The 121896-nt window shown below is 38.5% G+C and overlaps 5 protein-coding genes across 12 annotated transcripts; 2 read left to right on the top strand and 3 right to left on the bottom strand.

Moving 5' to 3' along the window:
• Positions 1-939: 939 nt before the first annotated feature.
• On the bottom strand, positions 940-64200 carry wnk4b (WNK lysine deficient protein kinase 4b). Of its 3 annotated transcripts, XM_056234620.1 has the most exons (21): positions 63293-63349; positions 52909-52967; positions 42723-42895; positions 41503-41723; positions 40658-40815; positions 25276-25364; positions 17606-17825; positions 17122-17524; positions 15126-15313; positions 14563-14636; positions 13781-13916; positions 13470-13586; positions 12590-12763; positions 11501-11555; positions 11073-11201; positions 5720-6588; positions 4836-4941; positions 3644-4208; positions 2560-2774; positions 1431-1525; positions 940-1282 (listed from the first exon to the last, which is right to left on the bottom strand). In XM_056234620.1, exons 3-21 carry the CDS (start codon positions 42842-42844, stop codon positions 1280-1282), a joined length of 3939 nt encoding a protein of 1312 aa, XP_056090595.1. In that variant the 5' UTR covers positions 42845-42895; positions 52909-52967; positions 63293-63349; the 3' UTR covers positions 940-1279. The 3 variants fall into 3 exon arrangements, with proteins under 3 accessions (XP_056090595.1, XP_056090592.1, XP_056090593.1); XM_056234617.1 differs by lacking the exon at positions 52909-52967 and having other exon boundaries at positions 63293-64200; XM_056234618.1 differs by lacking the exon at positions 52909-52967 and having other exon boundaries at positions 2569-2774; positions 63293-64200.
• A 5842-nt stretch (positions 64201-70042) lies between these two features.
• On the bottom strand, positions 70043-72523 carry LOC130070293 (cytochrome c oxidase assembly factor 3 homolog, mitochondrial). Its single transcript, XM_056234641.1, has 2 exons — positions 72319-72523; positions 70043-70362 (listed from the first exon to the last, which is right to left on the bottom strand). The coding sequence occupies exons 1-2, from the start codon at positions 72491-72493 to the stop codon at positions 70256-70258; spliced, it is 282 nt and encodes a 93-aa protein (XP_056090616.1). The 5' UTR covers positions 72494-72523; the 3' UTR covers positions 70043-70255.
• A 1418-nt stretch (positions 72524-73941) lies between these two features.
• arhgap27l (Rho GTPase activating protein 27, like) lies at positions 73942-100562 on the bottom strand. Of its 6 annotated transcripts, none has more exons than XM_056234610.1 (21): positions 100457-100562; positions 99820-100134; positions 94364-95273; positions 82545-83018; positions 81838-82050; positions 81254-81334; positions 80982-81098; positions 80539-80625; positions 80107-80169; positions 79597-79664; positions 78319-78406; positions 77663-77764; positions 77150-77248; positions 76937-77024; positions 76723-76845; positions 76442-76540; positions 76013-76090; positions 75350-75484; positions 74978-75083; positions 74667-74853; positions 73942-74533 (listed from the first exon to the last, which is right to left on the bottom strand). In XM_056234610.1, the coding sequence occupies exons 3-20, from the start codon at positions 95222-95224 to the stop codon at positions 74679-74681; spliced, it is 3057 nt and encodes a 1018-aa protein (XP_056090585.1). In that variant the 5' UTR covers positions 95225-95273; positions 99820-100134; positions 100457-100562; the 3' UTR covers positions 73942-74533; positions 74667-74678. The 6 variants fall into 6 exon arrangements, with proteins under 6 accessions (XP_056090585.1, XP_056090587.1, XP_056090588.1 ...); XM_056234612.1 differs by having other exon boundaries at positions 79597-79661; XM_056234613.1 differs by lacking the exon at positions 80107-80169.
• An 8959-nt stretch (positions 100563-109521) lies between these two features.
• ifnphi1 (interferon phi 1) lies at positions 109522-112252 on the top strand. Its single transcript, XM_056234646.1, has 5 exons — positions 109522-110029; positions 110617-110685; positions 110841-110996; positions 111706-111798; positions 111958-112252. Exons 1-5 carry the CDS (start codon positions 109901-109903, stop codon positions 112060-112062), a joined length of 552 nt encoding a protein of 183 aa, XP_056090621.1. The 5' UTR covers positions 109522-109900; the 3' UTR covers positions 112063-112252.
• Positions 112253-116314: 4062 nt separating this feature from the next.
• ifnphi2 (interferon phi 2) lies at positions 116315-117556 on the top strand. The gene is made up of 5 exons (XM_056234691.1): positions 116315-116577; positions 116670-116756; positions 116982-117128; positions 117225-117323; positions 117418-117556. The coding sequence occupies exons 1-5, from the start codon at positions 116449-116451 to the stop codon at positions 117505-117507; spliced, it is 552 nt and encodes a 183-aa protein (XP_056090666.1). The 5' UTR covers positions 116315-116448; the 3' UTR covers positions 117508-117556.
• The last annotated feature ends 4340 nt before the right edge of the window (positions 117557-121896 follow it).

The following is a 121896-nucleotide window of genomic DNA, read 5'->3' as shown; positions in this document are numbered from 1 at the left end:
TGTGCAAGATCTAAATGAGATTTGATTGACAATCACATTAAAATATGCTTATTTATCCTCATTTAAATATTACAATGATTTCAGAACTAAGTGGTCTAAATGTAGATAAAACGCTTGCATTCTGCATTGTTGTTTTATGATGTGGAAACACTACATTAATCTTAGAGAAATTTGAGGCATTAGAGTTCTCTATCAAAAAAGAGAAATAAATTAATTGTCAATACTGCGAGTTATGGGAATTAAAAAATCTATTTTGTGCAATTGGTGTGTGTGCAAAATATTTCAGCAACAAAGTCACATTTGAACTGTAATCCATGATGAAAGTTTTTTACAATTAGTCAAATATATACATGATACTGTTTCATGTAAAAGCAAACCAGTGAGGCCTAAAAGTTCTTATAAGGACTGCATGCATTCAATTGCATCGCATTTTTACAAAAGAAAAAAGTTAAATTGTTTACAGTACCGATTCGTTCAGGTATTTATGTCTGACTGGGAGTTTGAAAATAAATATGAACTGACTAGCTGAGCTATAATTAATGCAATATGGACAAAATTATAGAGAAAAGAGCAACCACATGGACTGCCTAGAGCCCCGTTCACACTACACGCGACCAAGCAACGCCATACCATTCATTTCAATGGGGAGCTGGCGATTTCCGGCGACACGCGCGACAGCGACCGTTGGCGACCGGATGGGGCGTGTCTGGCGACGCGACAAAGTTGAGATCTGTTTAACTTTATGCAAATGAGGAGCGACTTTCGGGAGCGACAACCAATAGGAGCGGAGCGCGTATGATCCTTCTCCACATCATTGGATGTCATTCATAAAGGCAACCAGTAGTGGGAACTCCCACTAGCGACCTCATCGCCAGCCACTGGCGACATGCAGCGACAAGCCGCTTGTAGTGTGAACGGGGCTTAATAAGTGGAAAAACATTTGCAGTTCATACATTCAACCACCGGGGATGCTATAGCTGAAAATGAGTGCCGGGCATTTCTCCATAAATCTGTGCTCAGATCAGCAACATTGAATCTTTAAACACGTTTCATATATAAAGTCTGTGCTTACAAATGCCCTGTCTCTTCAGAAAGGTAAGCAAATACCCAGCAGAGGTATACTGGGTAAAAATATTCACATGACAGCCTTTGAAGAACACACACTTGATACTACAAACATGTGCTCACGCACATTGGCAGTTGCATGTGGAAGCAATGTTGTCACTTCAGTCCATAAGGAAAGCAGGATGTGGGCCAAAGAGCTCCTTAGCAAAGTATATCACTGTTGGAAAGATAAAAAAGGAAGGTCAGTGCATCAAACGTGATAATTTCATTAGAGGGGGTAAAGAACAAACCAAAAAAAAAAAGATACAGAAGGTGCAGAAAAGTAATAATCAATGAAAGCAAATAGAAAGTGTGGATACACTCACAATTCTGGCGTAATCAGTGGCAAAGGTCACTCCTTTACTGGCCCTCTCCTGTGAACCACTGCTGCTGCCGCTCACTGAGTTCTTCCGTATGATACCTGAAGTGTGTTTGTGGAAATTACAATAACACATGTATGAGTTACGGTCATATCTATGACCAATGAATGGCTGTTATAATAAATATATATTACTTTGCATTCGTGTGAATCTGAAACAGACATGCACATTTCAAAGTAACCATAATAAAGGTTATTGTATTTTTCCAAGTATCATTAAGTGCACACAGTTACTCACTCTGACATGCTCTTAAAGGGAAAACGCTCTTTAAGAGATGCCCTTAACGGGTTAAATCTTTGCCATAATCGATCATTACCCATTTAAGTCAGAGCTAGATGATGAACTTAATTTTGAATGTCCAGTATATGTCCAGTATCAGCCAATAAACATCCAATGTCTTTTGATGCCAAATAATAAAAAAGTTTAATGATAATATCACAGCTGTTGGCTGATTATTAATATGGTACGGATATTTTGTACACCCCAAATGCCAAAGAAATATTGAAGAAATAAATGTAATTTCTGAAACAACTATTCTTTTCAGTTGACATCATCGAGCCCTCTTATTTTTCAACCTCATCAACAACTTGATGACTAGCGCCCACTTTTCATGATCCAATCAATTCCCGGGGGAAACAATTAAGTCCAGTTTCACATTATTAAAGGATAAATAGGTTATGAATACAGTTCGGTAACGCTTCCTTTTATAGTCCTGTTACCCATGTACTTACTATGTACTTATTATAGTAATTATAATTACTGGGTAATAACTAGGTAGGTAGTAACCCTAAACCTACCCCTAACCCATGTACTTACCTTATATTAGCCAGTACTCTCTAGGTAAGTACACTGTTAGTACACGTACTGTACTGTAAAAATGGTAAATGGTAAATGGACTGCATTTATATAGCGCTTTCACAGACCCAATGGCCACCAAAGCGCTTTACAATTTGCCTCACATTCACCCATTCACTCACTCATTCATACACCGACGGGCGGTGTGTAAAAGGAAGCGTTACCTACAGTTCCATGTTGAAATGTGGTTTGAAGCAATAAAAAAACTTTGTAACTTCACCTATGGCACCTGTAGGTGGCAGTATGTCCAGTCTTTGCAGGCTATTTCGGCGAGAGGTGGGGTACCCTCCGCTCTTAGACAGGCGGCGCTGGCGACTGGACAACATGGCCGCTGGGGACACGATTCCCGGAGGGGGCACTTTACCCATCCGTTTGTAGAGCTCCTCAATCTCTAGCTTTTGAGAGGTTTGGAGAGCCTGCACCTCTGCCACATGTCTGAGAAAGAGGGGGAAGGAAAGAGAAATGATGAGGAACAGAATAGAAAGACAACATTCTCAAGGCAGTGCTTTTTAAACTTTATCACGCAATCAGTTAATTCACAGGTGATTAATCAGTCCATGAATTTCATTATTTGAATAATTATTTAAAATTAATATTTTATTAATTTAGGTTTAGATTACTGAAATCCTAGTCGATCTCATTCCCCAATATATCATAGGATATATAAATAGTTTGTCTGAATTCCTATATTTTTGCATATTTTTACACTGTATGTCATCAGATCTTTAACCAAAATAATATAACTGATGTAAAAACAAAAAAAATAAATGTGATTCTTCATTTACAAAAAAAATAAAAAAATTCTTTAGTTCTAAATGTATTATTAGTTCTTCAATGATGGCAAGGCGTTCAGGTCCTGATGCAGCAAAACACCTCCATACCATCAAAATACCACCAAAATGCTTGTTGGTATGAGGTTCTTCATATGAAATGCAGGGTTTGGTTTTTGCCAAACATAGCAAGGCCCATGTGTACAAAAAAAGCCTCACTTTTAATTAATTTGTCCATAAAACAAAGCAAAGACTTGTTCCACACCTGCAGACGGCATAATTGAAAACTTTTCACAGCACTGAACACGCTTGGACATGTTCAAAAATTGATTTAAATGATTTGGGATTAAACCTATAAAGGACAAAGATTATTAGATTATTAGACATTCTAAATTATTAGAGTTTGCTGTTTAGCAGGTTTCACATCATGCTGAGGCACACTGTTGGAGTTTGATTAAACTCTTCATAATGTATAATGACCTGAGGGATTGTTCAATAGCCACAAGCAACCCACGAAACACACTATAGGCTCACCTCTCTCTGAGTTCCTGTAGCTCCTCATACATTCCCTCGTCTTCACTCTCTGTCTCGTCGCTGCTGGCGTATGATGTGCTGCGCGTGTAGCTTATCCAAGGCTGATTTAGATTGAACTGAGGGCTCCCTGCTGAACTGTCCAGCAAACTCACACTTATCCTCCTCCGCCTCCTTTCTGTCTCCTCCTCCACCTCCTCCTCTTCTTCACCTCCACGCCCCTCGCCTGGTTCTACAACCTTTCTGTCCACGGTTTTAGTTTCTCCGGTCCACAAGGGGGCACTCTCTGAGCTGCGCAAAGTCTCACTAGGCCATTTGGTAAGTGGTGGTGATTCATTCAGAGAGCTGGGACTGCTTTCTGATTCCGCCTGTACGTCTGTGCTGCTGTCTGATTGGCTGTTGTGTGCGGGGGGCATGGTTTCGGGAACTATTATAGGACATGTTTGAGCCGGTATGGATGTTGGCAAAGCTGTAGGGGTGGGAGTTGGCGTTGGGCTGGGAGCTGGAATGGGAATCTCCTTGCTTGGACTGACTTGAAACCGTCCCACTGTGACAATAGACTTTTTCTCTGTAAACAAGGAGACACAGTGTGGACAGTGAACATGTTATAACAGCAAGACAATCAAAAACTAGATTTGTACACTTTCTAAAAACAATGTGAGTTGTAATAAGGGGTATAAAACTTATCAAAACTAACTGAACAATGTGCTAAGTATGCAGTGAGCTCTTACAGTCAATAGATGGCAGCTGTGTGTTTTCATTTTAGCCACTAACAACGCAATTTGACATTTTAGGAACAGAGTTGGAGGGACATGACATGGAAATAATCCTGATCAAAATATTGCAACAAAAACCAACATTTTTGTATGGCTTTCACAATCATCATTCTATCACAACCAGACGATAATTCCAGTCAGATATTTTGCTAGAGGTGTTACAGGACATGTTTATTTTCAGAAAGACAGCAAAAACCTTACCTTTAGAGAGGACTACTGCTCAAATTATTTGGTCTAAGTTTTTTTTTAAATGTTTTTGAAATAAGTATATTATGCTCACCAAGGCTGCATTTGTTTGATAAAAAAATACAGTAAAAACCAGACAACTTCTGTGTCTTTGTGTACATGGAACATAGGGTGTGTACTTATTTATGGGTGTGTGTGTGTGTGTTTTCACAAATGGAAAGAGTGCAACTCACCTTCAGATATAGGCGAGAGTCTGGATTTGGCTGCAATGGTATTTGTTTCAGACACTGCCAGAGACATGGATAAAGTGGGGGAGGGCCTTGGGACAGGCGAGGACACCTTTAAAAACAAGTTGAAAAACATGAATAAAAGTGTTAACCCCAGTAGTCCTTCTACAGGTGCTTTAAGACATACAGTATAATAACAGACAACACCCAAGTCAAATAATTTACACGCTCAGAACAGGTTTGTCTGAGTATGCTAACAAAGATGACAGATAGAAATGTTTCACTTAAGAGTACACCATCATATTTATATTGACAGAAACACTAAAAAGAACGTATTGTGTCTTGTGTCTTTGTTTAAATGTTACACATCAGTAGAAGAACAGGTTTGGCTTCAGATGACTTTTAAGTTATAGTTCACCCAAAAAAAAAAGAAAGAAACTTTTTTCATTGTTTCTCACCCTCATGTTGTTTCAACCTTGAAAGACTTAGTTTCTTGAGTGGAACACAAATGGAAAATGTATTTCTCAATTACAGAATGTTCAAAAAAATGAACCTAAATATATTCCAAATGGCTATATTCCAATTGTGCTGAAGACATAGTTTTGTGTAAGAAACAGATTGACATTTAAGTTGTTATTTATTGATTCAAACTTTGCTCATTAACAACATCAATAACATCTCGTAATGAGTCTGTTAACTCAACGTGATGATCTAAGTTTGAATATTCATGAGCAGACTGAAGATTCTGCAATATTCCTCCTTTTGTGTTTCTATAGAAGAAGAAAAAATCATACAGGTTTGGCATGTTTCGATAATGCCTCCGAATTTTCATTTTTGTCTGAACTATCCATTTATGAAAAAGTTGTTTGTGTGTTATTTCGAACACTCACAGTGTTTTGCGGGCTGGTAGATGTGGAGGATGCTGGTGAGCTTGTGCTTGATGGGGTGCGTGTGCTTGATGCTGAACTGTCTGTCCTCTCTCTGAGCTGCCCTATGAGATTAGACTGGCTCTCCACAAGTGGGCTACTTCTGGACACTGGAGAAGAGCTTGAGTTTGGGGGAATTGTCTGTTTAATCTCAGGAGTCGTGCATGTTCTTGGCTCCCCAAGTGGGACTATTGGTGTTTGGCTCCCTTCTTGAGGTTCAGGAACTGGTTCCGGAATCTGCGTATGAGCATCAGGGTATTGGTACATATCCATATACTGTCCGCTCATTGCCCCCTGGTGGTATGGAGCATCGGCATTGCTCATGCTTGCATACTGAGCTGGATACATGGGGCCATACCCTGGTTGAGGGGTCATTTGTGGGTGGTAACCTTGAGGGATTGATCCAGCAGGTATAATGGACTGTGCAAAGTTCATAGCTAGAGAAAGAACATTGGCCAGGGAAATAAAGGGCTGCTGGGAAGGCGATGGCCACATGCCTGCAGGTTGCGAACCAGGTGGAGGGGCAACTGGAAGCGGCAGATTGTTGGTTTCTGCTTGAGACGCCATCTCGTACTGCTGTACTGGTGAAACAACAGAAGAGGACGAAGAGGAGGAGGAGAAGTTTGGGTTGCTGGGGACACGGGTGAGTGGACTTGGGTTGAGGGAGGCGTGATCCATTTGGTAGGGGTAGGCGAAGTGAGTGTTCTGAACGTAAGGTGGTTTGGTGAACTGAGGGGGCATGGCAGACATCTGATTTGGCAGATATGACAGAATATCAGGGTGGGAGTACTGCGGGTAGTTGGGCACAGAAGACTGATAGGTCTGTGAAGAACCTGAAGGAAACAAAAATAGACAGAGAAAAACTGGGTTAAGCTCTATATACATAGTAGCAATCAAATCTCTCTTGGTTGCCAAGTCGTTGTAGTGTTCATTGCTAGGAGGGTTTCCTGCCTCTTCTCAACAAGCCATGACCTTTCACCCATTATGCCTTTAACTCCAGGTTGCTCTACAAGGATTGTCCCTGGAGTAAATGTACTGTAAATGTACTGTAAGGGACCATTCACACAGAATGCTTTTTTGCTTTGAAAAAGACGCTGGCAGTGGAATGGGGCGAAAAAGTCGGAAAGTCTTGAGGTGTGTTTTTTTAAAAGTTGAAATTTTTTTAACTTGAGTGCCGCGTTTTTAGAATGCCATATCATGCAAGAGGTGCTGAAAAAGACACGAGACACAAGCGCAACGGTCAAACACATCCGTCTAGCACATTTACATTAAAAACAATGGAAAAGTGGCGCAGTGGAATGGAAAAACCACGTTGTTAGAACCAGCCCTAAGGGTGTTTACAGACCTGTAGACTTTGTTCCAAAACAGAGACTTAAAATGTTACAATGTAGCATTTTCTTCATGGTTCAGATTTCTTTCACAAGGCAACATCTCAAAGTGTACCAAAATGTGTTTCTGCAAGTCACATGTGAGTAAAACTGTCCTCTCATTAATCAAAGTGCACCTGCTTAGATTCTGGGATTCCACTCATAGCGTCATCCATCAAGATGGATTGGCCAGTTTGCTCAATGGGCTTATTGTGGCTTTATCTGAAGCTATCTTTACACACTTTTATTATAAATTATGATACCACTTAATTCACTGGTCCAATGGGACGCATTTCTTTCTCACCACAACTGCCACAACTGAACGGCTCCAGAGTTCAATTTCAATCAGCCAATACCACCTCGTTCAGGTGATCTCGGACAGGTTGTTTTGGTGCTGATCCGAGCACGACTATCATGTTTAAATATACTTGCATGTCTCCTCAAATCACCAACTCTTGTTAAAAATTAATAACTTTTGGTCACGTTGTCAATGTCCACGTGAACGTATCTAATCACTTTCAAATGTTCAACTGAGAAATCATATGTTAAAAAAGGACTATCTGACGTTCTTTGACCTGTCGATGCCATGCTTGACTTTTGAAAAGACTCCACAAACATCATTGTGGCATAAAAACAAAGCCACAAACTGGGATGTGACCTGTCTCCTGAGGAGCAAACCACTTTGGAGCATTTATCAAACTCCCTGTGGCAGTCCTCTACTTCCTGTGCGGAATCGGATAGTGGGTACAATGACACAACTAGTCATCTTGAAATAGAGCTTTTATACTGTGCACAGGCTGTGTAATACATATAGTTTGTTCTCTCAGGTAATGAAATCTACTTGTTCATTATGAAGCAGCAGGTGTCAAAAGCAAATCCTGAGATGCGTCAACAATGACACTGGCATCAAAGCTTGGTCTCCATGGGGATGGGTGTTTAAAAAGCCAATTGCAAAGTGGGATACATAAGATATCAAGTTGTTCCAGTAGCCTCACAGCTAATGGTGTGCAGAGGAAGAAATGACATCAGCGAAAGAAACCAGATGAAAGAGCAAGACAGAGCGAATGTTCATTATGATGCACTGAACATCCTCAAGGGGTTCGGACTGTACTGATGGCCTGTGTGACTGAACATAGCACTCATTATCTGGGGCCGGTTTCACAAAGCTATTTTAGACCGGTCTATAGTGTTAGACAAGTCTAAAATTAGCTCATAGACTAGTCTAATGCAAGTTAGACTGTTTCACAAAAATAAAGACCGACTTAATTTAGACCAAAAAAATTAGACACCTTACCCCCAGGCTAACTTAGGTCTAATGCCTGGTTCAGATTACACGATTTTTTTGTCTGTTACGATAGTCACTGTGTCAGATTACGCGATTTTGACTCCTAAAATCTTGTCGTGTCGTGGACAAGAAACATGTCAGATTACCCGTTGCTTCCTGACCAGTCATCGTGTGCCGTCTTTAACGACGCGCGTGATGTCATCGAGAAGGCGAAACTAGTAGCGAGTGACTTCCGGAAACAAACGTAAACAAACAATGGATGAAGCGGTGAGTGTTGGCTGTCCTGTGTTCAGAAAAACGTAAAAAAAAGAAAGAAAACCCGACAATGGACACGTTCCTGGATTGCTTGAAGAGGACAAGTATGGGCTGTCAATCCTCCAAAGAGAATATGAGGTGAAATACTGTTTTCTGTTACTGTTGCCACAGCTCCACGAACCTTTCCTCCATGTCATAACTCCACCTAGTAGCACCATCGTCTCTCTTTCGTTTCGCCATTTTTGAAAGTTGTGTACGGAAAAGCTTCTGTGCTCCTATTGGTCAACCTCATACATGTGACGGAAACCATCGTGGACGACCGTTAAAAAAATGAAACAGGCTAGTCTTTTTGTCGTGATGTCGTGAAGCATCGCAGACGCGACGTAGGTTGTCGCCCACTATGACACACTATACAAGATGATACGATTGAATCTTGCGTCCTGACGCCCGTTGTCGTTTGCGAATCCCCACGACACCCTACGTCAAACGAATCGTGCCAAAATCGGGCTAAAATCGTGTCTGAACCAGGCATTAGACTATGTTACCTTGGCAACCAGCAGTAACAATCAATTACATTACAAACAGCCAAAAGAAAAGGTAAAATGGCTCATAATTTGTGGTTTGCTGACGACGTTATGGAGAGAGCTATGAGAAGGGAAAGCGTTTTCAGGGACCGCAGTAACCTACTGGAAATATATATTTTTGTATCTTTTCTGTACGTCTTTAACGCTCCGCTCAATGGTCGGATTAACGCTGTTAACTGTCTGTGGCGAGCAGGATGAGGTCGAGGGACGTGAGAGCGGCGCGAGGCCAGTGGCGTGATTGATAATGAGCGACACCTGCGAGTCGCACCGGTCTCGTATCTCTCACGGAGGAGCGAAAGCATTAAGGAGGAGCGACAACTGTGAAGATACGAGACCGGTGCGTCTCGCAGGTGTCGCTCATTATCAATCACGCCACCGGCCTCGCGCCGCTCTCACGTCCCTTGACCTCATCCTGCTCGCCACACTGTCGTAGCAATCTTTTTCCAAATTAAACATTTCTTCTTGTTACTACATTCTCCGCTAAATTTCCCAAGTAAAATGTCCTTGTAACTGTTATACTCCTCCAACAAACACATATTTTCCACTGGGGTAAACTGCACTGAGCGGTTGAATTCGCTTACTCGATCCGCCATGTTTTTTGTTTTGAAATGTGTCTTATTTTACCCAGAATGCATTGCAGTGTAGTCCTGCTTAAGATAGTCAGCGTCTTAAGTGCTTTGTGCAACAGTCTGATTTAGATGTCTATCTGAAGTCTGACTATCTACTATATCTAAGCCATAGTCAAAGTCTATCTTTGTGAAACCGGCCCCTGGAGAGACCAAAGATGATTGGGTCTGATATTAAAAGCTGATGGTGATCTGAAAAATTGTAAACATCTTCATGGTAAAAATATAACCATTTTACGTCAATCTAATTTGTTAATACTCAGCAAAAAAAAACACATAATCGAGTAAAGTTACAGATAAAATTATTCCATTACAAATTACAAGTCACCAATTCCAAAACGACTTGAGTAAAAGTCTTAGGATTAAATGAGCATTTTGTCCTTTTTAGGGTCGCATCTTGTGACATCATGTCCTGTTTTTGGTTTATTTACCTGTCTTTGGTCCGTGTTGCGTACCTGCGTTCATATTTCATTCGAACCACACACGAGTTCGTTTGGAAGTGGACTGAGACCCATCTTTTCAGTGGTCTCGGCTCGCTTGTTTGGTGCGCACCAGCGTTCGGATGGTATTCACACTTATTCAAATGAACCGCACTAACAGAGCAATCACACCAGGGTTAGTTTTAATCTAACCAAACATGCCAAGTGTGAAAACACCCTAAAAGTTGCTAATATATTGGATACTCAGTAAAACTACAAAGCAGCCAAAAAGATCAGTAACTTATAACTATTTACTCAAATACTTTACATCACTGATACTCCGATTGACAGACCTGAAGTTGGGAAAACACATTTTATGGAATAACATAAAATAATGGAGCAAACTACAGACCCATTGTTTGAAGAAGGAAAAAAAACATCTATTGGACTTGATCCAAGTTGCATGCAAAAACAGGTACAAAACACTTTCTATTCAGTAAATTTGACTGCCTCTATTTAACAAGTTTATAGCTACACTTTTGGGCTTGCATTCAGTTCTATGTAGTATAATTACTATTTGGATATAAATTTGACCTTCGTCCTCATGTAAATTACAATTCAGCATGATCAAGTTTGTAGTAATTATTAACGGAATTATTAATGATAACCATTTTATAATTTATGGATGTTATTAACACAAATTCTTAAAGTAGTATCAAGGAAAGAAGTGAATGATGCATAAAGAAGATAAGTGGTTTATTGTGCAGACAGATGAATGTACCTGTGGTGTGGAAGGATTGTGAACGCAGGGGCCGGACGGGTGGAACAGCATTAGGATCGACGTAAAAGTCAGCGCTCAGAGTAGGCGAGGAACCGCGGGTCACTGAACCTAAACTGGCACCAGCATAATCTGAAGGACATACACACAAACAGGTTTATATCATGGCGGGTATTGTTTTATATTGAGCAAATTAAATGTTGATACCCTAACCCTTAGAGAAAGCTTTTTGCATTTTTAGATTTTAATGAATACATTATTTAGTGCCTTCCTTAAGCCATTTTTGTGAGAATCAAATACATTAATACCGGTAATAAGATTCAAGACTGTATACTGATATAGAGCACACTGAGCATTTTACACATGCTTTATATGATCAGTGTTTGTGTGCACGTGTGTGTATGTGGCCTGCATGTGTGCATGTTTGTTACCTGGCAACGAGGAGGAGGAGTGCGTGCGAGCGAGGCCCTGTGTGTAGAGATTGGGCTGTGGGGAAAAACAGAGCACATGTTAGCATTAACGTCACCAAGTGACAAAGTTAGGAACACGTGTGTGAAAAGATAAGACTGTCACTCAAGCACGATTAAAGTCTCCAATCACACTGTTCCAGAGGCCTTTCTCACTAATGAATGTTACATATTGATGACTAAGTTCTCTTATTCCAATCAGTGTGAGGAAGGAACGACACCGCGTCTTTGTGAATTGTTATCACCAACATCACGATGACACCAGAAGATTGGATTTCTGAACCACAACATCTAAAGCTCACAGTAAACAATTGAACTCTAAACCAGACACACAAATAAAAAAAAAACCCTCTTATGAAAACCACGGAAAATGTATTCAACATCAAGATTTAACTTATTTCTCTTTAAGTTCAATTTAAATGCTCCTGTAGTGTGACAAATTACAGTTTCTCAATTAGTGAATGAAAAAACTCTAAAATGTATAATAAAAATATTTATAAAAAACTGTAAATTTATATAAACTATATATATAACTATTTTATACATAAAATAAATATAAAAAACATAATATAAATAATTATAGAATGATAAAAACACTGGATCCACATTTTATATGCTATTGTTCTTTTATTATATTATACATTTATTTTATTTTTTACCACTCACATACAGTATATTATGGCTGTCAATGTTAACACGTACGATTCATTTAAAATCCTTAACGCGTACATTTTTTAAAGCAAATAAATTACTGAAACTGCGTCAATAACGTCTATCTATCTATCTATCTATCTATCTATCTATCTATCTATCTATCTATCTATCTATCTATCTATCTATCTATCTATCTATCTATCTATCTATATATCTATCTATATATATATATTTTTTTTTTATATACTATATCTATCTATCTATCTATCTATCTATATGTATGTGTGTGTATATATATATATATATATATATAGTAAAAAAATAATAACAAATATTTTTAGAATAAAAAATAATAACATAAATATTTTTATACATTTTAATAAAATTATAAAAACACACCTGTGAAGCAGACAGTGTGCCGACTCCACTCAGGTAAGGCAAGCGACCGGTTTCTCTGGGATCGAGTGGTTCCAAAGGCTCTTTCCTCATCAGGGCTTCTGCTCGACGGATGATATCTCTCATGCGGTGGATGAATCCCTCTCTCTCCCCAGGTAGGATAAACTCATTATGTACCTAAAAGGAGTGCAAAGAGACGAATAAGTTAATTGGGTTGATGTAATTTGGAGTCTTCTTGCATGCTCTGTTGAGCAGACTTTATTAATGAGTTCAAAGGTCTCCTTAAAAGGTACTGGAATTAAATACAGAGCAGTGAACAAAGACATGTACTCATAATTGAGAATCTGGTGATAAACATTTCAAACCAGTTCTTTCTCCTGTACGCTAAAAATATGTCAAATATTGCTGACAAGTCACAATGGACACATAAGAACTGGTTTCCCACCGGTAATTGTAGAAGCAACTAAATGTTTTAGATGAACAGGTGAGAAAAATTGTGCATAGATTTTCCACTGTGCGTTTGAGGTTGCAGAGTTTGTGCAAACACAGAAGCTGAAACATCAACACTTCTCATGGTATAAATCAGTTCTCACGAGGAGGGCCGCCTTATCTGTGTCCTTGTGTCCTCTTTGACGTCCATAACTTTTAATTTACAGACATTTAGTGAAGTAGTAGTGGAGACCAGGGGCAATTGTAACACGTTTTATATTTTCCTTCAATACAGACTATGTCAGAATGATTACAATTACAATTTTATTCTTGTAAATTATGAAATGATTATATATTATAATTATTTTATATTTAATTTATTGTATTTTTTATTGTATATTTTAAAAAAAATTTATATATATTTTATTTTATTTTCGCTGTGATGCTAGCTCACCATCACTGTAGCGATGTCTTCTGGGTTGTCTCCATCCAGATCAAATTTAAATGTCACCATCTTGCTGTTATGAGTCTGTAGTTGACACTCTACAACCCGATCCACTTTATCTGACAGCTGCATGTAGAAAGACAGGGACGGGAATGAGGTGAGAACATTTATGAGTACATTACAAAGAAGCTATTGATTTCGAAAGCAGTTAGCAATTTTTTTGAGTTAGACACATTTAATTACAGCAACAGTATTAGCAGACTGTAAGGAAACCACGTAAGGACAGTTAATTAAAGCTAGATAATTGACTGATGAGTCACCCCGGTGATGCGTAGCCTTGAGCGAGCTCTCTTCCTGAGTAACTTGGTTCCGGTGCGTTTGTTCTGACCTTTCCCGCTCCTCTCCGAAAGACCCTCATTTCCGTCACTCAAACCAGAGGTGACATCAGAAGCATAGCTGTTCCGAGAGGAAGGATATAAAACACATGGTGACATTCCGAGTTCCTGAATTTCCCAGAACTCGACTTCACAGAATGTTCCTTTAATCAATTTGCCATAAGCACAAAAAAAAAGGCCAAGTCATTTAAGATAGATCTTCTAAAATCAGGTTGAACTAATTCTGTATAATGCAGCTGTGTCCTTTGTGTGCCCATTTATATTACCTTTGCTTTGCCTTCATCAAGCTTCCAACAGAAATGCTTTTTAGGGTATTATGCTCCCCTGAGCTAAATCATTCCCATTAATGCTCTTACCACTAGTATATGTGTGTGTGTGTGCCTGTATACGAGAAAGCAACTGCTCTCCACCGGAGCATTACAGCCACCGTGGGTATACGTGGCATGTTGGTCAGTTGGTGAGTAAGATTACAGCTCTCACAGCTGGGATCAGATCCACATTTTCTTGACGTCAAAACAAAAGCAACATCCACATTCCCACACATACTGAGGGAGGTAAACAACAGTCTTTTTATCGGGCTGATTCTGTGTTCACAGCTTAACAGGTTAAGAGCAGGATGAAGGCGTTGAAGTGAACTAATTTTGTCAAATATTGACATATATCCCCTGATTAGTGCATAGGGAACTGTTAATCAGAACTCAGCTTACCTGTCGACAGGAGAGGAAAAACCACTGGCACTTCCTGACTGGGTCCTCTCTGTATTTTGGGACACAGCAATGCTCTGTGGGTGGGCCAATGAAAAATTGTTAGCAATGCAAATCATAACTCAGTTTAGGTAAACCTCATTCAAATGAGCATTTTATTGGATGGTTTAAACAAATTTACGGCATTTTAAAACTTCTTATTCATTATAATCTCTGTAGTGTCAGTCAGAAATGCTCTGAAATCTTACATTTTCCCTTTAACTTTAAATTATTAGTTATGTATACAACCATTCAAAAGTTTGGGGTTATTAAGATTTTACTGCTTTTAAGATTTCAATGCGTACAAAGGGTGAATTTATTTGATCTAAATATACAGTAAAACAGTAACACTGTGAAACAATATTACAATAGTTTTCTATTTTAATATCATTTAAAATTGTATTTATTCCTGTGATGGCAAAGCTGAATTTTTAGCAGCCATTACTCCAGTCTTTGCACTGACCAATAATGACCAAAAATTTTACTGACTCCAAATGTGTAATTGAAAGGGTGGGTTGGTAACCTACCGAGGGGAAACGGAGAGCTGGGATTGCAGCAGCTGGAGTGGGAGTGGCTTCGGTGGGTGGGGTTTCCACACGAGGTGCTCCACTGATTGGTTGTGGAACTGTGAAGGGTTGGTTTGTTACAGGAGTTAGGGACTCTAAAGGGTCCTGAAGCCCAGAGGGGCTGAGGTAGCCGTCCGTCTCACAGTCAGCTGCCATGGTCATCGTCATTCAACCAAACAAAAGAAAAATAGTTTGTTAGTGTGCAGCTAACTCTTACTACTAAGTGCATATATATGTCATGTGTGACACGGCAAGGCACCAGATTATACAGTGACTTTCATGGAGGTTGCTTATTTTAAAGTTATTTTTCCAATTTTTAAAGTTCAATAAATCTGTTGAATTTTTCAATGTACACTACTGTTCAAAAGTTTGGGTTTGGTTAAATTGTTTTAAATGTTTTTGAAAATGTCTCTTATGATCACGAGGGCTGCATTTGTTTTATTAAAATATAGTAAACGTATTGTAATGATGTGAATTGTGAAATATCATAACAATTAAAATATATTTTCTATTGTAATATATTTTAAAATGTAATTTATTCCTGTGATAGCAAAGCTGAATTTTCAGCATCATTACAGTGTCTTCAGTGTCATGTGACCATTCAGAAATCATTCTAATTTGCTTTATCAAAGTTGAAAACTTATGTACTGTTTAATATTTTTGTGGAAACTGTAATGCATTTTTTCAGGATTCTTTGATGAATAGAAAGATCAGAAGAACATATATGTGAAATAAAACTCTTTTGAAACAGTATGTCTTCACTGTCACTTTTGATCGATTTAATGTATCCTTTCTGAAATTCCTTTAAAAAAAATCTTACTGACCCTAAAACCTTTGGACAGTAGTGTATTGCTGATATATAAATCTATAATAAAATGATACATAACATGCTCACTAATTGTAACCAAAATGGAATGAATTGGAATCGAGTGACAAACAGACAATCAATTATTTTTCTTTATTTTTCTTTAGTTGTAAAAAGTTGTTTCAAATCAGTCCGGCCCAAATTAAAACCTTGGACTTTTCAAAATCGAATTTACCCTTTTAAATTGACATGTAAGTAAGTAAACATTCTCTACATGCAAATGGTCCAGTAATAAATATATGCCACCATACAATGTAGCAACTGTTTATCCACTAACATGTAAATCATGTTGTTTTTAAAGGACATCTGGGTCAGGAGAAACATGTTTAAAGGTTTGGCTGGACATGGGAAATGTGTGGATCAACATCCTCACTTCTGATGGAACAACATTACAATCAACCAATCAGATTTGAGGTCTAAGTTTTGTCAAGTTTAGACTTACATCCATGCTTAGGAGCTTCTACATTCTCACTACATTCTTATTCACCTATCATTTCCCTCCGATTTTAGAGGTAATTATGGTTAGGATTATGTTAGGGGACTATGGTTTTGGACTGGAACAAGTCTTGGCAAAATCATGGCAGCCTGAACAATACTCAACTACACTGCTTCGGTGCGCACATGTCACAGGGAGAGTTTTTGGGTTTCATTCAGATGTGCTCTTAAAGTAAGTTGTGTCTATGACAATTAGACATTTAGACAAATACATTCAGGAAGAAATGGAAATCAACAGCAGATAGGATTTTGGAAAACTTACAGCACAGACTGAAAGACTGGCTTTTTCATTTTTTTATACGGTTACAAATATGAATGCCTGGAGAATCCAAGTGTAATGGATTATTTTTTTTAAATGTAAGGCAGGACTGGTTCTATGCATTGGTTATTGATTGGATTTTGAGATATGGGCTCTGCACTTAAAAGTAGAGGCCGATGAACATGAGCTTGCAGGGTCGGGTTTAAGTGGATCAAATTCCTGTGAACGTGGACGCATGGACGAATTGTTCATAATAAGATCTAAAACTTGCATTTAGAAAATAGATGCCAGTACCATTTCATGCCGACTTTAATATAAACAAAAGCACATAAACTCACATGTTGCTGATGAGTAGCTGGCATGGCGTATGTTGAAATGTGGCTGCTGGTCCGTGTCCGGCTCTTCAGGTTCAGTGGCAAAGCTGGCGTTGAAGCCAGAGTCCAGAGATTCGTTTGCAGGCAGGGAAATGGGACCAGACACTGTGACAGTGGGCGGAGCTTGTGTAGGGATGGATACAGGTGTCTCTACAGGAGGTTTAGGAGCTGGAGGGTTAGAAACTGAAGGTTCGGCTTCAAGACTAGGGTCCGGTTCCTCTTCAATCACCTCCTCTTGGCGACGCCTCTGCACCACTTCAGCCTGACGGCGGAGCTTCTCTCGTTGCCGTTTGATGGCGGTGACGCGGTCACGGATGGCTTTGGCCACAAGCTTGTAGTCGGCCTCACAGACAAAGCCAAGAACAACCTGAAGGACATGGATTAGCTTTTATGTTTGCTGAACTGTTCAGTAATGGCATGTAAATTAATTTTAGATCTCAGATCTCACCATCTCCTGAGCCACCTCCTCCGGGATATCCTTGTAGAGTTCGAAAAGGAACTCGATGGCATTGTTGTCCTTGTATTTCCCATGGAGTTTCTTGGTGTCGTCCATCCGAAGCCAGAGTTTAAGGCCAGACTTCACCATGTCGTCTTCCTCAGCCAGCTCGACATGGACACCATTATTCTCCTGGAAGAAGGTGTGCTCTAAGAGGTCCTGGATAGTGTATCTAAACAAGAAAATACATATGATCATATACTTTTTACAAAAAGACATCAAGGTTGGCGGGTTAGCATGGCCTAGATACTATCGCTACTATCTTTTTTCAACTAGAAGCCATTCAAAATTAGCTCAATATTTTGCCCAAATAATTTTTTTATAAGCAACATACAAATGGTAAATATTTAATTACTATACTGAGCTAGCTATTTTTAGCGATTGTTTTTGATGAATGCTGTTTACTTGAGCTATTGCTTTTAATAAATGCTATTTATTTTCCCAATCTTTTAAGCTAATTTATAATTACTGTATACTGTCTTGTCGCAGAGATAAGTCAAATCCTAGTATAATAAGGTCTCACATCTTATAAGAGATGGACTGTCAGGCAAGCACTCTGAGGTCCTAATCTGACTGAGAGTAAGAAAATTCAAGAATTCAAGAAAATGGAGTTAATTAAATCAACACTATTAATCATAAGAATTACCTGCTGCTGGATGGAGTGAGTCATTACAAGTGGCTATTGACCAAATGCTTTACATAATGGTTGGATGACATTAAATGGACCATTATCCAGGCATAAATGGGTTATGTTGAATTAGAACACAAGGGGTGTGATTGAGTGATTTCAAGTTGGTTACTAATTTTCAGTTACTTCTCTACAGATACAGAAATGTTTGACTCATGTCAATTGTTTTTTAGTATAAAAGTGTCAAGAGGCAGAATAATTTTAGCAGGGAGTCCACACAAAGTGGATTTGTATGCATATTAGAGTACCACACTGTTAGCTTAGCAATGCGGTTGTGTAGCTGCCTATAAGTACAGCGTTCCAAATTGGTGTTCCCTTTCGAAGGGAACTCAATAATACGTCATCGACGTTATGGGGAACGCCTCAGGCGTGACAGGTGTCTGAAATCAAGTATCAACTCACAGCAATCATGTTGACCGGCGACAGCCCGTGCATCATCAGCTCGAATGATGAGCGCGCAACCTGGATGTATGAAAAGGGTGCCTTGAAACCGTGACAACATATTTTCGTCTTCAGGGACTGTTTGTCGTTTTTTTTTTTTTTTTTTTTTTGAGTAGTCAACAAAAAGAAAATGAAGCGTGCAGAGAAGGGGAAAAATACTTTCCGCAAGTGTGCCGACCCGTGTCCTAGATATTTGACAGCGGAGGATTCACACGATCTGTGCGTTTTCTGCCTGGGAGAAGAGCACGCTCAGGGAGTTCTCGAGGGAGCTTCCTGCGCAAACTGTGAGCGGTTTTCTCTGAAAACGCTCCGTTCTCGTCTGTCCCACTTCTCGAGGGAAGTGGGCGCGGCATCTGAACCCCGCGGTTTTGGTCCCGCTCGGGCTGAGGCTCGGCGGCGCTTGAGCTCGTGGGGCTCTCAGATGGAGCTGGCAGATCAGCTGGAGAGGGGCATTAACCTCGCGGATGATCTGCCAGCTGACGAGGATGAGTTATAGGTCGATGTAGAAGAGGTTCTTTCTCTTTCTGATGGGTCTGTAACTGGTTCTCTTCGGGCCGGGCAGGAGGTGGGTGTTGATGATGTTAGTTTGGTTGAGACCGAACCATTTCAGCCCTCCTGCCCGGTGTACGCTGAGCTGGTGGATGTTATGGGGCGCGCCACCGACAGATTGCAGCTGCAGTGGAGGCGCGTCCGGGAGGAACCTGTTCGTGGTATTTTGGACGACCGGTTCCTCCCCACCCGTAAGCCACCGGCTCGGACAAGCCTTCCATTCCTTCCCGATCTCCACTCTGAGATCGAGAAGGCATGGAAGAACCCGTTCTCTGCGCGTCTCTATCTACATCAGCGAGCTAGTTTCGCTGCTGTGGAGGGAGCCGCGGAGCACGGGTATGTGTCGATGCCGCCAGTGGACGAGACGTTGGCTAACTATCTCGCCTCTGGTCGGTCGTCTTCACTAGAAACTCCGACCCTGCTATCCAAGCCGCTCAGGACAACTTCGCGCTTGAATGGCAGAGCGTACACGGCAGCAGGTCAGGCGGGTGCGGTTCTGCACACCCTCACGGTCCTTCAGGCCTACCAAGCCGACCTGCTGCGGAACCTCGATCAGGGGGCCGGCCTGTCCCCTGACGCGGTCGCGGAGCTGCGCCGCACCACGGATTTGACTCTCCGGGCCACCAAGCAGTCTGCGGTTTCCATCGGTCGTGCGATGGCTGCTATGGTGGCCACGGAGAGGCATCTGTGGCTCAACCAGGCTGACATCGGGGAGAAAGAAAAAACTTTTCTCCTCGATTCGCCGGTTTCGCCTTCCGAGCTTTTCGGACCTTCTGTCGAGACAGTGGTCGATAAGTTCAGGGAGGCGAGGGCGCGCTCTGCGGCGTTTAAGAGCTGCATACCGCGGAGGTCCTCGGCCCAGCCCAGGCAGGCGGGAGGGCCTGGTCCGTCGTGGTCTGAGGATCACAGACGGACCCAGAAGGCCAGTGTCGCTTCCCGTGCACCCCCTCCTCCTAGCAGGGGGAGCAGGGTGCGCAGGAGGCGTAACTCCCGCGGGAGGCAGGATCTCAGGGAGGTGATCCAGAGTAAACGTTCTCGGACTGAACGTTAGACATCACCTCCCTGGATCTTGTCTCCTAACCACCATCGCTCCCAGGCTCCTCCTACATCAGGCCTGGGGCGGGGCCCATGATGAGTTCAAGAATTCTCTGATGGCCCGCTTCAGCTTGGTTGTTAGGAGTGCCTTGCCTTGGTTTGTGAAACAGTAGAACTCAGGTTTCTGAGTTCCTGAGTCCTGATGTGCTTCATTCCGCATGTTGCAGGTTTTATGTTGAGTGAAAATGTTCTTTCTGCACAAATAACATTTTTCTCTTCTTTTTCAGAACTCGTCTCCTGTACAGAGCCGGGGACATGTTTGGAAAAACAAACGAAGGTAATGTATTGTAAAGTGAGTTGAGCTCCCACATGTGGTGGTCGCTGGGTTACAGGCCTCACCAGGCCTTCCAGGCTATGAGCTTCCATGTGTCAGGTCACAGGCCTTATCCAGCCTTCCTGAATATGAGCTCCCACATACTGTGGTTATCAGGTTACAGGCCCCACCCGGCCTTCCTGATATGAGCTCCCACATACTGTGGTCGCCAGGTTACAGGCCTCACCGGCCTTCCTGGTTATGAGCTCCCACATACTGGGTTTCAGGTTACAGGCCTTACTAGGCCTTCCTGAATATGAGCTCCCACACACGGTGGTCGCCAGGTTACAGACCTCGCCAGGCCTTCCTGGTTATGAGCTCCCACATGCTGTGGTCGCCAGGTTACAGGCCTCACCGGCCTTCCTGGTTATGAGCTCCCAAACACTGGGTATCAGGTTATAGGCCTTACCAGCCTTACTGATAAGAGCTCCCACATATTGTGGTAGCCAGGTTACAGGCCTCACCGGCCTTCCTGATATGAGCTCCCACCTACTGTGCTCGCCAGGTTACAGGCCTCACCGGCCTTCCTGATATGAGCTCTCACCTTCTGTGCTCGCCAGGTTACAGGCCTCACCGGCCTTCCTGGTTATGAGCTCCCACATGCTGTGGTCGCCAGGTTACAGGCCTTGCCAAGCCTTCTTGGTTATGAGCTCCCACAGGCTGGGTTTCAGGTTACAGGCCTTACTAGGCCTTCCTGAATATGAGCTCCCACATACTGTGGTCGTCAGGTTACAGGCCTCACCAGGTCTTCCTGGTTATGAGCTCCCACACACTGTGGTCGCCAGGTTACAGGCCTCACCGGCCTTCCTGATATGAGCTCCCACATACTGTGGTCGCCAGGTTACAGGCCTCACCGGCCTTCCTGATATGAGCTCTCACCTTCTGTGCTCGACAGGTTACAGGCCTCAACGGCCTTCCTGGTTATGAGCTCCCACATCCTGTGGTCGCCAGGTTATAAGCCTCACCGGCCTTCCTGGTTATGAGCTCCCAAAATCTTGGGTATCAGGTTACAGGCTTTACTAGGCCTTCCTGAATATGATCTCCCACCTACTGTGGTCGTCAGGTTACAGGCCTCACCGGCCTTCCTGGTTATGAGCTCCCGCATTCAGTGGTCACCAGGCTTCAGGCCTCCTTGGACTTCCTGGTTATGAGTTGTCACATGTCAGGTTTCAGGCCTCACCAGGCCTTCCTGAATGTGAACTCCCACTTACTGTGGTCGCTTGGGTGTGGTTGTTAGCTGTCACCTGCCAGGTTGTAGGCCTCATTAGGCCTTCCTGAATGTGAGCTCCCACACATTTTGACTATCAGGTTACAGGCCTCATCTGGCCTTCCTGATTATGTTAAAACCATACTTATGGTAAGTCACACGACGAAACGTCTTGTGTACTTTCTAAAATCCATTTTTATGGTAAGGGTCATGCGCTGTTTGCTTCGGTCCCTTCCTATATGGTCCAGACCCAGGTCTTTCACCACTGGTCCCACTCTAGATGCGTCCTGTCGTCAAAGTTTGTTACGACAGATGCCCTTTCTGATCCAGGTCTTCCTGGATTCAGAATTACTAAGTACATGCACTTTTGTTTCATGTACTTTCTAAAATCCATTTTTATGGGAAGGGTCATGCGCTGTACGCTTCGGTCCCTTTCTATGTGGCCCAGACTCAAGTCTTTCACCTCGGGTCCCACTCTAGATGCGTCCTGTCGTCAAAGTTTGCTACGACAGACGCTTTTTCTGATCCAGGTCTTCCTGGATTCGGAATTACTAAGTACATGCACTTTTGTTTTATGTACTTTCTAAAATCCATATTTATGGCCTTTCTGAAACTAGCCCCACATGGTGTGGTTATCAGGTTACGGGCCTTGTCAGGCCTTCCTGATATGAGCTCCCTCCTACTGTGGTTGTCAGGTTACAGGCCTCGCCGGCCTTCCTGGTTTTGAGCTCCCACATTCAGTGGTCACCAGGCTTCAGACCTCCTTGGCCTTCCTGGTTATGAGTTGTCACATATCAGGTTTCAGGCCTCACCAGGCCTTCCTGAATGTGAACTCCCACTCACTGTGGTCGCTAGGGTGTGGTTGTGAGCTTTCACATGTCAGCTTGCAGGCCTCATCAGGCCTTCCTGAATGTGAGCTCCCACACATTTTGACTATCAGGTTATAGGCCTCATCTGGCCTTCCTGGTCATGTCAGAACCATACTTATGGTAAGTCACATGATGGAGCATCTTGTGTACATTCTAAAATCCATTTTTATGGTAAGGGTCATGCGCTGTACGCTTCAGTCCCTTTCTATGTGGCTTCCTCAGTGTTCAGGAGGAGCACTGGGTAGACCCATGGATTGAGTGGACGACTTCCGTCTTTTCTTGAGGTTGAGTTACACTCTCCGGGTAATCCCGTCTCTGTGATCCGGAACTGAATGATTTCTGCCAGCTTTGCAGGCCTTCAGTTTTGGATGCCTTTTCCAAGGCAGTTTCCAGAGGTTCTGTCTCGGACAGACAGGCAATGGCCAGACTGTGCGTCTTAGTATAGATCACCAGGCCAGCCTGGTGGCATGTCAGGAGGCATGCTCTCCTGAATAGTGACTGGCTGGGAATCCCTTGAGTCCCCTAGCCACACTCCCTAGAAGGGACCCCTTCTATTAGGAAGTTGTGGTCCTAAGCCTTTGAGCTGGCCCAGATATACCTCCCATGAACTATGTTCTGGCAGTTTCTCGGTTCATTAGCTTGGGCTATGACCGGTAGGGAGTGCTGTCACTGACAGCCCAACGTGACCTAGGGTGAGTGGTTTTAGTGTCCTTTGTATTACTGGTTCTGACAGTTGTTACTGCCATTGGGCATGCACTCCCCTCAGTATGGCGGCGTGGGTATTTCGTTCCCCATAACGCCGATGACGTATTGTTGAGTTCCCTTCGAAAGGGAACGTCTCAGGTTACGACTGTAACCTATGTTCCCTGAGAACAGGGAACGAGACAATACGTCTCCCTGCCATACCTCGGGGCTTGCCTGCAACAGTCCCTTCAGACGATAGGATGTTGTCACGGTTTCAAGGCACCCTTTTTATACATCCAGGTTGCGCGCTCATCATTCGAGCTGATGATGCACGGGCAGTCGCCGGTCAACATGATTGCTGTGAGTTGATACTTGATTTCAGACACCTGTCACGCCTGAGGCGTTCCCCATAACGTCGATGACGTATTGTCTCGTTCCCTGTTCTCAGGGAACATAGGTTACAGTCGTAACCTGAGACGTTTTTTATGAGCAGTGTTGAAGGTAACGCATAAGTAACATGAGTTATGTAATCAGATTACTTTTTCAAGTAACTAGTAAAGTAACGCAATACTTTTAAATTTACAACAAAAGAGTTAATAAAGAGTTTTCAAACAGTTACTTTGTTTTCCCATTTATTGACTGACCTCTTCTGTCCCCGTGTTGAGAGAAATCGGCAGTAAGTTCAGCGGTGTAACTTGACGGTTATTGTAGTTCTAGACTAAATGTGAGCATGCATTTACTCATCTCCCTTGCAACAAATAGATTTAGTATTCCTTCAAATGAATAAAAACAGTGAAATGCAAACTCAGTAAACCAAACTAATACGCAGAATTTACGTTTAATTTATTTATTTTTTATTGCTGAAGTAAGAGTGTTGAACTTTCTTCTCCTGTGTCCTATTCTACTGTGATCCAGAATGACTGCACAGCTGAAAGGTTTGTACAGGCGTGAATACGTTTTGAATACGTTTGTTACTGTACAGGCGTGAATTTGTATTCCCTTCAGCCTGAAGCTTATTGATTTACTCATTCATTTGCTGATTCACATTAATTTACTCATAATTACTTTAAGGGCCAAAAATAGAACATTTTTTGTTATTAAAAAACAAAGCAAGCAAGCCCAACCCAGGTGAGAAAAAGTAACCCAAAAAAATGTAAGGCATTACTTTCCATAAAAAGTAACTACGTTACTTTTTTAAGGAGTAACTCAATAATGTAACTTAAAAGTAACTTCCCCCAACACTACTTATGAGGTTCCATATTGGTTATAAAGTTGCTTCAGAAGCATGTAAGCAAAAATATATTAATAATGTGACTGAAATTAGCTAGGAGTTAAAAAGATGGGCAGGAATGTGTAACTCTCAATGTGTGACCCAAAGCCCTCTGATACCACAGGGGTCATGACAGACAACCCAGAGGAGAATGTTTTTGCCCTAGTAGCACTGTAAAATCTGAAAAAAGTCTGTGTCGGTGTCTTTGACACTGTTGATTCTGCAACATGTGTCAGCTGACCAATGTAGGGTGGAACAAAAATATCAAACAGTGCAGCTGGGTAACAAAAATAGTGGCATGCAGGGATCTCTGAGGAGCCTGCGTGGTATTGTTTAAACGTCAAAAGGGCAAGAATCAGGGTATTGTTGTTTTAATGTGCACACAGTAAAAACTCGTCTGGCAGGTGTTAAAACATTACAAAAGCTGCTGGCGCACATACACAACTTTGCAGTTCTTTGGTTACAGACTTTCTTCTTTGTTGAATGACCTTAGACACTATAGTTACCTTTCGTCTTTGTTCATCCGGATGCATCCCTCAATGATCTCTTTTAGTTCAGGGACTTTCACTTTGTAAAAACTGTCTGGCTTCATTCCCTGAGAAAGAGAAAGAAAGAGAAAGAGAAAGAGAGAGAAAGAGAGAGAGAGAGAGAGAGAGAGAGAGAGAGAGAGAGAGAGAGAGAGAGAGAGAGAGAGAGAGAGAGAGAGAGAGAGAGAGAGAGAGAGAGAGAGAGAGAGAGAGAGAGAGAGAGAGAGAGAGAGAGAGAGAGAGAGAGAGAGAGAGAGAGAGAGAGAGAGAGAGAGAGAGAGAGGAGAGAGAGATTTCAAATTAAATCATTCTGAATTTGCAAAAATGCAAAAATCTAGCTGAAAATGTAATCGATTTGCTGACTACCCACGTCCGCACCATTAAAAAAAAATGTTGAGTGTGTGCAAACAAAACTCAATAATGATACAGACAAGGCTTTCCAGGTTGACCTTCAGCGTTTCAATGTTGAAGCTTCTGTTTGACTTAAGAATGGCTATATGTTACTCTTTAAAGCTAATATTTTTTACTCATTTCACATGCAAAGAGGTTAGCCAATCATAATCATTATATCAATATCATTTTTATATAGACGTGGAAAAAGTTCATGAAAAACTAAATTATGACCTTGACTAATATTAAAAGTGGACTTCAGGGGAAGAAGAGGAAAAACCAATAATGAATATAACATAGACCTGACTAAATAAATTAAATAAATGTTCTGGGTTCAAAACAATTTAATCTCAATTGACAGCATTTGATTCATCCTTCAGTTTGCAAAAATGAATGAACATTAATAGTACTTATAATGGAAACCTATGGGATGCTGTTGATGCTTCATTTGAATTCAATCCAGAAGAGTCCTTTAAAAGGGACCTAATAAAAAATTAGCAGGCAAAACCTAATGCAGACATCCCACCTCTCCCGCATATTGATAGCGGCTCCCTGACGCCTGAAAATTACATACAATATCTCGGAAATCGAGCGAGAAAGAAAGCCTGTTTCCATCTGGTATTCAGATGCGTTTTCAGTGAATCGATCACAAGTGGCCAGCCAATACGCATTACCGGTACACCTGGTATTATCACGCATTTCAAATGCATCTTCTGTGACCACTCGCCTCCTTTTTCATCACACTCAACTACATCATTTTCACTTTCGATGCATGAATACTATTGAATGACCGAGCCTGGGTAGGTGGCTGAATATAATAGTATTGTTACGAGTGGTGTTGGCAGAAGATGAAGGTGAAGCACAAAGGTTCCAATACAAATTACTTTTACTTCCAATAACGGCTAACAGGTACAGGCAGGGTAACACAACACACACTTTACATAAACGAGAACGGACCAGGAATGAGGGAGAACACAGGGTTTAAATACACAGAGAACAGAACAGGGAAACAAGGCACAACTGGGGCAAATTAACACAACACAGGTGAATGAACTGAACACAAACGAGGAGCGGGAAAACTGGAACACAGGACTGAACCAAAAACACTAAGCAGGGGGAAACAGGACACACATGTACTGTAACAAGTATAATATAATTGTATCATCATATTAATACAAATATTAATTGCCATCTCCAGGAAGTGAGTTTTTGCAGGGTGGGATGTCTGCTAATGCAAACCTAATTAATGACAAATAATTTGCCTCCGTTTTACAATATGTACCTTGAATATTGTAAAGAAGAAGAAACTAAGCTTTTTAACAGATTGGCTATATAACATTGTAAGCAGTTTTTAATGCAGCGTACATTTTACATATTGGCCGTGTAAAACTCTAAGCAGTTTTTCCGCATATTTAGTCAACAGAACACACCATGCCAGAAGTGCGTTCAGTCCTTCTGGAGTGAACAGACAATGTTATCTGCGTTATCTGTTGCAGCTAATGACAGGGAACAGACGCCATATTGTGGAAAAACATTGATCACACAAGATATGCTTTGTTCTGTATGGTTTGGTTGACTGTTTTTACAAACTCTATTTTACAAGCCTTGTGAGAACATATAAGTTTCCACAATCGGTCATAATAACCACTCAAAAACACACTTACAAAAATGAATACAAAGAACACTGTGATTAAGTCTATATTGGATTTTAAAGAAAAACATAAAAAGGAATGCACTGCACCGTTATTCTTTAAAATTATTGTTTTCCTAAAAAGACCTTCACTTTTTCATTTAGATGATAGTACATCTAATTCTGGAATCCAATGAAACGGTCTTTTCACAGTCCATCTCCTTTGCTAGTTGAAAAGCAAAATTCAGGCCCTGTCCACACGGACACGGGTATTTTTATAACCGTGACTTTTTTTACGCGGTTCGGCCGTTCGTCCACACGAAAACGCACTGAAACCGAACATTTTTGAAAACCCCTGCCAGGGTGAGGATTTTCAGAAACGCCGGTTACAGTGTTGTCGTGTAGACAGTGAAACCGGGGTTTTTGCCTTGCGACGTCAGAGCGTGCGCCGTTATCCGCTGTGTTTGACGTCAGATTTACGCTTCTGATTGGCCAACGTGGCTTTACGCTTAAGGTTTATATCGCCTCCTGCTGGCGTGTCATGCTCTTGACCGCGCTTGATAGCGTGTTTTTGCGTTTTCATGTAGACGGAGACCGAGCATGTGTGGACGGGATTTTTTTTTAAAAACGCTGTAGGAAAAACTCCGGTTATAAAAATACCCGTGTCCGTGTGGACAAGGCCTAAGGCCCTGTTTACACGAAAACGATTCCGGGTGAAAACGTAATAATATTTTATCGGATGTGCCTTTCGTTTACACGGCGACGGCGTTTTTGGGGCTTAAAAACGCAAAAAAGTGAAACCACCCTCCAAAGTGGAAATCTTAAAAACGCTCCACCGTCGCGTTTCCGTCTAAACGGGTAAAAACGAAAATCTGCTCATGGCGGCTCTCGTCGCGTACGCATTTACGTCACAGGCATGCGCCAGTACAGGAAAATAACAACCAACATGTCGGATTATTTCCATACGTCGGACCTTCAAGTTGCCCTAGCAGCTCTGATAAACGTCCAAGAGTCTTTTCAATTTCGCGCTACTAGGGAGAGAAGTAGAAGGAAGGTTGTACGCAGGCGCACGGACTTGTTGTTGTTGTGTGGCAGTGCTTCACATTGCCACCTAGCCGCCTGGAGTGCATACTACATCGCATTTCTAACACTTTTGCGTCTCCATATGCACGCAGATTTCCCCCCCATAACGCTCGTCTAAACGCAGAATAAAAAGTGAAAACGAAACGCCACTTTTGCGTTTTCTCTTCAGATCGTTTCCGTGTAAACATGGCCTTAGTCAAGCTCTCGTTTTGGAAATGTGAGGCAGCTGAAACCACACTGTAAAGTAGATGTAGATGTCAAGTAGAGGTGAAAAGCACAAAATTGTGATGCAGAGGACATTTTCGTAGCATTATACCCATTTTAGAACCAGCTGATTCAAAGTAAATGTCATGTAAAGTGAACACAACCTAGTGTGTGAATACATGTTTGCCATAAACAGTTTAAAATCCATCACATCATCACTTAAAACTGGGTTCCCTTATCGAGTCGGTCTCTCGACATTACGTATGGGGAAATCCATTTTCCTCGAATCATGAAGTCTGATAGAATAACTCTTTTGCTTGCAAATAGCCAATGGCGGTCCCGCCATCACCTGATTGGCTGACACTGCTCAATATAGGTGACGGCGGGCGCCAAAAACCTCAGAATCTTTTTTCTTCACTCGAGTCTGTTTTCACCGTTGATGTACGCATTCAGAGCGGAGTATATTAAGGAGTTTTAATTCCCCTCTCGCGTTCCGGTGGATTATATTATGTCTCTTTGTCGCCCGTGTGGTGGACCCATTGAATCCCCGGACGCACACAACTTGTTTGCTGTGCCTGGGTCGGGACCACGCAGAGGCAGCACTCGAGGGATCGGGATGTCCCGCCTGTGAGGAGCTTCCCATCAGATCCTTCGTGCAAGGCTGGCCGTTACACGTAGCGACGACCTTGTGTCTCCTGCCTCTCCCCAGTCTGCCGCCTTCGAGCCGCGGACCGGGAGACGGCAGAGATCTCCATTCGCGGGTTCTGCTGAGGCGCTGACGTCGGCCCAAGGTCCACGCCATCCTCACGTGGCAGAGCCCGTGAGTTACTCTTGAGGCCATTTACCAGCCCTCTTGAGGAAGCACGGGAATTATCTCGTTCGGTTACGACGATGACGACGCAAATGGTCCGAGTCTCCGTCTGAAGGCGCCCTCGCCTCTTTGGATGCGGAGCTTATGGCCATTCTCACTGAGGCGGTGGCAGATATGGTGCTGGAGTGGACAGCGCCCAAGGAGCTGCCGTCGGAAAGGTGGCCTCGGCGCGGGCCGTAAAGCTGAAGCGAGAGGCAGTTCAGGAAGTCGCTAAAAAAAAAAAAAAAAAAAAAAAACAGCGCTCCTGATGTGCGTGTCAGGGAGGAAAGAGCGCGGGACGTGTTCGTCGGACCGGTGCGAAGAGGGCGTGTTCCCGCCCAGAGTTCGACGAGAATGTGTTGTTTCTGAAACCGCTGTGTTCTGTTTCAATAACAAGGTACATTACATGTCTCAGCAAAAGAGCTTCTCTCCCCAACATTATTACCCGCCTCATAGACGGGAGACGCATCGCAGAGCGGAAGCTCGGGGAAACCCGAGGAGATGGCTATCTATGTCTCCGTGCATGATGCCGCGGACGAGCTATACCATTTCATATAGCAGTCAATGCTTTCCCGCTGGCTGGCGCCCTGCCCCCGCCGCAGCATTCATTGCCCTGTATGGCGATTCTGATTACTACACAGTGTGTATTCACAGTTGTTGCGCGATGCAACTGACTGTTACGTACACACCACACTGTTATGTGTAAGGATTTATGCCATTATATATTGCCCTGTGTCCTTCAGTGCAATGGCTGTTCTGATTACTGCAAGTACGTGTTCACAGTTGTTGTGCGATGCAACTGACGCTGTGTTACGTACTCACTACACACTGTTGTGTGTAATGATTTATGCCATATATTGCTCTGTGTCCTTCAGTGCAATGGGTATTCTAGTTACTGCGCAGTACGTATTCACAGTTGTTGCGCGATGCAACTGACACTGTTTATGTACACACTGCACACTATATGAATTTGCCGTTGTATATTGCCCTGTATCCTTCAGTGGAATGGCTATTCTAGTTACTACGCAGTACGTATTCACAGTTGTTGCGCGATGCAACTGACACTGTGTTTATGTACACACTGCACACTATGAATTTGCCGTTGTATATTGCCCTGTATCCTTCAGTGCAATGGCTATTCTAGTTACTACGCAGTACATATTCACAGTTGTTGCGCGATGCAACTGACACTGTGTTTATGTACACACTGCACACTATATGAATTTGCCGTTGTATATTGCCCTGTATCCTTCAGTGCAATGGCTATTCTAGTTACTACGCAGTACGTATTCACAGTTGTTGCGCGATGCAACTGACACTGTGTTTATGTACACACTGCACACTATGAATTTGCCGTTGTATATTGCCCTGTATCCTTCAGTGGAATGGCTATTCTGATTACTACGCAGTACGTATTCACAGTTGTCGTGCGATGCAACTGACGCTGTACACACTGCACACTGATATGTGTAATGATTTATGCCTTATATATTGCCCTGTGTCATTCAGTGCAAATGGCTATTCTGATTACTACGTATTCACAGTTCGTGCGCGATGCATCTGACGCTGTGTTACGTACACACCGCACTCTGTTATGTGTAATGTTTTATGCCATTATATATTGCCCTGTGTCATTCAGTGCAAATGGCTATCCTGATTACTACGCAGTGCGTATTCATAGTTGTCGTGCGATGCAACTAACGCTGTGTTTGTGCACACTACACACTGATATGTGTTATGATTTATGCCTTATATATTGCCCTGTGTCATTCAGTGCAAATGGCTATTCTGATTACTACGTATTCATAGTTGTCGTGCGATGCAACTGACGCTGTGTTTGTGCACACCGCACTCTGTTATGTGTAATGATTTATGCCATTACATATTGCCCTGTGTCATTCAGTGCAAATGGCTATCCTGATTACTACGCAGTGCGTATTCATAGTTGTCGTGCGATGCAACTAACGCTGTGTTTGTGCACACTACACACTGATATGTGTTATGATCTATGCCGTCATATTTTGCCCTATCCTTCAGTGCAAATGGCTATTCTGATCACTACGTATTCACAATTGTTGCACGATGCAACTGACGCTGTGTACACACAACGCACTGATATGTGTAACTATTACGCCGCTATATATTGCCCTGTATCCTTCAGTGCAACTGGCTACTCTTTTACTGTGTAGTCACAGTTGTTGCGCGATGCCACAGACGCTGTGTTATGTACATTGATATGTGTCTATGATTTATGCCGTTATATGTTGCCCTGTATCCTCAGTGCAGCCGGCTATTCCGATTAACTACGTATTTACAGTCGATGTCGCTATGCCTCTGACGCTGTGTTTTTTGTACACAAAAATGTAACTATGCTTGTGCATAGTCTCAGTCGTCGCTACGGCGACTTGCATTGCATCTGTGTAGATATTGAAGCGTTATGCTGCCCTTCAATGTAATGGACCATTGTGTACGCATACTCATGCAGTTTCGGTCGCTTCAGCAACTTGAGCTGCATTATACACACAGATGTTTAAAATGTGCACACTGATGTGTTATGCTGTTATGTTGCCCTCTATCATTCAGTGCAACAACCAGCTATCCTATCTAACTGCATATTCAGTTTGTCGCTACAGCGACTACACTGCACTTATGTACGTATAAGGACGCGTGTTGCTATTTTGTTGCTCTGTTTCTTTCAGTGCAAAACTTAATCTACTGTGCATACTCACAGTTTCTGAATGTATGTACGTACACGGATGTGCAATTTACCATGTGTTATGCTGTAATGCTGCCCCGTTTCCGTTCAGCTAGCCATCCTGATCGAACTGTACATCTCAGTTTCTGTCTCTACGCAGTTCTGTCGCTACGGCGACTTATGCTGCGTTATGTACATGCATGGATGCGCTACAGCGACCGATGCTGTTACGTACATGTGCTATGCTGTTATGTTGCCCCGTTTCCTTCAGTACAACTGGCTATTCTGTGCTAACTCGTCTACTCACAGTTGTAGCTACGGCTATGTGTTTGTTGTTTACTGAGGTGCTATGCTATTATGGGGCTATTATCTACTGCGTATATTCATCAGAGCCCAGGTGGTTGCAATTCCAGCATTTTGCCCGGATGAGGTCAGTGTTTCAGAGTCTCGGAAGTACGCTTGTGCCCCATGCGTGCCCTTATGTGAACAGAACTAGCCAGTTTCGAACTTCAGAGCAGCTCTTCGTCTGCTACGCGGGTGCTAAGAGGCGGCGCGCTGTCGAAACGGAGGCTATCTCACTGGATAGTGGAGGCTGTGCACTGGCTGGCTTATGCTTCACGGGAAGCCGTTTCCCTATAGGGGTGCACGCCCACTCCACTAGGAGTTTGGCGTCATCATGGGCGTGGGCGAAAGGCATGTCTATTCAAGACATTTGTTTCGCGGCAGGTTGGTCGTCTCGTAATACCTTCGCGAGATTCTATAACTTGAATATCCCTTCATTCGCACCACATGTCTGTCAGTGCAGGGAGAGAAAGCTGAGCTGTCGTTGGACTAGGCTAGACTGCCCCGATGGCGCGCGCTCTAGCCACGGTTCGACTAGTCGTCAGACAGTGCGAGTTATTATTAGCATAGCTATCATGTTCACTATATTGTGCCCTTTGTTATGTCCGCATTCATAGCCGGCAGTATTTTCCTAAGCACCAATCACTTGCTGCAATCTCCCTCCATTCAGTTCAGCGTGCTTAGCTTGATGGGAGGGGCCTTCGTTGGTGCAGATGCCGAGTTGGCTCTGTGCCAATAGATGTTTCAACCAGGTCCGGTGTCTGTTCCTGAGAGCTGGGCGGGGTTTCTCCCACGCGGCGGGGGTTTTATTGTTCCCCATACGTAATGTCGAGAGACCGACTCGATAAGGGAATGTCTCTGGTTACTCACGTAACCGTAGTTCCCTGAGAGGAGGGAACGAGACATTACGTAACCTGCCGTGTGGGAGGGACTCTCAGTCTCCTTACTCTCGTTCAGCTAAGATTCTGAGGTTTTTGGCGCCCGCCGTCACCTATATTGAGCAGTGTCAGCCAATCAGGTGATGGCGGGACCGCCATTGGCTATTTGCAAGCAAAAGAGTTATTCTATCAGACTTCATGATTCGAGGAAAATGGATTTCCCCATACGTAATGTCTCGTTCCCTCCTCTCAGGGAACTACGGTTACGTGAGTAACCAGAGACGTTTTTGGACTGAAATCTTCATGGAGGAAAGCTGTGATGTCACTGCAGTATTCTTCCAACCAGGCCTGGTGCCATTTGCTCATTGCAAAAGTCATTATGAACTAGATTCATGCTGCTGTGTGACAGAACATTTTTGTGGCAACGACAGGCACCTCAATGTTCTGAGCTGGCCAGAAAATACAGAGAGGAACTTCTTGACGTAACCAGGACGCTTTGGTATTGCTCGTTTAGATAATAGGCCCATTGAAATGTTGAGATGGAAAAGAAAACAGAAAATACAAAACAGAGGTGCAATTCAGCGTAAAGGGGGTGGGACGGGCATGAAGTTCTCACCCCTGAAAACCGCTTCTGTCTACGGGACTGGGCAAAACTGATCTCATAGGCTTTCAACAGGGGTTCGGGAGGCATCCAGACCAGAGTGTTGAAAGGGATTAGCTGAGTGTAACAGAATGAGTTTTCTCTGGTCAGGCTCCTCGTGATGACATCAGTCTTTTGAGGAGACCCCTTGAGAGCATGAGGCAAAGAACCAAATGCCCATTTATGTTTGTCTCACCTTCTGAGAAAAAGCTTTCTTAGCCTGGTCAGTATGGTCTGGTTTACTGGTTTCACAGGTAGTTGGGGTAATTATTAGCGGGCTAGGCAAGGAGACCAACTTAAGACCAACCTGACCAGACTAGAAGACTAGCTAGTTCATTAGGACCAGCATGTCCAGGTTAGGAGACCAGCTGAACTGGCTTAAACCACCTAAAACCAGCAAACGTTCTCATTCCTGCTACAAGAAATATTCTAAATAAATAAAATTTCTTTTCAGAAACTTTCTCTCTTTTTCCTCCTCCTCGCCAATGCCTTAAGGAACGTCCATTACCTCATATTTACGCAAGAAGCACAACATTACATCCAGCTAAATGAGATGCAGTTATTGGCTTCAAACCAGATTTCCTCTCTATATACACAAGTCACAAGTGTATTGTCAATAAACTTTCTGTAAGAAGTGAAATCCCTGAAATACCCTTCACTAATCACACGTTGTCTAGTGATCTCTACTGATTATCTGAATCAAAAGTCAATATAAATTATACTGTTTTCACAAAATACGTACAAGATCAAATTGTCATTACTTAAAATTACCGTAATGTTAACATCAATCTTAATGTTGGTATATTAATGGTATCAATGAACTATATATGATCAAAATTAAATTATTAACCTAAGTTAATGTTCATTCATAAAAATACTAAGTTAATTCATGTATGTTCAAAATACATTCATGTTCATGTATAACTTTAATTGATCGAATTTAGTAATGTAGAAATTTACTTTAACTAAGGTTAATAATAAATGCTGTAACAGTCTTAAAATTGTTACTTCATGTTAATGACTGCATTAACTATAGTGTTAAACAACTAAATCTTTTTGTGAATTAATTTTATTAATTCATATCCTCATTTGAGTCTTGTCCCTAAGGAATATTTTGGCTAAACACATGATACATAACAGGAAATACCATCAAGTCTCATGAGCTATCAAAGAGCAAACTCTTAGCACTACGATTCCCTTCCCTGTCGGGCCCAGTTGCTCTTAATAAGAAAACATCACAGTTGTAGATATGAAATGACCTTTTCCCCAAGGATTGCAGACAGATATGCCAACCTTTCTAGCTGACAACAGTTACATGCCAACATTAACTTTTGAACCAAACTGAAAGCTTCACAAACAAACTATGCTGAACTCCAAATAATGAATGTGTTCATACACTGTATGTATATATATAAACATGAACACTACCCCACAAACGTGTCTACAGAAACCATGTGTTAAAGGGCCGAGTAGTTTACATCTAAATGTTATCTCATGAGAACTGTGATTAGCTTGGCTAAATCTTTGTTCATTTTACAGGCGAGATTCATTTTGCTCATGCAAAGCCAATAAATAGACCTTTAAAGCTTTTGATTGCAGTGAAACCCCGTTTACACGAAGGGAAGACGCAGATATTTCCCTGCAGTTTGGCCTCTCATTTACACGAAAACCCAGTTTTTATCACAGAAAACGATTATTTCTAAAAACTCCGGCCAAAGTGGAGATCTCTGATATCCGGTTATGTGTTGCCGTGTCAACTGGAAGAAACAGGGTTTTAGGTTCTCAAACATCACATTATGCGCCAGAAAATGCTTAACGTCATGTGAGCGCCCAGTTTGGCATAGTTATGATGGCGCTCAACGGCATATTTATACGGGTTGATGTAAATGACAACTTTTTTAAAAACAATGTTGTGTGCACAATGTTATTATTGAAAAGGCTGGGTCCGTTTTTTCCTGCATCTCTGCTAACTGACCACAATCATCTTACTGGCACGGACCTTGACCCTGATGGGAAGGGTTTCATCTCCGCTGTGCATTTAACAGGTAAGCAGCATGGAGGGAATTGGAAGCTAAATATACAAAAAACAGCAAGGTAACATGTTTCAGTAAATGCATAATGTGTGGTTCAGTGTTCATTCTATGTAAACATGACATCAGTGTTATTTTATGGAATCAGAATGGTTTAAGCTGCCATGATGGTGGCTGTATGACTTTTATCTTTTGTGGAACACAAAAGCCAGAAGATATTATGAAAAATGCCTTAGTGTCTCAGTGGGGTTCTAAAAAACATTTGGACCACATTGACTTCCATTTTTATAGGCAAAACCGTTCTTCAAAATATCTTCTTTTCTGTTCCATGGATGGATTCAGATAAATATGGGTTTGTTACCTCACGATTCAAGCTACACATTTTATCAGTACATATATTACCTAGGAATTGAGCCTCTAACTGTGGTGTTGCTAGCGCCTTGCTTTATCATTTGAGTTAATGTGGTACGACCACATGCTGCAGTGACATCACTGGCTCCGCAAAGACTAACAGACATAATTAACGTCTGATCCAGCCTTAATTCTCTCTGTCTGTTTTCTTCTCGTTCTGCATGTCACTCAATTCGCAGCAGATACACTGGAGGTCAATCACAGTTGAGACAGAAAAAGCTTCTGGTTCTTTGGAGAAACATGCTATTCTATGTGCGTTTAATATAATGAGGTTTCATCAAAGTTTTATCTATGTTGATGTGTAGGCAGATGAGGAGACAATCTTCATAGCGATGTGTACATGGTCCAATTATAGTACTTCTGATATGCAGAGGTGTTACACAATCTTTTGCCCTCCCAATCACATGCAAACGGGTAAGTTTGGTCTTAACGCCTCCACAACCTCGCGAGAACAGATCTGTCCCCATGGCAATACAGGACCCAGATTCACGTCTAAGAGAGACTAATTGTACTACACTTAATTAGCTGGAGCCGTGATAACAACAGCATTACATTAATGAAACAACTGAAAATTAGTTTAGATGAACAGACTAACCTGAAATTAAAAGTACAAAATCTCCTTATTTACATATATATATTAAAATTAAATGCAGGACAATAAACATTAAATTTAAATTACAATTAAATGGCCATGCCTGTTGAAAAAATATATATATATATAATATTATTAAATAAATAATTTACATAAAAAGTAAAATATATAAATATATGTAACAATGTTTCTTACCAACATATATCTATCTATCTATCTGAATGAAAATAGTGAACATTGGTGATAAATTAAATTAAGGTAAAAAACTAACTTTTTGGTCACACTTTAGATTAGGGTCCAATTCTGACTATTAACTATAACTATTAACCACGAATTTTGCCTTAATAAACTCCTAATTACTGCTGCTTATTAATAGTTAGTAATATAGTTGTTAAGTTTAGGTATTGGGTAAGGGATGTAGAATATGGTCATGCAGAATAAGGCATTAATATGTGCTTTATAAGAACTAAGAAACAGCCAATATCCAAGTAATATGTATGCTAATTAGCAAATAGTTATTAGTGAGAATTGGACCCTAAACTAAAGTGTTACCCACGTTTTAAAAAAAGGGGACCAAATGACTTGCAAGGTGTGAGGCTCTTAAGGCTCTTATATTTCAGGAATGAGCCACATGTGGTTCAAGCACCCTTTTTTACCTTACAATAGACTTTCAGAAGTTAGAAAGAATGACAGGTTAAGAACTAAATAGGAGACTGTGTTGCCATGGTAACCCGAAGACTGCAAGAGATCCCTGTGGCATAACAACACAAGAATTTTAAGTGCAGGGATGGCAGTTCATAAAGTTGCGCTCGAGGGCCCACCCGTCCTGCCCTATCCGAAAAACAAACACGAGACTGAGGACTGTGTTTGTTGGAGAACGTGTTGTGCACTTAAGACTCTGAATATTGAAGCTCAACCTCGATCCTCCACAAAATGCATGTGTTTTGTGGTATTTGCACATCATCGCCTAAAACAAAGGTACACAAATAGAACTGCATGGCTGAGGGGAGCCGGTTGTTTACAATGCTCACCGTCTGCCTTGAATGATTTTCTCTGTTACACATGCCTTGTCTCTCTGGGATGCCTGGGACGTGTGGTTTCGAAAAACAGCTTTGAAAAGCTGCTGTTTGTCTTTCTAACGTCCTCTGCTCCAGAAACAATTGAACATTATTTTTCCCATCTCTTAAAAGCTTGTTAAAGACTCAAGCAGATCATAAAACCCGTTCGCATTCTAAACAGAACTTACAGCGATCTACAAACAACAGCATCATTCTTGCTCTTATAAACATGCAGAGTCAAACGCCTCCTCCACAGATCATGACCGCCGTATCACAAACCCCACGCTCTCAGCCCCCGGCGACACAGAGGATGATTTTCATTAAAGTGCAAGGGCCCGTCAGGATCAAATATGAATGTCCCTTTGAGACACATTCTCCAATCAGCTGATACTCAGACACATTGTTCGACCCCCTTTGGGCTCCACTTTTCCCCATTGAACTCCTCTGCAACCCTCCCAGGCTTGTCAGGGGCCATTGCATATGTTTATGTCCACACTCTTAGATCACGCATAGCTGATCCACTGTGTGCACTGTGAAGATTAACAGTCATAATCAGTAAATTATGATTGGCTCGAGACGGTGATGATGTGAATGGACATGCAAATACAGACATACAAGATACACATGCAGAATACAGATATACAAGATAAACATCCACAGAAAAATCTGTGTATTTTTATTTTTGTCCGAGTTAACAATTTTAAACAACTATAACAATTATGTAAGATAATAACTCTTGTTTGAATTACATTGGGAATTAAGAATTAAGTTTGATAATCCACTTTAGACATTCTTCGAACTATAAGTAACATTGTAACTACATGTGAACTACCAGACATTAGAGTTAGTAGATAGATTAGTAGAGTTTCTGCTTATTAATAACTACTAACACTTTTAAGGATGAAAATTTCTGAAATTTTGTTTTAGAAATTAATACTTTTTTTCCAGCAAGAATGCATTAAATTGACCAAAAGTGACACAAAAGACTTTAAAAGTTACAAAAAATGTATATTTCAAATAAATGCTCTAAACTGTCTATTCATCAAAGGATCATGAAATAAATCGGTTTCCACAAAAATATTAAACAGCACAACTGTTTTCAACATTGATAATAATAAGACTATAATAATTGTAATATATCACAGTATTACTGTTTTTTTTTAACTAAATTTATAATCAAGTAAATGCAGCTTTGGTGAAAATAAGAGACCAAAGCTGCTTTAAAAAAAACCTCAAAAATATCTTACTGACCACAAACTTCTGAACAGTAGTGTAGTGTAGTGTATACTTAGATAAATGTAAATATATAACATATACAAATATACCACTAAGCTTGCTGCAGTGCTTTCTGGGATTGCAGAAAAATGCTACTGTCTCGCTCTGCCTATCCTTATCGCTTGGTGTTCTGGAAAACGGAAATGTCCTCTCCGACCAACCATGTAATTTCTGCATGCCAACTTCAAAGCCACACATGCCACAAATTCACTGCTCTATTGTATCAGCAACAGAAGGATAATAGGTGACGTCTGTTTGTCATGTCAAACACACAAATGACTGCAAGCATCTAATTCACGCTTTCCTTCCTCTTTCCTTATCAGCTGAATCTGATATGGCCTAACCTTGACAACGCTATAACACCAATCTGTGAGGGAAAACAGGAACAAAACACAACCAAAGGATGTGCTGATTGAAGACTGAATGGCTGCAATGTCATAAACACCAGACCATGATGCAGGACAGGACAATATAATGAATAGGAAAAGTGTTTCTTCAACATGTGTTGGCTATTAATACATCATAAATGGAACTGAAATACTGCTTGAGGTTTCAGGACGAGAAAAAGAAAATCAGGCAATTTTCCTACCAAATTAATGAATCTCCTCTAGGGCTTCTGCATTCAACAATGCTGCTAGTGTTGTTCTAGAACTGTTTAACTGTGCGGTTTTTGCTTTGTATATTGTTCATGCAGCATGCCGATTTGACTATTAATGAGTTGTCCCAAGGGGAAAAGTCACCCCTTGTGGAAGAAATAACCATGCAACTCACTGCTCACCCAAGATTGAGGTTAGCATGCATTACACACAAGTACAATTAAATGACACATTCGCAACACTGTAATCAGAAATCATCTTGGATTCTGTGGTTAACCAGGGGGTTGATTAGAGATCTAGGCAAGATCAGCATATCCTAAGCAGAATTACAGCTCAAGAGAAATGCGCTAATTGTCCTCTTGTTGCAAAGAAATGTCACTGAGCACCTCATAAAGCCCTCACACAACCATTAGTGGACTCATAAAAGCCTTGGAGCCTCTTTGAGGGGAGATGGCCAATGAAGTGGGTGGCCGAGAGCTGAAAGAGCAGAGAATCGGCGCATGGTTTCACAAAAAGGCCAACTACGCAAGCTGTAGTACGTGTGAGAGGCAGACAGAGAAAGAGGTCATACTTTTCATGTAACCTGACAAGCCAATGTAGTCTGTATTGACGGTAAATAACATAAGTGCAGCCCGGGGCAGTGACATCCATCTCAACCTTGCAATACAGATGCGAGGATTGACTTACACTGGTGACTTTGCGGTAGATCTGCGCAGCGTTTTGGCACTCTGAGTAGGGGTACTCTGATGTGGTCATCTCCAGGATGCACATCCCAAAGGCATAAACATCCACAGCTTCATCATATTTCTCCTCGTACATCTCTGGAGCCATAAACTCAGGGGTTCCTATGTGTGAGCAAAGATCAATGTCAAAAAATAAGCATTAAGTAGCCATTTAGTTATCCAATGCATACATATTACAAGGACAGTCCTAATGTGGTATCCTGGGTTACAGTGTCTTGTCCAAGGACACAGCGGTGATCCCTTTGTTTGGCCCACCAAGTGGCTGAATGTTAAATGTGCACTCATAAACATTCACAATACATTTGAGATCTGAGCAGGTTTCGAGGGTGAAGACTTCCACAATCACTTAAGATACTGAACAAGGATACTACTAATTCTACTAATTCTAATTGTAATAAAACTAATTCTGGGAACTTGAGCTATTGGTTGGACTAGCCTGATGTACCAAGTTACACACTCTTTACTTATTCATGTCATTGAACTCTCCTTATCTCAGTGTGAGAAGATCAGATTTTAAACCGTGCCGAGCCAATGCTGAGCTAATGAGTTATTGTGATATATGCAGCACTGTATATAGGTGAGGTGAAAAATCTGTGTCAAGCACTTGTTGGGGCATAAATACAGTTGACAGAGAAAACAAACAAGATAAGGCCATAGTAGAGGCAGCTCAGGGCACTATTTACAGTAACTCTTATGAAGGTCAAAGAAAGTTCTTCTTGAGTGATTGAAGAGAAATTGTTGACATTGTAACTTTTAAATTTAATAAGCACTACATTTTTTCAAACTTACCAATGACGCTCTTAGCAAACGAAGCACTCTTGAGAGTGGCTAGGCCTAAATCACCAATCTTAACATATCCAGTGGGGCCAGTGATGAAGATGTTGTCACATTTAAGGTCTCGGTGGATTATGGGAGGTGTTCGTGTGTGCAGGAAGTGAAGGCCCTTGAGGATCTGATGACTCCAACGCTGAAGGAGCTTTAGCTTCATCTCTTTGAACCTTTTCAGATACCTACAGGGAAAGAGCAAACAAGAATACCCTTAAGTTTAAAACACAGTAACAAACAACAAAAGGCAAACAAATGTGCGCTCTGTTCCAAAACCTTGCAAACTGCCTACAAGAGGAAGCATTTTAAGGGACTTTCTAAAAATGAAGACTATTCCAAAAGGTAGGTATTTTAGTTATAGTTGGCATATTTTTTGGCTAAATTCTAAGGCAGCGTAATTGAATGAAAAAGGCAAATTCAGAATGCATTATTAGAGTATTGCACTGTTAGCTTAGCAACATGCTAACAGCAAGCTCTACTGAAATAAGTCTCCCATGCAGAGCAATATTTTGGTGGACTATGTAGGCAGTTGGCAGTAAAAAAAGGATCACTAGGTTCGGAAACGAGCTGTGGACTTATTTCATTCCCCGTATTTGTCCTCTTAGTTCACATACAGTATATATACTCTATGCAGTTTTGATGTGCCTAAAGGGCAACCTTCTACAACAATCTGTGAAACATTATGTCACAAACTGTGATGCCATTTGGGACAGAGCGACTGTTAATGAACAGTGCGCCAAAGGACTGGATATTTTATATGTTTCATAACATACATGGATATAAATTTAAACTACTGTATGGTGGTGGCATAGTTGTGAAAGATTTGGGTTGTAACCCATAGGTTCAGAAATTGTGAGTGGAGTGAGCTCAATAAAAAGCTGAGAACTTTCATTTATTGAACAAAACACTTGATGACAAATGACTGCAATTATTCTACAGTTGGCAACTCTTGATAAATGTGTCTGCAAAATGACAGTTAAGAAAAAGTGCAGTTATTAATCTGGGAAAAAGAATGGAAAAGCAGCTGGGCTTCAGTGTCTCATGTGAGAATGCACAAGCATGAGCAGAAGCTCAATTACAAGAGGAACATATTTGCTTGTCTTCTTACTGGCATCTCTAATGGCCACACCATATGAAAGTACTTTCGTAGCAATTTTGCACATATATGCACAGACTGAACTTACGTCTTCAGCGTCCCTGACGTCATGAGTTCCGTTACAAGGATAATGCACTTTTGCCCTTTCATGGTGGACTTCCAGGAGTCGTAAAAACGGACAATGTTTGGATGCTGCAGGCACTTCAGCATGTCCACCTCTTCACTGAAACGCTGCCGTTCCACTTTCGTCAGCCTTCGTGTCTGTCGAAGAGAGACATATTTTAAGTAAATTTATGGGTTAGAAGATTCATGTTAGTACATGATAGGACATACAGTATGGTGAGCTTTGTATACTTTGTGACTTGTAGGACAGGTCTATGTCAACTGAAGTTGAACCACATTCAAGTTCAAAGTGACTTCAGTGGCTGAAAATTCAAAACATGTCTTAACCAACCTTCAGGTCTCGACTTAAAGAATTACGACAAAGTATTTTTTGCCATTTAGACCCCTTTCTTTAAAGTGCAACTTTTTTTAATGCGATTTCTCCAAGTATGACATGTTCCTTGTTCAATCTGGCTAGTCATGGAACAATTTAACCAATCAAATTTAATGGTTAGGTTAAGAGTTGGGGGTTTGGACAATGTTCTTATAAACCAATAATATCCTCATTTCAGGTCAGGGGAGGTTAGGGTTAGAGGTAGGTGTAAGAGGTAGTGTTCAAGCTATGATTGTTTGATATAAATATTGTTCCTGGTTCCTAAACAAAGGATTTAGGAGGTCAAAAAGCAAGTGAAATTATCCATATATTTTTCCTCTAAACTTCACAGGTCACTTGAGAAAGAAGTCTCCAAACTGCACTGCAAAACTGAAGTTTAACACACCAGAATTTCCTGACAAATCAAAACACAACTTACTAAATCAAGTTAGCAGCTATTCTGCATTTTTTAAATATCAGAAATGCAGTAGACATCAAAATGTGCTAAATCCATAAGCTGGCACACGCTCTATGCTAAGGATTCTGTGCTACGCACATGGAAAAACTGACAGTGCTGTCTTCTTTCATAACTTTGATTTGTGGCGCTGAGCTTTAAAGTCTGAACTGCATAATTTTCCTTAAAAAGAGGAGGTAGTTGACAGAAGCTGTTGGTAAAAACACATATAGAACACCTAATTTGTTTGAATTTCCACATCTGGCTCTACAGACAGCTCGACCTGTCCCGCACATGACATTATGTCAAAGGCAAAGCCAGATGGTACCAATAACATGGGGGCCACTCTTAGTCTCGGGCCCTCGAGACAGGTGACTGGTCAACCGGACCATTGACTGCCTCTTTCTCTTGTTTGCCAGACTGTAACCAGCAAAAACACATTCATATTTTTTTTTTTTTTTTTTTTTCATCTTTAAAACAGGGAACTGATTGTCCAAAATTAGTTAATGTGTGAATTATGTGTATTGGTTCAGAAAGACAGTCCTACAGCAAGCGCACAACTTTGAAATGCTCAGTGTGAAGGCAAATTACAGGTGCTTAGACTAATGGAAAACTCATTTCTGAATAGATCTGAAACATCCTGAATGTGGGACAAAGACAGCTGGTTATGTAACCAAGGCAGATGAGGACAACCTTGACAAGTTTGGATGAAGTTGGCGGGAGTGAAGGGTGAAGAGTGCATGAGCCTGTTGAGAGCGCATTAATAAGAGTAATGTAGTAATAATATGGCACTGCAAGGAAAGTAGGAAAGAAGATCCAATGTCTTGTATGTTAGACAGAGCTGCTGAGGAATGCTATTTTCAGGAAGTAACCCGTTGTAAGAGTCCTAGAACAACTGCTGTGTGAAACTTACTCTCTCCTTCCCTCAGTTCCTTTCCCTGCTCATCAACTATTTCCCCTCAGATAAGTGGTTTTTAACTGGTTTTGCTTCATGATAAGTGATTCTCAACTGGCTTTGCTTCACGATAATAAAAAAATCCATCTTATTTCGCAAGTGACAGCTGAATTTGCTCAAATACAGTTAAGTTTTACTGGACTCACTATTCTTGACATTAAAAACAACAAAAAGTGCATAGGCCTATTTGAAAGTACATAGGCCTAACCACTGTCTTAGATTCACTATCAGTGATCAAACACTATCCAGATTTGTTTAAAAAAAAATGTAACAGCTCAGAAAATTAAAGAGCTTCTTGTTCTGATATCCTTCTACATTTCAGTTATTTAACTCTTCCTTTTGAATATCAACTCAGTCCAGTAGATAATCTAGTTGGGTATTTATAACCATTAAAAAATAAATCATCTTTCATAGTAAAAGTGTTGAGATAGCTTTAAAAATGGTAACAGAAAGTAGGTACTGTTCACATGGACATGCTCCTAAGCAAAACACATTCATGGTATAATTCTCTTACTATAAAGATGTCACAAAATATGCAGTGTCTAACTTGATGAAGAACCTATCCGACATGATTTTTTAAATCTGTGTTCTCTAGGATGTTTGTTCCCCCCCTATAGGCAAAAACAAACATACAACCAATGTATGACCAATGTATTCCGATTTACGAACAAATGACTCAGTTCTTTTTAGTGAATTTAGTGAGTTGCCTGATTTGCAAAATGTTTTAATCTCATGAGTTAGTGCTTTAAATAAATAGTTTAAAAAGACAAGCTACTGCTTGGACCTGTTTGAAACACCGCCATCAGAATTAGACTCAAATGGAATCAAATCAAGCTTGCAAATCTGAACTGAATTCAATTGGAGAATTCTAACTGTCTGATCTACCCATCGAAGAAAACAACTGCTCATGACATCGATTCATTAGTTCTTTCTACTTTAAACAGGGACTTTCCAACCAAGCTGTTTGTTGAGTTCTTAAAAGTCTGTCCCACCAGGGTTATTTTTTAATGGAAGGAAAGAATTGTCCTTGGTAGTTAAATAATCCTATTTGTACATTTATCAACCCCAAGTGTGGGAAACTCAGCACCACAAGTCAACACACCTGTTAAACACACTCCATGAGACCTTATGCAACACAAAGGCCGTGCAAGCAAGAAACGGTCTTGAAACATACAATAAAGTGTATGTTTCTTTGCTTCAGCATACCCAAAAAATGCATAAACAGAGAAAGAATATGTTAAACTGGACACTGTCTTGGTAAAGCGGAACCTGTAATTGCAGTTTATGATGGCGGTCAGTGGCGGGCTGTGATTGGGGTTTGTGAGAGCGGTCATGACGTCAAAGCCTGCATATAATGTATTCCAGACACATGTAATGTGCATTTACAGCGTAAATCATAAACTGGGAATAAATGGAGGATGTGATGTAATAGTGTTTGAGCGTGTGGGTGAGTTACAAAGACCTGCTCTTTATGAGGAACAAGCTGTATCAGCTCTAAGATACACTCAACACGGTCTCAATGGTTCAGTGCTCTTTTAACAGATACACAGAAGACATCACTGACCTGCCACAAATGTGCCTTTGAAATAGCATGATAAATAAAATAAAAGATAATAGCTACCACTAAGAAATATCTAAGGAACATACTGGACACAGATCAATTTAGATTTTTTAATGTTTTAAAAGATGTCTCTTATGCTCACCAAGCCTGCATTTATTTGTTAAAAAATACAGTAAAACAGTAATATTATGAAATGTTATTACAATTTAAAATAAGTGTTTTCTATTTGAATATATTTTAAAATGTAATTTATTCCTGTGATGGATTTTCAGCAGCCATTACCGCAGTCTTCTGTGTCACATGATCCTTTAGAAATCATTCCAATTTGTCAAAAAACAAGGGGAAAAAACATTTAAAAATCTTAACGATTCTAGACTCTGAACAGTAGTGTACTATTGATTAGAAACTTGAAATTGAAAAAGTGTTGTTGTGAATGTTCCAAATGTTTCAAATGGGAAATCAGAAATCGCAGATAATAATATGTGCAAGAATTTGAATATGACAGAATTCGTCTCAGTCACTGTTTGGATCAGCAGCATTTACTCACTAATATTTTAAGGCTTTAAGGGCAAAATAGACACAAACATTTTAGTTTAAAAAAAGATCTACCAGGATATGTCTGCTATCAAAAGTCAGTGAATTTAATATTAAATGTTAATATAATTATTATGATATTAATAAAACATTGAAAGTAAAATAAAATGATCCATCAAAAGAAAGTAGCAGTAATATTTGATATAGCTCGGGCTATATCTGAAATCCAAGTAAATGTGCAAGTCCAGTGTTTTAGCACAATCTTACCACTTGTTTTATTGGTAAAGCAAGCTCTTTTTTTCTTAGCAGACAATGTTCTAAACTGCATTGCATGTTTGCACAACGGTCTCATATGAGAAGTAAAGCTAATGCACTTTTGTTCTTATGGATAAAAAAGTCAACTAAATCCCTTAAACATTAATCCAAAGCATTTCAATCCATACTCTTATTAACATGGAGCAATCCTCTGCCCTTGTACATGTATACCAAGCAACAGTTACCATGTCCATGCGAGTACTCATATTACATGGGTCTACAGACTCCACATCTGCTCTGGGCAGTGTATTCTTAGCCTACACTAGAGAGCAATGAATATTTGGCTCTGCGTGTCACTCTTACCTAACCCGTGTTAGGGTGTTTGTTTATAGACCATTCGCTTGCCTCTCTGCCTTTTACAATGACTGAAGGCCAGGAGGATATGAAGATAACATCTATAATGACATTAAATAGCAGAATTAAGATAAACTACTATCTAGGAGACCATGTTTTTCCGCATACAGGCCGTAATTAATACTCTGTCATCATTTACTCACTCGTGTCGTTCCAGCCCTAGTCTTTTTTTAAAATATATATTTCACACTGACACATTTTTCAGAAAATCTGCTTTTGTAGTCCACACAAGAAAGAAGGACTGCTAATGCTAATGTTGGTGACAACATCACAAGTTTGTGGGAAGTTCATAAGGTGGCAACAGGCTACTGGAAACTTCTCAGGTTCCTCTCTGGTCTCTGAGATGATGTGGCTGATCTCAATGTACAAGTGGAAGCCAAGTACTTCCAAATCCATATATTTCCAGGCTCTGACCCACATGGTTGGAGTCAGTAAATTCAAGCGAGGGCTGGTAACCTGCCAGATGGTTCACCTGAGATCTCACTATATCCAGACGTCCAAAAGGAGAATTGCACACATCACAACTGCCTAAGCAAGCAGAATGACATGATAATGACGACAGAATGACATGTAAGTGATGACAAAATGATAATTTGGGTGAACTACTCCTTTAAACCTTCTGTCAAGCAGGAGGAAGTCTGGCATGCTCAAGAAGCCAGAGGAATGATGGAGGATTTCTCCATTGCGTAAGAGACGAATCAATCTGGAACTAGCAGGCCCAATGCCTCACTGGAAGCTTCCTCTCTATCCCTCTCCGAATTATGAAAGGCCAAGATTTATGGATCACCAAAACTCCACGCTCAGCCTCTTGCTGTAATACAAAACAGACTGCACAATAAAAATTGACACGGTGGAAATGAGGTGTGGATACATCTGGTCATTTCCACAAGGATGGTGTGTTTGTCTGAACAGAACCAGACCCATTTCACTGATTTGACATTATTAAACTCAGGAAAAAGTCTGACGCATGTATCTGATATTATTCATCGTGGTCAGTATACTACTAAAGCAGGACTGCACAATGCATGAGAAGATATACATAAAGACCCTCTGAAATTAAATTTAACTTTTCAAGTCCCCATAAAATCAAAATGTAAGTTTTTTGGGCTTTTAGTGTGAAAAACCTTAGCCTTAAGGTTATCTATAGGTTAGTTTGCTCCAAAACAGATATAAGATATAAGCAACTTACAGTCTCTCACTTCCGCCAAATTGATCAATGATTTTGATGACATCACTCCGCATTTTAGCTTCTCAACAGATTTTCTGTCCAATCAAAGGCTCTCTAGAATCTGAAGCATCCCGCACCCATTAGACGCTGAAGCTGCGGCTGAAATCAGTCACTTGTAAACACAATTACTATTTTCTATATAGTGAATGGCACATAATGCACTATACAGTGGATATATTGAATGATTCAGACAGTGTAAATATGCTTTCCATTGGGGCAAATGAAGTCTTGCGTTAGTGCCACGCAAACCGCCGCAGCGCGCGCACGTTCTGCTCTGGTCCAGACACACGATAGCACAGAGCGGATCATATGCGTAAATCGCTGCAGATCACAAAACATATCAGACCCAATTTGAATTCTGCAGAGAATATTTTAAAGCGATAAAAAAGCAACATAAATTACACACTTTTCAAACTATACAATCACAGCATAATTATGTTCACCGTTTTGCTAGTAACATTTTCATATTAATTCTAAAAGGGGAATCTGTGGTTGTCATAAGCTGTCAAATGCGGCTTTGCCAAACTCAACGACTCTGGCCAAGCAGTGATATAAAAGAAAAGCTATTGGCTATTTAAAAAAGGGGGAGGGGCTGTTCGATACGTCCCGCCCCGTCATTCCTGTTTCAGTGGAAATTATGTCAACACATTGAGCGTTTCAAGGCACTTCAGTGGGCCTTTAACTGCAGCCTTGCGTAAAACTAAAATTGAATTAAAACTCTGAAACTTGAGTAAAAATAAAATAAAAAGGCAATGTCTATCTAACTAAGTAACTATCTAAATAAGAAATTGAGTTGAAATTCTAATTACTGAGTAAAAATAAATGAATGAATAAACAAATTAATTAATTAATTAATTAATTAAAGTATGCAATGCCTATTCTATTCTAATTGAAAAAATCTTTGAACTTTTTAGACCACTTAAACAAACAATTTAGTAAAAATAAAATGTAAAATATTATAATATGAACACATTATTTATATAGTGTATAAAAGATGAATATTAATCAAAATATGAGAAGAATTTGAGAAGAATATTAGAAGAATTAGTATACTAATCAAATAAATAAATAACATAAAACAAACCCTTGAGAAAATAAATTTCACGTGCTGCGTTTATTCGCTTGACAGGAGCTGATAACAAGTTTCTCTATGATCTGCTCTCTTTTCTTCCACAAGTTTGCGCTTCTAAATGATAGTAAGTTAGTTGTTCTTGAGGTGTCGGTGTAACCAGAGACTATTTGGTGTAACTCATTCCTCTTAACTAGTCGAGTATGTACGTCCTGCCTGAGGGGAGGGAGGCCGTCTAGTGGCTGTGTGGAATGTCTCATTAAAGCAGAATCTCGCTGATAAAGCTCTCAGATCTATAAAGGGAACTGGAGATCCAGCGTGTCTAGATGTTCCCTATTATAAGATTTCCCAGGAGCCTCTGACAGCACTTGGACTAGATTACCACATTCTCCCGGATAACAGTTAAAGTCAGAGCCAGCAACAACAACAAAATAATAATAATAATAAAAAGCATCAATAAATCAAGTGATAGTTATTTTTTGGGGCCCTGAGAATAAGGACATAATAAGCATTTGATCATATTTTACGTAGATCAAACTGTTTTTTTTTAGATAACATTTAAATGCTTCAGTAAATAACTTTTCCTGCACAGTTCTGTATACTGAAGAGCTCAAGTAAATGATAGTCAAATTCAAGAACAAGGCCAAATATTCTTGACACTTATCTTTTTAAAACTATACTGTACACATGTGTAGCTTTTCATATTTGCCCTGAAGTCTACTTATACTGTTATAATATATAAAAAAGTTTTTTTTTTTTGCACCAAAACAGTCATAATTTTGTTAGAAATAATTTCCAACTTTCTCTAAATTAAATTGATTAAAAGCTTGTTAATCTCTGTTATTAAGCCTAACTTAAATCATCAATGTAATAGCATATTGTCCATCCATATCCATCTGCATCCTATTCTGGATATTATAAAGCTTCAAAAGTTTCTAGAAATTAAACACTGTGTCCATGAAGCATGAGCTTACACATCAGCTCAACCGAGGATACACGGTCACCATGACTGGAATACAGAAATAAATGTCAATGCCATGGTTTTTAAAAACAAAATGACATTGAATACAGATTTAAATGCAATGCCAACAATAAGAGATAATGATTTTTCCTTCACATGAAGGAACACAAACATCAGGTTTATCAGAGTTTGAACTGTCACTAATGCAATAAATCAAAGCACTTTTTACTAGAGAGTGCTGACGCACTCAGCGGTCAAAAATGACCTCTTACAAATTATTGCTTTCAAGTCATGTTGAAGCTATCGTAATTATGAGAAATTTTCTGAGTTGGACTTTCCATGTCGACTAAAGAATTATGGCGGCAACAAAATGGGATTGATCATAAGTTATTAAGCAATTGTGAATGTTGACCGTTGATGTGGAATAGCAATACAACTCGCTAAAGCATACTAAACATCTAGCTGGTTAATGAAGCAACAGGCTTGTATGACCAAAATCTACAGTAGTGCTTTAAAAAGAGAGGAAGAAATATCAAATTGGCCACTGCACTGCATTCTTTTTTCAATTCCAAAATCATTTGAACGCACATCCCATGGTAATTATAAGCTCATAAATGATCCAGGAGTACTTGAACGCAGCATGAGGCCATTTCAAAAATCAATTAGAAGCACATTTAGCTATTGACATTTCACCTGGGATTAACAGAATAATATGACTGCGTAATTCAAGACTGATTGCATCACTCACAACCCTCGGTTTGGGATTCATGCTTGTCATATCACCTCTGATAATATCAATGCTGTGAAATTACGAAGTGATTATCCTCCGGAAAAGATCTCCCAAAGGAAGGTGCATTAGTGCACTGTTCTTGACCTGAGTGAATAAGAACGAATTAACCTTGACTCATCATATTGAAAAAGAAAAATCAAGTCAGTTGCAGTGTGCTCTGGATGCATGATACACATTTGGATAAATGTACTATAGTCGGTCAAGTATATAAAGTAGATATTTGCATATTATGTACAGTATATACTACAAAAATAGTAACATGCTAGAATTTTGTCCTTAAGGTAATAGTTCAAAATATTCAATTGTATGAACAGAAACAGTGGAAACAAATTTATTCTTTTGTGTTCCACACAATTAAATCATCCAGGTTTGGAAACAACATGATTTTGGGGTGAATTATCTCTTTTAACAGTGCTAAACCATAAAGTTAAAGCTTTGGTAAGAGTAATAAGAACCCAAACAACCTAAAAACTTGTCATCCTCCATGCTTGCTTAGCCACTGACTAAATCAGCTAAACTAAGTACAGCTGAGATTTAATCTGTGTTTGAATCCAGTGTGGTCACATGTTCTAATTGGGTAATATATTTAAATGTGAACTCTCACCCTCCATTGAAGACACCTTCTGTTGTTTCATTATACAGAAACAAAACAGCGAGCAGCCAAGGCCCTACAAAAGACAGAATGAATGTGTGAACTGTACAGGGTGTGCGTACAAGAGAACAAACATTACTGCATAGGGAGAATGCGTGTGTTTGAATGTGTGGGGGCGTGTGTAATTTGTATGCATGCATCTAAAGACAAGTTTGCACAGCTGAATTATTGCATCCTGTAGTGTACCATCATTGTAGTGCATACTGAATGACGTTAAACGTATAATCTAATATTTTTAAAACTTGTTCTTATATGATCTAATCCAATCTGACTGAAACACAAAACCATGATTTCCATACAATTGTGGCCTGTAACAGATTTGATATATATATATATATAGCCTATATATGAATGACCAAATGAAATGATACTTGGATTATGAAATATCACCAGAGGGAGCAGAGGTGAGGTACACTACATTCATATTTCCTAAATAAATGTCGTTCCAAACCCGTAAGACTTTCATTAATCCTCAGAACACAAATGAAGATATTTTTGATGAAATCTGAGAGCTTTCTGTAATTAATGATTTTCATTTTTTGGGTGAACTAACCCTTTAAGAATCAATACAACTATAGCAGCGGATGACTATTATTCTGTTGCGCAAAACTGAGGAACAACTGATGATGGCACAGTTTGATATTTGATGTTTGGTTGACCATTCACTGGAAAGGGGTGTTTCATTCCAGGCCATGTAGTGATCGAATATTCAAGTTGTTTATTCATTTTAGGATTTTATCCAACATGAGATTACTGTATTATGCTCATTAGAAGGGTTGAATATGTGATAAATTAACAGTTTCTTAATGTTTCCATTTTGAAGACAAAAGCGAGAAAACAAATTATCCAAAGGTACACGGACCCTGCCTGCCTGCCTGTCTGATTTCCTTGTTAGTAGCCTTGGTTACTTGATTTGGGTTACACACCTGTTTGTAGTTGAGTTGTTCGTTATCTTGTTTCCTTCCTTTGTTCAGTGTATACACTCCTGGGCAAAGAAAAAAATGGGCCAAGGCAAAAATGGCAAAATATTTAGTATGGTCTTTTAATGGTCTTAACCATTTTAATCACAAATCACAGGTCAGGAAATTAGCAAGAAGTGCACAAATACTGTAGATAAAGTAACTTAGCGCAGAATAGCCTTCCCCAACATGCAGACAGCTTTGTACAGGAAGAAGAGTCAGTGTTGTTCCACTCAATGTTAACGTTTGAGTTTAATGTGAGACCAAATATTGACTATAGGTTTTAAAATCTGGACTCTGAGGAAATTGCCAAACATTAGCCTGATGGACTTGTTCTCAAGACACTTCTTGGTTGTCTTTGCCATTTGGACAGGAACATTGTCTTGTTGAAAAAAACATCTGATCATTCCTTGTTAGATAACAACTTTTCAATTGTTGGAAGCAAGCCATTCTTCAATATTCTCCTGTATCTCCAAAGCATTAAATGACTTTTCACAGTGAAGTATCTCACACATATCAGCAGCTAAAAAGGCTCTCTTCATCTATGCTTCACTGTGGTAGAGATGCATTTATTATTATATTTCCTAGCAGATTTTCCAAGACAATCGAACATGCAACTTGTGTTTCATTGTGATTCATCACTCCACACACAACTTCCCATATTCTGCCAAAAACTTGGCTTTTTAAGTAGTGCATTTGTTTAAAGTTTGCTAAGCTTTTTGGGATGCCATTTTTTCTTTTTTGCCCATGAGTGTACTCATGATTCATGAGTGTAATGATTAATTAATTTCCATATAATGTTTTTTTTTTTTCAATTAAAATATTTTCTTGACACCTCGATTGAAAATATAATGCACACTGTGAAGGCCATACTAGAGATCCAGATATAAAACAGTCTTGTTCCTCTGACTCTAACTCATCTGAATGGAACACTCTGTACTAAAATACTCTAGTTACTGTAAACGAGCGATCAGAGGATGACAACACCAGCTCTGATGTAATCTCAAAAGATACACAGTTTACATGCTTTTAAGTCACTGCATGAAAACATGTAGTGACACTGTGTTACAGACACTGTGTACAAAAGATGCACAAAAAGTTTCAATGTCATGAGTGTATTTTTGTCAGTGTTGAGGAAGGGAGTGTTATATTAATGGTTAGGCAACAGCGATAATGGTATACATTGCCTATTTTGCTTGTGTTATCTCATTCATACAGACTGTATCTGTAGTATGACGCGTGGTCAGATGAGACTTGGAAGTAAACACATGACTTGATTATGGAAGCAACACATCACAACATCTTCAAGAAGATGAGACAATTCTAATTCTATGAGCTGGACTCAAAGAGGCACAAGGAAATAGGAAGAAAAGAATATAATATCACAGCAGGTACTGCATTAGTCCAGACAGATCCGATCCAGCCCTGGCCCACTTCCAACAGCAACAGATCTGCATGTGATGAGATAGTATCAATAGAGAGTCTGTGAATATCCTACATTCACCTGTTGCTAATCCCACTGGCTCCTCACTGACACGTGATATCTGGGAAATGTCCATGTCAGAGGAAACTGTAAATTATAACACATTTTCAGAGAGAAAGAAAAGACATTTATATAAATAAAAGAATAACACAGTCTAGAGGCCAAATGCAAAAAGCCAATAAAACTTCTTCCGTCTGGTTCAGCCAAGACTCTTCTCGTGATTTACAGTGGTGAAGTCCTAACCTAATGTTGTGTACTTTTGACTTAAGACATAAAGCCATTGTTCATACAGCACCTTATTTTTTGTCAAAAACAGCCCGATTTAACAGAAAGACACAATCTGATTGAAAGTGACCAACCACAGCTAATTTTATTTGTATGTGTTATTTAGGGGAGAATTCTTGGACATTTTGAAATTAACCGATTCCACTTGGCTAGTTAAAGTTTCAATCTCTCCAATTTCATCATCTCCAAATTCTACTGACAGCTTTGACAATGAATAGATAGTTTGATACTTGATAGTAAATGATTTATTAGGGAATATTGAGTGAAAAGTTAAAAAAAAAAATATATATATATACTGTATATCCAGATGTAAAACATGTATATTAGTGGCCAAAAGTGATGTCCGGAGGGGATATTTGTTTTGTTTTAATGACCCTACAAGTTTGATTAATCCATCAAAATATGAGGAAAATAATTTATATTTTTTTAAGTTTTAAATATGAGGGAAGAACAAAATACTAAACTTAGTTAAGGTATTTATCTGACAAAATTATTTGGCGAAATTTATGCAAAAACAAAAAAAGCATAGAAAAGCAAAAAGCTCACAAAAAGCATACATGAATAAAATCTTTAAATTAATATTTGGATAAAGAAGTGTATTAGGCTACACCGCCAGCTCACAAACACTGTTAATGTGTCTGTGTCTCAATAATACTTAAGGCTAGAGCTGCTGCCCATAACCTCGCATCTCTCTTTCATAAATGCTCTTAAAGGCAGTGTTTAATCATTAAATGGAACAAAGACAGAAAACATGTCAAGAACAGCATTTCTCTGTGCTTGGTGTCTGGTTTGCCCAGTCTTGCTGACATTAAGATACAAGGGCAGGGCAGAGATGTGTCTTGTTTAAAGTACAAACAGGTGGAAAGGTTTCATGTAACCATCAACTTCAAAAGCCCTGTTTGCAAATACAAAAGATACAATTTGGAGATATTATGTGTACACATATTAGCTAAGGTCAAGTCACAAAAAGTACCTTTAGAATAGATCTACACTATACTGGCCAAAAGTTTAAAATAATGACTTCATATTTTTTATGCTGTTATAATAAAAAAAATAAAAATAATAATAATAATGTGAAATATTATAACAATTTAAAATAATAATCAGTTATAATCAATTATTATTGGTGCTCAATTATTAATGATGGTTCTTATTATAATAAAACTGATACATTTTTCCACAGAATTAAGTTCAATGAACAGCATTTATTTGAAACAAAAATCTTTTGTAAAACTATAAATGCTTTTACTGTAACTTTTGATCAATTCAATGCGTCCTTACTAAATGAATGTTTAAAACAAATGATTTGACCTCGACTGAAGGTCATGTGCGATATAATCTCCAAGATCCCCCTAAGCATGAATATGGAGTTTTTGATATGAAAGTTAATGTTAATGTTGGCATCCAGAACCAGACACGGCCGCCTGCTGCCGTTGTGGTGAAGAGATGAGTCCCAGCTTAGATCTTAAGCGGTTCTCGCGATAACTTGTTGTAGCTAACATGAGCTGTTTTAGCTTTGTGTGGTAGCTTTATGTAGAATGCTAAATCCCGCTGCTATAGGCCTACAGCTACAGTAAATCCCGCTGCTATAGGCCTACAGCTACAGTAAATCCCGCTGCTATATGTACAAGATAAGATATCCCTACCAGAAGCCTACGATCGGTAAATGAGGGCTCGTGGTACCATCACAGAGAGGCACACTCTCCAGAACATTTTCATTCACGGTTCCTTGCTGGTGGAATCTCCCCACCTTCTTCCGGAAAGCAGAATCCCTGACAACATTCAAAAGACAGCTGAAAACGCATCTCTTCTATGAGCACTTAACCTCATATAAAACATTTTTAAAAATGATATCCTTTTCTTTTCCTTTAATCCCTCCCTTGTCTAGCTTAAGCAATGTCTGAAACTTTGTATTTTGAGCACTTCTTGCGTTGTTTGCCTCTTAATGATGAATCACTTGCTGTATTCCACATTTGTAAGTCGCTTTGGATAAATGCGTCTGCTCAATTACAACATGTAAATGTAGATAAGATAAGATAAAAGTTTGTAAAAACATTTAAAGCAGTTTTTTAAGTTTTCTGCCATCAAGTGCATTCATTTGTATAGCGCTTTTCACAGTAGGAACAAACAGCTTTGCAGAAATACAGAAAGCTATTGTATAGACATTGAATTGTACTAATATTTCAAATCTCAGGTTGTTGAAAGTTTTATTTTGATACAAACAAAATATAATTTAATTTGACATGTCAAAGCTTTTTTAATTCATGGCTGTAATTCAAATATACCACAGAACAATATTCACTGGTGTTTGTCTTTTTCTTTTATCCATTTATCCAATATCCAGGTAAATCAGTTATAAAACTCAGCAAGATCTCTCTATCTCTCAAAGATTGGTTTAGTAAGGGTCTTGTGGAATAGGATTTGGCTTGCTAGATCATCGGATAGCTGTATGCTATGCTACTATATAAGCTAACTATGAAAACACTAAGAACGAGAAACATTTAATTTCACAATCTATAGCTTCGGTTATATACTAGTATATGAAACATAAGTTTAAAGACATTAATGGCTTTTATAACGTAGGTCAAACGACATATATAAAGTGATTTTGTCTGATTTGTAACCAGGCACTAAAGTGATTACCCATAAAACGTGCTTTGAACCAGTCGGATTGCTTAGGTCCTAAGCTGGGACTCATCTCATCGCTGGGACTCAGCTCTTCACCACACCGTCACTCTCATTGCTGATTCACACAACTAATTATCATCTACTACATCTACTAATGTTGGAAAGGACAATATTTCCATAGTTGCAGAATTTGCCTTACCACTTTTGTTAGAAGGGAAGCTTATCATCACTTGGCTTGAAAGGGCCACACAATTGGTTGAAAGGTCAGTTTGCAATATAAGATCCAAAACAAGGTAAATCAGCGGAAAGCATGGTTTCTGTCTAAGTGGCCTGTCAAGCATGTGGAAAGTGATGACATGCTATAACCATGCAGGATTCTCACGTGTTAACAGACATGGACTAAAAACCACAAAACTGGGGACCTCAACCTTAGTTTCATTGTCAGATGTCACATGAAAATCTAAAAAAAGCAGCAAGATAAAGTCTCACTGTTGGCTGGGGGGGAAACGGATATGCTGCGCAACTGATGCCACAACAGAGCTTCGGGCCACAGGCTTTGTGCGAGAAGTTTTTGGAATGACGAAAAAGGAGGAGTCGTGACATGTCATTCAAGAGCAGAACGTGTGGCGAAGCAAGGGACGGTCTCGGCACTCTAATGATGTGTTGGGCAACAAATCTTCTTTTCACCAGCTGTTGTTGCCCTTTATCCTTTTATGAATGCTTTTCAAGTCTGACTTCATTGGAATACGTGAGATAAAGGGTGTGAATTGAGCAGGATCAGCTGGTGAAATCCACCTGCTGTGCTGATCTACAATGGGTTGTATTCAAGCCATCAGAATTACGAATTTCATGTACTGCTATCTGTAATCACACAGTTAATAATGTCAAAACATTGACTCGACGAAGAGGAAAATTGGTTACATTGAAAATAGGTGGGGACTGCGTGTGAAGCAGTTCATTTTAAAGAGAAACTCAAGAGACATTCAGGCTGGTTATTACATTATACAAAGCTGGGGAGTTGGCAAACTCTTATGCAGCTTGCAGCTTAGAAAGATGATGAATGCTTGTGAGGGAACGATTTTTTTCGGAGTTAATCCACCTTCAAAAGCCACAAGCCTGCAGCCCCTTTTTATAACACAAGTGCAAATAAATAGTATGCACTTAGCCATAAATAAGATATACTGGTGCTGTACTATTGAAAAATAAACAATGGCAAGACAAAAATCCCCAAAAATAATTTAGACATGAATGGACACCGGGGAAAGAAATACAAGAATATTTTTCACAATATTTTACATTTCCATTAATCCTAAAGCAAATGCAACTATAAGTTAAAAATCAATATGGACAACTCCTTCCTTAACATATACATGATGGCCTATTTTTACAGACTTTTTGTGCAGTTACAAATTATATTTCATTTACATTTTAGCTGCACCAAGCTCGGCTTTCAGTTCTGCACAGGTTTTCTGAATTCATTAAATTAACCTATACCCACACAACTGGCTGACCCTAAGCTAGCTATGAACACACCATAGATAGACCATCTGTTACACACTTTGACATACTTGTTTCCACCCTCCCCCGCAAGTTCTGCGGCCAATGGCCTCTTTTTCAGCCCGGCTTGTCAATTACATTCTATCTCTATCCAGCCCAACCACCTGACAGACATGTGAGTCTCTAGCATCTCCGCTCCTGCGCCCCCCTCTACAGGAAATACAATATCAGACCCCACAGCTGGGCCACGTGGACCGATGAATTAGACACATCCACAGCATGCTCAGCCTCTAATCAGTGAGCAGCAGAAATGAGGCGGAGAGATAGGCAAGAATGTAAAATTTAGTCTATATGTTCAAAAGACAAATTAATTATGCATATTTACATTAACATTTAATATATAAATAATTTCATAAATATCTGATGTTGATTGATATATATATTTAAAAATATATACATTTTTAATAATACTATAAACTATAAATAGGGTGTAATGGTTTTCGGGGAAAAAATCGAACTGTACCGTTCTCCACCCACTGTTCGGCACGCACTTGCACCGCAGTTCATCTCAAATCTGACGACACATACGCATTTAAAATATGGTTTGTTGAAAATAATTATGCGTCAAATAGACAGTGAGTCGTGTTTCCTGTCGATGGATTCGCATTCTGGCTTCCCCTAAACTTTGTTCAATGCGAGTGCCGTACGCTCTAATATGACCAGTCATTTGTGCCGCCATCACGCGAGCGCAGGTGAGACCTGAACCGCACATGTTTACTATCTGTGTTTAAACTACTGGTAAACTCATTTAATCCTTGTCAATTTAAACATTCAAGCGCAAGAAGGTGCGAAAGAGAACTTGAGCGCGCTGTGAGAAGATGTGTGTGTGTGCACAGTGCACACATCCGAAAGCTGCGTCTCAAACAGTGCGCAAATATTGAGTTCTCAATATATATTATAGAATATAAAGGAAACTTTTGCAATCCAATTCTAATCTATTTGTAAAGAATGTCTCACAATAAATATCTTACTGAAACAAATTTGCAAAAAAAACACAAAAAAAACACAACCAACATGTAAAAAGCGTGAACCGATTCAACACAAGTCACAGGGGCTGGGTCTTAAACACACATATAAGGGCCATTCCTACACATGCACTGAATGAGCAGCAGTGCAGCCAAGCTCTGGGTTAAGTCATTCTTAACTTTGATCTCCCTTCACGTAAGTCGTCGTGAAAGAGAGATCGCCGAGTCTCAGTGAAAGACTTCAGTCAATCCTATTAGCAGCCTTAAGTCTCAAAGCAAATCTTGTCTCATTTTCACAGAGCGTGGACCCATCCTCAAGCGGTCACAAGCCACCGTCACCATGGCAGCTCTCCTCCACCAGACGACCATTGACCAAGGTAATTAAGCACTGCATTCTGGGTAAAATAAATGTTCTACTCTTTCAAGAAGATTAGCTCAATGAGCACGCCACAGGCAGTGAGATGAGCAGGCAGAACAATGAACTGCAGGATAAAGTGGCGCCAAAGAATGGCTTTCTCGGATAAAACTGTGTGGGGAAAGCAAGTTCTCTATGAGTGGCCAGGGGCCGGTAGACTGGAAAGTCACAAAACCACTTCTCTGGCTGTTCAAAGATTAACAAGCATCCTTTTTTCTAACAGTCAACACCTCCTCTAAAGCTACGTTCACATTACAGATTTTTCTTTTTGTACATATCCAGTATTTTGCAATATTTGCAAGAATAAATCAAGGGGAAAAGAAATGAGCTAAAGAAGCACTCATCAGAAACTGTGTTGACAGATCATCATCTGCTTTGTCCAAGAAAAGTGCCACTGGCAATGAATGACGACAACAGTAATGTGCACCTGCGCAGTGATGAGTCAAATGAAGAAATACATGAATTGAAGTCTAATAGTCTATGCTAAGCTCTTTGTACAGTAGTGGTTTTGATTCAGGACCCACAATTTACATAAAGTTTCGACCCAACACAGTACCAAAATTGTTTATTTTACAAAAGTAAACAAAAATGTCCATAACATTTTAACGTTAAGGGGTAAACAGAAATCATTTGAGTAGAAATATGTAAATGGCATGACTACTTTTGAGTGTGTGTGTGTGTGTGTGTGTATAATGTCTTTTGGGTCGTGTTTACTTTCAGAGGCGTAGATTTGTTCATATTTTTTGAGGATGAGAGTATGTTACCCAAACTGTTCACATTGGGATCTGGCTAATTTGGTTAACTTCTACCAAGTGATACCTGAAAAACAGAGTTCGGACATTCAACCTTTGACGTCAATCACCAACAATATGGGAAGCATTTTCTCCTCCCTTTAAAAAGTTGATTTAGAGTAATTCGCTATCCTAAATACAGTTTAATTGCATATTTTTATTTGCATTTAGCATTGTTTATTTTCTTGGCATCCCATCCAAACCTGCGATCCACCAAATGAGAACCACATATAGTGATTTATTGAATTAGCCCAAAACAGATTTGAAAAGCTTAGAATCGGATGGGTGGCCATTTCCATCTGTAGTGTGCACATGTTTTAGTATGCAAGTTTTTGCAGAATTTTTTTTACTTGACAACTAATATGACCCCGTCTATCAACCACAGCATGTGATCACATATCACACATGTGGTCATGACACCTTGTATATTACACCATAAGGAAGCCTGGGAGAAGAATTCTAGATTTTGGATTCAAGGTGAACGCATAGCTAACAGAACACATACATATAATTAAGATTAAGGATAGGCCTATATCAGACACTCTACAACCTTTAATTCAATTTGTTAAAATAACAAATAATTTAATTCAAAAGTTAAAAATAACAGATCCAGCAGATTTGATCCACATGATTAACATTGTATCAAGCAATGTGCTGATTATAAACTAATAAGCTTATTTAGAGTCTGGACTATCCGTGTTATAAACTGCTTGACAATCCACACACACACACACACACACACACACACACACACACACACACACACACACACACACACACACACACACACACACACACACACACACACACACACACAAAGTATTAAACTAGAAAAAACTTACTTAAAAAACTTGAGGTGAAAATAAAAATAAAATAACCCATCTATATTTACCACTGAAAAATGCAACATGCATAACCTTGAGCAAGCCATTCCTGAATAGAGCCTTTTACATTAATCAACCTACTGGCTCTCCATGTGAGTAGATGAGATCATGCATTTTCAATGTGTCATCATTGCAAAATGACATCTTAATTTTAAGAAAACCACTGCCTTGATTAGACTGAAATGTCACATGTTGATAAACCTATCAATTGCCTTGCAAATATGTGACATCAGTATCATTTCCAGTGAAGAACAGATGCAGAGGGAATCTGCCTACTAGTGCAAAGATAACAAATACATTCATCCATTCATCATAGGGTGAGCCTATCAGCTGGGTGAAGTCATTGTATAACACAAAGACAATCTAAATGCTATCAATGCTTATCATTATTTAAAATAGGCCTACACCCTTCCTCATCATCATCACAAGATTCTGACCATACAGAACTTACTCTGGTCCTTATAGCAATATCCAATTTTACTGACTGACCTGATGGCTCCAATAGGCAACACATCTATGCTGTAATTGCTAGTTACAATTAAGACATCCCCTCAAATGAGATCCAAGAAAAAGGTTGGGTCTAGTAGTAGTATTTTTATATGTTTTAAACAACGTTTTAGGAACCAATAAAGTTAGTTAGAGTCTCCTAAATGCATCGGACAGTATCGATAAAACCAAAGTACACACGGCTACTGTCATCATTTATCTATATCACATTACAGAAAAAAAGTCCTTAGTGTTATGTTTAAAAGTTACACCGTGTCCATAACCAGACGCGATGCGATAAGATTCCAATCAGAACAGCGTGTGGGCGGAGTCGTGCGGCAAGTGAGTAGCCTCTTGACGGCACTATCAGGCAACATTATCAAATTCACAAATATTACACCATTTAAACATTATTAAAAAATACATAGGCTAGTTACTAAAACAATCTTTGTCAAAGAATACACTTGTTTGTTCACAGTTTGAACGTTCTTGTTTCCATTTGTTTATTTTTTAAGATCTGAGGTGAATTATCCATTGTTGCTAGCTACAAAGCTGGGAGCACTAAATGATATTAAACGTCAGATTGCATGCTTTTAATATTAAAAAAAGCACGTTTAACAGTAGGCTACCTGAGATTATCATTGCCACACTTTTTGTTTGTTGTTCCAGCGCGACGTCGCAGAAAAATAGAAACAGTTTCTAAAATAGAATCTCGCCGTCGTGGTTGGTTAGGACAAAAACTCTGATTAACATGGAAAAGATACCTTTTATCACGGTGTAACTTCGCTAGGGGCGCCATAAGACAATTTGGGTTGCGTGAGGCGAACCTCAACCGACAGAAGGACCCCTATCCTTACCTGCAGTTCACACCAAGCAACCTCCACAGTGGTCTCCGTATCCAAGCCTTTGTAGACTGTCTTAAAAGACCCCCTTCCGATCTCAATGTTGAATTTCAGAAACCTTCCATCAGGTGAAGTCGCCACAGCTTTAGTCTCGACTTCATCCTTTTCCTCCTGCTGGCGTTTACTCTCAAACTGGGCTCTTGACAAAACGAGCTTCTTCTGGGTGCTTTCATCATCGGAGTCCGAGCTGGCATCAGCCTCCTGTGCGCTGGGCTCCTCGGTGGCCCAGGAACCAGTCGGTCTCGGGTCCGAGTCTTGCGTCTCAGGTGGTGAGCTGGAGACAGGTGACATTGGAGGAGAAGAGTCCGTCTTTTTCTCCTCGTTGGTACTTTCCGATAAAATGTTGTCGGCTGACCACGAAAGAGTTTTTGTCAAAGGCGCGAGTCTTTCCTGGGACTCCACGTCCATGGAGTGGAGTTTGTTAAACCTGTAGGCATTTCTCCTGGAGTTTGCCGAGTGTCTCCTCCGTCTCGGCGGCAGGCGAACTGGGAAGAACGAGTCCGCGTCCAAACCTGCAGGCAACTTCGGGAAGCCAAGACCAGCCATGTCAACCTCAGCCTGTGACATTGTTGTCGATATCTGTGCTGTTAACATTAGAATTACAGCGCACAATTTAATGCATTATTTGTCTTTGCATTCAAGAATTTCTCCATAACAACTATGCGTTTATATTTAGCTCAACAATATGCCCTCCAAACCATAACAACAGCTCGAGAACGAACTTCTCCAAGAAAGCAATGCAGATTAGACCTAAAACGCGACTATAAAATAAATGAGAACGCAAGTTAACGTTCTGTTGAAATGTAACGAAAGCGTTCTCTACTGAGCGCGCGCTGTGCCTTCGCTTTCCAAGTGCAAGTGTATGTCTAATACGCTACTTTGCTATGGTTGCTCCTCCCCGTGGAAAAACACCTTAGTAATTAGTCTGTGAGGGACCACTAACAGTCAAGCTACATTGCAATCCCTCTCGTCTCAGATATTACAGTCGTCTATTATGGCAACCCGTGCAACAAACATTGACTCTTTAAAATGTTATTACTGTATTAATTAATTATTATAAAAAAAAAAAACAAGTAGGCTACCTATTCCTTTCATTAGGTCAGATATTATAGCCAAAGTGACTATATCTGTTCAATTAGTATTTATTCATTAAATACTAGTAGCCTACTTATTCCTTTGATAGCCTAAGTCAATAGGCTAAGGTAACAAATTGCTCATTTTAAAATTACCATTAAATTTCACAAGGATCTGAAGGTCAGAAATATTCACCCCAGATCATTTTAGTTCACTCTCATTAATATCTGAATTTCAAGTTTTGCAATTTATTACCACTGACATTGGAACTATTGGGAAAGTGTCTGCAAATTAGTAATTAAATAGAAATTAGCCCCTAATATAATTAGTAATCTAAAATAAAAGCATAAATAAAAATTCTTAGTTTAAAGGAATAAATGCTGAAAGAACCTGCGTTTGGGTTTGTCTGTTGCAAGAGAGTTAAAGTCATTGAGTTAAACTCAGTGCAGGGAAACCCAGATCTTTGAAATCACGAAACAGTGAATTCAAGAAACAGCTGCTTAATAAAAAAGCAAATAGTAAGTATCAAAACTTACCTATTTAAAAGTGAAAAAATGAAATTATTTCTGATTGGTTGGTCATAGCCCCTTAATGACAATCATATAGTCAAGCTTAAAACTGCCATTGTACAAATTCTTTCTGTACTGAAAATGATTAAATCATGCAGTATTCCATTTGAGGTGCATGCAAGAATCATGCCAAATAATTTAAGAATCAATATGTGAACCCATCAGTCAACCACTAATCTAAATATTGGGGGGTACGTGCACCCCCTTAATATAGTCATGACCCCATGATCATGTTACAATAAGTAGGCCGTATACATAACAGAAACTAATAATAGATGATCAGCTGATGAGCAGTATCAGAGTTGCATAAAATCTTCATGGCATGTTGATGTAAGCTCAGACACTTTGATACACATACAGTAGACATGTTTGACAATGTGACATTACACGACAAACGTTTTTAATGGCTTCATGTGACTAGAAATATTATCCAGTTCACATACAGCAGCAATCACTGAAATGTTGTCTTAGTTTTTATGCCTTAGTTTCCTAGCAGTGAGCTGATGTCCAATAAAAGGACATTGACTGCTTGTGATCGCACAGAAGCGTGAGGGTCTAGCCACTCAAACACAAGTCATCTTTTTCCGACCGAGTGTGTGTTTTTATTGGCTTAAATACTCTAAGGATTAACTTTGAATCGTCTTGTTCTACCAGCGGGCCACCAGGGAGGTTTTATCTGCAGCGACAAGTGACTTGACAACCTTGTTTATGTTCATTTACACAACAGTGATCTCAGGAGCATTGAACACTCAGGGCAGGGGAAATAGAATAGGGATAGTTAACTCAAAAATGTAAATCGTCCTCCAGTCCAAAACTGTATCCAAACAACATTGGACCCCATTGACTTCATTATACAATCCTAAAAATAAAGGTTCTTTATTGGAATCTATGTTCCATGAAGCACCTTTAACATAGAACCTTTCCACTGGACAAAAGGTTTTTTATGGTGGAAACAGATCTTTAGATTAATAAAATGTTCTTCACATTAACAAAAATATGGTTAGAACAGTTTATCGAAAGGTCCTTTTGGGGACCCTTAAAAGTTATCCTAATATGGCATCGCTGTGAAAACCACCTATTGGAACCTTTATATTTAAACCTCTGGTGCTCTTCGGTCATTTTTGACTGAAAATTTTTATGTATTTTTTTTTTTTTTTTTTTTTAAATTTTTTACTTCATCTGAATGGTAAGAAACTTGGTAAAGGTTTTGGCACTTGCTATGCAAACACACACAAAAAATCATGGACATAATGGTCCTGAAAAATATTTACACTTGTACAAATGAACGCATTGGAAATGAATGGGAGACGAATTTCATCTAATAAAATCTTTTGGTATTGTGGCCAAACAAAATCTTAAAGCTCATTTATTTTAGATATCAAGCTCAAATTTGGAACACAACTTGTTTAGATTTATGGCTTTGATTTTTTTTTTGCAGTTTTAGAGTAAAATGTGTTTTTGAAAATACATATTTCACATTACAATTGAAAAAAGTATTTTTGTACATTTTTCATAACAATAAACATAAAATTCTGTAACTCTTTCTAAGTTTACTTTTTTCACTTCAGCAAAAATCTTGCCAAGTGTAGTCTTTGAAAAGAGATCAAACTTAAGTCTGCTTTAAAGCATTCAAGAGTTACGACTGTTTAAGTTGGAAATTTAGTAATGTTTGGTATAATTAAGTAAAAAATAAAGTGAATAAATGGATTATAACTACAGCGTAAATAATTTAGTATGATACAAAACCCTTAAAATACAAAACATGAAACAAAAAACATTATCAAACTAAAATATAGAACACTAATTTGAAATAATAAAAACAAATCAGTCATTTTTGACCGGCCAGCGAAGAGCACAGGATGGTTAAGAGTGTATGGACGAAAAAAGGCTTTCTTTGAAATATGTTCTTTTGTGTTCCACAGAAAAAAAACAAAGTCATCCATTTTTAGAAGTGAAGTGAATAACATGAAGGTGAATAAATGATGACAGAATTTCCTCTTTTGGGTGAGCTGTTGAGCGGTTGAATTGTCTGGCCTACAAACTGAACGATGCACTTAAATGTCATCTAAAACAGTCTCAGAACACTGAAGGCTGTTTGCCTGCCGTTTCGTGACGGCTTCACTGGAAAGCTTAGTTGAGCTGAATGACCGAATTTCACAAGCAAAATCACGTGTCTGAAAACGACAAATAAGATATGAATGTGGTCCAGAATGGAGCTACAGATGAGCTTGTGTGGAGGAGATATCTCTGACCCCCAGAGCGAGATACTGTATAGCTAGGAGATACTGTATAGCTAGTGCCTGCAGTGGGCTCTGAACTGACCCATGTGACACACAAGCTCAAAAGACAGACTTGTGTAAGTGTGCACGCTTATCAGGATCAACATATTGCTGCTCCGTGAGCTGCTCCGCCTCTCTACAAATCAACCCCTCCCTGTTTAAAACTTTTGCAGAATAATTTGTATATTAAGAACATCTTGTTGGATTGAGAGAGGAGGACATATACAGTATAATCTTGTGACAGAAGTGGGTCACGTGAGAGAGGTGATGACAGTTGTTATTCTCACTAAACAGTGATGTCCTAAAACTAAACAGCATCACCTTTCTGCCCTCCCTATGTGCCCCTGCGCAGGGTCTGTATGTAGGGCACATGCTCAGAACCAAGTTTCCAGGAAAGGAATAAACACGAGTAGTTTAGTTTCATGGATGAGTCAATACAACTAATTCCAATTTATATGGTTCAATATAACTTATATGCAAGTTAACTAAGCATTACCAAAAAAAAATATTTCCACTCGCCAATGCTTTTCTTTATAATAATAATAATTATTATTATTGTTTATGAATTAATTTATTGCCATATTAGCATCAAATGCTATATACAAAATATAAATAAAATAACTACATAAAATATTTCAGTGTAATGAATGATAGAAACTCTAAAATTTCCTAAGCTAAAAACCTTTTTAAAAACATCTATTCATAAAATTTCTGAATGAAACTTGCATAGTCCTTTTCTTAAAAAACAAAAAAGCTCATATATATAAATAAAAAGGCACTTTTTTATATATATGTGTATATATATACATATATATATACACTCACCGGCCACTTTATTAGGTACCCCATGCTAGTAACGGGTTGGACCCCCTTTTGCCTTCAGAACTGCCTCAATTCTTCGTGGCATAGATTCAACAAGGTGCTGGAAGCATTCCTCAGGGACTTTGGTCCATATTGACATGATGGCATCACACAGTTGCCGCAGATTTGTCGGCTGCACATCCATGATGCGAATCTCCCGTTCCACCACATCCCAACGATGCTCTATTGGGTTGAGATCTGGTGACTGTGGAGGCCATTTTAGTACAGTGAACTCATTGTCATGTTCAAGAAACCAATTTGAAATGATTAGAGCTTTGTGACATGGTGGAAGTAGCCATCAGAGGATGGGTACATGGTGGCCATAAAGGGATAGACATGGTCAGAAACAATGCTCAGGTAGGCCGTGGCATTTAAACGATGCCCAATTGGCACTAAGGGGCCTAAAGTGTGCCAGGAAAACATCCCCCACACCATTACACCACCACCACCAGCCTGCACAGTGGTAACAAGGCATGATGGTTCCATGTTCTCATTCTGTTTACGCCAAATTCTGACTCTAACATCTGAATGTCTCAACAGAAATTGAGACTCATCAGACCAGGCAACATTTTTCCAGTCTTCAACTGTTCAATTTTGGTGAGCTCTTGCAAATTGTAGCCTCTTTTTCCTATTTGTAGTGGAGATGAGTGGTACCCGGTGGAGTCTTCTGCTGTTGTAGCCCATCCGCCTCAAGGTTGTGCGTGTTGTGGCTTCACAAATGCTTTGCTGCATACCTCGGTTGTAACGAGTGGTTATTTCAGTCACTGTTGCCCTTCTGTCAGCTCGAACCAGTCTGGCCATTCTCCTCTGACCTCTGGCATCAACAAGGCATTTCCGCCCACAGAACTGCCGCTCACTGGATGTTTTTTCTTTTTCGGACCATTCTCTGTAAACCCTAGAGATGGTTGTGCGTGAAAATCCCAGTAGATTAGCAGTTTCTGAAATACTCAGACCAGCCCTTCTGGCACCAACAATCATGCCACGTTCAAAGTCACTCAAATCAACTTTCTTCCCCATACTGATGCTCGGTTTGAACTGCAGGAGATTGTCTTGACCATGTCTACATGCCTAAATGCACTGAGTTGCCGCCATGTGATTGGCTGCTTAGAAATTAAGTGTTAACGAGCAGTTGGACAGGTGTACCTAATAAAGTGGCCGGTGAGTGTATATATATATATATATATATATATATAGAGAGAGAGAGAGAGAGTTGTTTGAAGTTGATTAGTTATTAGACTAATTATTAATTAATAATTAGACTAATGGCATGGCATCAAAATTGTAACTAACTTTGCACACAAAGTTAGTAAGCAATTTTTCCCCATGTCTTGTGGGTATATTATTAAAATAGAATATTAACATTTATGGATTTACCCCATTCACTTCCACTGTAAGTGCCTCACTGTAATCCACATTTTTGATTTTCTTTAAAGCAAGTTTATTTAGTCAAAATCACGCCACAATTGAGCTTAAATATATGTAACTTGGAATTTTTCTTTAACATCCCCAGTAAGAATATTATCAGAGTGGAAAAGGTTGCAAAAGTTAAATTTCGCATAGCTAGCTCTATGGGCAACGGCTTTGCAGATCTTAGGATTGTTATAAATACTGTATGTACAATTTTTTCATTATGACATAAAGAACGACATTTGTTATATTCTCCAATTTTCTCCGAAAAATCCTGCCCTCTATATCAATAATCAATTTGTTCCGTAATAAGCAATACATCCGTACTGTTCTTGAGTGACACATGGCCGGAGAGGTACAGTTTGTCCAAAGCTTATCAAGATATGAGTATATACTGTGAAAACAAATTACAATCACCTCCTCCTGATGGGACTGCACACACTGCCATCTAGTGGAATACTTTTTTTTAAAGTTACAGTAACGATTATAACATGAGAAAAGGCAAAGACAAGGAATGAATCAAATAAATAAATCTTTATTGAAATCATTCCTTAGTGAAATACGCATTCATGAGGGCTTTTGCATTTTGCTTTGTATCATAATGTGGCCACTGGAAAATACATGTTCATTGAGACTGTATGCAAAAGATCAACAGTCTCAAACATCAAGACAAATGTTGACTGTCTTGTCAACACTGCACAGCTGGAGCTCCTTCAGCATCACTAAGACTAAGAGTTGGCCCCCGTCCGAGGCCCTTTCATGACGAAGGTCTTTGCCTCGTCATCAATCTCGTCCATGATTCTCTCCTGCCTGACTGAGAGAATAGTGTAGCTGACTGATGGATGGATGTAGTAGTTAAGGCCATTAAGTCACACAAATGGATCATGAGTAGCCTATGTGAACATGTGCTATTAACATATTTAACAGAAAGAAATGGATTATGGTGCTACCATAATTTTTTAGATACTGTATGGTACCATGATAATACAATGTTTTTTGAGTCATGGAAATCTTTATTGTACTTTGGTCACTGTCCTTTGGTTCTCTTTTTTTTTTTTTTTTTAAATCACGTGATAAACAAAGGGCCACAAAAATACCAGTGTTACTAAGATGAATCATACACTGCCATTCAAAAGTTTGGGATCAGTAAGATTTTTTATGTTTTGACAAAAAGTCTCTTCTGTCACCAAGGCTGCATTTATTTAATTAAAAATACAAAAAAAAAAAGTAACATTGTGAAATATTATGACAATTTAAAATTCTGTTTGAATATATTTAAAATGTAATGTATTCCTGTGATGACAAAGCTGAACTTTCAGCATCGTTACTCCAGTTTTCAATGTCACCTGGTCCTTCAGAAATCTGTGTAAGAGGATGATTTGCTGCCCAAGAAACATTTAGGCTATTATTATTATTATCAATGTTGATGAATAGAAAAATCAAAAGAACAGCATTTATCTGAAATATAAAGCTTTTGTAACATTAGCCTGACGTCGTCATACTCAGATTCTAGTCAGAATGTGAGTCTGATACTGCTCTATTGGGCTGTGATTTAATGGGGCGTGTTTCAACCGAACCAGGAAAGAAAATGCTTCTGCACTCAATTGGATCGACAAATTGAATTCTCTGTTCCTCTTTTAAAATGAATGCGCTGTCTACATCTTCTACAACAGACACGATTTCTGAATCTGTCTAAATTCTCCAGCGGCACCCATTCTTTGTTGTAAACGAATTCAACCCAAGCACTCTTTGGTGACGTGGATGATTACGTTACTGTTGATCATCTGTCCATCGTCGTATAAAGCCCGCCCTGACAATTTGATTGGTCCGAACAGCTTTGGTTCGGGCATACTTGCTTCTCAAAGGATCAAGTCCAGACCGAACTTCCCATCCTCAAATGTTGTGGGTGGGGCTAAGTTCGGCTGGCATCCAGGATAACATTATACACTACCGTTCAAAAGTTTTTTTTTTTTTTTTTGGAAAGAAATGAATAGGCTACTTTTATTCAGAAAGGATGCATTCAATTTATCAATAGTGACAGTAAAGACATTCATAATGTGACAAAAGCTTTCTATTTCAAATAAATGCTGTTCTTTTGAACTCTATTCATCAAAGAATCCTGAAAAAAATGAACATAACAGTTTTCAACATTGATAATAATCAGAAATGTTTCTTGAGCAGCAAAGAAACATCATATTAGAATTATTTATATCTATTTGATTCAGCTTTGTCATTACGGGAATAAAACGCGTTTTAAAATATATTCAAATAAAAAAGTTATTTTAAATTGTAATAATATTTCACAATATTACTGTTTGTTTTGTATTTTTAATCAAATAAATGCAGCCTTGATGCAGCCTTGGTTAGCATAAGAGACCTCTTTTAAAAACCTAAAAAAAACTTACCGATCCCAAACTTTTGAACGGCAGTGTATAACGTTAGCCTACGTTTATATGGAATGGCCTTCAGGGTTAGGAATGTTCTGTGTATATGTATATATATACACACACTATATGTATACATACTTTTCATACTTAGCTAATACTAATACTAAGTAAACACAGTTTTACTGTATTAACGATGGTATAAGAAACTGGTTACCATATAAAAAATAAAAATAATAATACCAGTAACGTTCTAAATTAACGTTCTAAAATAAATTCCCAGAGTAGGAAAGTATGAGCAGTATTTATTATATAGTTTTTAAATTAAATGTGCACAACGATGTTTATCCACTAATGAAAATAAATAATTTGAGGCTCAGCTGTCATGTTATGAAACTGAAGGATACATAGGCCCACCACAAAGGCTCCGATGGTCAGTCCCGAGATCAAATTACGGCTGCGGATTTGTTTTGAGTGCCTTTTCCAATATTCCAGTTCCTGCTGTCTTTTAAGCAGCTGTTTCTGGGCAGGTGTAAGATGTTTCGGCGCTGCTGAGGACGAGTTCTGAGGCTTTCCCTCCATGTTTGTTCCGTCTTCTGTGACGTCAGACGCTGCACCAATCAAATCATCCATATGCGAAACGTCAGGTGTCTCGCTGTGAACAACCAGGAGGTGTCGCTTTAACTACGAGGAATACTGTATTTTGGCTATGACTTTTTCAACAGGGTTTAGATTAAGCCAGGAGTAGTTAGATAGTTAAATTAGGACATTTAAGTAGCTTTTTTAAACGTGCCTTAAAAAAAAACGTGTGCTTACAGTTAAAACAGCTCAAACATGCATTTTAGTCTAGGACTAGACTTAAGCCGTGTCTGTGAAACTGGGCATTAGTATGACAGAAGGTAAATTAAAACTCCTTAATCTATTATTCCGTTATGGAGGACCAAACCTGAAACAAATAGATTCATAATGTATTTCCCAATGAGAAAATAATTAAAATTTAGTTGTACGTTCTACTAATTTTCTCTTTCTATGCATTATATGTAGGAATTCCCCCCCTGTATTATTTGCTTTTACTACTGGACTATTTAAGACTATAATTTTAGTCCATAAAAAGACTAAATAATTATAAACAACCATAAATAGTGTAGTGCAGGAAGATATAGTAGTATAATGCGTAATTAAAAAAAAAAAATCTTAATCACATATCACACATTTTTGACAATTAAAAAACTATAATCTTGTTTAAAATTGACAAACTTGGGTAACACTTTATTTTACAGTGTCCTTGTTACAATATGTTACATGTACTTACCGTAGTAATAAGAGTAAATTATGCATAATTACATGCAATTAACCCTCAACCAAAACCTAATCCTACCCTAACCCTAAGTACATGTTGTTAATTATTATTACTCAGTACTTAAATATATAATTACACTGTAACAACGACACCTTAAAATAAAGTGTAACCCAAACTGGTCATTTAATGCTTGAAAATATCTCAGGGAACAATAAACAAAGACAGGAAACCAAAGAGTGAAAATGAAGGCACCATATTTATTTATAATTTCTCACATTGCATAGATATAGTCCAGTGATAATATCTGTTCACTATCTTAAATTGATGTACATACTTTTCATCTGACTTGCAAAATTATTATTGTATATGCACTCTTTTAATACTAATAACATTTATTTCTTATATCTTGATATATTTCCTAGATTTCAGTAATTACCAGTGTAAAAACTATGCACATATTTGCATAAAATTAAATATGGTTAATCTGTTTTATTTACAGACTATTTATCTCTGTAATGAAATTAAATTGCCAATTATTTCTTAACCATACTTTTATATAAACAACATATGTAAAATATGTACAGCTTTAGTCTACATCCACAAAGTTTGTATTCAACATCCACATTTTACTTTACTGCATAATGTTCCATTGTTCATATTTGTTTTCATACATACGTCTGTACATTGTACTGTCAGTATTTTACAAAACATGTTAGATCTTCAAGAAAAATGTTAGTCAGTATACAGTTTCTTCTCAGTCTCCTTAGCAATACAGTTCATAGGTCTAGAGCTTCCTCCACATTGGTGATCAAGCACTTTAAAACCCAGGTTTCATCATCAAGATCTTCTTTCAGAGAAATATTACAAATCAAGCAAATGTCCATACCGTTTACTTGTTCATTCAACATCTGCATGGAAATCTCACAGGAAAAACCTTGTTTGTTTAGCTAATTCAAAAATGCTGTTGTTCCACAGGAACTGTTTTGGATGAGTAGCAATAATATACAGTATATTATTCAGTAACAAGTACAATGCTCTGCTTGTCTAATATCTTCAAAGCAATTGTTGTAAGTTATTTCTTACTGAGAACTTTTCTTTCTTTTCTTTCATTCTTCAACGGTCTCATCTCAAACATAAAACCTTGACAAATTAGAATTAGCCTTTCTTTATAAGATCTGTTTGATCATATCGGCTGATGGTCCCTTTGGCTTTTTGTTCTCTTGATTTTGGTCGGTACCAAAAACACAGATTGCATTCAAGAACAAGGCAGATCCTCTTGATGTTTCACAGGGCACTTATTGGTTGAGACGTTTTGATTAGTTCTAATAAAAAAGAAATATTGAATGGGTAAGTCAATATCCAATCAGTGGACAGAAAACAGTAACCTTGTTCATTTCTCTGGAAAGATGATGGGAACGCCAGAAGATGTGCTGATGGTTGTATTATCTTTCCTACCATTTTGTAATTTCATTTGGGTTGGAAGAGCTCATTGAACTCGTTGAGTATGAGCTCCACAATCTGGTTCTGAAAGACCATGTGCATGGTGATGTTGGACTCCTCCTGCGGTCTCAGCAACGTTGGGCCGAACACGATGGCCATACTTTGGACAGACATGCGGTTCTGCTCACCATGGTCAATTACTCTGAAAGATGGGTAAATGGATTAGTACTTCAACAGACAAAACCAATATATGTGACAAAGATGCTCATCATACTACTGACATATACTACATTAAAACGGAGCAAAAAAAAAAAAGAAGTCCATACTTTCGGAGATGTTTGAAGAGAACCTCCATGGTGTCGTGGTTGGGTAAAGGCAAGTTTCTCACCAGATCTCGTATATACGACACTTTCTGGCTGTAGTCACTCATTTCTAGAAAGTACAATTCTTGATTTTTATCCCGGTGAATTGAATTTATAGATATAATAATCAAATAAGTCCCACATTTCAGAGTTCATGATGCAACGCATCTTTTAGTAAAGAATCATATCAAATCGCTGTCAAAGCAAACATACTGTACATCCATGTCAAAAAGATATTATTTTTACTATCTAACAAACTCTGTTAAAAAAAAAAATCAACAGATTTATTAGGTACACCCACTCATTTGTTCTCTAAAACAGGACAGTTATACTCACGAATGGCTGCGATGAACCTATCAAAAAAGCTGAAGGGGAATAGAGGCTCAGGAAGTTCACGTAGGAAAAGCTTCAAAGCTCCTGTGATCACATGGATCTCTTCCCACTGCCCGTCCTCCAGATCCAGATCATCTTCTACAGAGAGAAAGGAAAATACAGTTTTGTATCGTCAATAAAACACACTTTTTTGGAAAATAAGAAATCATTGTTTGAAGGAGATCTCACATTAAGTTATTATGATTTTACAGCATTAACAATTTATATTTATAATACTTTTATACTTATTATTTAAAACCTTGATATATAGTTAACATTTTTTAGAGCAGAATAGTTAAAGTACAATGACAAAACAATTAAAAACAAACTCTTACTGCTTTGTAAGAAAACTATGTAAGCTCTTTCAATTTGACATTTGATGAAATAAAAAAATAAAAAATGTCCTGAGAACATTTTAAAACCAATTTTTTAAATACAATTCAGAATAAAATCTTTTACTATAGCTGTAGCAGTTATGGTGTTTTGTTTATTTCCAGAGTAGTCTATAAATTCACTGTGATATAGTGAACAACTCAATGCTAAATGGTGGATGTGTACAGTGAAACGGTTTAAACACAATGAAAGTAATTGCGGTGATCTTTCATGATGCATCTAGTTTTCGTTTACCATGATCAGCTTTAAATCGCAGCTTCTGGATGACAGCCAGGTTCCCGCTCACTCTGTAGATTCCATCTATTTTCAGACCTGCACCAGGCAAACAGACACTGACACTTTAGATTACTTTTCTTAAGGCCCGTTCACACCAAGAACGATAATTTTATTATATCTGTTTGTTTATTAGAACCATGCTGCAGTTTTGTTGTCCACCGCTTTAAATGCTCAAGGAAGAATTTTGATTGGCTGTCAATGCTTTTATCGTTTATCAGATGGAAATAAATAGTTGTGAAAGTGATTCTTGTTTCTCTGTGCTGTTATCTTTATAGTAGAGGTGTGGACCACCTCTTAAAAGATTTCTTTATCGTTATATATTTAACGTCCTTGGTGTGAACAGGCCTTAACTCAAACTTGTTATCAAATGGCAAAATTATCGCTTACCCCTTTTCTCAATAGTTCTGATACATTTTTCCATAAACTTGGGCACGGTTGTGTTTTCCCGATGACAGAGGGTATCTAGGTGGCAGCCAAACACATTCTCTGTAAACAAAGGAACAAATTGAAAGTTAAAATCATTTACTATATTAGAACAGGAAGTGAAAATAAGATAAGAACCAGTCCATTACAGTCAATTTCTCATTGATATGAGTCTTCTATATATGTATGGACTGAACAGTGTCACTGTTTAAATTCACGCTGAAAGGCTAAAAGTTGATACTAACCTTTGATGTAGCCCTTCTCTTTGACTGACTGTAAGGTGGGACGCCTCTGGAGGAACTTGCGTAGCTTGGTACGGACACGGCCCTGTTCTGTGTCTATGCTATTTGTTGAACTCAGTCGTGTTGCTATAAGAAAAATGTGTAAAAACTCAAAGATGCTGAATTAAGTCATTGATAACAGTTATGCATGTGATGTGCATCTGATCCAATTTCTCACACTCAGTCTTCTTCTCTTTGTCTGCAAGCAATGGAGATTTGTCTGGGATCTCTTCCACTTCATCCTCTGAGTAATGGCCATGGTCATGCTGTGAAAGATCACAACATACATATTTTTGACATCGTTTTAAGCAAATGTTGCAAATGTGAGGGGGTAAAAAAAACTTCAGATTTTGTGTTATACTGTATGTGGCCAGCATGGGGCAGCACTCACCAGCAGTCTGATCGTGTCCAAAATGATCTTGTGCCAGTCATGTATGATGCTGTCTGTGTCATACTGTATCAGATACTCAGAGCCATGACGTGTCTTGAGCTGCTCAGTGACATGGACAGTATTACAGGCTTTAATATTAAAAAATATGGACTGTATATGCCTACAAGAAAATCTCTAAAGGGCAAAAGTCAACCATTATTGCCAGCAATCAATATCAAAGCTATAAATGAACATATTTGTGCATAAGATAACATACTTCTAGGCTTTAACACACCTTAAACTGCAACACGTTCATAATAGTGCAAGAGTTATAACAGCATTTGTGTTTTATTGCCAAAACAAAGGTCACAGTCAGTCACACTGGCCTATGACTAAACTGATGACAATGGAACAGATTTGAATTCAGATAAACTATTCAGTCTTAATTCTAGGAAAAGCAATGTAATAAATTTCACAGGATGCAAGTCCTTTGTTTATTTATTTCCAGAGACTGTACGGAGTCACAGTGATTACCTCTAAAACATTCTTCTTGCTTGACTTTTCTTTAGATGCCCATGATAAAGTTGCTCCTTTCAGTTCCACGGTGTACTCTGGGACAATCTGATTGGACTTGGTCTGCAGGAGACAACCCAATGGTAATCAGTTTATATGAAAGTAGCTTTCTTCAGTAAACTTAATCAAAGATTACATTTAAATGTATTATTAAATTATTTTGGTAGTTCACCCGAAATGAAAATTATGTCATCATTTTCTTACCCTCAAGTTGTTCCAAACCTGTATGAGTTTCTTTCTTCTGTTGAACACAAAAACATTTTTTGAAGAATGTTGGTAACTAGACAATTGACGATGCCCATTGACTTCCATAGCATTTTCTTTTCCTACTATGAAAGTCAATGGCTACCGTCAACTGCCTGTTTACCAACATTCTCCAAATTATCTTCTTTTCTGTTCTGCAGAAGAAAGAAACTCATACAGATTTGGTACAACATGAGGGTAAATAAATGATGACAACATTTTCATTTTCGGGTGAACTATCCCTTTAAATTATCATCTTTTAAAAGATTTAAAGATGATGGCAAAGGTAATCTAAATGTAAAAATATAGGATAAAAATGAGCATGTAGATTTACATATAATCCTAAATAACCTCAAATATAAATATAAACTTACAGACATCCCAGCAGGTGTAAATTTAGGGTCTTTGTGGAAAGTGAGTATGCCATCATGGAGAACGGTCCACGACTGCGCCCAATTCTTCCTGCACAGACAGCAGCAGGATTTCAACATTTCAGAGTTGAAAAAACACATTAACTGGGCCCTGGAGATCTACCTATACCTGCAGAGTCATATTTCAATGCTTTTGACTGGTTCATCTCTTATGATTGTGCCAATGTAGTTTACAAATATTACAAAAACACTAAATGAAATATCATATTTTGGTTTAATATTTACAGCTGTTTATGGCACAATAATCTCTTTTTTACTTTACTGTTGTAGGCTTCTGAAAGGCTTAATAGGTTGCCTAATGTCTACTTCTAATTAATTACTTTAAAAGTTAAACTAATCAAGAGCAAAATAAAAAAATACATGTGTGTGTGTACTACATTTGACCAGTATTGAAGTTTTATTACATATTTGTTCCTGAAATCCACCCTTCTGCTGGGATCAGTATAATCCTGATTTTATTGGATCAAAGGTATCCAATCTTACTAAAAAGTTTTGAACACAAACTGATGGTTCGATCCAGATCAAAACCAGGATTGGATTTTGTGATCTAATCTGATTTCAGAATCCTTTTTTTTTTCTTTTGAACAACCCATTTTCAAGATTTGATCCAATCTGATAGCCGAAATCCGATCTGATTACTTTCAAACAACTGGGCCCTTACGATCTTTATTAGCTGGTTCAGTTGTGTTTGATCAGGGTTGGAGCTGAATTTTGCAGGACGGTAGATCTCTAGGAACAGAATTTCTCACCCCTGCCCTAAGGTAAAACATAAAAACTAAGGGTATGTTTACACGACAACAATGTGCTAAAAACGGAAGTTCTTCCTTAGTGTTTTTCGCGTACAGATGACAACATTGTCAAAACGATCCCGTTCACACGGATCCACGAAACCGACTAAAAAAGCTGTATTATTCATGCCAGGCCAGTAGTTGGCGATGTCACTTTGTCAAGAAACACTACATGGAGGGTAACAGTGGAGACAATAACAGTGACGTTACAAAAACTCACACTTTGAAACCAGTTTTCAAAAGTTTGCATTTTCAGGCCCCCAAAACCCAGTTGTCGTTTAAATGAACTAAAAAGTTTTCCATTTTTAGTTGAAAACGGTGTCGTTTAAACGGCCCCTAAACAGATTTACATGCTTTTTTCCCCATCAATACTTAGGTGAAGTATGACTATACTGTTTAACCACAGACAAAAGCTGTTAATTCAACGCCCCACCTCAGCCTCTTTCCATTCTCAGCGACTTTGGTCTTGTTGAGAATCCCAGCCTTCTCCAGCGATGACTGCTGAACGCAAAAGACAAAGGGTTGTTTGTCAGATTAAACATGTATAAATCAAACCAAGGACAAACAAAAAGCTCTTTTTGAACATTAAAAATAAACCATTTGTACATTATATAATGACAAGTGAAGTAAACAAGAACTACATTTCAGAGCTTAGAGAGCTTAGAGATTTGTTGGTAACTTTAGTTCGATGTGAGTGCAACAGTTGTTAAAAAAAGTGTGTGTTCAGGTCTGTCCATAGAATGTTTAATGAGTAATGATAGAATAGCATGCCACAAAACAACATTATCTACAGCTACTGATGAATGACAAACATTTAAAAGCCAAGCAAGACCATCAGAGAACAAGCAGTGATGTTAGTTTTTGTCTAATGCATCATGACATGTTAGTTTAGGACACCAGTGCAGATGACTTAAAAGGCCGAATAAACAAGCTCAGGACGCACATGATGAGAATGTGAATCTGTGCTTTGACTGGACAGGTTTCTCCGCCGTCTTAACTTTTTATCCTTGAGAAAGGAAACAAAATTATGGGTTCTCACAAATCTTTTTTTTCATACTATACTGAATATTTTTTTTATAAACAACGTATCTATATTTAAATCAGAACGCTGATAACTAAATCCGCACATCAGAAAATCGTTTACTTGAGACTTAAAAACACCTTTTTTTATTAACATGACCTTAAACATCTGGTCAGAATCGGTGCAAGGCCTTGTATGGAAATGCATTCAGTTAGAGGAACATAACATGAATTAGAGCAAAATTATGATAAAATAAGAATGAGACTGTTACACATGAATGAGTTTTGGGGAACTAAATGACATGAGTTAAAAGCTCCAATGAGAGTTGGAAATAACAGAGGTCACGTTACATACGTAATGCTGTGATTCTGGTGAATTCCCTGTGCTGGATGCATCACTGGCGTTGTCAGAGGCGATCCGCCTGTGTGAGGGGGAAAATTTCTGATGGAGGAAATGAAGAGAAAGAAAAATAAATGAATATTAGGTGGTGGAAAGAGGTGCGGATCGGATACCAGATGTTTCCTTCCTTCCTGTTGTGGTCCCTGTGATGTCAGCTGCAGAAAATAGCTGAGAATGAAATGTCTCACATGAGAGAGAACAGACTTTGCTTTGAGGGCATCCCTCACACAATTTGATGAAACATGTTGGCTTATGTGTAGCTGTATCTGCCTGACCTCTCTAAGGGTTTAGAAGTCAGATAAATGTTAACTATTTAAAAAGCAAAGGATAAAAAGAGTCAAAGAATTGTGTATATCTTGAAAAGATCCAGGTAGAGCGTGTCCTGAGCTGACACTCACCAGGTCTTCCTGAGGCATGTTGAACTGGAACATTGTTAATCTCCAGTTGTTCAAAACAGGTTGAGCATCTTGGTCTATTCCGTTTCCATTCATTGGCTGACCGGACGGGACTGAAGCCTTCACAAAGAGTCAACAAAGGTCTTATGAGTATATACAGAGTTCAGGGCGAGACATGCATTTGTAAAGAATATAAATTGTTTTCGATTTAACAAAGACAACAAAAAAAATAACACAAATACAGAATGATAAATGAAACAAAATCATACACAGACCTCTGGAAGGGTCCACTGACATTTAGATCCCCCTTTTAAGTAGTAAAACAACTTCCCTTTGTCATCCATAGACTGGAACCACTGCAATTGGGAGACAAAAATATTAGTCAGTCATTTTGTGAAACACATTTCTGTTTTTTTAAGCTATTTATTTTTAAAGAAGACTTGACCTGGCCACAACATGATTTGGATAAATAAAATAAAATAATTTGAGCTTAAATGATGTGGTGATATAAGTCAGCTACAGAAATCTCTGACAAATCTTTCAACACATTCCAATTATTTTCCCCATGATTGTCTACCAAATTAGGGGCAGAAAATGTGAAAAAAGTTTGGAGCTGGTTTGATACATTTGCAATATGTCCTCAGTATGTTGCCATGTGCAGTTGCAGTATTATGAAGGCACCAAAAGGAGGCACTAATACACACAAAAGATTAGTCATAATTCTGCTATGTTTTTTTTTTACAGTGACACGCATTAAAACGACAAAGAAAATATATAAATTAAATATAGTTTTTTCACAGTCTGTTTAGTAGTGTATGCTCATTGTAGTAATACAATAATTCTGATAAGCCCTCATCACCTGTTCATGAGTGAGTTCATTTGTGTAGACAGTTTTCCCATCGGCCCCTACGGAGTGAGTCCAGCCCAGATGGACATCTTTACGTGTGTCCATAACAGCCCTAGGGATGACGGCATGCTTGATTTGGTGCAAATGAAAATCTTTAGGGAGTTGAAGTGATATAAGGGAATCTTCACGCTGATTCGCTGGGTAGTCCTCATCAGGAAGGGGTGGCTGAGGATGCAAAAAATTCATAAAAGATTAATAGACAGACAGACAGATAGATCTGTAATTTAATGCTACTTTAATTTAACAATACGTTAAATTGTAATTTATTCCTGAAGCAAAGCTGAATTTTTAGCATCATTACTCCAGTCTTCAGTCACATGATCCTTCAGAAATCTATTCTAATATGCTGATTTGAAACATTTATGTATTCCCAAGAAACATTTATTGTTATCAATGTTGAAAACAGTTGTGCTGCTTAACATGTTTGTGTAAACCGGGATACATTTGATCAGGATTCTTTGATGAATATAAAGTTCAAAAGAACAGCATCTATTCAAAATAGAAATATTTTGTAACATTATAAATGTCTTAACGGCCGGTTTTAAAGTCATTTTAATGTAATACATCCTTGCTGAATACAAGATTCATTTATTTAAAAAAAAAAACAACCGTCAAATGGTATTGTAGATAGAGAGATATAGAGACAGGCAGAATCTTACCGGCTCATCCGCCTCATTGCCATGACTGTGTGCCACGTCCGTGGATGACGGAGGTGGCGATGGCTCCGGGGCAGTCCAAGAGGTTTGCTTCGAACCGTGATTATAATAATAATGTCTCCCAGTGGTCTCATCCAAAATCTTCTCCCAGTCAGAGCCCAGCGAGTGAGCTGAGGATGGGGAGGACACAGGCATGGGGGAGGTCACAGACTCCATACCAGCTCCTGGGTTAGGGCTACGGGGATCAGACCAACTGCTCTCTCCTGTGGAAGGCTGGTAGTAGTACTCCTTACCGCTGTCGTGGTCAGTATGGACCTGCCATCCGGCCGAGCTGGGCGAGCAGGCGGAGTCTGGGCCGGGACTGAGGGCGATGCCCGGTGAGGAGCAGGTGGAGACAGAGGAGTTTGAAGAGCGCGGAACGGTCTTCTTCAGGTCAGTAACGTTTGCATACACTGCAGTGGTGGGGTCATTCTCAATCTGGGGAGAGAGAGGACATGTTTTAGGTATGATGGCTGCTTTTACAAGACTAAATCTCATCTAAAGATGAAAAAATATATATAGTCATCATCTACTGACCTTCATGGTTGCATTACATATTTAAATTAATTGAAGTTACAGAATTATAAGGAGATGCCAAAAGCAAAAAAAAATAATTTCAGTCAGAAAAATGTTCCATGGACTACTTTGGAAGGTCCAAAATAATGAGTTTAACATAGTTTGACTTTAGTAGTAGCCTGACTTCGTCATACTCATATTCTAGTCAGAATGTGAGTCTGATTCTGCTTCATAGGGCTTTGATTATGAGGCGTGTCTTAACCGAACCAGGAAAAAAAAAACCTCTGCACTCAATTGGATAGACCTACAACCAATGAGAGCAACGCAGTAAGTCAACTACTTTGCATAGCACAGTTGTCAACTACAGAACTCAAATGCACGCACGCTGGAAGAAGTAAAATAACAAGTGTTGCTTCTTTTACTTGGCCCTCTATGAGTGCGACCAAAGGAGAAACCACACAACGACCACAGGGTTTTCATTGCCCATCTTCTTAGTTACCATCGGAGCCAGCTGATAAATTAAACTTTTGCCGAATCCCATAGGAAGGACGGCAAACACATCTTTCCGATCGACAAATGCCTTGATTGCAGTTCTATGTTCGTCTTTTAAAATGAATGCGCTGTCGATTTCTTTTACAACGGACGCGATAGCGGAATCTCTACATCTCAGTTCTCCAGCGGCAGTCATCTGTGAGGGAAACCAGTTCAACCCAAGCGCTCTTTGATAACGTGAGGATTACGTCCCTGCAGATCATCTGTCCATCATCGTATAAAGCCCGCCCTGGCAATTTGATTGGCCCGACGATTTCTGAACCGATCATAATTACTCCTCAATGGAGCGAGTCCAGACCGAACTTCCCGATCAAAAAATGTTGTGGGCGGGGTTCGGGCTGGCATCCAGGCTACTTTAGTAGCAAAGATTGAAAGCATTACCCTTAACATTTCATTGGACTTTTCTAATTTTGTGGTGTACATAAGCAGTGGAAACCATGTAAAAAGTTAACTGGTAAACTTTTATACAATTGAAACCACATCCCATGGAACACAACACTAACATTTTTTCATGTCAAAGTGAGGAGTGTATCCAGGGCCTAAAATTAACACTTGCCAAGCCCCAAATGAGAGTAAAAATTGACGTTGGTGAGTATACTGTCAACTGTCACAATGAAACATTGTGAATCACCAGTTGGTCGGTAACATTTTTATGCATTCTAACGCAATCTTGTGAAAACATGAACAACATTTGGGACAGTTGACAGGTCAGTGCTGCATCGTCACGGAAGTTTAAGCTTAGTCAATTTAAATATTTAAGTGCAAGAAGACGCAAAAGGGAGCTCAATTCATTACTGTGCACACATCCGAAGCACGCCCAGAAAGCCACGTCTCGACAGCAGGCAAATAATGAATTGAGCTCCCTTTCACGTCGTCTTGCGCTTCAACAGACAAATTTACATAAAAAATTGCAAGTATCCTAGTAAACATAGTCAGTTATGTCTTAAGTGAACGTAAACAGTTGAGAAAGACAACACATGTGTAACAGTATATTAGATGCCTGCATTAGGCTACCGTTGCATGCTATCAGAATTATCGTAAATACAAGTTTCCAAGTTAAAAATTGGACTTGAACGCCCAAGTTGTATTTACTGGGAAGTTCGGGAATAATTTTGATACCCGAGTTCACGAGTTTAACCAAAATTCCAGAATCGTCAGCAAGCTGTCTAGATAGCGTGGTGAATGTTTATATTGTTGTCAATGAATGGGATGCTAAATATCATTTTGGCTTTAATAAGGTTTTCCCAAAAATAGGCAAGCGTAAACCTGGTCTCGATCATGCATGATTCCTGTTCTTTCCAACAACAAAGCACTTGAATACGACAAGCTTATAATCACAACTTCAGAAGCAGTAAGTAAGACATTTCTAATAGCACATGAAGGCAGCATTAGTCTTACTGTCTGTTTTTAAGGTTAATCAAACAGCAAAAGACAAAGAAAACTATGACTCACTGCTCCTGACTGAATAACTTTTGCACCTTCAATAAGGATTAAACAATGTTTATTTATACAGCGAGCGAATACTACCCCAGTGTCGTTTTACATTTGATTACTTTTAAGTTATATTAGTTAGACTAGTAGTTTTAGCTGTGGTATTGGTCATAACTGCCTTTTTTGCAACATCGGTTTCATGGCTAGTAAAAAATATTTTTGCCCGGTAAATTTACTTAAGTCACCGGCCATAGGCCGGTGTGGCAAAAAAATAGTTTTAGGCCCTGAGTGTTTCTGTCTATATCCCATGCAAGAACTTCCATTATTCATCTCAATAGATCTATCAATAGAAACCTAAATGAAAACAAAGAGCTATGGGGAGAAAATCCCGCTGGAACCGCTCCCTCGATTCAGGAAAGACACAAAGACGTTTATGTGGAATCAAATAACTCGCCAGCTTTCATCTTTAGGCCTTCACTTTTTCTCCTGTTATGGATAGCTTCAATCAAACAGAACACGTCTCTGCACTTAAATGGAAAGTTTGATCAAAAAATTAAATATTATTCACCTCATCTTGCTTAAAACATTTAGAGTTATAAAGTATGTAGTATAATTTAAGTATAATTTAAAGTATGTATACTTGAGTCGTAATCATGATTTGTATGGAAAAAAAGCAGCCTGGGCATTCTGCTATAGCCAACTCCTAAAACTCCAACTTCAGAAAATGGCATCATATGCATTTGAAACATCATGAGGGGTGAGGATATGACATCAGTTTGAGTTAGAACTATCATAGCGCATGGCTGTAGACGTTTGACCCGCACACCTGTGAAACCTCACTTGAATCCACAATGTGAGGTCAGAAAAACATCATCAAGAGTCCTTCTTAATGAAAGCCTGTGTTTGTTTAGTCCAAGTGAAAGTTTCTCTGGAAACTGGAAACTAAATTTGGATGCATCCAGATAATGTGTTTTCCAAAGCACAGCACACTCTCTGGGGAAGGGAAGCCAAGATCAAAACAGAACAACGGGCAGAGGTTTCCGCTCCACGATGGACATTTGAGAAGAGCTTGATACACACATAATGGTGGAGTGTGGACAACGGCCAATATAACTGCCAGATACTGTCAAATTAATCTACTCTGTCTCTGTGTGACACCTAGAAGAAATGTTTTTGTCTAAAAATGTTTCTAGAAGAGAAACACACACACAAACAAACACACACACACACACACACATTCAGTGCATGTCATGCAGTGTGACTGAGTACAATAATTCATGTATTAATCGCTTAATTAACATAGTCATTACATTGCATATTAAATTATATAAGAATTAGAAAAAAATATTTTTTTTTAAATATTTTAACATCCACGTTAAACTGCAGTACACAGCTCTCACTGCTTAATTTCACATGAACTGCTAAAATAAAGCTGTAAAAAACAAATGCAAGAACAAGCTATGAAAACCCATTATTTCTCATTATATTCTCATAGTATTAAAATAAACAGTAAAAATCAATCTGCAAAAATCGTATCAAGTGCAAGTACCGGTAATGGATTTGCATTATCTACAATTCAAATTCTGGTGTTCCACGCAGGCTATATATTGTCATCCAAAATCTCTTTTATGATTTGAAAACAGGAATGCCCCAATAACAATTACAATTTATTTATGGGTTCAGTTCAAGGCATCAAAACAAAAGTAAATCATTTGACCATGTGTCACCTCTTCTCTTGCAGTAACAAACTTTGAGTAGAATATCTTTATCGGGTAAACAACAGCTTCTTTTAAGCAAACAATAGTATAGTCTCACAAGCACTGACGTAATCAGTGTGTTCACCATCTCATATCTGACACAGCAATCCCACAAAACCCAGTTTCAGCATCACAATGCTACCTTGTGTTTACCGCTTACCTTACGAAGCCTCAGAAAGGTCTGCAGTCTGGGCATAAGCGTACGGCAAGCCTTACGGATCACCTCTTTCACTTCCATCCGAATGTTATCAAAATAAAATTCCTCTCAGAAAAAAAAGGACCAGAAAGCATATCAAAACTCAATAAACAGAGCAATTCCAGTAGGATCCTGTCACCATTGGTGCTCGGGCCCTAATTACTGTGTTCAGACCACATATGAAAGGAGCGAGAGTTTCAAAACACCACAAAAATCTGGAAACGCTTTTCCGCCGAACTACAGCTCAGCTCAGTACATTATCAGCAGGTATACAGCGAGTAGAGATTCACAGAAATTGTGAATTAAAATCAGGCTTTAGGGGAAGGGCACATCAGATTATTTGACAGGAAAGCTAAAGGGGATCTCCTGAGGGTTCAACACGCATGTTTGAGTGCGCATACAAACACAGAAAGCTCAAATGGGAACACAAACTAACTGCTGTGGGTGGGGGGACTATCATTTCCTCTTGAGGTGGAGTAATGCTAATTAAAACAAACATAATCATATAGGCTCAGTAAACATCCTGTGATCTGTCAAAAGGTTACATGGACAACAATCAACCGTTTGAAGTAAAACCAAAGCTACAAATGCAGACATTTGCAATTTTACGTTTCAAGAACGCTTTAGTGTAGCCTATGCAAAGCCCCATCATTCCAATAGGGGAAGTAGTGCTTGCAAACTGAAATCACAAATTTAGTGTCTCCCATTACTTCCTCTTTCCTGTTGAACAAGCTATGTGCAAAAAACTGGGTTAGATAGACTTCTGGTGTAATCAAATCAAGCGGTAAGAGATTACAGGCTGTGTTTTGTCATTCAAATAAAACCTCAACAGCCTGATTTCACTTGAAAAAAAATGGCCCTATGGATCTGTATCTCAAGCATCTTTATCAGAAATGCAATCAGAATCATCAAGTTAACAAACAGAGAGAACATGCCAGATTTATCTCAACTCACAAACTATTACAACTGTTCATATTTTAGGGATGTTTCTAAAACCCTAACTCAAGATATTAAACATGTAACTCGTATTTGGCTTGAGGAAAGGTGTAATTTATCTATGCAAACAATTTTGGGGTAAAAATTGTCCAAAATATAATAAAATGTCCAAAAATATCATAGGCTTACACTGAATGAGTGATCTGAGCAATATCTGTGATAGTGTGGTGGGATGTTTTGCACAGGCAAACAATGTAAATGTAAAAATAATTGCACTGGTAGTTTTATTCAAAGAAGAACAGTCTACTAGCATAGCATTGGTGTCAAGGAAACTGAATTTGAGTTTGTTTGTTTGTGTTTGTTTTTGTGCCATCTGGTTTTGACTTCACACTGACACACACAGCCCAATAAAGTGTTGAAGGGTTCAAGGGGGACAAATGTCCACATTAATTGCATTACCATTGTGTTGTTAACATTCATGTTTTAGAGGGGGGAAAAACGAATCCGTAATGACTAACACTTTGATTTTTAAATAATCAAAATCCCTCAGGTTACAGGTAAACATATTTCATTTGTATAACCCATGAAATACTGTCAATATACACAGTACACACTGCTGAAAATCAATGTTCACTGAGTGGGATGTTTGGTTAATCATTTATGTTGCCTAAAGTCTCAAAATAATCTTGACGTGACATTCCAGTGTAATTTGACCCCATTCTTGATCATTCAGTAATCAAGCAGTTCCTCCTTTTGCAACAAACAATAACATAAACCAGGAATCATACCAAGTCCTAATCTTTTAAACTGCTGATCACATAGGTCTTACTAAAAGCAAACCTAAATGAATATAATCTATCTATCTGAATAAAAGTAATGGAATTCATGCCAAACCAGATGACACAACTATTAGTCACAAAATAAATCACGTGGACACTGATTCATTAAGTCAGATAAATGTGTGTGAGTGGTGACTCCCTGCCAAAGTTTAAACGCAGGTAAATAATAATTATCTAAAGTTTCGAGGACACAAAGCTAAACTTCATAACATTTGCATACATCTGAGAATTGTTGGCTTGGTCATGTTGTAACTGCAATCATATCCAAAAGAGGCAGCAACTTCTGAGTAAACCCCCAAACAAGGGCTTTAAATAAACAATCTGCACAAATATTATCAATCAATTGAACCCTGATTTACAGCTTATCACTGAGCAGTTCAGAGAGCAAGTAGCCTTATCTGCTCATAATAGCTCCACTCCAGCGAGAAGGCAAAACAGACGGTCTACAATGTGTGTGTGTGTGTGTGTGTGTGTAGGCCTAAGTGTGAGACATAAAAAGAAAAACCGAGCAGAGGAAAGACGCAATAATTCTCAAAGAAAAAAAAGAAAACAGAAGATAGAGATACGTTTTTTAGTAGCCCACTTCAGAACGTGCACACCACAACAAGCTGCTATTTTATGCTGGCTCCGGGCTGTTGTTGAGTCACCTTAAAGGTAAAGCACACTACTAACTGGGGTCTACAAAAGCTCTCAAGCTTTTTTGCAATCATTTTAGATAAATACTACAGCTTTCTTTTAAATATCAATAGTAGGCTATGTACAGGTTTAAACCAAACTAATACTTTTAACCTGGAAATAGTTTTTAGTGTTTACATTAATCAATGATGTATAGTGATAATTGATTTTCCTATCTGATGGGGAAAAAAACAATGTTATACACTGACACAGCATGGTAATCATTTAACAGCAATATGTCCGCGGTCATTGTAAAACAAGGCGTGGACCATAAGTATTTTTATTTTTATCCGTAAATTTCCAATTGAAAAAGAAAAGGTATTAAGGCATAGGCAGCATAGAACAATGTGATACTGTGAAAAGCACAACACAAACAAAAACTGACAAGGCTACACACTGCAAGCAAGGCAGTGCAGCGTAGCGCGTGCACTGTAACCATTCGCGCTCACGTTATGACTACAATCAACGAATCCGTCTAAAAACCGCGCGAATCAGTTAGGTTCTACCTTATAGTATTAGGTATAATAATACCTGTATTTGATTTCCGCCAGACGTCTGCGATGAATCTCACCTGTTTCTCCGACTCCCAGCAGAGTCAAGTCCGCCTCCCAGGAGCCAGCGGCGCCAGGTAAACTACCACACAACAAGTTAAGGGAGCGTCGAGTCGACCCACCTTCGTTTTTTAACTCTTTCTCTACCACACTTACAGCGTTTTATGGTTTACAAGGGCAGATACGAATAATAGCCTACTTGCGGTGTAAAATCTGTCACGCTGAGGGTCAGAGGAGAGGACACGGTTCGCTGGGTATTCACAGTGCCTGTGGTGTGGGTTAGGGTGGGAGCTGTTCTTAACTAGCTTGGGTTTTTAAGCAGTAAAATGAGATTTGTAGGCCTTCAGGAAGAACTCCTCCTTTGTTTTGTAAACGTGCTGGTGGCTGAGGGGCATTTTAGCAGGAATAGACCAGCTGTCATCTGTTCTCATGGTTGTTGCCAAAGACAAATAATAGAGGTAGGTAGGCTACAATTGCCTAGCCTACACATAGCTAGTAAAAGTGAGCCTGTAGTGATTACAAATGTATTTGTATTCCTCAATACCCGAATTGAGCTCATGGACATTCTTAAATTATGGTGACAACCATGTACCTTGACTTTGCAGTCATTAAAGAAACGTTTTAAGTCTTTAATAGACAAACTATACCCACCTTATTTTTAAATGTGTCTGGCTTTTGGTGTCATTTGCTTTCAAGTTATTTACAAAACAGCTCATTATTCTGTTTGATATTGCAAACTGGTATTTCTTACCATATTTTTTTAATTTATGTCTTAATTATAAACATGCTGGTTTGTAGCACAAACAGTTCTACAGTTTACTTTGGTATTCTTCTCGTTATTTTCCAATAGCAGCTAATAAATCGAAAGTCTTGCACATTCACAGAAAACATCTTACTTCCGCGTTGAAAAATAAGGTGGATAGAAGCATGAAGTCATCTGAGGACCTTCAGAACCGAAGCTTCACACAGTACTGGTTTTGTGTGAAACATTTGTCATGTACACTGATGTAGAGAGACTAACAATGGCTTTGAAACCTGAGACAGGTGCACTGAAAGCTCCACTCCCACTGTGCCTCTCCCTTTCTTTCCAAACAAATTCCAAGCTATTCCCAAACAAGAATGGAACCGACAAAGATGTGGGGGAAAAAGTGCACTTTGTTGGCACTGTCCACTATTACTCAAATGCTTTGGAATTAGGTAAAATTCAGAGAAACTGAGAACATGAGAATGAACTTTCCCTGGAATTTTGTAAAAATGCTTTGTGGTGAAACTGAAATGAATATGAACAATTTATATTAAATATATATTCTTAGAAAGTTATTTCTTTAAAAAGTAACCCAAAAGCCTCTCTCTTTCGCTCTCACTCTCCATCTCTCTCTCCTCCCTAGTTTCAATGTTTCAGTGGCTTTATGATAAAGTTATTTGAATTAGCCTACCAAAGTAACAGAGAATGAGACAATGAGAACAAAAACCTTTCTCTTTCAAACTCAGTCTTTATCTCTCTCTCCCCCTCCCTTGCTTTTTGCCAAATTTCAGTGATCTTCAGGATCATTTACTGTTTTTGAAACGGAGAAGCTGAAAGCATCTGTGGACAATAGTAACCTTGCAGCTACAACACCAAGCCTGACTCAGATCCCTAAATATGTGTTAACAGTGTCTCAGGAGATGAACATGTTCCCTTTAAAATGTACATGCAAATGATACTTTTTTTACTGTTCTGTCAAAGTTGTTTTCTGAAACAAATAACACAATTAGGAATATTGTCTCATTATATTTCAGGTATGATTTTGACTTAAAACATTACCTGCTAGAAGTGAGATGCCTCACTACATAAAATAAAACCTAACCCTGTTGTGACATGCCCTGTAGCTCTTATTAACTGAACTCAAAAGCACATGAAAAAAAAGGGATGGGTGCCCTTACAACCTGTAAAGAGACACAAGTAAGTGCATTATAGTTAATGCGAACAGAAAAAGAAAATTAATTTGTAATGTTTTCTTTAGATACAGTTTGTCAGTTTACAGAGTCAGGACTATCATTGGATATTGTTATGCACACATGATGCATGATGGCATAAGTTTTTATTGGATGAGAGTGTCTATAAATTGTCTTTCAATTGCTAAAACTCAGAAGCTTTAGAAAAAACTTTTCTGATGTCATGTAGGAAGGCCTTATTGTGAAGCGGCTCTCCTTTATTTCCCGTTGTTTTCTGTGCTTTATTTCATCTGGCTCCTAAACAGCTGAGTAACTACTTCTTTAGTGGACAAAAAGTCTCATTGATGGTGACTTGATCGCATCAAGATCATGGCTGTCTCAATGTTCTGTATGATTTTGGGTAATGCTGAAACTGTACTGTACACTTAATGTTAGCGTCCTTGAGCTTGGAAAAGGTGCTATATAAATTAAACATATTATTATTATTATTATTATCATTTGTATTGAAACTCGATTCTGAACGGGGAAAAAAAAAAACATGTACTACACTTTATGCAGCATGCCAACATCGCCTCCCAGTGGCCCACTTTGATAACATGCCCAAACATTTCCTTTGAGACACACTTTCTGTTCTACTGCTTTTCCTCATAAGGATTTATGCTCTGTTGCTTACCAATCCTGCCAAGCAGAGATGCTATATTTGTCAAAAATACACAGTTTAAAGGTAAAAAGTCATTATGTATTCAAATACAACACTTCTTTTGTTCTACAATAGAAACGGATCAAAAATCTATGTAATATGAAGATACTCCATTCAAACCTTTCTCTTAGAAAGATAAAAAACACAAACTTGAAATAACATTATAGTATTTGAAAGGCAATGCTGTCAATGTGCTCAAAAGATTGTTCACAAACATCTATCTGTACAGAAATAAGTCAGTGTCATTTAAGGAACTGTCAAAAGTGACATTTTGAAAGGGAAACCAATGCCATAAAAGGATTTGAAACTATGCATTCATTTACTAGTGCAATAAAGGCTGTTACCTGCAAGGCATATGGTCTTCAAACTTAAATACCTTTTTTAACTTTATGTTAAATTTGACTTAATTTAAAATTGCACAATTTGAATTTCAATTGATTTCAATCCTGCATCTTTAAAGCTCCAGTCCGTAACTTTTTTAAGTTAAAAATAATCCAAAATAATTATATAAAAAAAAACGTATTCTGCCAGTGGTCAAAACTATCTGCTTGCCATAGCTAGATTCAAAACGGTTAGCTTGTAATAATGATTTTAATTCCAGTGGTACTGGTGGGTTTCCGCGGGAAATTCGAGCATGTCTTTGCGTCATGACGTCACACCCGTACACATAAAGAAGGAGTTTCGGCTAGCCGGCTATACTGCGCGTGACGAGATGTTTAGATGTATAGGCTTTTCTCGCAGCACTTTACATAATTAAACTTATGGCATCCAGAAAGATCCAAACAACAATCATCAGTGTCAACTGGAGATTCAGCAGTTATAAAACCCAAAAGACTTCGTACTTCGGATTTAAGGTGGCCAGAGAAAGAGAAAGAAACCGTCTCATGCGAACACAAGGATTTAAACATCAGCGGGGCTTTTGAAAAGTGCGTGAACTCCGTGTTTTGAAGGGGTTCAAAACGGAAGAAGAGACGGCTTTTTTCTGCTGAACAAGTAAGACATTTCAATAGTTCAATCGTGTAACAGTACGTTTTCTTTTTTCACACAGTTATGGAGTTTCCTTTGTTGTGCCTTTCTCGTTTTGCTATTATGGAGAATATGAATTCTGAACTACGCTGCTAACCATAAAACACATTAAATTTAACATTAGTCACGCAATGCTGATGTTGTTAACATGAACAATTTGAGAACAAAGTAGGCTATAATTTGCACGGTTGCTGTAAATCGCGTTGATTAAATCTAACGAAGCTTATCATGTCGAATGCTTTTTCCCCCTTAGTTGGTCAGAACAAAAATGGATGTTACTTACTTGTTCAGAAGACATTTTCTTATGAAAATTCTTATGTTGGTCAAACTTTCAAAAAGTGAATCTGTGATTCTGTATGACAGTATCCACACAGCGCGGTGACTGACAGCAGCACTCGCCTCAAAGCACTGTGTTCATCCGCGCTGTTTAATGACGATTTACAACCCACGTAAAGATAATAATCCTGCGAATCACTGCAGTTACAGATTTCGAACAGAGAGATGGCGACAAAGAGGAAAAGATACGGACTGCAGCTTTAAATATGAATTGTTAATTTTACATTCGGTTTCCTCAATTTAAATTCTGGAAAGGAATACAAATCTAAAAGACATCATCAATTAAATTCTGAATGTGGCACAACACTTAAAAACAAACAGTTAAAACTGTACCTTTATTGTTGGAGGTGAGCATGAAGAGTTGGTCTGAGGGTTTGGCAATCCATCAGGTGCTTTGTCAGTCAGTGACAACAGGTCTAGATTCAGGTCCGAAATGGATTCATAAATATTCTCAGAGTCTGGTGATGGCAGTGGTTCTGAACTTGAACTTTCACTTTCAGGCTCTATTGGGGATTCCAGCTCTGGAGAGTTCCTGTGAGGCCTGGTCTCATTTAGGTTCTTGATGATAGGGAGGTCCACAGGTTTGGCAGGGGTAGGTCTATGGAGGGGGTCGGCTGGGCTGAAGCTGGGAACTCTAAACTTATCAGGCACTGTTTCAGCTGGAGCAGTGCGAGAGCCTAACAGCAGATTGGTAGCTTGACTCATCCTCTTCTTCTGCTGTGAAGAATCTGAGGCAGAACCCGTGTTCAGGGAGAGGAGAGAATCTGAAGGTCTGCCATGTTTGTAAGAAGGGGGCTCATGCAAATCCAAAGGAACACCAAATGTCGACATGCGGTTTTCTGTCTTGTAATTCCCTTTTGAGCGAAGTCTAATTGTCACTTCATCTGGTTTGCGTATCTCTGTGAGGTCAGGCACCGCAGGCCTCACGTCAGGGGCTGGAGGCTCTCTTAAGTCCAGAGGTGAAGGGATGTTGGGTGGAAGCTCTTTTACATAATTAGCAGGGATGTAAAATGGCTTGGCTCGTTCATCTTTGCGCACATGCCACCAATGATCGTTTGTTTTGTCCAGGAGGATGTAGCGCTCGTTGGGTTTAATGGACACCATGTGGCCATCCCGGCCCTCATATTCATATTCAAACTCCACCAACACTAGGCCCACACTGTGTAAGGACGTCATCTTACCCGTCTCACCCATTTACCCTTTAAGGGAATCAAGCTGGAATCAAGGCTCAGGAAAGGCCCTCCTGTGGGTAGAAAACAAAAGAAAAGGATTATAAAAAGCAGTTTGAGCACAAGACACAGATTACTGTTTAATTGAGTCATAAGCAAAGAGCACCTGCTCTATAATATAAGTGCAAAACAACAGCACTTTGGCTGAACTTTCTACTGGTCCAGCTGTTCAGGAATTGCCCAACAAGCCTGAATGAGATAGATCATACTACTCCTTACCCCGTTTTTAAAAAAAAACTATAATAGGTAGACATAACAAGGTGCAGTCACTACAAATGCTGCAATGCATTCCGCAGTAAAGGCAAGCACAGTATTTCATTTAATCACACAGTACCACATTCCAAGAGCTCTTGATCATTTTAAGCTGACAGTGGAGATCTCTAATCTACACCTTTTGTCAACAGCTGATGTTGAACTTAAGAGAATTTAAGGCAGGGAACTGTGAGGTAGTGCTCTGATATTGACCAGTAACTGAGGTTAAATGCCATCGTTCTGATCAATGACCTGAAGCAATCAATCTAGCGTGGCCTCCACAGCCACTCAAGTAAGATTAGAGCACCCCTTTTTGCAATGCTCTTGTAGTTTAAATAAACAGGATAAGATTGTAGAAAATTGCTTAATTTAAATGTACAAATCAGGGCTGTAAGCGTAAGTAGATTGCAGAACCATTGCCACCAATGGTCTTTAATATGATCAACTTAGCTCACAATGCTTTTGAGTAACGCAGCCCAGATCATTCGGATTACTATATATATATATATATATATATATATATATATATATATATATATATATATATATATACACACAATAGTCAACATTTCATGTATAACTTTCATCAAAGTTATACATGAATTTTGAACAATACCCGCCGTTCTTAGGACAACTTTGATGAACTTTTTTGATCCACTTCTTTTTTGATACTACTGTATATGTGATATATATATATATATATATATATATATATATATGTGTGTGTGTTTATAAAATTATATTAATTGACAGTTCATCTTGTTTACTTAGTCCTCAAAGTAAAGTACTGTTAAGAGATTCACCCTCGACTCAACAGTGGTTTAATGTTTGCTAAGCATCCTCTATCGCTTGTTAATCTTTTGTATGTGGTTTGACTACTGCCTGTAAAGGAAAGGAAATTGACTGTAATACGAAAGACAGATAACAGCAAAGTGTCAGTAGTCAAGGTGCTATTTGGATTCAGCTGCCAGCAAATTATGTAGAAATCCATCTGAGACATTAAGGTACAGACAAAGGAAATTATGTCATTGTCATTCTAAGGAACATTGGCTACCTTCAAATCGGAATAGAATTTTTGACAAGTTTCCTGCTGTTTGCGCATAACAATTCTCCTACATTGGTTATTTATTTGTTTTAAAGAGCAGACTTAATATTTATCCATTTCTGGTCATAATTTGGAGTAAAAGAGCATATGAACCATTGTGCCGTGCGGCTTATCACGCAGTAAAAATGCCTCCTTCCCCTTGCTGAGAAGGAGAGAGGAAGACTGGGTTGCATTGTCAGCAACACAAATCAGCTTTCTACTGATTTGAGATGTGTGTGTGTTCCTCTTAAAATGTCAATCCCTCACACCCAATGTGCCATGATCTTTGTAAACATCTAATGTTCCAAGGATCTTATATGTAGTCCTTTTATGTCTAAACACCACTCTTAACCACAAAGCAAACACATGTGCTCTGGGACTATTTTCATTAGATAAAGCAGCATTTCAGACAGTATCAGGTCAAAATTTACAGTATTAAAAAGGGTGTCTCTTTAGAATTTCTTGTCACATCTGATGTTTTTATTTTATGAGAGTGAGTGACAGAGCCAGCTGTCATGAGACTTGGTGTTTTTAAGTTTAAAAAGCTTTTAAGTTTTAGATAGTTTGGTAAATTTGTATTTAGTTTATTTATTTCATTATAATTAATAAATTAACCTGTGAATCAGAGTGGAAACACCTTTCTGCAATTCAGTAAATTTCTCTTCATGTAATTCAAATTACAACTTCCTGTCAGGGATGGCTAAAGAAATTCATATTCCAACTCCTCAACTGAAAGGAAGCCTATTCTTCAATTATGAATTTACAAAGTCTGAGAAACTCTCAAAAGCATTTCATTTGTGGGATATGAAAAAACACCCTTGATGTAAGCAATCTGCAGACAGATTGGTTCAGTGAAGCACCCTTACGGCCACTACTGCACTGGAATGTAATGTGATTTGAAAAAAAAAAAATCACAAAATAATTTTGCACTCATTTGTCACAAAAATATTATTTTAACTATTTAGGAGACTGGGAATTGGTTGTCTCCCAACAAAAAATAAGGCAAATTGAAATGAATTGCTCTTAGCAATATGAAAAGGAGAAAAATCCATGTAGTCTACAGAAGACTTTATCAGCCTCTTGCCAAAACAACATCAGCTGCTGTTTTTTAACAAGTCAAGACATGCCTCCCGAGAGACAAACGAGACAAAGAACACCACCCTTGTACACTTGAAAAAGCTAACCAAGAGAGAGTTTGTAGACATACAGCAGTTCTTCCTTAAATAGGGAAGTAAATGGTAGGCCAGACCACCTTCTCGATTTATAAACCAGGGGGTGGCAATAGATCGAGAGGAGGCCTTGTGGTCCAAAGAAGCACATTCATTCCACAATCCAAGGAGGGAGTGGCCAAAAGCACTACTATACATTTGATTCTGAGAATATATCTTCTTCATACTGATATGCTGTTATGCCAACTTAGATCTCAGACTGGATACTTAATGTATTTCACAAACAGTTCACCTTGGAAGGGGAGAGCCAGAACCTGTTTCACAACTTTTGAGTGGAGTTGAACAGCAGCAAAGCAAAAATGACAGAAACATCAATGTGTGATTCATCATGTTGGAGCGGTTTAAAAAGAAATCACCTTGGAATCTGCACAAGCTGTCTTTGGGAGGAGGGGTGTCCTCCTTCCAGTTGAAAATGGCTGTTAGTGTAGAACAATTGGAGGAGGCCGTTCCTATTTAGACAGTGTTTAAACACGGAAACTCCTTGTTTTTCTCTAGCCTGACTTGCTTTGACCTTGCTGTGCTGTCTGGATCTCTCACAGGATGTTCATGGCAGGGGGGAAAATGGTTCTCTATGTGATGTGTTCACTCACCCTGCAGCACCCGGTCATTTTTAGAATTAGATTTTGGGCTGTCCTAAGACTTCATATTATCCCCTGCCACATGTTGTCAGTTCAAGGTCTTCAACATCCTCATTTTGTTTTAAATAGTCTTTTTCTATATGTCATGTACGGAACATAAAAATACAAGAACAAAAAATATTAAAAGCTATTGTCTTCCCCTCCTCTTCCTTGTTACATTTTTGAGTGTGCCAGAGACTGTGTACATGCGATATTAAAAAATAATTGAGGAACCAAATAGTTCAGATAGCTTTGTTTAATAAACAGTAACTTGTTTGTACAAACTTGTAGGTTTGATGTCAATAATCTCCAACTTCATTGCATGCATGAATTGTGATATAAATGCAATGAGATGCGAAAGTTTTGGCGGATGTGATTTTCAGCCATTAACAACTTTGGTCGGTTCATCATGCAGAGCTACTGTATAGCTTCAGAAGACTTGGAATTTAGTGCTCCTTTCATATGGACTACTTTCTGTCAAACATTGCCTTTTGTGTTCCGTAAAAGAAAGAACATTTTACAGGGTGAGTAAATTTTCATTTTTAAAAGTTAACCAGTAAACCAAACTCAGATGTGTACAGTAAAAATGCTTGCAATTCAAGATTCTAAGCAAAACCTGCTGTGCTTTCAGATTTGAACCCAACCAAAGCAGTAGCCTCAGAAAGTCAGAGGTGTTATTTTGAGGTGTGCACTCAGCGAAGACCTGAGGCAGAACTGAGATTCTCTTCAGAATGGTCCGTGCACCTCAGATAGCTGTACCAGATCTGTGGTGTTCCAGTTTTCCCTCCACACCCACACCCACCAGCCCAGTCACCTCAGGAATGCAGAAAGAGCGCTCTCACTCTGCGAGGTCTACGCACTAAATGGTACACACTGTGAATGGATTTAGCATGCTTACAAAATGGTTCTTCTTATCTTTCTTAACAGGTTCCATTGAGCTTATGAAGCTGAATTATAAGGTCGGACAACAATGAGAACCAAAGACTGACGCTGAATGACAACGTTTCTCACATCACAATTTCACCTATCAGCTTGACAGCTTCAGTTGATCGACGTGCCACTGACACAAAACAAAACTCTTATAATTATCACAGATTTGAGGACATAAAACTCAACACCAGAAATCAAGTGCTCAGATTTTTTGGTCTCACATCACAGAGTAAGATGGCACGCTGTGCCTTCTCTTTGTAAACTGCAACAAGTTGCTGTTTATGTGGGCAGACAGCTGTTTGTCACGCAATAAGACAGAAACAGAAAATAAGGAAGGTAGCTGTTATTAGTAACTCGAACAGAATAAAAAAAAGGCTAAAAATAAAGCAAACTACCTTAAGAATGAATACAAAGTCCATCTAAAATAAGCAAATTCATAGAAGATTACCTGCTGAGGTAGGATCGGAACACCATCTTCCCCACACCTTTGTTTCCTTCTCTTCTTGTTCAAGTTAAATTTGTAGGATCCGTCTCCTGTTTTTCTCCGTCTTCAAATCTCTTTTCCTTTCTTAGAAGCTCACTCCTCTTAATATCTTAGACGGCATCGGTCTTTTGCTGCCACCGCTTTGACGTTCCAGCTCTGACAGTTGTTGCTCAGGGCCAGTGTGTGTGTGTGTCTGTATTGTATGTGGGTGGGTGTGTATACACGCTAGTGCTTTGTGCCAGTTTCAGCTTGCCTGCCTCCTCGGTCTGCATTCATTTCCTGTTCCAGCACACACATGCACAACTTCAGAAGATTCAGACAGTTAACAACAGGAAGAGAGAGATGAGGGTATGGTTCAACTGAATCAGAAAGAAAAGCCTTGTAATGTGTAACCAATTGTTATTCCACAAAAGCAATAAAGCATTACTCAGACAAGACGATGTTCTTTATTAAATAAATGTTTCAAGCTGTGTTGTGCCTCATCAACAAAATCAGGTCACTGGAAAGGTGGTGGGTGAAGTCAATCAACAAAGCAGTAGACAGGAACACACGACTGAGACTGCAACTGACAGGATGTTTTAACTTAAAATAGTTTCCTCACCTGCAAACAGAAAGTTCTTCTTTCATCTCTGCTGTTCACTCGTGTGAGTAGAGGCTTATTGACATCTTTCAGGTCCCAGTGAGCAGTAAAAGGTTTTTTTTTTATGCTACCCTGTAAAGGCTCCCTTGTGGCCGTTTCATGCAATCCTGATGTCAACTACTGAATGGAAAACATCAGCTATTGCAAGAGTTCCCCATGCAGTTTCTATGAATAACACCCAGTGGTTGATTCACACCCATTTGGGCTCTGGTGGTTTCTTCCCTCCCTTCCAGTTTGCACAACCTCAGATCACGTTTAGGCTGGATAAAACGGAACGACCACTAAATATAAATAGGCTACCAAGAAATCTCACACTGAACATTAAGGGCGAACCAGGAACCAAGAGGTTGATACTCGCCCTCAGATGTGTAAGCAGGACAACATGCCCCACCCCTGTAGTAAAAAAGTATGTTTTCTGGGTGGGGCACGTGAAGATTTACCATTGCCTTTGGACTCTGTACTTTCAGTGATGTCCCATTTTAGCATGGTCTTGGAATGTGGTGCTCTCCTGGAATAAAAATGGTGGAATTTTTTGTTAGGATAATTAGATGAATCAGCTGTAGTTAGGTCATAAAACAATGTTCTAGTTAGCCTACTCAACATTTAGTGAACACAGTCACATGGTGCATTTAGCATTGTTGGAAACTGAGTGTGTTGAATGATGCATGAACAGCTAGTTTATTTAAAATTTTCACAACTGTTACAAACATGTATGCATGTTATAGTTTCCTCTCGATTGTTTATTTATTTATTTACTTTTTTTCCCCAAAATAATGTACTGCCTGGCCTGCAGTGAAACATTAATTCATTTTCTTTTATAGATTTGCTAGCACGTAATAATAAAAAGTGCTGCTAGTGCCATTTATAAATATTAAATGAGCAAAATGATTCACAGGCAGAGTGTTTTTAATTGTCCTGATTTGGCTAAAATAGTGGGCCCGCCCCCCTGACATGTTTTTGTACTTTACAGAGCTTAAGGCTGTCACTAGACCGGTGTGATTTTTTAGTCATGTCAGGTAGTTGGGGCATTTTCTGTTCCCTGGAATTAACAACTCCAAGAAGTACATTTTTGGCAAACAAATTATTGTGTGACCATAAACATTCTATAATGACGTAGGCATCTGTAAGGTCTCTCTGTTTTGGAAGGGTGATGAAGTATAAACATATTTTATAAACACCATTTACAAAAGTTAGAAAAGCTCAAATGTATTAGTAATCATAATCAGTGGTATTTTTGACACTCTCCCTGCAAGGCCTAGAAACATTAATGTGTCTGCCTTTCTTTCTCCCGGCAGTCCTCCCTCTTCCTCATCCTCTGGAAGGAAGCCCACTCTTTCCTGTTCAGTAAGCCAGCCACATGAAGTTTCCTCTTCTCAAACGATCTCATTTCCTGCGAGGATTCACATGTCCTTGCCCCAAACACACTGGAGTAGAGGACAGGTATAATGTGTGAGTTTTGGATGGTGCATAGGCTATCTTACGACTTATGATCTTAAGACACACTGAGACATAGTTACATCACAAAGGCAGGTGGTGTGCAACTCTTGATCAGGTGAACATGTCCCAGTAGTCTATATCTTTATATATTGTTTCCCCCTCATTTGAAGTAGATGATCTTTTGTAATCTAGCAAAACATCTCACTTTTTTTTTCAGCCCAAAGTAGACGTTTTGCCCCTCTGTCAGATTCAATTTTGCAATTCACTGGACACAACAGTTTCCTAATTCAGGCAGTTCTCATCTCAAAAAGGCCTACTCATTATATGATATATAGTTGAGCCATAAGTTTAAAGACCAGGCAAACAGTGCCACGGCATAAACTTTTATGCTTAACATGTTTCTTATTTGTCAATTAGGCATATGTGTAGGCCTACAATAAGAGGACAGTTAACAACACAAACGGTAAATAGATACAGATAGGTGTTATGTAGCTAGGCTACATTTATTTCCCAAAAAACGGTTTCTCGAGAGCATACGCCTTGCATGTAAATGTAAACTGTGTGAAGCTACGAAAATCACGGACTTGTTTAATTGTCACGACAGCAATGTTGCGCTGCCCTCTACCGACGGAGATTAGCAATAACGCAGTAATAACAAATTCAAAGGATTTTAGATACGACACATTAGCCCACATTAACACAGATTTTGTGCTGCTGTACGGTTTCAATTCAATTCAAATTTATTTGTATAGCGCTTTTCACAATACATATTGTTTCAAAGCAGCTTTACAGAAAGTGCATTTCAGAAATGTAGCCTACATAGAAAAATACAGTTAATTATATTAATTTAGGGCATAATAACATATCGCCGGCGTTGAGTCGTCTTTTCACAGGCGTCGAGTCGTCTCTTCGCAGGCGTTTAGTCATCTCATCACATGTGTTGGGGCATCTGAAGTCTCCGTGAGAGGCTGGATACAAACTGGAGCTGAGTTGACGAACGCTATTTACCTGTTTTAATAGCTTTGTGTTAGCCTAGAAGCAGCATACAATTCTAGGCTACTTCTAGCTTCTTTTTTCTTCTTCTTTTTTTTATAAAGATAGGCTACTCAACGATTTACACTAAATTATTATACATTTCAAAAAATAAATAAATAAATTCATTATTAGCTTTAATTTAGTCATGTTCAATGGGTTTTAATAGCTTATACCATATTAAGGCCAAAGGTCCTTAGAGCAACAATGTTTTGGCCCTTTCTAAATTGAACATAAGAAACTGTGTCTGGGATTTTGAAATGAATTGCCCGACAAAACAAAGAATGGACTATTTTTCCATTGAACTGAAATAGACACTTAAGGCCTACATTTTCCTTTTTTTTTATTATATATTTTTTTATGTGACCAGTGTGTATACAGGCTATAGCCTATAGGCGTACAAAGCAGTCGTTTTTATTTTTACAAGACTTCGTCGTCCATGAGGCACAGCGTGATTTGCACAATATAGGCTATGTTCCAGGATTAACATCCATTGCCGATTCTTTGAATGATAAAAAAGAAAAAAGGGAAATTTACCCAATTGCAATCAACGTTTGTTTTTGACGAAGTATGGAAAATAGCTATCGTTTGCGTCATAATGCAAATGGCCATGGAATATTGCTAAAGGAATTCTAAGGGAGAGCGCAAAAAACTCGTCACTATGAAAACTGAAAGTGAAATGCTGTAGGTAAACAATGCCCTGTAACAATGAGGGATTACCATAGCCCGAATTGTGTCATCATCTCCTCACACAAACGGTTTGATGATGTCACCCTAATCAAGAACGCATCCAATTGTTTTTAAATAATGTTGCACAACTTTGTGCATGATTTTATCTTTTTTTTTAAATAAACTTATTTTAATAAATAAACTGTAACAGTGCAAAAAAGTTTAAATACTCTTTTTTGACAAAATGATCTAACGCAAGATTTTACCTAAGGAAGAAATAACAGAAGATATAGGGATATTGATAACGTACAGTAAATATCCTCATTTTGACATCATACTTCGTTGATGATGTCGTTGCGTCGCCTAGCTAATAGTGATTATGAAATTCCCGATTTTTTTTCAGATTAAGTGAGATCACTCTCACTGTGTTTTCAAGATGTGTAAACTGCTAGATCTCATATGCATCTCATTGCGTTTTCAAGGTGAGAAAATTAACTCCCACCGCGATGAAGAGAATCACGTGATTCTTTCATTTTCTCCTTCTGAAACTTCCAATTGTAATACCGCTGGGCTTCCCGCGCTGTGCACCTGGTGAAGGGAATGCAAATTACTAGGGTTTTTTTCTTTGGAGAACACTATATAGCCAAGGTCTTGCCATGAACTAGTATCCATATCGTAGTATTCACATCGTGCACTGCACTGTAGCCTACTGCTGTCAATATTAAACCATCATGAGAACTTTTTTGTGTTTTCTGTGGCTTATCATTTTCCCGAGCCTATTTGCAGAATCCTTTATTCGGGAGAGAAGGAATTTGTTTGAAACAATTACACTTCTGCATAAACTGGTAAGTCTAATTTATTATTTCTATCTATCTATCTATCTATCTATCTATCTATCTATCTATCTATCTATCTATCTATCTATCTATCTATCTATCTATCTATCTATCTATCTATCTATCTATCTATCTATCTTTTTTATTATTATTGATAAACACACACATGGTCCATTAATCTATTAATACATATTTACTGGATTTATTAGAGAAAAGTGTCTGGGTTAACAATATAACACACTGTATCACGAAATAAAATTACATAGGTCTACTTTATTAAGGTTAATGTGAATTTATACTTTTGTTCATTACTCATTTATTTTATGAATGTTAAATAGTTTACAACTTGTGTATTACATATTAACCATTAGGTTAACAAATAGGCCTACTTAACAGTATGGGTATTGTTTTAATATGGAGCTGAAAACCATCAAGTAAAATGATGGTTAATTGTTAATTCATGATACCTAATGCTTTAATGTTATCAAAACTGTGACCGCAATATTTCATAGCTTAGTGGTGAAGAACACACACCTTGACCCTGAACATTGACATGTTTCTTTTTCTCTCTCAAAGGGCCCAAAAGAATGCCTGGCAGAGGTGGAAAATGCCACGTATGATCGGTTCACGAGTCTTCCCAAAGAGGTAGCTAGACAACATATCAAGAAACAGTACACAGAAGTGTTAAATCCTGGAGACATATATCTTCCTGCGGAGTTTTATTTGCAGCCTCACTCAAATGCATCTCCCTGTGCTTTTTAATGAGCCCAAAGATCTTGATTTGCTGGTTAGGTGTCATCATGATAAAACTCTGCAGCGAGGATGATAGCCAGAATTATTTAGCCCTGTTGGAGTTACTCATTGTTTTTAGCATCCTGATGGTTTGACAATTAATGTTTTGTCTTTTTCTTGTGCTCAGGAAATATTTCATGCACTGAAGATATCATATAACTCTACCTTCGAGCTCTTCAAAAAGAAAAGAACTCATGGTCACTGGAATAACAATGCATTCCAAAATCTAATGGAGCACCTCAACCGGCAAGCTGTATCAAATAGCGTAAGTCACGGGCATTAGTTGGGCTTAATCAACATCGACTTTTCATTTTTTGACAATTCTTGATTGTAATACAATGTATCGTTAATATCTAGGTCCCGCCGATGAGCTCTGAACTTGAGACGCTGGTCAAGAACTTCAAGTTGCTTGATAATTTTCTTACACAGCAGGTGAGATATGCAGCAAATAACGCGCTATATCATAACGAAAAAGGTTTAGCAGGTGTTTGTACCTTCGTAGTTCAAATCTGTGATTAATGAGTGACTTTTCTTTCCTCCAGAACTTTAGCCGCTGCGCGTGGGAGATTGGGCGCGATGAGATTTTGTTCGTCATGAACCACTTCAGAAAGACCACACATAGAAAGAGACACAATTAGCCTACATACATGTAGTAAATTAATTGTTGGCCGTAATTTATTTATATGCTATTTTATTGTTTTTCTTTTGCACTTTTCACTTTTCATTGAAGTCGAGTTCGAACGAACGAATGCATGAATGAATGAATGAATTTCCAGATTAATATTAATATGCCATTGTCTAATGGCTCTGCACTTATTTATTAGAATAGAACAACTAATCTACACTAAAGGATCTACATCGAGCAAATAAACTATTGTCTGTTATTATGTAAAGCACTGTTTATCCAGGTGCTATGAAGGAATGTTTTGTTTACATGTTGAATGAAGTATACAATGAATGTCTAAATGTATTTGTAACAAATGTGTAGCCACATAAGACGATGTGGGAATCTGTCACTTCACCAATGTTCATCAAAAATAAATGCAAAAAAATGTACACTTGTCTCTCATATCATTCAGTACAAAATGCTCCCCAGTTCCACACCCTAATTTTTTCTCCTGACCAAAGATAGCACAAAATCTAATCTCGGTATACTTTTGATGAATAGCTATTTTTAATTTGGTCATTTCATCTGAATATCAACATTTGTGAGATTTAGTCAGCCAAAACAGTTTTGAGGTTAATTGATCTAATATTGTCTCTCTGGAAAATAATAATCTATGACATTGTATTATGTTGAATATCAACGGTTTTTGTGTCTATTTATTAATGAGGGATTTGTGGACACATTCATGTTTTTAGATTTGTGGAGTAAAAGTTATAGGCTATAGTTTTTATTTTGAAGTAAAAAGATAAAATCAGACCATTGGGGTAAGATGAACCAACCCCAGGTGCAAAGTGTCATGTTGTTACTTGTGTTATTATTTTTATACGGAATACTTATTGTGATTCATGGGGTTATTATTTAATATTTCCATTAATTAGTTCAGACATCTTGGCTTTTATTAAAACCTAGGTTAATTGAGTGAAATCATTCTATTTGATTTCAGTGTTTCTATTATGACATATCTTCAATTAAAATATGGGCAATTAAATATGTAAATATGTATTTACAGGCCTGTAAGTAATAGAATAATTGAAGCTTTCAGATAAATCTCATGGAATTCTGCTTTGTCCGTCAACGGTTATTCAATTATTCAACTAAACTGTCAAAATAAAATTTAAAATGGCTAATTTAGTATTTTACATTAATGACACCTTAAAAATATATAAATATTAATAATAAACATAAAAAGTGATTTATACATTCTGTATGTATTTGACATCTATATGACATTTTGTGCTATAACAACTAAATTAGCAAATGTTTCTACTTATTCCCTATAACAATACATTGTTTGATGCATCATCATCATCCAGCACATGCTAAACTTATATTTAAATAGTTGCAGTTTAAAAGTAGGGGGAGAGTGTCCATGGTTGTAACATTTTTGACAGTTCTTTTTTTTGTAAAAAGTACTTTTTAAGCTTTTTATTCAACACAGACTTTTTAATATAATTGGTGTGTGTGTGTGTGTGTGTGTATGTTACATTAGCATCATCATAATAACACTGAATAGTGTGTGTGTGTGTGTGTGTGTGTGTGTGTGTGTGTGTGTGTGTGTGTGTGTGTGTGTGTGTGTGTGTGTGTGTGTGTGTGTGTGTGTGTGTGTGTAAGCAAGCACTTTTTGTTACTGTCAGTCAAAGTAATTGGCAATAAAAAATGCCATAAAATGCTGCCACAGATCTTACTTTCCCAGCTCTTATACATCATAAATTATGCTCTCTTCAAAATGCTGAGAGACACCCCCCAGTTTGTCTTTCTCCTCCAAGACCTATACATACTGAAATTCAAATAAAAATACAACTTACTTGGGGTAGGTTGTAATATTCTTCATTGGTGTAATAACTAACCTAGAGACTTGCTGTTACAACTAACTCAGAGTCCTGTAGCCAGCTCACCTTACAGCTAACAGCCAAAACACCAACAACTTGCATGCAAAATATCTACACACACACTATAAACATAATTTAACTTGAGTTTAACTACAAAGCAGGAATTGAAAAAAGTTTAAAAAAAAGTTAATTTCTTAGATCTGCGTTGTCTGCTCACATGTGGAATAAGGACAAAACCGAGCATGTGTGAAGTGAATCAGCTGATTTGTAACTTGTCCCTGGTTGGAGAAATAGGAAGTGTTACAATTATACCGTATTACAACCATCCCCGGTCTCCCCTAAATCAACATTGTTCTTAAGGGGGGGCATCTTCCCCCATGTTACCCCGTGTCTATTCACGCAAGTTGTCACGTTTTGCAGGGTGGGTGGGCATATTTTTGAAAGTCAATTCCGGCATTGACATAGGCCTATAGCATACTGAAACAAACAACAACATCAAAAAATTTGAACATGAACATTTACAAAGAGAAGAAGAAGGCGAAGTCGTCATTACTTTTATTCACTGTTTGTATTGCTTTGGGCTCTGCTGTCATGCAATATTCGACAGAAAAGGTGGAGGCGACAGCTGTGGTCGAAAGACACCAAACACAGGTATCGATGAGTGAACTAGCCTATGAAACCAGGAGCCCGCTCACTCTCACGAAAAGATTTTCTCCCCCTAACTTTCTTTCCTTCCTTCACTTTTATAAGACCTAATACTGCGAACAAAATGTGTGCTGTAAGGAGGACTTCGTGATACTTTTGGTCTCACTCTCAGGTCAACAAACTGCGGTCAAAACTCAAAACACATCCTCCTTACATCTGTTTCAATTTATAAGGCTCTTTATGATTTTATCTTGCCATCTACAGGCAAATAGGTGCAATATCTTCAAAGTATACGGTGCTCAATGATTGGAATAACGCATGCGTAGCCTATATGTTGCCCAAAGATGTTTCATTTAATCGTCAAAAAGTGAATACTGAGTCATTAACTTATCACCCAGTAATAACCAACGAGAGAAATTCGAATATGTGTTAAATAATCCCAGAACAAAACACTGATCTTGTAGAATCTTTAGAAAGTTAGCCTACATTTGATTTAGCCTATCTGTGGGTGCAATGTTTTATCTTTTTCTTTGGTTTGTTTTAAATTAATGGACTTTGGCCATTATTCAATTGATTAAATTGTCACACTCGATTGAATAATTGTTTGTTTTAACAACTGTTTATTAATTTTGTATTTTTTATTTTGATTGTCATACCATTTCATCAGGGAAATAGATATAGCCTTAGCTGGTTGCAGATACCATATTCCAAACCACCTTTTTGTTTACAAGCTCGAAATCAGTTACCCTGTTCCAAAACACAAAAGGTCTATATAAATAGGATTAATTAATTAAAATAGGACCTGGATTAATTCTTAAATAATATAAAAAAAATTCACAAAAAAAAAACCCAACAAAAATGCTTTTAAATATTTTTTGAAAGTAAATATTGAGATGTGAAATTACAAACGATGTGAAATTACATTTTATTGCACCATGAGAAAGTGCGTGAACTCTCAGTGAGAGCTTGAGGTTACGTCAGCACGTTGACGTTGCGTAATGCGTTACATCACGTCTCCCAAACAGAAAGTGTTTTTCTATACAAGCCCGCAGACCATCTCCCAGTTTGGAAACTGCAAACTGGATCTCGAAATACTTTGGAATCAGGTAATTATTTTGAACCGTGGGATTGCTTTAATTTATACGAACTTGCTAATAGCATTGATTATTGTATTGCACGTAAGTTTGTGTGCTTTTTGCGTTGGTGTCTAAGCTAAAGACGGTTAAAGAGTAGGCTAAATTATAACTAGACTACATATAATTTTTACCTTTGTCTTTTCTAAATAGAAAAATTAATTACTTTTAAAAGTATTTTCGATCAATGAAAGCAGACCAGATAAGTTATTTTGCGTGATAGCCTATTTGCAGGAAAGTGAAAGTGGGAATGCCCGCGCTTCGATTTTGCTTTCCAAACTCCAGAATAAATCCAAGACACTGCACCATGTACCTGCAACATTCTCTCGAGCGACAGTGTAGAAAACAACTGCATTCATACAAAGATGAAGACTCAAATGTGGACGTATGTTTTTGTGATATTTTTTACTCTGCAGAGTAAATGCTCAGCTTGCGAATGGCTCGGCCAATACAGGAGGATAAGCAGCGATTCTCTGACTCTCCTTAGGGAAATGGTAAGTAGCTACACTTTAAATCTTTATGCTTTATTTTTGAATTATTGTAATAGAATAGTGACAGTGACGCTATTCTACATTAGACTGCTGCGCACAGCTGTGCAACTTTAATTTAAAAGACTTTTTCAATGATTTGTGCAACAGATTTGTTACTTTTTTTCTTAGAAATAGCCTATCCAATTGTTAACGCAGCCTTACAGAATCATTCACAACTATTTGGAATACAATGCAATGTTTTCCTATTGTGGGATGTTGTCACTGATTCGCCTTTTACAGTCCACTGTAAAAGTGTTTCATCATTATGTTACATCTTTGCTTCTAACCTTAATTTTTGTCACAACAATTTCTGTTGTTAACACTCTATTTGATAAGTTTCTATTTCTACATGCTCTAATCTTCATTCGTAATTCAACGTGGTTGCCAAAGTGCAATGCACTAACCACTGCGGGTTGGCACCACTTTGACTTAATAAAAAATTTAAGGCAGCAATTAAAGTTTTTGTAGGTTGATGTCTGTAACAGCAATGTCAAATATTCAGCATGTGGTACATATAAAAAAAAAAAAACTAATTGTACTCTGTCTTATAGGGTGGAAACTATCCCGATATCAATGTGCCATTTCCAGGGCGACTGTACAACTGGGTAGACGACGCTAAGGTTTGCAGAACTTTTCTCCTTATTTAACAGCACTTGAACAGAGTGCAAAAATTCCATCCCATAAATAACACTTAAGTTATCAGAGAAAATCTTGCATACAATGCTCATAATCTGAAGGACCCAGTTACCTACACAGGCATTATGTCTCCTTACAGGTGGAGGACCAGGTGAAGTTTCTTGTCCTGACCTTAGATCATATCATCCGTCTCATGGACGCCAGGGAGAACATGAACGCAGTGCAATGGAACCTAAAGACTGTAGACCGTTTCCTATCTGACCTGAACAGGCAGTCGTCGGAACTTAAAGAATGTGTAAGTATTGTGTGAAAGTGCATATGGAAACTGTTTTCAGAATACCATTCTATGAATTGCATATTATCCTACATTTTTAATCGAAGAGATTATCAGGTTTCACTTTATTTTGATGCTCCCTTTAACACATTCTGTTGACTACAAGTATCGTTGCACCAACATGTCTACTACTCTCATTAGAGTGTTAGAGTGTAGAGTATTAGTAGACTGGTAGGGTTAGGATTAGAGTAAGTTTACATGTACTTGCAAAGTTACTTATAGTCAGTACAGAATAATGTCTGTTGGAGGAGCATCACAATAAAGAGTTAGCAGATATAAAGCAGTGCGTCTACTAATACTCTAATGAGAGTTAGTTGACATGTAGTTGCAAAGTTACTTATTAGTCAACAGAATGTTCAAAAGGGACCATCAAAATAAAGTGTTACCGATTATCGTAATAGTAATAGACCACAAACTCAGAATGAATTACACTCAACCATTTAATGTACAGTAATATTGCATTAATCGTACAAATGTTGATGTTCGGATGAAAAGGCTGAATGAATAAGAGCCTAACTATTCAATGAATGTGTTTAAATGAGATTTGGAGACTGTCAAAAAGATATGATTGTAGAAGTATATAGACGCTGTAGAAGTATTTTTCATCATGTTAACTTTGTCATTAATGTTATTTTTGCTAATTGTTTACGTTTTGTTGATTTTTTTTCAGGTGGCTCGATACCACCACCCATCACATAAGGAGTCCTACGAGATAAAGATAAAAAGCCACTTCAGGAAATTAAAGAAGATTCTAAAGAAAAAAGTAAGTTTGATAGCATATTATATTATATGCGTACCATAAGAGGCATATCATATTTGCTCAATGTAAATGTTACTATATAAAGAGTAAAAGGAATGATTTTCTTCCATGTAAAATGTAGTCAGCTGTACTCAGCTAAAGTTGTGCCTCTTGTGTTTTCAGGAATATAGCGCCCGGGCATGGGAGCAGATCCGGAGAGCTGTGAGACATCACCTTCAGAGGATGGACATCATCGCAAGCAATGCCACGTCCTCTCTAAAAGTTTAACAGATGATCAGACATAATGACTGAAGAATGGCTTGTGATACAGTGGTGTTGGAGTGTTGAAAAGTTACTGCAAACAATGCCTTACAAACAAAAACTGAAAAAAATTGAATGTAACAAAAGTATTTATTTACATGATTGTATTTCATTGCAATGAATGTAGCCTAGAGTTGTATGTTTTGCCTAATGGCTGGTGTTTTTCCTATGAAAACTTGAAGTAATCGGATCAAGCAAGCTAATTATTTTGCTTACCTGTGAAATTCCTGTGAAAAATTCTGTTTTATTTATTTTTATTTTAGTGCAAATAAGCCTCTGTGCCTAAAAAAACGATTTTTTTGCTGAATCTGAACAAATGTTATAAAAGAAACAAGCAAGCTATGCAATTCAGATCACCAGCATTTATTAACTGTCAGTCAGTTGTTATGTGTTTGTGAATGTTTCTGGTATTTATTATACTTAATTTAATTTACATTGTGCAATTTTGTATCCCAGGATATTTACTGTTTTCATTTGTACTGTTATTTATAGTTATTTATTTATTTGATCTGTTTGCTCTCAAAATGTTTTTGTACTTTTAAAGTTATTTATTTATTTGATATGTTTGCTCACAAACTTTTTGTACTTTCAAATAAAAATAAGTTATTGAAACTAATGTTTCTTTCATTTGGTTTACTAAATCCATTGAACTGTCACACACCAGTATAAGTATAGACTGTTGACAATTCCTTACTTGTCCTATACTTTTCTAGTATGAATCTTCGGAGATTGAAAATGTTATTTGAGGTATTTAAAAAGGTTTGCCTAATGGCATCAAAATGCAAACCCATTTTTTATTCTAATTTCCAGACATTTGTATAATGCAAATGCTTTGTCTATAATGCAAACGTTTAACTATAATGGACATCACACTATAGGTGCAGAAATTGCGTATGCAACATATTAGTGCTTTTCTCGTACGGGGGCGCCAAAGTCCTATCTGGATCGACAAACAAACTTTCTTCTGTGAAACACAAAAGAAGATATTTCGTCTTTTTTTTTTATTTTTTTTATGAGCGTCAAAAACAACCGAAACATCTAAAATAAAGTCATACAGGTTTTGGAATGCAATAAGTAACTGATTACAGAGTTTACATTTTTGAATAAATTCGAACTGTTGTCGAAGAATTAAGTGTTAGGCCTACATTTTTGTGCGACTGTATAGGCTACCAGTAGGACGCATTAATGTTTCACACTTAATCTAATGATTGTCAGTATGCTTTTGTTTTCATGGTGTTTTAAGATTTTTTTTTAAAATGGGCTGTAAACTAACACTGTTTTTCCCAGCTTTAAATAAAACAAAGATGGGAGACCGCGGGGATGGTTGTAACATTTTTTACCTTTCTGTCTATATCTTGGAGAACTTTTAAGCCAGTATGTTCAAAATGTGATTCAAACAAGTTACACGTGTCTGCTATCATAACTTTTATCTTTGCAACACAAACAGAAAATGCATGGTTTAGTTTCAAACATGAGGAGTGAAATGTTACAATTCACCCCATATGTTACATCTCACCCCAGGGTATGTTACAACTAACCCAGAGTCTGGGTTAGTTGTAACATACCTGGGGTGAGATGTAACATTATGAGATCCACAGGGGTGATATGTAACATAATGAAATAAGGATTTAAAAAAAAAAAAGGATTTTGAAAGCTTTTTATTCAACACTGACTTTTCAATATAACTGATGTGTGCTTGTATGTGTGTGTGTGTCACTCTTAGTCATCATAGTAATTGACCACTATAAATGTATCTTGAACACAAAACATTGTTTGTGTGTAAGCTTGTTTGTTACTGTCAGTCATAGTATTGGCCATAATAAATTAAAATTGAACACTTGTGTTGGTGTAAGCTAAGCACGTCTGTTACTGTCAGTTATAGTAATGACCATAATAAAATTTAAATTGAACGCGTGTGACGTGTTAGGGTTAGGTTGTAACGTTTCATTGTTGTTACAACTAACCCAGAGTCATGTAGCCATGAACTAGCTCACCTTACAGCTAACAGGCAAAACATTAGCACTAACAACTTGCATGAAAAATATCTACACAGACACACAATAAACATGATTTAAATTTGATGAGATTGACCATAAAGCAGAAATTCCCATAACAAAAATAAACAAAGTAAAAAAAATTACTTTCATACCTCAAAATTGTTTTTCCACTCTAACATCTGCTGTGTTTGCCACTTTTGCCACAGTACTTTATTACATGTGGAATAAGGACTAAACTGGGCATGTGCGAAGTGAATCAGGGGATTTGTAACTAGTTCCTGATTGGACAGATTGGAATTGTTACAACTGACCCGTGTTACAACCATCCCCGGTCTCCCTAAGTAGCATACGGTATACGACGTTTCCTATTTCAGTCGTTATACTTCACAATTTCACGTTTAATTCAGCGTGTTACTTGTCTTTCTTTTAATTAATTGTGAAAATTGTTTCTATAACAACTATTTTAAGTGTAGGAAAAAGGCTAGGCCTACACTCTTTTCTAAAGTGGTTATCTTGAAGCATTTATATTCACTTTAAGATGATTGACAATATGCCTACATTTTTTTTATATTAGCCTATTTAAGTACAAGACATTTGACTAAAGAAATTAGTCAGCCTACAACACTCCACCATATCCATAGCATGCAACGCAATCTTTAGGCTATTTCTTTTATTCTTTTGGTTGTCTCATTCAACTATTTCAACAATTCCATGATGATGCATTCAAAGGAAACCATTTTTGTTTTGTTTTAAATCAGTTGGTCTCATGCTCAGTTCCATAATGATGAGCAAGCACATAGGTATCTCTCTGTTTTTTCCAGATAGGCTAGCCTACCTACTCATCAGCAGAGGCTAAATGAATAGCTAATTTCATGTAATTGCGCTTCGTACGTTAACACTGGTGAAGATGGAATATTCCGCTATTGAATGATGACGGTGTTGGTATTATTAATAAAACGCACACTCATTATTAGTTTTAAGTGGAACACAACCTGCCACATGCACGCGCTGAATTGGCAGAATTGAATTCATAGAGCGCGAGCTCCTGGGTGTAAATGCTCGTGTGGTCTGTGCGCCTCGGAACTAGGCTATGCTGCGGTGGATCGTTGGCAGTTATGATTCGCTGATGTGGGTTTTTGTAACACCTAGGGTGCTTCCCTTTCCCATTAGGCTATCTGAGAAAATGATTTTGTTCTCATCAATTTTATGAAAGAAAAGAAATCAGCCGTTCATTCATTGAAAGCATTGGGACTTGCCCAGCAGCTTTTTTCGAGTTGAGAGTGAAAAGTGAAAATGGCTACGTAATCTACCACCCATCGGTCTCCTGGTTAAGATGAAAGATATAGCTAATCAGTGTAGGCTAATAAAAAAATACCAACTGTAATTAAAAAATGACGGCATATAATAAAACTCAAGGCGGGGGTGACTTATGGTTTTTTCTTCAACGTGAAACTCAACGGCTTTTTTTGGGGTCTTTCTTTCTTTCTTTTTTTTTACCACAAATTTGATACCAGGTTTGTGGTCTGTTTTTGGTTGCCCTACAAGAAAACCAAAGATGGCAATAATCCAAAGAACTAATTCATTAAAAAAAATGTCTTGATCATTCTAAGTATTCTTGATAAGATACTGAGAACTTTAGTGCTAATTGTCCGACATACAATTCATTAGAAAAATGAATTGTAGAAAAATGAAGAAAAATTAGAATGAAGAAAAATTAGAAAAATGAATTATGACAAATATGCATTAAATAACAAACTATCAAAACAAGTGGCATTTATTTGAAAGAAATACTTTTCAATTAAAGCATTTCAATAAGTTTGATAGATTTCAAATACAGAAATATTGTTCAAAATGAAACTTCTTGGATAGGCAGACAGACAGACAGATAGACAGACAGATAGACAGATAGATAGACAGACAGACAGACAGATAGACAGATAGATAGATAGATAGATAGATAGATAGATAGATAGATAGATAGATAGATAGATAGATAGATAGATAGATAGATAGATAGATAGATAGATAGATAGATAGATAGATAGATAGATAGATAGATAGATAGATAGATAGACCACATCCTCTTAACCACAGCAAAGGAGAGAGATGCGCAGCGGCAAACAAAAGAGACGCTGCGGTTTGCAAAACTTCCAGATACGATTAGCCTATTCTTTCCATTCATCACTCTGTTTTAGTATAAAACGGTCAATTGGCATCCAAATCTTCAGCAAGAGATTTTCAATAAGTTTCAGCACCGTTTGTGACTCAGTGCTATTTTATAGCTCCTTTAATTTTTTTGACTTGGACAATCAGCATCATCTTTCTGATTTTTGTTCGCATAAAATAGGCCTACAAAATGGCACTTTGGAAATGTATCGCTTTATTGAGTCTATTTCTTTTTTTCTCACAAATTTGTTCAATGCCAACAAAGTGCATCATGCGGCGGATACTTGTGAAAGAAACTCACAATCTACTTGAGAATATGGTAAGTTGAGTTTCTCTCTCTTTTTTCCCTCTGTTCTTTTCATTTCCTTTCCCTGCCTGACCTAGCTATGTCATATGTGTCTTTTCTCATAGGGAGGTCTTTTTCCCCGTGAATGCTTGGACGAAAACGTCGAAATACCCTTTCCGAAATCTGCACTGCAATCAAATGGCTCCAATCAGGTAAAAACACATCAATATTTATTCCAGGCATATTAACTCCTTGATTGTCTAAATGTTTCTAAGGAATATTTGCCAGAGCCTGCATGGGATGATGAAGACTGCATATATATATATATATATATATATATATATATAGCCTATATATATAGCCTATATATATATATATATATATATATATATATATATATATATATAGATTCTAACTGTTATATGTTTAATTTTCAGAACATCGGTGTAGCAAAGGCAGTGTATAAAATCATGGAGCACATTGACTTCCTGTTTGCTAACGACAGTTGTCCAGAGTCCTGGAACCAGAAGAAAGTGCAGGATTTCCATAACATAGTTTACCGTTTAACTTCCGAAAACAAATGTGTAAGTTTGAAATACATTTATTTGTATAGGCTATTATAGATGAATATATGAAGATGGCTGTAATTATGTAGCCTAATATTTCTCATCCGTGTGTAGATTATGGGGAGAACGCACAGACCCGTGGATGATTTTCCAGCAAGAGAGGAAGCTCTGAAAACCTACTTTGATAAACTGGCCACTCTCCTCAGAAACACGGTAGATTACAGCAGATTTCAGTAGGCAACGCTCAAGTAAGTGATGTCATCCCATAGCCTGTTTATTAATTGCTGTCTTTTTTTCCCTCAATCAGGAGCACAGTGTCTGCGCGTGGGAGGTGGTTCGAAAGGAGCTCCTGCGTGTTCTCAACGTCATCCTCCAGCTTAAATCATTCAAAGTGTAGTTTCCCGTGGACTGACTGACTATTTATTTATTTATTTATTTATATATTTATTGATCCTATATTTATTTATTTATTTATTTATTTATTTATTTATGTATTTGATTACTTGATTGATTTGTAAACCGTAAAATTGTTTCATTGTCTCATTGTTTCCGCCTAAAATTTATACTTGATGGTTAGATAACTTTGTATTTGTTCATTTGTGAAATACATTTAGGCTACTTGGACACAGTCTCCTCTGATAACATCACTAAATTGTAATGTAGACATGCATTTTCTGTAAAGCTGCTTTGTATTGTGTACACATGAATGTGTATTGAATTGAATTCAAATCATACTGAACACTCAATAAAACACTGAAGACAAGTTTATCTCTGAGTAGCTAATTTACAAGATGCGACTTACAACTGAACAGCAATACACATCATGCTGTATTGCTGTAAAATTAAAGCCATGATATTCAGACAGTAGATTGCAACTGTAAAAATGCATTTCTTTCTTCTGTTGAACACAAAAGAAGATATTTTGAAGAATGTTGGTAACCAAATAGTTTATGGACGCCATTGACTTCCATTTGGATGTCAATGGGGTCAATCAAAATATATTTTGTGTTCAGCAGAAGAAAGAAATTCACACAGGTTTGAAACAACTTGAGGGTGAGTAAATGACAGAATAAATACAAAATGAAAATTCTGTCATAATTTACTCACCATCATGGCTGTTGAAGCTTAAAAGTTTATGTATAACAAGTTTAATCAAATATTATTATACAAATATTATACAAATATTTAACACAATAATGACTTTAACGTATTTTTATGGGGTGGACATTTTGGGGTAAACTGCTACTGGATATTGAGTCCAGCACCACCCATGTGTACCCAATCATTAGGGTGTTTCACAGTACACTCTTAAGAAAAATGGTTCTAAACAGTACTAAATTAGGGTTCTTCGGCTTGTAACAATAGCAGAACCCTTTTTGGTGCTAAATAGAACCCTTTTTATAAGGTTCCATAAAGAACCATGCTTTGAAAGTGCTAACCTTAATGGTGTTATAAATAACCTCAGCAATATTTATTTTCAATACTATTAGTAGGCTATATTATCTTCATTATTATTAATATTATTATTTTTTATAAATTATTTATTAATATTGTTTTTTTTTAGCCCTCTATCTGCCTGGTCTTATATATTGTTGCCTCTATTTGGGTTTTACATTAAAATAAAACAGCATGTTGTTGTTCATGTAGCCTACTTTAATTTTTTATTGACATGACAGATTGTACCAAAAATGACAGTGCTCTAATAACAGTTGTTAGCTGAATAGATGATCACCCATGATGTATTTATGTCCTTCACTATGTGTGTATTCTGAGTGGCAGTTTCTCTCTGCAGACGATGAGGTTATGATACAGGACAGCATCTGAAATAAACAATTGAGTTTAGAGTTACATTGTGTCTCTTCCATTTGATTTTGTAAAAACAATTACCGGTATGTTCATGAAGGCCAAAATTAGCAAAAATGGACAGAATGAGCCCTTTACAATGTTAAAAGAAGAAAGTGATATAAAGTCTATAGGTTTAATGTTTTTTTTGTGACTGGGTATGTTTAGGCATAAAGTCATAATTAAAAAAAAAATCTAACAATATGGATCATAAATTCCAAATCTCTGTTACTTACTTTGTGGAGAAGAGAAGATGAGTAGGCCTATTCTTTTACCATGTTAAAAGAAGAAAGTGATATAAAGTCTATAGGTTTAATGTTTTTTTTGTGACTGGGTTTAGGCATAAAGTCATAATTTAAAAAAAAAATCTAACAATATGGATCATAAATTCCAAATCTCTGTTACTTACTTTGTGGAGAAGAGAAGATGAGTAGGCCTATTCTTTTACCATGTTAAAAGAAGAAAGTGATATAAAGTCTATAGGTTTAATGTTTTTTTTGTGACTGGGTATGTTTAGGCACAAAGTCATAATTTTAAAAAAAAATCTAACAATATGGATCATAAATTCCAAATCTCTGTTACTTACTTTGTGGAGAAGAGAAGATGAGTAGGCCTATCCTTAACTGAACAGAGATGCTCACACTACATGTTATGTTAAACTTAAAGAGAAAAAGACATGATTGTTAGGAAATGATTGTTACAATTTTTAAAGTTAAAATTTATAGACATTTTAAGAAAGAAATAATTTACCTGTTGAGAGTATGTTGACAGTCTGTGTAGTAACTGTAGTTGTATGGCTGAGCTCCAGAAAATCAGTAATAAGCAGGCTTTGACAGTTACAGATTTGAAAAACATAAAGGCGGGAATAAAGAAACCTAAACTCTAACACAAAGAACCATTTCTGCATAATGGCTTCTTCAGGACCATATGGTTCTAAATAGAACTGTTACTACTTGTAAAGAACCTTTAAATAGTAGGGAGGTTAAGTGACTTTTGACTTCAAGTCATGATGCAAAGGTCCCCTTTGGTATGGAAGTACCTTAGGGCCATAGAAATAAATTTATCCTAAGACACAAGTGAGATCACATTTTGTATCTTATATACACACATTTTTTAAAAATGGCCGCCGACCATACTTGAGAGGCCCATATCTTTGCTTCTGTCATAGCTATAATGACAAATTTGGTATCAACGGGTACATTTTTGTGGTCAAGGAGTCCAATAAAATAGGTTCCAAGACTAAAAAACAATAATGTTGTCCTTAACATGACAATTGGAGGTGAAGTATGCAATTTTTTATTAAAAAACGCATGCCAAACACACAGTCCATTCACAACTTAATAATTTCTTCGTTTAGGTCTGCTTCGCATGCGCCCTTTACAGCACTGGCTGAAGACGTGGGTCCTGCGTCGAGCATGGGCATCCGGTCGTTTACGTCTCAAGGTAACTCAGAACTGTGTCACAGCTCTGGAGCCCTGGAAGGCGGTCGACTGGTATCAGACAGGTGTAAACCTGGGAGTAATCTCTAAACTGATAGTGGTTTCGACAGACGCCTCCAATTCGGGCTGGGGCGCCCTCTATGAGGGCAGACCGACTTTTGGCCTGTGGTCAAGCCAAGAAAAGAGCTTGCACATAAACTGTCTAGAGATGAAGGCGGTCGAGAACGCCTTGCGGTTCTTCCTTCCCCTTCTAAAGGGCCACCATGTCCTTGTCCGCACGGACAACATGTCGGTGGTTTCCTACATAAATCGCCAGGGCAGTCTGAGATCACGGAACCTTCATGCACTGGCAGAACACATCCTTGTATGGGTTCAGCACCCATCACTGGCCCAGCCCATCACTGGCCCAGCCCATCACTGGCGGCTGGGCTGCCCATCACTGGCCCAGCCGCCCTCTCTATGCTTTCCCTCTGATCATGCTGTTACCACAGGTAATCAAGCCTATAAGGGAGAACGGTTCCTGTGTACTTCTAGTAGCTCCGTTCTGGCCGAACCAAGTTTGGTTTCTGGAGCTGATGCAGCTTCAGAGCTTGCCTCCGTGGCCTGTCCCATTGAGGAGAGATCTCCTCTCACAGGCCGGGGGTACGATTTGGCACCCACGACCCGAGCTTTGGGCTCTGCATGTGTGGGCCATCAACGGGTACCCATCAGTCTCCCCGACGGAGTGTTAAACACGATTACGCAAGCTAGAGCGCTCTCTACTAGATGGCTTTATGGTTCCAAGTGGTCAGTGTTCTCAGGTTGGTGCTCAGCTCGCAACCTGGATCCACAAGATTGTGGGGTGTCGGAGGTTCTCTCCTTCCTACAGGAGCTCTTGGATAAGGGTAGATCCCCATCCATGCTCAAGGTATATGTGGCGGCTATTGCTGCGTTTGTCAAACATTCGCATGGCCAGTCACTGGGTAGGAACGACCTTGTAGTCCGCTTCCTCAGGGGAGCTAGAAGGATGAACCCTCCTCGCCCCCCCTCGGACCTTTCCTTGGTCCTGGAGGCCATGAAGGGTGCCCCTTTCGAACCTCTACAGTCTGTGGACCTTAAGTATCTCTCATTGAAAACCGCCTTTCTGGTGGCTATCGCCTCAGTCAAGCTGGTGGGTGACTTACACGCACTTTCTGTTAGTGCGTCGTGCCTTGAGTTTGGGCCTAATGACTCCAAGGTCATCCTCAAACCAAGACATGATTATGTCCCCAAAGTACTTGCCACTCCTTTCAGAGCACAAGTCTCTGTGGATCTGACAGCGAGTCTGACATTCTCTCGTCACAGGCGATTTTTGAGATTCACCTTCGAGGGCCAGGCATATCAATACACAGTCCTACCGTTCGGCCTGTCCCTGGCATCCTGTATATTATGATGTACATGGACGCGGCTCTCGCGCCCCTGAAACTTCAGGGAATGCCAGCTTTGAACTATTTGGACGATTGGCTGATTCTAGCTCGATCTCATTC

The sequence above is a fragment of the Rhinichthys klamathensis genome, unplaced genomic scaffold, assembly GCF_029890125.1.
Source record: "Rhinichthys klamathensis goyatoka isolate OS25496 unplaced genomic scaffold, OSU_Roscu_1.1 h1tg000401l_1, whole genome shotgun sequence".
Taxonomy (NCBI): domain Eukaryota; kingdom Metazoa; phylum Chordata; class Actinopteri; order Cypriniformes; family Leuciscidae; genus Rhinichthys; species Rhinichthys klamathensis.
Note: the sequence above shows the minus strand (reverse complement) of the source record. Positions and strands in the feature narration are given on the sequence as shown.

Coding starts and splice junctions, on each gene's coding strand:
- LOC130070293 (XM_056234641.1), bottom strand. CDS start 72,493: ATGGAGGGAAAGCCTCAGAACTCGTCCTCAGCAGCGCCGAAACATCTT. Junction 70,363..72,318: donor AGCCTTTGTGGTGGGCCTAT/GTATCCTTCAGT, acceptor TCCATCCATCAG/TCAGCTACACTATTCTCTCA.
- arhgap27l (XM_056234610.1), bottom strand. CDS start 95,224: ATGGGTGAGACGGGTAAGATGACGTCCTTACACAGTGTGGGCCTAGTG. Junction 82,051..82,544: donor GCAATGAGGCGGATGAGCCG/GTAAGATTCTGC, acceptor TTGCATCCTCAG/CCACCCCTTCCTGATGAGGA. Junction 79,665..80,106: donor CAGATTCACATTCTCATCAT/GTGCGTCCTGAG, acceptor TTTTGCGTTCAG/CAGTCATCGCTGGAGAAGGC.
- ifnphi2 (XM_056234691.1), top strand. CDS start 116,449: ATGGCACTTTGGAAATGTATCGCTTTATTGAGTCTATTTCTTTTTTTC. Junction 116,578..116,669: donor ACAATCTACTTGAGAATATG/GTAAGTTGAGTT, acceptor CTTTTCTCATAG/GGAGGTCTTTTTCCCCGTGA. Junction 117,129..117,224: donor TAACTTCCGAAAACAAATGT/GTAAGTTTGAAA, acceptor ATCCGTGTGTAG/ATTATGGGGAGAACGCACAG.
- ifnphi1 (XM_056234646.1), top strand. CDS start 109,901: ATGAAGACTCAAATGTGGACGTATGTTTTTGTGATATTTTTTACTCTG. Junction 110,030..110,616: donor TGACTCTCCTTAGGGAAATG/GTAAGTAGCTAC, acceptor TCTGTCTTATAG/GGTGGAAACTATCCCGATAT. Junction 110,997..111,705: donor CGTCGGAACTTAAAGAATGT/GTAAGTATTGTG, acceptor ATTTTTTTTCAG/GTGGCTCGATACCACCACCC.
- wnk4b (XM_056234617.1), bottom strand. CDS start 63,931: ATGTTAACAGCACAGATATCGACAACAATGTCACAGGCTGAGGTTGAC. Junction 13,917..14,562: donor TTTTCCTCTCCTGTCGACAG/GTAAGCTGAGTT, acceptor CTCTCGGAACAG/CTATGCTTCTGATGTCACCT. Junction 11,202..11,500: donor CTCCTCCTCCTCGTTGCCAG/GTAACAAACATG, acceptor TATGTCCTTCAG/ATTATGCTGGTGCCAGTTTA.